Raw genomic sequence first — 144179 nt, 5'->3', positions numbered from 1 at the left:
GGTTTTATATTTACTTATGTTTTAGCCAGCAGCTTTTGTTAGAGCTAGGCCGTTTGCTCAAAACGCTGCAACAAACACCCCTCCCAGCCAACAGTAGCTTGCCACGTGTACCCCATTAGTTAGCTAGGTTAGTTTTATTTTTTCTGTCTATATTACAAAAACAGAAAGTTTATGTTTTGTTTTGCCCACAACCTTTTATCCCGAAGTCCAGTGACATTGATTCTTTTTCCAGTAGCTCACAAATTTCCTGTAGTTTTAAAAAACATATAATTTGTCTATGTTTTAAATTTTTAAATATAAGTTAGAGCAGATTTAGTTTAAACCTTGTTTTGCCTATTCCAGGAGTTTAAAAAATGATTTTGAGTTGATTCTTTTTGCTACTGCTTCCTAGTGAGAAAATCTTACTGTGGTAGAAGTTTCAAAATTTTTAAAGTATTTTTACTGGTGTTTTCAACAGAAACAAGTTTCTGCCATACCGGCGCGTGATAAATTCTTTTGCTTAGGCTTTCACAAATCATTACTTGTGATGTTATTTTTACTTGTGGCATGATTGAGTTGCTTATGGTATGCTTTGTGTTTGTATCGGTAGATCTTCCGGAGTGTGAAGCGTGTTACTTAGAAGCGCTCGAGCAAGACAACTATCATCAAGGCAAGTCATTTTGATCATGTTATTTTACCTATGTTTTCGTTGCATGGTAGATCACCTTCTTTGCCCAATTGCATGCTGCCTAGGTACTTGGAAACTTTAGCATAAGTTGTAGTATCATGTGGTAGGAACACAACAACCCCGATACTTGGCCCCGGGACGACAATTTCTGAATGCTATGCTTGAGTAGACGGGTTATCGGTTGAGTGTATATCACGAGTGATGCGAGGTTGATATAATAATCAAGACCGGCTAAGACAAGATTTTCAAGACCTCGGACGCAATGCAACTCTGGGTGAAGGATGGTTGATCGGCTCCCTGGAGAACCCAGTGGATGCCCGGGATGCTGGAGAGGCCATGTCATCCTGCGGAAAGCTTCACCCAGGCTCGAAGGGACGGACGGAGACTTCAAGACTCAAGGCTTACCTGCACAGCCACAAGTCATTATAGGCTCTGGCTTGGTTGGACAACGCGGCGACTCTGGACAGGCGGTGCTAGCCGATGTAGACGAACGATAGGAATGGATGGGCACCGACAGGGATTCAGAGGGACCCGTTGAAAGACCATGTTTTGATCATCCGGTCTTCAAACACCCTGAAGTGCGAGGACAAACCCGGAGGCGATCAAATCTTGTGGGGAACGTGTGCAAAACTCTGCAGAGTACCCAACCTAATCGATTAGCCGTGTCCACGGTCATGGACAACTTGAGCCGAAGGCATTGAATTTCCCCTGAACTCTCGACACAACTTAATTATGATGTGGGTGTTAACAACTATTCGGGTACGAGAATTGGTTAGCGGAACCATCTCGTTAACAACAACTATGTAGTAATATTTTGCTTTCAACCCCTCTTGTTTTAGGATAAAACTGGCTTTATGCAAAACTTAGCTCCACTGGCCAAATATGCATATAGAGATAGTTGATTATTATTTTACTCCTCTCTTTGATGACTTGCCGGCATATTCAATATGCTGACCTACACGGCTGCAACGTATCATGTTGCAGAGTACTTTTTCGACCAGGAGTGAGGCTACGATCTACGCTCAGCGACATGCCCTTGGAGTCGGATGGACTCGTCTACCTGATGCTTCCGCTTAGTCTTCGTTAGATATCTCATGAGTTGGCCTTCAGCCACTTTATTGTAATCCTTTATTGTAATAAAGTACTCTTTATGAGATCTCTATTAATAAAGCGGTGTGATTGAACTCTTGAATATATACATTATGTACTGTGTGTGTACCAGCATGATCTTGGGATGGTACGGAAACACCAGAGGCTTGACTCGTCTTGAGTCGGGTCGCTACAGAAATGGTATTCAGAGCACACGCTGACCTTAGGACGTAACTTCTAGGAATGGAAAAGCCTTAGGAAGAAAACTATTTTCTCTTATGTCTATAAATCTTCTATTTCCTCTTCTGATCATTTCTGACTTCTCTCCGATTTTCCAATGTTTAGATGGCCACCTTCATCCCTCTTAAGTTCACGGTGTTTTGCCAGCCTGACACCACTATGCCGTTCGGAAAAGAGCTGGTGCAGATCACCAAGGACTTGAGGATTGCTCTGCCGACTATCACAGGGAAGCCAACTTCGTCTTACCCGGAGGATTCACGCTACAGGATCGAGGTGCACATTCCCGGAAGGACATTCCAGCCGCGCACTGAGCCGATGGATTTCAAGTTCATCGCAACCAACTGGATTCTCAGAAGGGACATGGCGATCCATTGTGCACTCGGACGTATCAAGGAAGAATACAAAGGCTGCCCTATTTCTCCAGACCTATCCACCGTATCCCGGAGAAATGAAGACGGAGATATCATCTCAAGCAAGACCAAGGACGCTCTCTTGTCTTATGCCCAGACCTTGGAGAAGCACAGCGGGACTCTGGAGTATCACGTGATCAAGGACGCGAGGAAGATCAAGCAACTGTCACTCCGTGAGCTTGAGCTTGAAGATGCAGCCCGGAAAGCCCACTATGAACATGAACTGGAAGTGAAGGACTTTCTGGAGCGGATCGAGAAGGTGAAGACTCGAGTTGCATACCTGGAGGAGGAACTGGACATGGGCGAGAACCTTCATCCCGAAGGAGACGTAGCCCCTGTGATCAGCAACGACGAGGACTATGAAGAAAGCTCCACCGAAGGACCCACTACCATGCTTTCCTAAGGAGGACACTTAGACTAGACCAACAAATTTACTTTATCGTTTTACGTTTTAGGCCGATGTTTAGGATTATCGAATTTTGTATCCTCGTGTGAACCTTTGTGATGATATTGAATAATGATGTGTGGTGTGATACTTGTGTGTTGCATTCATATGGGTAGTGTAATTACTCTTAGACCATTGTTCTATGCTAATCTCACCCCTCTACAAACATCAGATGCCTCCGAGACGCGCCCCTGAGTCCAACTTTCCGCCGGAACTCACCCAGTTGATCCAGCAAAAAAACACCCTGATGCAGCTGATCATCCAGAACCAGAACAACAACAACAACCATCATCCACCCCAGACTGACAATCTCACCCGTTTTCTGAGGTTGAACCCTCCAACTTTCTCCAGCAGCATTGAGCCCATTGTGGCAGATGATTGGCTCCGCAAGATGGAGCGTGAACTTATCACTGCTGGTTGTTCTGAAGCTGAGAAGGTGCGCTTTGCCCCGCATCAACTTGAAGGCCCTGCAGCTGCTTGGTGGGAGAACTACACCACCACTTATCCCATTGCTGGAGTCACTTGGGAGCAATTCAAGCAAGCCTTCCGCACCGCGCATGTCTCAGCTGGTGCAATGAGTCTGAAGAAGCGTGAGTTTCGCAACTTACGCCAGGGGAATCACTCTGTGGCCCAGTACGTTGATGAATTCAGCATGCTCGCCCGTTATGCACCTGGAGATGTGGCCGATGATGCGGCCAAGCAGGAAAAGTTCTTGGAAGGACTCAATGATGAGCTGAGCATCCAGTTGACTGTAGCCACCTTCAACAACTACCAGGAGCTGGTTGATAAGGCCCACATCTTGGAGGGGAAACATCAGCAGATGGAGAACCGCAAGCGAAAGTATGGGGTTGGAAAGTTCAACTCCGGCACTCAGCAGAAGCCTCGCTACACCCCTTATCCAGGGAATACCGGGACTGGATCCGGTAAGTTTTGGAGGACACGTTCAGCATAACCACCCGGTGCACAACCATGGAGGCCACAACCATGGAGGAAATGGGAACCACCGCAACAACAGCAACTTCAAGAATGGCGGTACTGGCACTCAGCAGCATTCAGCTCCAGCTCAGAAGGATCTGACTCACATCACTTGCTTTAAGTGTCAGAAGACGGGACACTATGCCACTGATTGTCCCCAGAACAAGCAGGGAAATGGAAACGGCAACGGCAACTCTGCAGCAAAGAATCCCAATCCTTTTCCTCGAGCTCAGGTGAACCACATTGATGTTGAAGATGTCTATGATCACCCCGATACTGTGGTTGGTAAGTTTTTACTAAATTCACGTCCAGTATTGGTACTTTTTGATTCTGGTGCAACGCATTCATTCATATCAAGGGTAGTTGTGGAAAAGTATACTTTGCCAACTAGAACGCTCAGCCAACCTATTAAGGTCAGTTTCCCAGGAGGCATGATGACAGCCGGGATAGGATGCCATGCTTTGAGTCTCAACATCGGGAACCATAATTTTCCCACCGACCTCATCGTATTAGAGTCCCAGGGATTGGATGTAATCCTAGGCATGGATTGGTTGGCCAAGTATGAAGGGAATATCCATTGTGCTCTTAAGTCTGTTTTGCTCACCACCCCCGAGCAGAAGCGGATTAAGTACGTGTCTCAGCACCCGACACGGAGTAAGCGAGTAAACTCTCTCACGGGAGTAGTCTAGGAGGAAGTACCGATTGTACAGGAGTACCCAGATGTATTTCCGGAGGAATTGCCGGGCATGCCACCCGATAGAGAGATTGAGTTCTTGATTGAGCTATTACCCGGAACAACCCCGATATCCAAGAGACCCTATCGGATGCCCGCAAATGACTTGATAGAAATCAAGAAGCAAATTAAGGAGTTATTGGACAAAGGGTATATTCGCCCAAGTTCTTCACCTTGGGGAGCCCCAGTGCTCTTGGTTGAAAAGAAGGACAAGTCCTTGAGAATGGTTGTCGATTATCGTGCATTGAACGATGTGACCATCAAGAACAAGTACCCCTTGCCGATGATCAATGATCTGTTTGATCAGTTAGTTGGAGCTCGCGTATTCTCAAAGATCGATCTTCGATCCGGGTATCATCAGTTGATGATTCGTGAGCAGGATATACCCAGACAGCCTTCACCACTCGGTACGGCTTGTATGAGTACACGGTCATGTCATTTGGACTGACTAATGCTCCGGCATATTTTATGAATCTGATGAACAAGGTATTTATGGAATACTTGGACAAGTTTTTCATGGTGTTCATCGATGACATACTCATATTCTCCAAGAACGAAGAGGAACACAAGGCACATCTGCGTCTAGTTCTGGAGAAGCTTCGAGAGCATAAGATATATGCAAGTTTAGCAAATGTGAGTTTTGGTTGAAGGAAGTCGGATTCCTCGGACACGTCATCTCAGGAGAAGGTATAGCAGTGGACCTTGCCAAGGTCGCAGCAGTCACCGAATGGGTAGCACCCACTTCAGTCAAGGAGATCCGCAGTTTCCTCGGACTTGTCGGATACTACCGGAGGTTCATTGAGAATTTCTCAAAGATTGCCAAGCCCATGACATAGTTGTTGAAGAAGGAATCCAAGTATATTTGGACTGAGGAATGTGAAACCAGTTTTCAAGAGCTGAAGAAACGTCTTGTTACAGCCCCGGTGCTGATATTGCCGAACATTCGGAAGGATTTCCAGGTTTACTGTGACGCTTCTCGTCAAGGACTCGGAGGAGTGCTCATGCAAGAAGGCAAAGTTGTAGCCTATGCATCCAGACAGCTCAGACCTCATGAGTTGAATTATGCCACACATGACTTGGAACTAGCAGCCGTAGTGCACGCTCTCAAGACCTGGAGACATTTCCTGATCGGAAATAGTTGTGATGTTTACACTGATCACAAGAGCCTGAAATATATCTTCACGCAGAAGGAGTTGAACCTCAGACAGAGGCGATGGCTAGATTTGATCAAGGACTATGACATGAGATTGCATTATCACCCAGGCAAGGCAAATGTTGTAGCCGATGCGTTGAGCCGTAAGAGTTATGTGAACACGCTCACAGCTGGAGGATTACCCCAGGAGTTAGTCGATGACCTCCGAGAGCTCAAATTGGAGATAGTTCCAAGAGGATTCGTTGCCACTCTGGAAATTCAGTCCACTTTGACAGAAAAGATCCGCGAAGCACAGAAATCAGACAAGGAGATAGCTGAGATTAAACAGAAAATGGAAGACGGGAAGGCTAAAGGTTTTCGTGAGGATGAACACGGAACTTTATGGTTTGAGGATCGCATCTATGTGCCGAATGATCCCGAACTCAGGAAGTTGATACTTCAGGAGGCCCATGATTCCCCGTACTCGATACACCCCGGCAACACCAAGATGTATCTAGATCTGAAAGAAAGTTTCTGGTGGACAGGATTGAAGAAAGACATTGCCGAGTTCGTAGCGATATGCGATGTTTGTCAGCGAGTAAAAGCCGAGCATCAGAAGCCAGCAGGTTTGCTCCAACCTCTGCCGATACCCGAGTGGAAATGGGAAAAGCTTGGTATGGACTTCATCACAGGATTACCCAGGACCCGTTCTGGCTATGATTCTATTTGGGTTGTGGTCGATCGTTTGACCAAGGTAGCTCACTTCATTCCGGTGAAGACTACTTACACGAGTGCTAAGCTGGCCAAGATATATATGACGAGGATCGTATGTCTGCACGGAGTACCGAAGAGCATTGTGTCCGATAGAGGGACTCAGTTCACATCAAAATGTTGGCACCAACTGCATGAAACCTTGGGAACGAGATTGGAGTTCAGTACAACTTTTCACCCGCAGACAGATGGACAGACCGAGAGAGTTAATCAGATTCTGGAGGACATGTTGAGAGCTTGTGCACTAGACTATGGGTCTAGTTGGGATGACAATTTCCCGTATGCCGAGTTCTCATACAACAACAGCTACTAGACCAGTCTGAAGATGGCCCCTTCCGAAGCTCTATACGGAAGGAGGTGCAGAACACCGTTGATGTGGGATGGAGTTGGAGACCGACAACTTTTTGGTCCCGACCTTATCCGAGATTCTGAAGAGAAGGTCAAGCTTATTCGTGACCGACTCAAGATAGCTCAGTCCAGGCAGAAGAGTTATGCTGACTGCAAACGCAAGGAAGTAACGTACGAAGTGGGAGACCGAGCATATCTTCGGGTGTCTCCACTTCGAGGAATCAAAAGATTCGGTGTGAAAGGAAAATTACCACCTCGTTTCATTGGCCCCTACAAAATTCTTGAACGTAGAGGCGAAGTTGCATACAAACTGGAACTGCCGGAAGGATTGTCCGGAGTTCATGATGTCTTCCATGTTTCCCAGTTCAAGAAATGCCACGCTGAGATGGCCGATGTTCCGTTAAGAGATACAGTGCCCCTAGAGGCCATACAGCTTGACAGTGATCTGACGTATGAGGAGAAACCCGTCAAGATTCTCGAGACTGCCAGCAGAGTTACTCGCAGCAAGATCATCAAGTTCTACAAGGTGTTGTGGAGCCACCACACCGAGGAAGAAGCCACCTGGGAACGAGAAGAGGATCTTCGTCGAGACCACCCGCACCTGTTTTCTAGCCAACCCGAATCTCGAGGGCGAGATTCATCTTAAGGTGGGTAGGTTTGTAACATCCCAATTTTCCTAATTGGGAATGTTTTACATTGTAGCTAAGCATCTATGCATATTGAGTGAATTAAAATTTAGCACGTGATTTTCCTTCGTCTTTTTGAGTTGCAATTCCATTTTCCCTCGCACGAGTAATGCCCAGAGAAAATACCCTCTTGCACGCAAGAGAGAGAGCGGAGGAAAATGACCCTCCAAAGAGTGGGAAATTTTTGAAATGTTGGAGCCAAGGAACCCAAAGAATATTTGCAAAAATAATTGCAAAAATAAATAAAGCAAATTAGGGAATTTCTGGAAAAAACATTTTTTTAAAGTTTTCATTTTTTGCTTTGGAAAAATGTTATTCGGGTAGAGGATATTTTTCTGAATTTTTTGGTATATAATACCCTATATTAATATTTTGATTTATTTCCTTTTTATTCGCTTTTACTTTCTGTTTCGGAAAAAGGTTTAAATTAGGAAACTTTTTTTTCTTTACAAACCGCCGCCGCCGGGCGCACTATAGCCTGGGCCGAGATCCCCACTGCCCCGGGATTGAATCCCTATATCTCGGCCGACCGAGCCACTCCCCCCCGCCTCCCTCTCACTGGCCGAAGGGCCCCACCTGCCCGAGCCTCTCCCTCCCGCGGCCAGCCTTCTCCTTCCTCCTACCAAAACCAAGCCCAAGACCGAGCTGCTCCCGAGAACACGGGATTTCTTCCCCACTGCCACCTCTACTCCTTCCATAGCTCTCCCCCTCCTAGCCTATATAAACCCCGCACCCCCGGCCGACCCCGTTCCCACCTTTTCCACGCCGAGCTGCCGCCCCTAGCCGCCGCACCACCGCTCGCCGGCAGCCGAGCTACTGCACCACGTCTACCCCGCTCTGGGAGCGCCCCCCGAGCCCCTCTCCGCCCCCGAGCCCCCACCCCGCGGAGGAGGAGCACCACCGCCGCCGCCCCGACCCTCCACCACCCCCGGAGCTCCCCCTCCCTCGCCGGCAGCCACCCCTCGCCGGAGCTACCCAAGGCCAGCACGGTAGCTTCCCCCTCCCCTCTCTGTCTTTCTTTTGTTTTCTTCTTAGCCGTTGGATCTTAGCCATAGGGTGTAGATTAGATCTAGGGATAACTCTTCGGTTTAGTTTAGAAAACCAACGGTTTTATTTTCACTTATGTTTTAGCCAGTAGCTTTTGTTAGAGCTAGGCCGTTTGCTCAAAACGCTGCAACAAACACCCCTCCCAGCCAACAGTAGCTTGCCACGTGTACCCCATTAATTAGCTAGGTTAGTTTTATTTTTTCTGTCTATATTACAAAAACAGAAAGTTTCTGTTGTGTTTTGGCCACAACGTTTTATCCCAAAGTCCAATGACATTGATTCTTTTTCCAGTAGCTCGCAAATTTCCTGTAGTTTTTAAAAACATATAATTTGTCTATGTTCGAAAGTTTTACATATAAGTTAGAGCAGATTTAGTTTAAACCTTGTTTTGCCTATTCTAGGAGTTTAAAAAATGATTTTGAGTTGATTCTTTTTGCTACTGCTTGCTAGTGATAAAATATTACTGTGGTAGAAGTTTCAAAAATTTTAAAGTATTTTTACTGGTGTTTTCAACAGAAACAAGTTTCTGCCATACCGGCGCATGATAAATTCTTTTGCTTAGGCTTTCGCAAATCATTACTTGTGATGTTATTTTTACTTGTGGCATGATTGAGTTGCTTATGGTGTGCTTTGTGTTTGTATCGGTAGATCTTCTGGAGTGCGGAGCGTGTTACTTAGAAGCGCTGGAGCAAGACAACTATCATCAAGGCAAGTCATTTTGATCATGTTATTTTACCTATGTTTTCGATGCATGGTAGATCACCTTCTTTGCCCAATTACATGCTGCCTAGGTACTTGGAAACTTTAGCATAAGTTGTAGTATCATGTGGTAGGAACACAACAACCCCGATACTTGGCCCCGGGATGACAATTTCTTAATGCTATGCTTGAGTAGACGGGTTATCGGTTGAGTGTATATCACGAGTGATGCGAGGTTGATATAATAATCAAGACCGGCTAAGACATGATTTTCAAGACCTCGGACGCAATGCAACTCTGGGTGAAGGACGGTTGATCGGCTCCCTGGAGAACCTAGTGGATGCCCGGGATGCTGGAGAGGCCATGTCATCCTGCGGAAAGCTTCACCCAGGCTCGAAAGGACGGACGGAGACTTCAAGACTGAAGGCTTACTTGCACAGCCACAAGTCATTATGGGCTCTGGCTTGGTTGGACAATGCGGCGACTCTAGACAGGCGGTGCTAGCAGATGTAGACGAACGGTAGGAATGGATGGGCACCGACAGGGATTCAGAGGGACCCGTTGAAAGACCACGTTTTGATCATCCGGTCTTCAAACACCCTGAAGTGCGAGGACAAACCCGGAGGCGATCAAATCTTATGGGGAACGTGTGCAAAACTCTGCAGAGTACCCACCTAATCGATTAGCCGTGTCCACGGTCATGGACAACTTGAGCCGAAGGCATTGAATTTCCCCTGAACTCTCGACACAACTTAATTATGATGTGGGTGTTAACAACTATTCGGGTACGAGAATTGGTTAGCGGAACCATCTCGTTAACAACAAACTATGTAGTAATATTTTGCTTTCAACCCCTCTTGTTGTAGGATAAAACTGGCTTTATGCAAAAACTTAGCTCCACTGGCCAAATATGCATATAGAGATAGTTGATTATTATTTTACTCCTCTCTTTGATGACTTGCCGGCATATTCAATATGCTGACCTACACGGCTGCAACGTATCATGTTGCAGAGTACTTTTCCGACCAGGAGTGAGGCTACGATCTACGCTCAGCGACATGCCCTTGGAGTCGGATGGACTCGTCTACCTGATGCTTCCGCTTAGTCTTCGTTAGATATCTCATGACTTGGCCTTCAGCCACTTTATTGTAATAAAGTACTCTTTATGAGATCTCGATTAATAAAGCTGTTTGATTGAACTCTTGAATATATACATTATGTACTGTGTGTGTACCAGCATGATCTTGGGATGGTACGGAAACACCAGAGGCTTGACTCGTCTTGAGTCGGGTCGCTACACCGGCGAAAGTTGCGCGGTACGAGAGAGGCTAGCAATGGCGGAAGGGTGAAACTGCGTATAATCCATGGACTCAACATTACTCATAAAGAACTCACACACTTATTGCAAAATTTTATTAATTATCGAAGCAAATTATTAGACGCATGCTCCTAGGGGAAGGGTTGGTAGGAGTTAACCATCGCGCGATCCCGACTCTCACACAAAGATTGACAATCATCAAACAAATCATGCTCCGACTTCATCACATAACGGTTCACCATACGTGCATGCTACGGGAATCACAAACTTTGACACAAGTATTTCTTCCAATTCACAATCACTTACTAGCATGACTATAATATTACCATCTTCATATCTGAAAACTATATGCAAGGAATCAAACTTATCATCATATTCAATGCACTTAATATGAAAGTTTTTATTATATCCCTCTTGGATGCCCATTATATTAGGACTAAATTTATAACCTAAACCTATTACCATGCTGTTTAGAGACTCTTAAAATAATATAAGCGAGGTACGAGAGCTCAATAATTTCTATAAAATAAAACACCACCGCGCTCTAAAAGATATAAGTGAAGCATTAGAGCAACATTGTCTAGCTCAAAAGATATAAGTGAAGCACATAAAGTATTCTAGTAAATTCACGATTCAGCGTGCCTCTCTCAAAAGATGTGTGCAGTGAGGATGATTGTGGAAAACTAAAAAGCAAATACTCATATCATAGAGGACGCTCCAAGCAAAACACATATCATGTGGTGAATAAAAATATAGCCTCAAGTAAATTTACCGATGGATTGAAGACGAAAGAGGGGATGCTTTTCGGGGCATCCCCAAGCTTAGGCTCTATGGTATCCTTGAATATGGCTTGGTATTCTTTGGGCATCCCCAAGTTTAGGTTCTTACCACTCCTTATTCCATAGTCCATCAAATCTTTACCCAAAACTTAAAAACTTCACAACACAAAACTCAACAGAAAACTCGTGAGATCCGTTAGTATAAGAAAAATAAATCACCAGTTTAGGTACTGTTGTGAACTCATTATTTATTTATATTTATGTAATATTACTGTATTCCAACTTCTCCATGGTTCATACCCCCCGATACAATCCATAGATTGATCAAAATAAGCAACCACACAAAGAAAACAGAATCTGTCAAAAACAGAACACTCTCTAGCAATCTGATTACTTCTAATACTTCTATAACTCCAAAAATTCTGCAAAATTAGGAAGATCTGGGAAATTTGTATTTCCATCTTGTGTAAAACATTCAGATCAAAAGCACATTCCAGTGAATTTAAAAAATTCCTGGACTGAGGGCGAAAGTTTTTGTTTTTCAGCAAAATGACATTGCATACACCGTAGACCATCCCAAGGGTCTTACTTGGCTCAAACACTAATTAAAATGAGAAAACACAATTATTGTTGGAAATATTCCCTAGAGGCAATAATAAAATAGTTATTATTATATTTCTTGTTATAGGATAAATGTTTATTATCCATGCTATAATTGTATTGAATGGAAACAAAAATACATGTGTGGATACATAGACAAAATACTGTCCCTAGTGAGCCTCTAGTTGACTGGCTCGTTGATCAAAGATGGTTAAGATTTACTAGCCATAGACAAGTGTTGTCGCTTGATAACGGGATCACATCATTAGGAGAATGTTGTGATGGACAAGACCCAAACTATAAACGTAGCATGTGATCATGTAATTTTGTTCCTATTGTTTTCTGCATGTCAAGTATACATTCCTATGACCATGAGATCATGTAACTCACTGGGATCGGAGGAATACCTTGTGTGTATTAAACGTCGCAACATAACTGGGTGACTATAATGGTGCTCTACAGGTATCTCCAAAGGTGTCCGTTGAGTTAGCATGGATCAAGACTAGGATTTGTCACTCCGTATGACAGAGAGGTATCTCGGGGCCCACTCGGTAATACAACTTCACAAACAAGCCTTCCAAGCAACGTGACTAAAGAGTTAGCCACGACATCTTGTATTACGAAACGAGTAAAGAGACTTGTCAGTAACGAGATGGAAATAGGTACTGGGATACCGACGATCGAATCTCGGGCAAGTAACATACCGAAGGACAAAGGGAATGATATACGGGATTAACTGAATCCTTGACATAGAGGTTCAACCGATAAGTTCTTCGTTGAAAATGTAGGATCCAATATGGGCATCTAGGTCCCACTATTGGATATTGACCAGGGAGTCTCTGAGGTCATGTCTACATAATTCTCGAACCCGCAGCGTTTGCACACTTAAGATTCGGTGACGTTTCATTATAGTTGAGTTATAGGTGCTGGTGACCGAATGTTTTTCGGAGTCCCATATGAGATCTAGGACATCACGAGGAGCTCCAAAATGGTCCGGAGGTAAAGATTGATATATAGGAATACCTGTTTTGGTTACCGGAAAAGTTTTGGGTTCATCGGTAGTGTACTGGTAGTGCCGGGAGGGTGCCGAGGGACCATCGGGAGGGGTGTGACGACCTGATAACCCACAAGTGTAGGGGATCGCAACAGTCTTCGCGGGTAAGATAACCCAATTTATTGATTCGACACAAGGGGAGCCAAAGAATATTTATAAGCTTTAACAGTTGAGTTGGTAATTCAACCGCACCTGAAAGATACTTGCTTGCCAACGAAATATTAGTAGCAACGGTGATATGGAAGTGATGGTGGCAACGGAAATAGTGGTGGCAAAGCAACAAAAGTAAAACAACAAAAGTAAGCAACTTGTAACCAACTCGATTAAAACACTGTAGGCTAGGGAGATGGATGGTTGGGCGCCGCATGGATGAGAAATATCATGTATTTAACTTGGGGCAAGGCACACAAAAAAGTAATAATCATCTAGGCAAATATCAAACATTAGGCATGTATCCCTAGGTAGTTGTGTGTGCTTGCAATAAGAACTTGCACAACATCTTTTGTCCTACCATCCCGCTACCAACGGGGCCAAAAGGAACTTATGGAGATTAAGGTGCTCCTATCAAAGAGCACGAGAACAAAGCATTAATAATCAATGGATACATGGAATCCTTAAAGTATAGTTCATCCCCTTTGGTGTCCCAAGCTGTCACCATTGGGATCGCCGGTTCCGGACTATAATAGGTGCATACTACTCATAGATAGGATAAAAAACACAAATATATTTATGAATACATAAAGGGTTCAGATCTGAAATCATGGCACTCAGGCCCAAAGTGACAAGCATTAAGAGCAACAAGTAGTAGCAAAGACGATAAACACCATAGTTGATGATAGGCAACATGCCCCCAACAATCTGACAAACTATTACATGATCTAACTCATCCAATCGCTACCACCCCCTTTGCCTATAGTAGGGAATTACTCACACATGAAAGGGGAAGCCATGGAAGGGTGATTGAGTGGCGATGGTGATGACGATGGCGATGATTTCCCCTCTCCGGAGGCCAAGACAGCCTCCAGATTAGCTCTCCCGGAGAAGAACCGAGGGTGGCGGCGGCTCCACGTCGAGAACTGGAAAAATAACTTCTGTTCTGGGGTTTCTCCGTCACGGGTAAAAATAGGAGCCAAGGTAGGGCACCAGAGGAGGTGGCCCCCACCCAGGCAACCTCTCCGCGCGGCCAGCGAGGAGGCCGCGCCACGAGGCCGCCTGGAGGCCCCCCTCTAGCCCATCTTCTGGCCCATGGTTTCTCGTGGTGTGCTGATTTTCTCTATTTTTATTGGAATTTTCTAGGTTGCCTAAAAATCCTTTTTCCTGCGCACAAGAAAACCATATAGGTAGTTGTGCTGAAAACAACGTCAGTCCTGGTTAGTTTCGTTCAAATCATGCAAGAATGAGGCCAAAACAATAACATAAGTGTTTGGAAAAGTCGATACGGTTGAAACGTATCAATTCCCCCAAGCTTAGCATATTGCTTGTCCTCAAGCTATTTTGTTCAAAGAACTGGACGCGACAAAGAAAACTTTGACAAACTCTTTTGCTTCATTAGATGTATATAAGCATGCACTACGAACAAGTCCAACAAGTATTGGAACAATGCTACAAAGACAATGCACGAAGGAACCCTTCGATCATGTAAAGAGTTTTAAATAACCAAGAATGAATAATATGCAAATGAGAATCATGACAAGATTACAATGCACATGACTTGGACATACTAGAGTGGTATCTTGATAGCTCCCATGAGTGAAGCAAAACATAAATACAGACACTCCTTCGAAGTCTTAAAGGAGAGTAGAAGTAAATATTTCAGAATGAGTGATATCACAATCATGAAGAAGACAATGTGGTACTTTGGGAAAATGCACATTACATTCAGAATGACAATTATGCTCTTGATTGTTGGTGCTTTTTTTATAAGAAGAGGACGACTCAATAGTAAATAAAAATAGATAGGCCCTTCGCAGAGGGAAGCATTGACTTGCAGAGGTGCCAGAGCTTGAGCTTTTAAACACAGGGATGAATCAAAATTTTCGGTGGTATGTTTTCGTTGTCAACGTAACAACTAAGATATCTCAATATCTTCCATGCTAAATACATTATAGGCAGTTCCCAAACAGAATAGTAAAGTTTTTACTCCCCCTCCACCAATCGATCACACTCCACGGCGGGCCGAATCCACGGGTACCATCCATACAAACAACAATCCTGGGGGAGTTTTGTTTCATTAGGTTTGATTTGACTTTTGAGCATGGAACTGGGCATCCCGGTTACCATCCACTTTCTCATGAATGATAGTGAATCAACACTTATCTTGAGAATAACCCACTTAGCATGGAAGATACTGATAGCCCCTAGTCAGTACATGAGCGATTCGGGCATACAAAACAAAATATTTATTTGAAGATTTAGAGTATGGTACATGCAAATTTACTTAGGATGGCACATAAATACCGCATATAGGTAGGTATGGTGGACTCGTATGGCGCAACTGGTTTCAAGGGTTTTGGATGCACAAGCAGTCAGTCTGCTTAGTACAGGCGAAGGCTAGCAAAAGATGGGGAAGCGACCAACTAGAGAGCAATAACGGTCATAATCATGCAGAGCGACAAAGTAACACTGAATCGGGCATGAAAGTGACATAACCATTTTGAAATAAAAAGATCATCAAGGCTTGATAGACTTCAGGTCATAAACATGTGTAAGCATGTGCCAAGTCGATCCAAAAAATTCTGCGAAGGCACATACCACTTCAATATGCCAAACCATGAGCAAGGCAATGCATGTGAATCATTTCAATAACACATTATGCACTCCAGTTATTTGAGACTAGTCACAAAGAAAGCATGAACTACTGGGAAAACATTGTAAACATAGCACTATGCCACTACAAGCTGGTCTCTAGATCATGAGTACAAGCATATTTACAAAAGTAGAAACAAACAGAGTTCATACCGGCTTTCCCTGTTGCATCCCTTCCGTTGATCTTCGTCATTATTGCCTCGTCACTTGCATGATCGAACGTAGAAATATATAATCAATTGCAACCATGGACGTGAGCTGAACTCTGCAAACAAAGCAAACTAAAGAAAGAAAGGAAATCTTTTTGGGTTTTCCCAAGGTTAAACGAAAGCAAAATGAAAGGAAAATCTTTTTTTTGCAAACAAACTCATTTCTAATTTTTTTGGTACATCAACAAAATGATGGTTTAAGCAAAAATGAGTTTGAGCAAACTATCCTACTCACTTCCCCAATGTATAAACTTGCATCAAAAATTCACAAATAAAGTTCTAAACATGCATGCAAGCTCATATGAACAGCACCAAGAACTCCTGAATACTAACAAATAAGACTACTAATCAAAATTCTAATTGGAGGAGTGGAGGAGTCACATACCAAGGAGCAAATGCTCAAAATCTCGATGCAAATGATGGGCTATAGAGAGAGATCAAAATTTGCCTCCAAGAACAGCAAGAAATCGAGCCCGAGGAGAAAAAACGGGATTTTTGGAGAGAGAGAGAAGGGAAGAAGAAGTACCTGGAAAGGAGACCAGGTGGGCCGAGGTGGCCTCCCTGCGCGGCCAGGGGCCAGGCCGCGCCACCTGGTCACGTGGACCATGGGTGGCCTCCCTGGTCAGCCCCAGGTGCCCTTGCGTCTCTTTTTATGGAAATTTTTATTATATTTTTTTCTGGATTTGTTTGGCAACTTCACTTTAGAAATTTTTTCGAAGTACCGAAAGTTGCAAAACTTCTAGAAAGCTCGAAGCAATGATTAAACATATGAAGCTTCAAAAACACAAAACTTTGGTACAGTAGGGAGAAAGAAAGACAAAGGAAATAAAAACGTAACAAGCTTCTCTTTTTTACTTATATAAAACATGTTTGTTAGCAAGGTTGATCAAGTCTTATTACCAAACAGGTGATATATCGAGCAAAAAGTTTCACTTCTTATAGAGCAATCACGGTACCTTTATTTCAATGGATATTGTCCCCACCATAATGGTTTTGTATTTGTGGTGCACATGTAGAGGACAATCCCACTCTCCAATCTTCACAGTCTCAATATTCTCATTAGAATTAAGGCCATACCTTTTATCAATCTTCTTCAGAAAATATATCGTGTGCTCCTTCTCATTAACATTGAAAGTCACCTTTCCTTTTATTACAATAAATAATAGCACCTGCGGTGTTAAGAAAAGGTCTACCAAGAATAATAGACATGCTCCCATCTCCGGGCATGTCAAGCACAACAAAGTCAGTAAGGATCAAGCAATTAGCAACTTCAACAGGAACATTCTCACAAATACCAATATGAATGGCTCTTGACTTATCAGCCATTTGAAGAGAGATATCTGTGGGGATTAGTTTATTTAGACAAAGCCTTTTGTAGAGAGATAAAGGCATAACACTCACTCCTGCACCAAGATCACATAAAGCAGTTCTGACATAATTATTTTTATGGAGCAAGGAATGGTGGGTATACCTGGATCACCAAGCTTCTCAGGAATCTTACCACTGAAACAGTAGTTAGCAAGCATAGTAGATATTGCCTCATCAGGAACTTTTATTTTATTAGTAAAAATATCTTTCATATACCTCGAGTACAGAGGCAACTTAATAGCATCAGTCAAAGGAATTTGAAGAAAAAGAGGTTTCATCCATTCACAAAATTTATTGTAGTGCTCTTCTTCTTTGGTTTTGAAAGACTTACCTGGGAAGGGCATTGATTTCTGTACCCATGGTTCTCTTTCCTTCCCATGTCTTCTTGCAACAAAGTCTTCTTTAGTATATCTCTTGCGCTTGTCGAGTGCTTCTTTTTCTTGTACTTCAGGAGGATCATTCTTCTCATTATCATTATTAGGTTTAGCACCCTCTTCAGTATCAGCATCAGAAATAGATATACTATTAGGATCAACAATAGGTTCTTCATTAATTATGGGATCATTTGTGTTGTCAGCTTCCTTGTGTTTATTCTTCTTCTTCTTCGGGGAGCTGGCAACACCTTCTTCCTTCAATTGAGAATCATGCTCGATCCTCTTTGGATGCCCCTCCGGAGAAAGGGGATCCTGGGTGTGTGTACCACCTCGGATATTTATACCGTACGCCTGCATATCAACTTGTTTGGCATTGTTAGCAAGAAAATCTGTTTGCACATTAGAAATTTGTTCAAGCTGAGTTTGAACCATATGAAAATGCTTAACAAGACCTTTGACATCATTAATAGTTCTACGTAAAACATCAAGCAAACTTTTGATAGCAAGGGAATTATCATGCAACTGGCTTTGAATCCTGTCATTAAAGTGACTTTGCTTGACAATGAAATTATCAAGATCATCTAAACATTGATCAGGAGGCTTACCACGAGGGATGTCACTTGCATTGAATTCTAAAAGAGAGTGTACCTCTACCATAGGTGGGTGAGTGGTAGGATCACACAACTTCTCAATAGGAGGTAGATTCTTCACATCTTCAGCTTTAATACCTCTCTCTTTCATAGACTTCGTGGCTTCTTGCATAACTTTGGGGCTCAAGAAAAGAATACCCCTCTTCTTCGATGGTGGAGGTGGTGCAGGAACGGACCAATCATCATGAGTTTTCGCTATCTTGACCATTAGTTCTTCGGCATCGTCCGATGTTCTTTCCCTGGAAACACAACCAGAACAACTTTCCAGATAGGTTCTAGATTCATCGGTTAGACCAGCATAAATATATCAAGAAATTCATTCTTAGGGACTTCATGTCCCGGTCTAGCCTTGAGTAAAGTGCAATACCTCCCCCAAGCTTTAGGGAGATGCTCATCCTGCAACTGTTTAAAGTTATATATTCTGTGTAAAGTAGCATGTTGCTTATGAGCAGGAAAATATTTAGCAACAAAAGATTGAGCTAAATCTTGAGGACTCTTAATGGAACCACATGGTAGTGCATTATACCATGCTTTAGCATCTCCCTTCAAAGAGAAAGGAAGTAGCTTAGTAACATAATAATTTCTCTTCTTGTCCTCCGTAGCAAATAACCCACCCAACTCAGTGAGTTTGGTAAGGTGTGCAATAGCATCATTATTTTCTCTGCCATAAAAGGGGTTAGCTTCACTATGGATATAAGTGAAAGATCGACAGAGAAATCAAAATCAGCATCTGCAATGCAAATAGGAGATGAAGCAAATTTAGGACCAGGAGTAAATTTGTTCTTCATAGAGTGCTTTTCAAGTAGCTTCTTAACAGCACCAGGGTCATAGTTCACACACTCTGTAAGCTCCCTGCATAAATTGTCATCAAGCTCAATAGAATCATCATCAAGAATTCTTTCCTTGAGACCACTCAAGTCTGGGTAACCAAAGGGTCTACCAATGGGGTAGCGTGTAACAGGAAGTTCAATTCCAGACTGCTTCGCAACCTTAGCAATCTGAGATTCAATAAAATAACCAAGTAAACTAGTCTCATCAGGAGTAGTAGAAGCATCATCAAAAGTATCAGACATAGCAACGGACTCAGTAGAAGCAACATGTGGTGGTGGTGAAGCAAACTTACTCATAACGGAAGGTGAATCAAGCGTAGCACTAGTGCTAAGAACAGTACCTCCTCTTGTAGTGGACGGTAAAATCAGAACCTTGGGGTCTCCTTTCTTACTCATAGTGGATAAATCGCAGCAAGCAAAATAACTTGAAGTAGACTTGTAAATAAAGCTATGCTCCCAGGCAATGGCACGAGAAAATTGTCTTGATAACCCACAAGTGTAGGGGATCGCAACAGTCTTCGCGGGTAAGATAACCCAATTTATTGATTCGACACAAGGGGAGCCAAAGAATATTCATAAACTTTAAGAGTTGAGTTGACAATTCAACCGCACCTGAAAGATACTTGCTTGGCAACAAAATATTAGTAGCAATGGTGATATGGAAGTGATGGTGGCAAAGCAACAAAATTAAGACAACAAAAGTAAGCAACTTGTAACCAGTAGGATTAAAACGCTGTAGGGTAGGGAGATGGATGGTTGGGTGCTGCATGGATGAGAAATATCATGTATTTAACTTGAGGCAAGGCACACAGAAAAGTAATAATCATCTAGGCAAATATCAAACATTAGGAATGCATCCCTAGGTAGTTGTGCGTGCTTGCAATAAGAACTTGCACAACATCTTTTGTCCTACCATCTTGCTACCAACGGGGCCAAAAGGAACTTATGGAGATTAAGGTGCTCCTGTCAAAGAGCACCGGAACAAAGCATTAACAATCAATGGATACATGGAATCACCAAATTACAGTTCATCCCCTTTGGTGTCCCAAGCTGTCACCATTGGGATCGCCGGTTTCGGACTATAATAGGTGCATACTACTCATAGATAGGATCAAGAACAAAAATATATTCATGAAAATATAAAGGGTTCAGATCTGAAATCATGGAACTCGGGCCCAAAGTGACAAGCATTAAGAGCAACAAGTAGTAGCAAAGATGATAAACACCATAGTACATGATAGGCAACATGCCCCGAACAATCTGACAAACTATTACATGATCTAACTCATCCAATCCCTACCACTCCCTTTGTCTACAACAGGGAATTACTCACACATGAAAGTGGAAGCCATGGAAGGGTGATGGAGTGGCGATGGTGATGACGATGGAGATGATTTCCCCTCTCCGGAGGCCAAGACAGCCTCCAGATTAGCTCTCCCGGAGAAGAACCGAGAGTGACGGCGGCTCCGCGTCGAGAACTGGAAAAATGACTTATGTTCTGGGGTTTCTCCGTCACGGGTAAAATTAGGAGCCAAGGTAGGGCACTAGAGGAGGTGGGCCCCACCCAGGCGACCTCTCCGCGCGGCCAGGGAGGAGGCCGCGCCACCAGGCCGCCTGGAGGCCCCCTCTGGCCCATCTTCTGGCCCATGGTTCTTCCTGGTGCGCTGATTTTCTCTATTTTTTATTGAAATTTTCTGAGAAGCCTAAAAATCCTTTTTCCTGCACACAAGAAAACCATAGAGGTAGCTCTGCTAAAAACATCGTTAGTCCGGGTTAGTTTCATTCAAATCATGCAAGAATGAGGCCAAAACAATAGCAAAAGTGTTTGGAAAAGTCGATACGTTTGAGACGTATCACGACCCAAGAGTCTTATGGGCTGTGAGAGGAGGTGGACCAGCCCCTGGTGGGCTGGCCTAAGCCTCTCTCAAAGGCCCGTGCGGCTAGGACTGGAGATAAAAGTCAAAATCCCTTTAAAAGGAAAGGAAGGAGGAGTTCTCCCAAAGTAGTCCACCTCCCTTGTGGGAAGGTGGACTCTTCCTTGTAGGGTTCGGCCGACCCCTTTTCCTTGGAGTAGGGGCAAAGGCTGCCTCCTCTCCCTCCTCCTATATATACTAGAGGTTTTGAGGGTTTTGAGACATAGAAAAACCGCCACGTGCTCCCTCTCTTTTGATCTTTTTCTCCTCTAGTCTAGTTTCAGCGGTGCTTAGGCGAAGTCGTACTGGAATAGCTCCACCACCATCGCCGTCACGTCGTCGCGCTGCCGGAGAACTCATCTACCTCTCCGCACCCTCTTGCTGGATCAAGAAGGTGGAGATCGTCATCGAGCTGTACGTGTGCTTAACGTGGAGGTGCCATCTGTTCGGCGTTAGATCGGGACAGATCATGGGACGACTGTGATTTGGATCGCGAAGACGTTCCACTACATCAACCACGTTTCTTAATGCTTCCCGCTTAGTGATCTACAAGGGTATGTGGATCCGATCTCCCCTCTCGTAGATGATCATCACCATGATAGGTCTTTTGTGTGCGTAGGATTTTTTTGTTTCCCATGCAACATACCCCAACAGTGGCATCAGAGCTAGGTTCATGCGTAGATGACATCTCGAGTAGATCACAAAAGAGTTTGTGGGCGTTGATGTTCAATTTTCTGCCCTACTTAGTCTTTTCTTGATTCGGCGGCGTTGTTGGATTAAAGCGGCCCAAACCAACATTACTCGTACGCTTACGAGATACCGGTTTCATCGAATGACATGCAACCTGTTATATAAAGATGACTAGCGAGTGTCCCTTTCTTCAACTTTAGTTGAATCGGATTTGACCTAGGCGGTCCTTGGAGAAGGTTAAATAGCAATTTTCAAAGCACTGATGTGGCTTTGCCTAAGTAAGATGCGATCATACTAGATACCCATAGCAGCCATGTAAAATTTTGCAACAACAAATTAGAGGACGTATAACTTGTTTTTGCAGGGTATGCATGTGATGTGATATGGCCAAAGACATGATATGATATATTGGATGCATGAGATGATCATGTTGTAATAGTTAAACATCGACTTACACGTCGGTGCTACGGCAACTGGCAGGAGCACTACTATGGAAAAGCCTAGCAGTAGCGCAAGTTTAGGCGTATTAGTAGCGTGGGCACCCGCGCTACTAATACGGCGCTACAGCTAACCTTTAGCAGTAGCGCGGGTTTGCCCGCGCTACAACTAACATGTAGTAGTAGCAGATGTTTGCCCATGCTACTGCTATACATGCGTAGCAGTAGCGGGCTTTACATGAGTGCGCTGCTGCTATACATGTGTAACACTAGCGACCTTTACATAAACGCGCTGCTGATATACATGCGTAGCAATATCGAGCTTTGCTAAGCCACACTATTGGTAAGGGTTGCTGTTTTTTTTTGCGTATTTGTTTTGTATTTGAGCAGGCTTTATACAATAATCTTTAACACATACAAATGTCATCATCATTCACATACAAATGTAATCATAGCATAAACATACAAATAGACTCATCAAATCATGTCATCATCATAATCATCATCCAACACAAAGTGGTCTCTCGTCATCATCTCGAAAATAGCGATACAAGTCTCGAATACTTGCAACTACATCGTCATCCATCTAAACAATGATATACGCGAGAAGAGCTATCACTATGAGTCAGAGCGAAACTATTTAATACATGAGGTGGCGGTTATGAGCCCTCTCTCGCGCTAGCGTGAGCCTCGCGTAACTAGCTTCTGCTTCTAGTCTACTTTTGAAGCCTTTATGGCTGGCGCCCGAGACCCCCTCCACTTCTGCCTGACACTCGGACCACTCGACGTCATCAAGAATCTAGGTACCCCTGTTAGAGATGCATCTTCATCAAGAGAATGTACAATCATATGCAACAAAATATACTTGTGAAACACAAAAAAGAAAGGGTTAGCAACTAGATGCAACATATAGTAAACATAAATAATCAACGCAGTTTCATTGTACACAAACTAATTAACTAGAGGTATGCAGGTCACCGTACCCAAACTAACAAAGTAGCGTTATGCAAGTTCGGTAGGGACCGTGGACATCAGAAAGTTTCATCGCTACAGAAAGTATATACAAGTTCAACCGACACATATCGTCATCATCGACATCGTAAATCACTAGAACTTCCATCCTTCCAGATCATCGAGGATGGACCCTAGCTTCTTGAACGACGTGAGGTCCTGACATTGCATGCCTATGTAAGTTTGGATGTCAGCTCACGATATAGGGCCATGGTGAAACATCCCCTTCACTTCGACAACTTTTTTCATGATGATCGTCGCAATGTCCCTCTGGATGCAAAAGAAGTCATCTTTAAGTTTATAATCCTCTTCTCCTTGAGATTCTACCCACCTGCAGATATGATCATCATTTCTGGTTGTTATGCAAAGCTTTTGGTGATCCCTTCTAAACTCCATCATGAGATGGAGGAGGTAGAATCCATCGTTCGTACTTGATTTCGGGACATGGATGCAACAGAAGTTGGTTTTATGCCAGAAACCCGTCTTGCGGTTCCTTTGTTTCCTGATGTGTATGTGGCCACCCCTGAAGTTGAAGCCTTGGAGAGCATCATCTAGAATATTCATTACGTGGGTGTAGTCCTTCTTCTCGTTGTTTCTGGTAGGGTCGAAATATAAGGAATGGGAGACTCGCGGGTAAAGAACGATAAGGATGGTGCGACCGTTCCTGCGGGGAAAAAACACCTGAAATTATTCTCCATATGAGTGACAAGGAATGATTGAAATGTATGAAAGGGTTGTCCGACACTGACTTACTTTGGATGATAAGGCAGGAGGACAATTTCCTGGTCCTTGTTCTGTACCATGAAGTTTTCAATGCACTCCCTAGCAGTTTTACGCTCAAAGTCGCCGAGACTCAAGAAGGACTCGTGCATGTAGTATGGATCCGCCACACAGATTTGCGAGACTTCTTCTCTCTTTATGACGGATCTCATATGTAGTGCAAAAAGGCGGACGATTGTACAACCGAGCCGCCTTGTGAGAAACATCTCGAAGATATGATCAAACCGCACGAAGACCACCTCCGCGGGCTGTGTGTCTATGTAACATCCCAAATTTTGGAATGTTAAAATAATTATAAGATTGTTTGTTTGTTTGATTGAGTGATTGAAACTTGAGTGAAAATTTGAAACTTTTTAAAAAATTTGAATGAGAGGGAATAAAATGACTTCCCCTTCTCCGGTGAATTCAAATTCAAGCTTTTAAAAGCAACGAGAGAAGATGACATGACTTCTTCAACCACAAAGAATTTGAACGGAGATATTTGCATTGAATTCTTTTGTTTTTCCATTCGTTTTCTTCGTGCAACAAAATGCCGGGAAATAAATTCTAGAGTGGAGGAACATGACCCTCGAACCCACGGGCATTTTGAAAGTTATTTGAACCCTCAAACTTAGAGGATCATTTGAAAATTATTTGCAAAAACAAATAATGCTTTTAGGGATTTTTGGAAAAACATTTTTTCTGAAGTTTTTATTTTTGCCGTGGAAAAATGCCCATCTTTTATATTTTATTTTACTGATAATTTTAGTATATAAAAACTCTTTATTCCGAATTGATTTGATTTCCTTTTTAACGTTTTAGTTTCCTAGTTTTGAAAATAGGAAGGAGATCACTTTTATTAGGAAAACTCAAGGTGGCCCATTAAGCACTTTCCAAATTTGGCCCAGGAGATCTTCTTCTTCCTCCTCTGTCCCACGTGATAGAGAAACCTTCCATCCATGGAGGAAGGAATCCCCTCCTTCCCGATCTCCCTCCTCCTTCCTTCCGCGCGCTATCCAAGACCGCCTATAAATTCCCACCGCCCTCCTCTCTCCATTTTTCCCGAGAAAACCCCATCTCCTCGCCTCTAGCTCGTGCACCCTCGCCGGAGTTATCACCGGAATAACTTGCCAGGAGTTCCCTCCACCTCGCCCCCTTGTACCTCCACCACGCCACCTCGCCCCCTGGCACCCCTCCACCTCGCCGCCACCCCTCCACCTCGCCCCCTGCTCCTCCCCTCGCCAGGACTCCTCCCCATCGCCCCCTGCTTCCCCATTGCCAGGCATGAGCAACAAGAGCTTCCTCCTCCACCTCGCCCCTCCTGCAGCCCCCCTCTCCACCCCGCCTCCCTGCCCCAGGAGCCCCACCGCCCCCCCTTCCTCACTCCCGCCGGCCCCTCCCCACGCCACCGGAGCCCCCCCTCCACCTCGGCCAGCAGCCAGCGAGGAAGAACAGTCCAGTGAGGTAACTCCCTCCCCCTCTCTGTTCTTGTTTTGTTTTTTTGTTTTAGCCCTTAGATCTCTAGTGGATGGTTAGATTAGATCTAGGAAATAACCTTTCGGTTTAGTTCAGTTAACCAATGGTTTTCCTTTCACTTATGATTTAACCAGCAAGTTTTCTTAGCTTAGGACGTTTGCTCCAAACCAAGAAACAAACGTTCTCCATAGCCAATAGAAACTTGCCACGTATACTCCTCTTTTAGTACTAGATAGCTGCAGTTTTTCTGTCAAAAATAGCAAAAACAGAAAGTTTCAATTTTGTTTTAGCCACAACTTTTGATCCCGAAGTCCAATGACATTGATTCTTTTTCCAGTAGCTCACAAATGTCCTGTAGTTTTTAAAAACATATAATTGGTCTATGTTTGAAATTTTCAAATATAAGTTAGATCAGATTTAGTTTAAACCTTGTTTTGCCTATTCCAGGAGTTTAAAAATAGCTTTTGGTACTGATCACTAGTGATCTTATTTATCAGTGTTAAAAATTTCAGATTTGTTTGAGTATCTTAGCTCACTGTTTCATATGAAAGAATTTCTGTTTCACCTCTTTTAGGTTTTCGGCTAATTCATTTTCTACTTTTGCTTTAAAATATTTTCTTTATTATTTCAGAAAGATTATTATGTTTTGTTTATGTTAGTTAACAATAGTTTTGCAACAAGTTCTTATTTTAGTTTTATTTGTTTTCATTAAAACGATTCTAGCTCCGTAGTAACGTGCAATTGTTTTCACCGTTGTTTCAAATCCGTTTGGGAATACTTTCAAAAGGTTTTGTGAAAAACACTTTATTTTATCTTAGTTAGATTTATATATTAGTTCTTTGTTAATATTTTCTGTTAGACAAAACTATTTAGTGTTTGACGTAGTAGAAGACTCTTTAGTTCTATTTGAAGTTTTCTTTGGTTTTCCTATTCGCTCTCGCTTTTGTTTTGATTGTTAGAATGATTGCTAGAATGAGTGCTTATGTGAATGCTATGTTTTCTATATAGATTTCATCGGAGAGTGACGAGTAGCCTATCAAGTTATTTTCTCGAGAAATTCTTCTTCGTCAACATCACAGGCAAGTCACTTTGATCATACCATCACCTATGTTTTTATGCATCGTAGTTCTACCATCTTATGCCCATTTGCATGCTACCTAGGTACTTGGAAACTTTAGCATAAGTTGTAGTATCATGTGGTAGGAACACAACAACCCCGATACTTGGCCCCGGGACGACAATTTCTTAAAGCTATGCTTGAGTAGACGGGTTATCGGTTGAGTGTATACCACGAGTGATGCGAGGTTGATATAATAATCAAGACCGGACTAAGACAAGATTTTCAAGACCTCGGACGCAATGCAACACTGGGTGAAGGACAGTTGATCGGCTCCCTGGAAAACCGAGTGGATGCCCGGGATGCTGGAGAGGCCATGTCATCCTGCGGAAAGCTTCACCCAGGCTCAAAGAGACGGACGGATATTTTCAAGACCCAAGGCTTACCTGCACAGCCACAAGTCATTATGGGCTCTGGCTTGGTTGGACAATGCGGCGACTCTGGACAGGCGGTGCTAGCAGATGTAGACGAACGGTAGGAATGGATGGGCACCGACAGGGATTCAGAGGGACACGTTGAAAGACCATGTTTTGATCATCTAGTCTTCAAACACCCTGAAGTGCGAGGACATACTCGGAGGCGATCAAACCTTCTGGGGAACGTGTGCAAAAATCTGCAGAGTACTCAAACCTAATCGATTAGCCGTGTCCACGGTCATGGACAACTTGAGCCAAAGGAACTGAAGTTATCTGGATTTCTCAACACCTTTAAATATATTTGATGTGGGAATTATTGACAACTCGGGTACGAGAACTGGTTGGCGGAACCATCTCGTTAACAACAAACATTGTAGTAATATTTTGTTTTCAACCCCTCTTGTTGTAGGATAAGACTGGCTTTATGCAAAACTTAGCTCCACCGACCAAATATGCATGTAGAGATAGTTGATTATTACTTTACCCCTCTCTTATGTGACTTGCCGGCATATTCAATATGCTGACCTACACGGCTGCAACGTCTTATGTTGCAGATATTTGTTTTCTTCGACGAGTAAGAGTACGATTCAGGGTTACAGTCTACACTCAACTTGCCGTTGGTGTTTATTGGGACTCCACTCCCTTGACTGCTTCCGCTGAGATAATTGAGGTATATATCAGTTTTACACTATTTACATGTGATTGCACTTTGATATATACATTGATGTACTGTGTGTGCCAGCATACTGATCCAGGGATGGCACAGAAACACAGAGGCTTGACTCGTCTTGAGTCGGGTCGCTACAGTCTACATAGCAGTTCCCCTGAGGCACAGGAGCCGCGTATGTCGAATATCCTGGATCCTCTGAGGCTAGTAGGCTTTTCTCAGTCGACAACACATGGTCGTGTAGTCCCCTAAGATCCCCGTATATTGCCTCCAACGGTTTTGATGGTAGCAGATCATGGCCATCGTCTGACTGCTATGTGCTCTGGCTAGTTTGTAGGCAGCTGAGCCTATCTTCCCCGATCTCTTCCTCTCCTTTTTCTTGGGCTGACCTTCCAGACCCTTCCTTGATCCCTGCCCCAGTGTTGTCGGGCTAAGCACTACTGTATGACCCCTTGCATCTTTAGGCGTGTCCTGTGAGGATTGCATGAAGAAAGACTTCTTGCAATCCCTGCTAGGACGTTCCTGCCCGGGCAGATCATCCGTATCCTCATTAGCATGTTGATAGCCTAAGTCGTCATATGACTGACTCATCATATCTAAGTCACCATCACTGGTGCCTGTATTGAGGAACTAAAGAGGGTCCTCCTCCATCTCATCATCCTTTCTTTTTTCTATGGAGCAATTACATCAGCCACTATTGGACCCCCTTCATCACGTCGTCCACCGCTCTCACCCAGCACCACATGCGCTGGTAATTGCATAGGCGGGGTGGTGGTGTCCATACCTGCTTGTTGTGTGGTTATTGGTGTGCTCTCGGCCGTCTCCAGATGAAGAAGATTCTTTGGCCATAGCAGCACCCAACCCTTGTAGCTTCCATCCGCGATGGGGTCCCGTCGTCCTCTCCCCCTAGCCGTACTGGAGGAGGCAAATCCTCCTGCCCCGATTTCACACTCGACAAGGTAACCCTCAAGTGCCCACCGGGCATCGGCTGGCCGTGGAACATGAGTTCCAAGGGCTTCGTTATCACCCCCTTTCCCACGTCCACCTTATGGCCTTTGATCAAGTAGAGTATGGTGCACGGGGTTTCGTCAGCCTTCAAACACATGTCTATGGTGTAAAACATCCGAAAGGCAATGAAAATGGAATATTCTAAATATATGTTGGTGCGATATGTAATTACCGTGAGGTTGTCGAGCTCAGACAAAGACGAAGGCCCGCCTAGCGTGCCAGAGACCGAGGACAGGCTGCTATGTGTAGGTGCGGGTGTGGGAGCAGGCCCGGTTGCGTGAGCAGGTGATGGTGCGGTGGTGTTGTTCACCGAGTTGCTCCCGACATAACTGGGCATGGGGAAATCATGTATCATCTTGTCTGGATTTTCCTTCGTCTAGTTGATGATAGCCGGGATCAAGTTAGTAGTGAAATCATTTCTGCAGGCATGTACAGGTGCGTCGACTGCATGCTATAGCAACTCATTTTTCTCCACGGCTGCTTTTTCCGTGTCCTCAGCTGCTTTTTTCTCGAACGCAAGCTTCACCTTCTCGTCAATGTCCGTTTGACTAAACTTCTTTTTCTACTTCTTGGCCTCCGGGCCCTCATTGTAAAACACCTTCCACGTGGCGCCGTGTCCGGCGTCGTGCACACGTCGATATTGCGGCCGCTGGCCCAAAGGGAGTCCCTTTAGTTCGTTCAAGGCCCGGTTGAGAGGGGTGTCCAACTTGGGCCTCGTCGGCGAAGTAAGGCTTTCGGCTGCAAGCTGGTGTTGCTTCTCCTACATAAGGAACATGAACCGTTTATGAATGTGTAGTCGACTTGATCAGAAGCTAAATGTAAGGTGGTAAAAGAATAATTACCAGTATTCTTATCAATTTCCTCTTGATCTGGTCCGTGTAAAAAACCTTCTTTTCCTTGTCCCACTTGTAGCAGGCCCTGATGAAGTCATGCTCCAAGGGGTTGGTGAACTTCACAAAGGGGTATGGAAGACCCGCGGCTTCACGTTCCGCGTCCCCCTTATCCCATATGGGCCTTTTGTCAAGGTAGCCATGGCTTCCGAGGCGATGCTTCCCCGTGTTTCTTTGCTGAAGGCTCTTGAATTTCACAGCCTTAGCCTTGGCTGCCTCGGTAGCGCAAGTGTCCTTGAACTCTTCGAACTCCTCTTCCGTAAGTGTCAAATTTTCCTCCAGAATCTTGGACAGGGGTTCCTCAGCCTCAATAGCTCGTTTCACCCTCCCTTTCCAGGAGGCCAAATCATTGCTGAACATGCCGAGGGTGTGATTGTTAATCTTTTTCATCTTCTTATCATCCCACGGTTGTTCTATGGCGTCATCCCGGTCGGGGAACTTGAATCTCTTGTGCAGCTTTGTCAGGAGCAATTGCATCAAATGTTCTTTACCCCTTATGTCATCGTCGTTGATGCTCGCGCATCCCCGTAAGATGCATCCTACTTGGTTCCCATAGCACTTGCAAGGTTCTTTCGGCTTTAATGGCTCAAACTTGCTAGGGGCCATCTTTGTGATCACCAGTCGTCCGATGCCGAGTTTGTTAGGTTTTCGTATCCTCTGCTTCTTATGCTTGTTCTTTTCGGTAGCAGCATCGGCGCCGGTACCTTCCCCGCCGGTATTTTCCCTGCCGGTACCTTCCCCACCAGTCTCGGCGCCGCCATCGGTGCCGGCACCGTCGGTGTCGATGTCGGCGTCAGTACCATCATCTAGGCCGACCTACAAACCTTGACTGTGCTTAGCAGACAAAAAGTCGAGGTACTGTTGTTCACCCTCATAATCCATCTCGTCTACATCTTGGTCAGAAGGCCCGGTTTCTTCGTTGTTCGACATGTTTCCTATGATTAAGTCTCCTCGTTTAATTCTAAAACTATAAAAAAAAGAGAAATGACATAAAAAAGATCTAGGTTTGCCTCAATGCCGTTTCCGAGCAAAATCCCGGCACTCGATATGCCTACTTTGTAGCACAAGTCATGCCAAAATTCACCAAAAATTTCGGCACGACCTTTGCTAAAAAGTGGACATATGGAGTGCGTGAAATTCACCAGAACAGAAATTAATCAACATTCCGGCGAAACATAGGCCACTCGGATCATTTACCCTGCACATAATCATCATTTTCCAAATATGACATGTCCAAAACAGCACATGTCCAAATTCCAAATATGACATGTCCACTTCAAATTTGCATATAAAAGGAAGAAAAATATAGAAGTTGAACAAAAATGCAAGAACTCCTAGGTTTCATACTAATTAGGGTTCATAATATAGGAAAATTAACCTACTAGTTTGATAACTAGGGTTCATAACTAAATAGATAACCTAATTAACCTACTGCCCTAACTAAAACCTAGAAAAAATGCAGAGAGAGGAGGAGCGGTTGGGGCTTACTGAGGGTGCAGGGGCAAGGAGGCAGGCCCGACGACGGCCAAACATGGGAGGGGAGGAAGCAGAGGAGGGAGGCGTGGCGCGTCGGGGCCGGGGTCGGGGGCTAGGGCGAGGTCGCCGGCGTTGGGGGGTCAGGGGCGAGTGCCGGGGTCGGGGGCGAGGGCAAGACTTCGGCGAGGTCGAGGTCGAGGGCGCGCGAGGTCGAGGGCGAGGGAGAAGAGAGAGTGAGGATTTGGGGGAAGAAGCAGAGGCGGGAGGCAGATTTGGGGGTTAAGTCACCATAGTAGTAGCGCGTTTTTAGGAAAACCGCTACTACTACCACATGTAGCTATAGCTCGTTTCTAGGAAAAGCGCTACTGCTATAACCAGTATCTATAGCAGTTTTCCTGTTTGTTTCTTCTATTGTCTTTTCCTTTATTTCTCTTCCTTTTATTTTCTTCTTTTTCTTTTCGTTTTCCCAAGAGCAGGAAAGAAGGGAGGGTGATACAATGTATATAAGTAAGGCGATATATATTGCATCATTTGACGGTTAAGTATGCATACAAAATAGGAACATATAGATTACATCATTTAACCCATGCATAACGGTTAAGTGTGTACACAAAATAGGAACATATATATTACATCATTTGACCGATAATGGCTCCTCAGCGTCTGTGTTTTCGTTTTTGAGTGAACTTCTTTCCCTTCTTGTTCGTTGAAGAATAATTGAGCCCCTCATTGTGACTTTTCCTTTTCCATGGGTACGATCTTTCTTAGGTAATGTAGTATTGATTCTTCTTTTGACGTATACTTCATCGTCATCGTCATCTTCCCTCATCGGGTTGCTGTACTGGTCGTTGTCTTCCTCGTTGGTGACTCCATCCATTCCAATGATGTTCCTTTTGCCTCTCCTCACGACAACACGGCTAGGATTGCATGGGTCGGTTATGAAGAAGCATTGTGTCACGTGCTTAGCGTGTACCCATGGCTCGTTTTTTGCGATAGCGTTCACGGTACCACTCTTGGTGTCGGGTATAGTGATGGTAGTGAAATACCGGTTTTCTCTTTCAACATTCTTAGCCCATCTGACACGGAACATTGAAGCGTTGTGCAGTCCAGAGTAGTCAAGCTCCCAGATCTCCTTGACCCTTTCGTAAAATCTCTCAATTGCGTCGTTGTCGTTGTCGGTCATGCATTCCATCGTCACCCTTGAGTTCTGATCATCACTATCCATATTTTTGGCCTCCGAGTAGAACGTGTATCCGTTGATATCGTATGCCTAATAGGTGAGGAGGTTGGGCGAGGGGACATGTGCTAAGGCGTATATGAGCAATCCGTCCTTAGAGACCTCTTCCGGGGCATTAGCAACAATATGCTCTTTGAACCAATGCAGGAAAGTGGAGTTGTGCTCTCCAGTTTTCCTGTTTGTTTCTTCTATTGTCTTTTCCTTTATTTCTCTTCCTTTTATTTTCTTCTTTTTCTTTTCGTTTTCCCAAGAGCAGGAAAGAAGGGAGGGTGATACAATGTATATAAGTAAGGCGATATATATTGCATCATTTGACGGTTAAGTATGCATACAAAATAGGAACATATAGATTACATCATTTAACCCATGCATAACGGTTAAGTGTGTACACAAAAGAGGAACATATTTATTACATCATTTGACCGATAATGGTTCCTCCACGTCTACGTTTTCGTTTTTGAGTGAACTTCTTTCCCTTCTTGTTCATTGAAGAATAATTGAGCCCCTCATTGTGACTTTTCCTTTTCCATGGGTACGATCTTTCTTTGGTAATGTAGTATTGATTCTTCTTTTGACGTATACTTCATCGTCATCGCCATCTCCCCTCATTGGGTTGCGGTACTGGTCGCAGTCTTCCTCGTTGGTGACTCCATCCATTCCAATGATGTTCCTTTTGCCTCTCCTCACGACAACACGGCTGGGATTGCATGAGCCGGTTATGAAGAAGCATTTTGTCACGTGCTTAGCGTGTACACATGGCTCGTTTTTTGCGATAGCATTCACGGTACCACTCTTGGCGTCGGGTATAGTCATGGTAGTGAAATACCGGTTTTCTCTTTCGACATTCTTAGCCCATCTGACACGGAACATTGTAGCATTGTGCAGTCCAGAGTAATCAAGCTCCCAGATCTCCTTGACCCTTTCGTAAAATCTCTCAGTTGCGCCGTTGTCGTTGTCGATCATGCATTCCATCGTCACCCTTGAGTTCTGATCATCACTATCCATATTTTTGGCCTTCGAGTAGAACGTGTATCCGTTGATATCGTATGCCTAATAGGTGAGGAGGTTGGGCGAGGGGACATGTGCTAAGGCGTATATGAGCAATCCGTCCTTAGAGACCTCTTCCGGGGCATTAGCAAGAATATGCACTTTGAACCAATGCAGGAAAGTGGAGTTGTGCTCTCTAGTAACTTCGACGTCCGTCCTGCATACCTGTTGGAAATATGCCCTAGAGGCAATGATAAATAGTTATTATTATATTTCCTGTTTAAAGATAATCATTTATTATCCATGTTATAATTGTATTGAATGAAAACATTGATACATGTGTGGATACATAGACAAAACAATGTCCCTAGCAAGCCTCTAGTTGGCTAGCCAGTTGATCAAGGATAGTCAAGGTTTTCTGGCTATGTGCAAGTGTTGTCACTTGATAACTGGATCACATCATTAGGAGAATCATGTGATAGACTAGACCCAAACTATGAATGTAGCATATTGATTGTGTCGTTTTATTGCTATTGTTTTCTACGTGTCAAGTATTTGTTCCTATGACCATGAGATCATATAACTCACTGGCACCGGAGGAATACCTTGTGTGCATCAAACGCCACAATGCAACTGGGTGACTATAAAGGTCCTCTACAGGTATCTCCAAAGGTGTCGGTTGAGTTAGTATGGATCAAGACTAGGATTTGTCACTCCGTGTGATGGCGAGGTATCTCGTGGCCCACTCAGTAATACAACATCACACGCAAGCCTTGCAAGCAATGTGACTAAGTGTATGTCACGGGATCTTGTATTACAGAACGAGTAAAGAGACTTGCCGGTAACGAGATTGAAATAGGTATGCAGATACCGATGATCGATTCTCGGGCAAGTAACATACCGAAGGACAAAGGGAATGACATACCAGATTACATGAATCTTTGACACTGAGGTTCAACCGATAAGATATTCGGAGAATATGTAGGATCTAATATTGCCATCCAGGTCCCGCTATTGGATATTGGCCGAGGAGTGCCTCGGGGCATGTCTACATAGTTCTCGAACCCGCAGGGTCTGCACACTTAAGGTTCGGCGATGTTTTAGTATAGTTGAGTTATATGTGTGGTTACCGAATGTTGTTCGGAGTCCTGGATGAGATCACGGACGTCACGAGGGTTTCCGCAATGCTCCAGAAATGAAGATTGATATATAGGATGGTTTCATTTGGTTACCGGAAAGTTTTCGGGCATTACCGGCATTGTACCGGGAGTGACGAATGGGTTTCGGAAGTTCACCGGGAGGGGGGCAACCCACCCGGAGGAAGCCCAATGGATTTAGGGTGGCGCACGAGCCCTTAGTGGGCTGGTGGGACAGCCCAAGAAGGACTTGGCGCCAAGATAAAAAAAACCAAAGAGAAAAAAAGGGGAGGTGGGAAGGAAGAGAAGGATTCCACTTTCCAATTCTAATTGGAGTAGAATTGCTCCTCTCCTCCTGGACGGCGCACCCTTGAGGGCTTGGACCTCAAGGCAAGCCTCCTTACCCTCCATCCTATATATAGTAGTGATTTAGGGATGATTTGAGACAACTTTTGCCACGTGCAACTGAGATCTAGACACCATACTTTTACCTCTAGATCGGATTTCTGCGGAGCTCGGGCGGAGCCCTGCAGGAGTACATCGTCCCCACCACCGGAGCGTCGTCACGCTGCCGGAGAACTCATCTACTTCTTCGTCTTGCTTGATGGATCAAGAAGGCCGAGATCATCGTCGAGCTGTACGTGTGCTGAACGTGGAGGTGCTGTTCGTTCGGCACTAGATTGGAACGGATCGTGGGATGGATAGCGGGACGGTTCGTGGGGCGAATCGAGGGACGTGAGGACGTTCCACTACATCAACCACGTTTCCTAACGCTTCCTGTTGTGCGATCTACAAGGGTACGTAGATCCAAATCTCCTCTCGTAGATGGACATTGATGACCCACAAGTATAGGGGATCAATCGTAGTCCTTTCGATAAGTAAGAGTGTCGAACCCAACGAGGAGCAGAAGGATCTCACAAGTGGTTTTCAGCAAGGTAAAATATGCACGCACTAAAATTGTCGGTAACAAGTGATTGTGTGGTGAGATGATTCGTAGCAAGCAACAAGTAACAAAAGTAGCAATGGTGCAGCAAAGTGGCTCAATCCCTTTTGTAGCAATGTGGCCCAACCTTCTCTGCCTCGCCGGAGTAGAGCACACCAGCAACTCCCCACGGTGAGCACCCCACCCCTGGTAGCCGTTAGATCTAAAGCATGCGGTGCAGATTAGATGTGGTGTACCCCTTCGGGTTTATACATAAAACCAGCCCGGTTTTCTATCCACTTAAACTAAGCCGACATGTTTTCACTAGATACCGGTCGTTTGCTAGATAGCCCCGCAACACACACCATCTAGGCCAATCAGAAGCTGCCACCTAACCCCCTGTCCACTAGTAGTTTTTCTTCTTTTTCTGTTTTAGATTAGAAAACAGAGAAAGTTCCAATCTTGTTTTAATCATAGCTTTTGATGCCGAATTCCAATGGAGTTGAAACTTGTTCCAGTAGATCACAATGTTTTTGTAGTTTTTAAAAACATATAATTTGTCTATGTTTGAAATTTTGAAATTTGAATTAGATCAGATTTAGTTTAAACCTAGTTTTGCCTATTCCAGGAGTTTAAAAATAGATTTTAATTTGATTCTTTTTGCTACTGATCACTAGTGATCTTATTTAGGAGTGGTAACAATTTAAGATTTGTTTGAGTATTTTAGCTCATTGTTTCTTTTGAAACAATTTCTGTTTCTTGGACAACGTGGCGACTCTGGACAGGCGGTGCTAGCAGATGTAGAAGAACGGTAGGAATGGATGGGCACCGACACGGATTCAGAGGGACCCGTTGAAAGACCATGTTTTGATCATCCGGTCTTCAAACACCCTGAAGTGCGAGGACATACACGGAGGCGATCAAATCTTGTGGGGAACGTGTGGAAAACTCTGTAGAGTACTCAAACCTAATCGATTAGCCGTGTCCACGGTCATGGAAAACTTGAGCCAAAGGAACTGAAGTTATCTGAAATTCCCAACACAAATAATAATATTGATGTGGGTATTATTGACAACATGGGTACGAGAATTGGTTGGTGGAACCATCTCGTTAACAACCAACAATGTAGTAATGTTTTGCTTTTAGCCCCTCTCTTGATGTAGGAGAAAACTTGCTTTTCGCTAAAAACTTACGGTCCCACCTGCCATATATGCATATAGTATAGATGATTACTTTTCACCCCCTCTCATATGTGACTTGCCGACATATTCAATATGCTGACCTACACGGCTGCAACGTCTTATGTTGCAGATATTTTCTTCGACGAGTAAGAGTACGATTCAGGGTTATGGTCTACACTCAACTTGCCATTGATGTTTATTGGGACTCCACTCCCTTGACTGCTTCCGCTGAGATATTTAAGGTATATATCAATTTTACGTTATTTACATGTGATTGCACTTTGATATATACATTGATGTACTGTGTGTGCCAGCATACTGATCCAGGGATGGCACAGAAACACAGAGGCTACACTCGTTTTGAGTCGGGTCGCTACAGAAATGGTATCAGAGCACATGTTGACTGTAGAACGTGACCCTAGAAACTGGAAATTTCTTAGGATAGGATCTCTCAAAAAAATCTTATTTTTGAGAACACCTTTCACTTCTCATCTCTTATGATTTCATCAAACGTTCTCTCTCACCTCAAATAGTTAGACAATGCCCTTTCCCCTTTGACCACGTGAAGGATCAACCGACTCCCACTTCAAAGTAAAGAGGATTTCATCATGCAGTTGAAGCTACACCAATTGAAGACTCTCAAGACCTGAAGAACTCGAAGACCCCGAAACGTTCCAATGTTTATTAGAAGTCCAAACCCCAATTATATACCCACGTTAGTTACGATGATTTGTGAGCCGTCATTGGTGTGTGTTTTCCGACGGCCACAACTAAAACCTATTCTCAAAAATATTGTTTGTATTGTTTGTATCTCCCTCCCTCTCTTACCCGTCTCATCCCCAAAACCTCAACCCTATCAGATGGAGTATGAAGCTGGACTTGTAGTCTCTGGACCAATGACCCAGCTGGAGGCTGAAATATGGATTCAGAAATGGAGAACCACTTCGGGAGCAACTTGATCTCAAGGAAATATGAAGTGGAACACGCTCTCCAGTACTTTACCCAAAGTGCCGCTATCTGGTGGAAAATGCATCATGCCATACAAGGATTTAGTGGAGCAGAAACCTGGGACGAATTCAAGAAGACTTTGTTAAGATCCCATCTTATTCAGAAGTGCTATGATAATCCTAAGGAGAAGACTTGTGCATGCAAGATCTGTGGAGAAATAGGTCACACCCAGGAAGAACACAAGGATGGATGCACTCATTGTGAAGAAAATCACCCAGCCGAGGAGTGCCCAAGTAGTCAGGTGACTTGTTTCCTTTGTGAAGGAACCACCCACTACCCAGCTCAATGTCACATTTACCCCAAGGTACAACAAGTTTTCCAGCAGCAGAAAGAAGCAATGAAGGAAACACTCAAGAAGAAGATTCTAGAAGAGCCGGTGATGAACGAAAATATTGAAGACCCTAATGGACAAGGTCTGACAAGATTTTTCTCCAATGCATGCTACTCATGTGGAGAAGAAGGACATTATTCACAGGATTGCATGAAGGGAAGCCAAGAGTATCTGGGAAACGTAGGTGTTTATTCACCATTATACCACCCCTGCGCACCGACCGTTGTGAAGGGCAGCGCACTCTATATAAGCCACTCTTCCGCACTGGTGCAAGGGTTAGCAACTCATTGTATTCCATATTACCACTCGACAACAAGCTCTCTTAGCACTGAGACGTAGGGCTATTACCTCCACCGTAGAGGGGCCTAAACTCATACAACCTCGCCGTAGCTAAGGCTCTGCCCATCCCTTTCGTACCCTACACATCTACCATCAGGCTTATACCCACGACAGTTGGCGCCCACCGTGGGGCAGGCGTCTAAGCGACTTCCGGCGAGTTTGCGACTACTTCCTTTCATCATGTTGTCCGGTGGAGGTTCGAGCATGCGTCACCAGATCTTCTTCGGCGCTCTCTCCTCCATCATCGATGATTCGGCGTGGCTTCGGGATGCTCCTCTTGACGTCGAGGCGCTTCCCCGTCGTGGGGCTACGCACTTCCGTGCCGGCGCCCGCGGCTTTCTTCTTCTCCAACAGTCGGCTCCGGTGTCGACCTGCACCGCCGTCACACGCCGCAGCAAGCGGTCTTGCCGTCCGCGGCTTCAGCGTTGGGTGCAACACGCCCAGGCGCGCCAGAACGCGTCTTCACAAGTGGCGGTTCTAGAGTCCGTTGTGGTTGCCCCGCTGTCCCAGCACTCGGACTCGGTTCCGACTGAGTTCCCTTCCGAGTATGCGGGTCACGGGCCCGCAGCAGAAGTACACATGGCCAACTCCCATGAAGATCCCCGTCAAGCTGGCCGAAGCGAGCGCGAGGTCGGCGAAACGTCCGGCGCACGCCGTCCACCTCGCTGTTCTGCCAGTCGGCACACTCGGCGGAGCAACGTATAGTTGTTCCGCACACCCCTCCTCAACTTGGCTGCGGCTGCCAAGATAGCCGATTCCCTCCAGCCGACTGATTCAGAGGCAGGAAGAGGGATCGAGCAGATCCGAGCCCTGTTGCACACGGCGCAGCAGCAGAATTCGGTAGTCTCTCAGTCGCACAACAGTATCCATAATAGTTCTGTTCATGCGAATACGCATCAGTCGGTTCATAGCCCTGGTTCCTATCAGCGCCGCTGGGGAGGTAGCCGTTCCATGAATCACGAAGATTGCCGCCACTCACGCACCCCTCCGCGGGGTGGGCCCTACGGGTCCCGACATCATGATGATCGGCGTTCAGTCGGCGACACTTACGACCCAAGACCCGACGCAAGAGGGCGTATCGCCCAACGAAGAGTCGACAGGGGCCGAGCCCACCGTGATGGTCACGTTATGGACCGTCCAAGTGGAAGCAAGACCATCGTGTCTGGTCCCGAGTGTTTTAGTCGAGTCATCTGCTCGGCTGACATCCCGCCCAACTTCCGATTGGCGGCGGGAATCAGTAAGTTTACAGGAGAGTCCAAGCCGGAAACATGGCTAGACGACTACCGAGTGGCAGTCCAGATCGGAGGAGGGGACGACCATGTCGCCATGAAGCACCTCCCTCTGATGCTCGACGGCTCGACACGAGCATGGCTGAATCAGTTAGCCCCCTCGAGCATCTACAGTTGGGCAGATTTGGCCCGAGTGTTCATCAAGACCTTCGAAGGGACGTGCAAGCGCCCTGCGGGCCTCGTGGAGCTCCAGCATTGCGTCCAGAAGCCGAATGAGCCCCTGCGCGACTTCATTCAGCGTTGGAAAACTCTCTACCACACGGTGGAGAACGTCACCGAGCATGAAGGAGTCTGCGCCTTGAAGGCAGGCGTGCGGTACAGGGAGCTGTACCTGAAGTTTGGCCGAACAGGCGACATCTCCATGAGCAAGATGATGGAGATAGCAGCTCGCTACGCAAATGGCGAAGAAGAGGACCGCATTCGAAGCGGCAAGCACAAGACAGTCGGCGACGGAGAGGGAAGCAACACTCGGAAGCAAAAGCAAAAAGCTCCATCCACTCCGCACGCAGAAGCTGCAGTCGTGACCAATGCCAAGTTCAAGGGCAAAGGGAAGGCGCAGTTTACCCCCAAGAAGAAGCCGTTCAATAATCCCATCCTGGACCAGCCATGCCCGGTTCATACGAAGGTGGACGAAGAGGGCAACGCTATATATCCAAAGCATACCACTCGGCAGTGCCGCCTCCTGATCCAGGGGTTCGGCGACGGGCAACCGAGTGAGAAGGTCAATGAACAAGATGAGGAGGATAAGGAGGATCCATTCCCCCAAGTCCATGCGACACTCATGATTTTTGCTAACGTCGAAAGCAAGAGTCGACTGAAGCTGGTGAACAGGGAGGTTAACATGGCCACTCCAACCAGCCCCAAGTTCCTTAAATGGTCTCAGACTGCGATCACCTCTGACCAGTCGGATCATCCAGCGCATGTTCCCACCCCAGGAAGACAAGCTCTGGTCGTGGACCCGGTGGTGGAAGGAGTCCGACTGCGCAAAGTCCTCATGGACGGCGGCAGCGGTTTGAACATCATGTACGCCGACACTCTCAAGGGGATGGGCATTCCGATGTCCAAAGTCAGCGAGAGTAGTATGCAGTTCCATGGAGTCGTCCCTGGACGGAAGGCAAAGGCACTCGGCCAGATCGGGTTGGACGTCGTTTTCGGCTCCGACAAGAACTTTCGCAAGGAAAAGCTCACGTTTGAGGTGGTGGATTTCCAGAGCACTTACCACGCAATTCTGGGCCGCCCAGCGTATGTGAGTTTCATGGCCCGTCCATGTTACGTATACTTGAAGCTGAAGATGCCAGGCCCAAAAGGCGTGATCACCATCACGGGCAATCGGCAGCGAGCCGAAGAGTGCCTGCAGCAAGGATAAAGAATCGCCGACCAGCAGATGGCCGTCCTCGAGCTCGACGAGTACAAGAAAACAGTCGACCTCGCCGACCTGATGCGCTCGAAGAAGCCAGCTTCAGAATCCGCTTTCCAATCGGCGGGACAGACGAAGAAGGTCAGCATCCACCCGACGGACGACACTACTGCCCCGACGAACATCTCCACCACCCTCGATCCTAAATAGGAAGCCGAGCTCACCCAATTCCTCCGTGAGAACTGGGACATCTTCGCATGGAAACCCTCTGACATGCCAGGTGTACCCAGGGAGTTGGCTGAGCACCGACTGCTTGTGGACCCCGTCGCTCGGCCCGTCCGAGAGCGCTTGCGCCGGTCCGCCGCGCATAAGAGGAAAGCAATCGAGGAGGAGGTGGCCAAGCTACTGGCAGCCAACTTCATTCGCGAGGTTCACCACTCCGAGTGGCTCGCCAATGTTGTCATGGTGCCCAAGAAGGACAAGTCGCTCCGAATGTGCATCGACTTCAAACACCTCAATAAGGTCTGCCTGAAGGACCATTTTCCGCTCCCCCGCATAGATCAAATTGTCGATTCGACTGCGGGGTGCGAGCGTTTGTCATTTCTTGATGCCTACTCGGGCTATCATCAGATCCGTCTGTATGGTCCCGATGAATTAAAGACAGCCTTTATCACCCCATTCGGGTGCTTCTGCTACATCACTATGCCATTTGGTTTGAAGAATGCAGGGGCTACCTTTATGCGCATGATCCAAAAATGCCTTCTTGACCAGATTGGTCGGAATGTGGAGGCATATATGGATGATATCGTAGTCAAGTCACGCAAAGGTTCCGACCTGCTGACTGACTTGGCAGAAACATTCGCCAACCTACGTAGGTACGATATCAAGCTCAACCCCGCCAAATGTTCATTCGGCGTTCCCAGCGGAAAGTTACTCGGTTTCTTTGTTTCCGAACGAGGGATCGATGTCAACCCCGAAAAGATCGGGACCATCGTTCGAATGGAGAGGCCGGTCAGAATACACGATGTTCAACAGCTCACAGGTTGCCTAGCGGCTTTGAGTAGGTTCATCAGTCGACTCGGCGAGAAAGCACTTCCTCTGTACCGAGTCATGAAGAAATCAGATACTTTCGAGTGGACAGATGAAGCCCAAGTCGCATTCAACGACCTCAAAGTCCTACTTTCCACCCAGCCGGTTCTTACTGCTCCGCTCAGTAAACAGCCCCTTCTTCTGTATATCGCGGCCACAAATCAAGTCGTCAGTACTGTTCTTACAGTCGAACGAGAAGAAGAAGGTAAAGCATACAAAGTTCAGCGGCCAGTGTACTACATCTCCGAGGTCCTGACCCCTTCCAAGCAGAGGTATCCCCATTATCAAAAACTTATCTACGAGATTTACATGACTGCGAAGAAGGTGGCTCATTATTTCCAAGACCACTCGGTGTCTGTCGTTTCTGATGCTCCGTTGTCGGAAATTCTCCACAATCGAGACGCGTCAGGCCGAGTGGCGAAGTGGGCAATGGAGATGCTGTACTGTGATATCAAGTTCGAGGCCAAGAAAGCTATTAAGTCTCAAGCTCTGGCTGACTTCATAGCAGAATGGGTAGAACAACAGCAACCGACCCACATCTACTAGGCCCATTGGACAATGTTCTTTGATGGGTCCAAGATGTTGAATGGCTCCGGCGCCGGCGTCGTGATCATATCGCCAAAGGGCGACAAACTCAAGTACGTGCTGCAGATACACTTCGATTCCTCCAACAATGAGGCAGAGTATGAAGCTCTTCTCTACGGATTGCGTATGGCCATCTCACTCGGCGTCCGTCGCCTGATGGTCTACGGCAATTCAGATTTGGTAGTCAATCAAGTGATGAAAGAGCGGGTGTCAGGAACCCCACCATGAAAACATATTGCAACGCAGTGAGAAAGCTTGAGAAGAAGTTCAAAGGTCTACAACTTCATCATGTTCCAAGACTGAAGAACCAAGCAGCTGATGAGTTGGCAAAACTCGGATCCACTCGGAGACCAGTCCCGAGTGATGTCTGCCTCGAGCACCTTCACCTCCCTTCAGTCAAAGAAGATCCTTTTACAGAAGAACCAGTACAACCAAAGGGTTCAATAGATCCGACTGAAGTCGATGTGCCTGCTGTGGTTGATCTGGTCATGGAGATTCTTGCTGTCATCCCCGATTGGACTGTGCCGATCATTGCATATATCCTGAGACAGGAACTACCAGAAGACGAAGTCCAGGCCAGGCAGATAGTCCGCAGGTCAAAGTCATTCACATTCATTGATGGTCAATTGTACAAGGAGAGCGTTTCAGGCGTTCTCCAACGATGCATCTCTCCGGAGGAGGGACAGCTTATCCTAGAAGATATTCACTCGAGAACCTGCGGTCATCACGCCTCTTCGAGAGCAATCGTCGCCAAGGCATTCAGGGCTGGTTTTTTCTGGCTGCAGGCGAACGAGATGGCTAAAGATATGGTCGAACGATGTGAGTGCTGTCAGTTCTACTCCAACAAGTCCCACAAGCCGACATCTGCGTTGAAGACAATCCCACTCGTGTGGCCATTTGCGGTTTGGGGATTAGACACAGTCGGACCATTCAAGACAGGCCAGGGGGGATACACACATCTGTTGGTGGCAGTCGACAAGTTCACGAAATGGATCGAAGCCAAGCCCATCAAGAAACTCGACGCCTCAACAGCCGTCAAGTTTGTCAGGGACATCATCTCCAGATTCGGTGTACCTCACAGCATAATCACGGATAACGGGACAAACTTTGACTCGGACAGATTCAAAGGTTTTTGTGCAAGCCAAGGTATCCGAGTGGATTTGGCTTCCGTAGCACATCCTCAATCCAATGGACAAGCAGAGCGGGCGAATGGACTTATTCTTCGAGGTTTGAAGCCCCGACTCCTGCGAGAGGTGGGACACGCCGCTGGCGCATGGGTCACCGAGTTACCTTCAGTACTTTGGGGTCTCCGCACAACCCCGAACAGATCTACAGGACGATCACCGTTCTTCCTCGTTTATGGAGCAGAAGCGGTCCTTCCGAGTGACTTGCTTCATAATGCGCCATGAGTCGAACTCTTCTCCGAAGCTGAAGTAGAACTAGCAAGGCAAGATGGAGTAGACCTCCTGGAGGAGGAGCGCGAGATGGCGCTGACTCGCTCAACCATTTATCAACAAGATCTGCGGCGTTTTCACGCACGCCACATCAAGAGTCGCACGTTCCAAGCAGGCGACCTGGTGCTCCGAGTGGATCAGCAAAGACCTCACAAGTTGGCTCCGGCCTGGGAAGGACCCTTCATCATCTCCAAGGTGCTGAACAACGGAGCATACAGACTCTACAACATCGAGAGGGAGACAGACGAGCCGCGCGCATGGAACGAAGACCTCCTGAAGCGTTTCTACACGTGATCGTCGACTAAAGCAGTGTAAAGAACAAGTGTTGATGAAATAATATAAAGCATATTCAGTTTTTGCAGATTCAGAGTTCTTCCACGGTCGCAGACTCCGGTCACACAAAAAAAAACTTAGTTGCGATCCAGAATCGCCTAAGTTCTAACTTCCTCCGAGTGTGCACTAAACGTCGCACTCGGGGACTTAGCTGTGATCAAGAATCACCTAAGTAATCACTTCCTCCGAGTGTGCACTAAATGTCGCACTCGGGGACTTAGCTGTGATCAAGAATCACCTAAGTAATAACTTCCTCCGAGTGTGCACTAAACGTCGCACTCGGGGACTTAGCTGTGATCAAGAATCACCTAAGTAATAACTTCCTCCGATTGTGCACTAAACGTCGCACTCGGGGACTTAGCTGTGATCAAGAATCACCTAAGTAATAACTTCCTCCGAGTGTGCACTAAATGTCGCACTCGGGGACTTAGCTGTGATCAAGAATCACCTAAGTAATAACTTCCTCCGAGTGTGCACTAAACGTCGCACTCGGGGACTTAGCTGTGATCAAGAATCACCTAAGTAATAACTTCCTCCGAGTGTGCACTAAACGTTGCACTCGGAGACTTAGCTGTGATCAAGAATCACCTAAGTAATAACTTCCTCCGAGTGTGCACTAAACGTCGCACTCGGGGACTTAGCTGTGATCAAGAATCACCTAAGTACTAACTTCCCCCGAGTGTGCACTAAACGTCGCACTCGGAGACTTAGCTGTGATCAAGAATCACCTAAGTAATAACTTCCTCCGAGTGTGCACTAAGCGTCGCACTCGGGGACTTAGCTGTGATCAAGAATCACCTAAGTAATAACTTCCTCCGAGTGTGTACTAAACGTCGCACTCGGGGACTTAGCTGTGATTGGGAATCACCTAAGTATTAACTTCTTCCGAGTATGGACTAAACGTTGCACTTGAAACAACATTGCAACACAAGAGCAAATGCTTTGATTCCGATTCAAAAGTTCTAGCAAAGATAGTTCAATCGGTGCAGGTCAAGCTTACCCGCACTGATCTAAGAAAGCGACGGCCAACATCAGTGGCCAAAGTAGCTTACAGATAAACACTCGGCATACCGAGGATAAAAGTGTTTTTACGCGTCATCTGGATTAACGCCAGGACTAGAAGGCTCCACGAACGTGTCCAGATCAATACCGTCGGCGATGCGGGTAGCGCTCTCAAGGAACGTTTCCATGAAGTCTTCGAATCGAAGTTTCTTTGTGTTGGCGACCTTCAATGCCTTCAGCTTCTCCTCGCGCACCTCCTTGCAATGGACTCGGAAAAGAGACAGAGCAACATCTGCACCACAACGAGCTGCAGATTTCTTCCACGATCGCACTCGGTTCGGAATCTCCTCCAGCCGCGCCATGAGGTTCTCCATCTCCTGCCGTGACTCATCTTCTGGCCAAAGCTCCTTGTCAATATGGCCGACGACTTCTCTCAGTCGACCGATGAAAGGACCCACTTTGCCCACGCGGATGTGCGCCCGGAGCAGATCCCGATTGGCGTCCTTGCCGAGTGGCACGTTATCGCGAATGGACCGCTCCACGTCCGCTGCTTCAACTTTAGCATCAATGCAAAAATCTGCAACAGAAGGGCAAGCAAACAATAAGCGTCGAGTGTGACACACACAGTACAAGCACTCGGCAACAAACATGACTTACCAGCCAGACGCGTCATCATCTGCCGAGCCCAGTCGCTGACGTATTTCTCCTGAGCTATGCATTGTTTGTTCAGCACGTCCATCTGCCCCATCAGAGCAGTCCTCTGCTTTCCCATCTTGTCCACTTCCTCAGTCAGCACCTGTTTGCTTCACGACCCTGCTCCAACGACTTCTCCCGTCCCTCCAAAGCATCCTTCATGCCAGCCATTGCAAGATGCGCCGCCTCCAGCTCACCAGCGAACTAATTCCTCTCCGCCCTAAGAGTCTCATAGGCTGTTCCCATTTCACAACTTTTCTGCCAGCAAACACCAAGAGACAATCAGCAAATTCAACAATGACAGTTTAAGTTCTTCAGACCCCTGCCGACGCAAGCACTCGACAGCGGTCTCTGGGACTACACCCAGTGGGTTCACTAAGAGTGACCCCACTGACATGCAACTCAAGCAGGCCCGCCCTATTGAGATGCATGTTACCACCTACGCCTACGAGGACAATACTACCCGACCTAAGTACAAGTTACTCTCGGGGACTCTTACAGTAAGTGCACTCCGAGTGCCACAACTGCTCGCAGTCGGTCATATTGTTTACAGACCTGACAAAAGCAAGGACACTATACATAAAGACAACTGCCGGTGCAAGCACTCGACAGAAGTCCCGGGACTACACCCACTGGGTTCACTCAGAGTGAACCCATTGCAAACAACAGATGCCATCCAAGAACACCGAGTGGGTTACAAGAGAAAAGTAAATACTTACTAGCCCACTTACTCGGATATCATCTCGCAGCTCCAAGCTCCGCTGGTACAAGGATGCGACGGAGTCGTAGGCCCTCTTGGCTTCTCCAGCCATCAGCTCCGCCTGCACCATGGCTCCCTTGGCCGCTCCCACCTGCTCCTCCGGGAGAAGCTGGATGTTGAACTCGACATTCGACGAGCCTGGCTGCGTCGGAAGTTCCCGAGGCATCCCAAGGTCCGCTCCTATCGGCTCCTCATCCACCAGCACCGGTTCAGTCTGTGGCAGCACCTCAGTCGGCAGCACGTCGGCGGCGAGAGCAGCAGCAGGTGGAGCAGCCTCAAGGACAGGATCCATAGCTGGTTCAGCTCTCCCCTGGTCGCCCTCGTCCAGGCAAATCTCCCCTGACAGGCCGAATGACACGAGGTCTTAGAAAAAGAAAGAAGCAGGACCTATGATAGAATTCGAGACGCGGTAGTATAAAGCACTCTGCGTCACTACAACGCACCTGGCTGGGACGAGACGACGTTGTCCGTGTCCATGGGGTCATCTTCCTGGCGCGCCGGAGAGGTGGCAGAAGTAGCGACTCTGTCGAGTGAAATCCATTCGACCAGTAAACAGGAGTTCACTCTAATATCAGAAGGAATTGGAAGATTGATACACTTACGTGGAGGTGACAGGGACAACAACCCTCATTCGCGGCAGAGCCTTCCGAGGCTTAGGCCCACTCGGTTTGGCCACCTTAGAAGACTGACCCGCGGGCTCCGGAGCGGCATCCCTGCCCCTCTTTGCACTTCGAACACTCGGGACCACCAGGACAGTGGGCGGAGCACTCGAAGACGCAGGACGAGCCGAGGGAACGGCGGGCTCGTGTCGGCGCTTGGTCCGATGCTCTAATTGCGGAGGCGGCGAGTCCTGCTCTTCGTCTTCCTCCTCCTCCTCGCTAGTCTCCTCCTCCGATTCCCCGCTGTCGGAGACATACTCAGTGCTCTCCACGCTGCCCTCCTGGCTGCCTTCTTCCTCCTCCTCGGCGGGGTTCCCATTCGAGACGGGGGAGAACCAGTTGGTCCACTTCTGCATAAATTTCAGTCGGCAACATCAGACATCACGCAGAGATTCAAAAAAACGACAAGAATTAAGACAGTTAAGCGCACTCGACGAGTGTTACTCACCTGATTCGGAGGAGGATGATCCGCGCAGTAAGGCTTCACTCGCCGAGATCCTTTGGGATTCTCGCAGGGGCCTGTGATCTGGAGCACCCACAAGGTTACCTTCTCCTCAGTCACGCCCACCACGTTGGTCCGAGTGGAGTCTTCGGGCCCCGTGTAATGCCACATGGCATGGTCGCGAGCCTGCAGAGGCTGGAGAAGACCTCCAGCAAGTCTATGCCAGTGACCCCCCCTCCCGATGACGTCTACGAGTGCCTCAACCAGAGGCTGGATGTCGTTCTTTTCCGCCTTCGTGAGCGCGAGCTACTTAGGTGGGGCGGGCCGGTCTAAGCTAAAGGGAGGTAGCCCTGTCACCGCATTCGGACAGGCGATATCCTGGCAGTAGAACCACGTCGACTACCAGTTCCTGACCGACTCACTTAACTGAAGAGCAGGATAACTACTCCGAATTTTTTTTGTGGAAACCTAAGCCCCCACAGAGCTAGAGAAGATGTGTCTTATCATCCGACTGGCTGAGTCGTTTGATGGTTTGGGATCTATCAGAAAATATGTGCTTGAACAACCCCCAATGGGGAGGGCAGCCGATGAAACACTCGCACAGAACTATAAAAGCACAGAGATGGGCAATGGCGTACGGGGGAAAGTGGTGAAGCTGTGCCCCGAAGTGATTCATGATGCCCTTGAAGAAAGGATGCGGAGGCAAGGAAAAATCTCGATGGACGTGGCTGAGCAACAAGACGCGCTCCCCCTCCCGGGGTGCCGGCTCGACCTCGTTCTCCGCCGGCAGCCTCCAGGACTTGTGCACGATCATCCCGTGCTCCACCAACTGCAGCAGATCCCCCTCCGTCACCGTGGAGGGGAGGATGTCGCCTTGAATCCATCCCGCCGGCAGCGGCCCCTGCCGCCGCTGAGCAGGAGCCGCCGCCTTCCCCTTCTTCTTCCTCGCCTCCATCTTGCTGGTCTGACCCTTGGTCATGGTGGCAACTGCGAACCCTCGGGAGGAAGGAGGAGGAAGGAGTGTAGAGGCGCTAGAGGTGGCGAGAAGGACGGAGCAGGCGAAAGCGAGAGATTCGGCGAGCGTAACGAAGAAGCATCGCCGCCGAGATTTAAGTAGGGTTCCGACTGGGTCGCTGGCAGGTGGCCCCGAAACCTTATCCCCCCGACCCACCGCGGCGGTATTAGTGGAGAGGTTGAAGGAGCGGGAATCGAGGCGTCAGGCGCTACTCGAGCGCGATGGCGTCATCCCTGCTGAGCGCGCGGAAACCGAAATTTGAGGATCCCAGAAAATCCGCCGCTGTGAGTTGACCGGTCGCGTCAGAAGATGCCGCAGAAGCACTCGGATCCCGACAGTCTGTTTGCGAGTACTTCCACTCGGATCGTCGATCGGAAAAGATAAAATGGACCAAGGCAAGCAATGCCAAAGTCATGTCCGCGCTAGTCGGATCCAAACCACAGGCATCACTTCGTCGTTTCAACCTCGATCCATTCGGGGACTAATGATGGGGTTATAGTCCTAGGGTAGGGTCATAAGCCTACCCTATAGGTCCTACCCAAGGACTACCCTTCATAAGGGACAAAGCCCTTTGTCCGTTCCGACTGGACTAAGGAATTCCCATCATCCAATCGGTAACAGACATCCGACCATCCAGTCGAAGGCGAGCATTCAGAGCGTATCTATCGGGCCGACTGGATTCCACTCTGTACATCGTAACCCCCCAAGAGGGAAACGGTCGTACGTTTCCTCACGCTTTTATTAGCATTTAGGTCGTGCGTTACCTGTAACGTAGGTGTTTATTCACCATTATACCACCCCTGTGCACCGACCGTTGTGAAGGGCATCACACTCTATATAAGCCACTCTTCCCCACTGGTGCAAGGGTTAGCAACTCATTGTATTCCATATTACCACTCGACAACAAGCTCTCTTAGCACTGAGACGTAGGGCTATTACCTCCACCAGAGAGGGGCCTGAACTCATACAACCTCGCCGTAGCTAAGGCTCTGCCCATCCCTTTCGTACCCTACACATCTACTGTCAGGCTTATACCCACGACACCCCGAGATTGTAATAACAGGTGACTTGTTTCCTTTGTGAAGGAACCACCCACTACCCAGCTCAATGTCACATTTACCCCAAGGCACAACAAGTTTTCCAGCAGCATAAAGAAGCAATGAAGGAAACACTCAAGAAGAAGATTCTAGAAGAGCCAGTGATGAACGAAAATATTGAAGACCCTGATGGATAAGGTCTGACCAGATTTTTCTCTAATGCATGCTACTCATATGGAGAAGAAGGACATTATTCACAGGATTGCACGAAGGGAAGCCAAGAGTATCTGGGAAACTTCCCGACGGAAGAAGTGGAGTTTGATCCACTTGAAATAGAAGAACTGGCCAAAAAAAAGGAGTCCAAAAAAAGGTACCCTTGGAAGAGCCAAATCTCTGTAGATATAGACCTGAGTCATGTCAGATGTTACAAGTGTATGGAATTTGGCCACCACAAATACATGTGGTCAGGAAGGAAGCCGGAAACCCAAGGATCAAAAGCAAACACTAAGACGCCTCGAGACTTGTCAGAACTCATTTTCTTTCGTTGCAAGCAAGCAGGACATTTTGCTAGCGATTGTCCACAAAGGAAGAAAGCTAAAAAGGAGTAGTTAAGTTTTGATCGCGGCAATTAATGTAATTTGAAGAACTCTTGTTTTTCATGAGATCATGGAGTGAAATTTTTTGTAACAGAAGTCCCCGAGATTGTAATAACATCATGAATAAATGGAATTTATTCTCTCATGATTGCCTATGTTGAAAATGTATGCGTTGTTTCTCTTCGAACAAAGAACAATTATGAGGATATGAGAAAATATGGTCTATGCAGGCATGAGTGTAATTCATTTAAGTGTGGTAGTAATCGGTAAACCCACAGGATCCACTGAGTAGGAATGTACCATGATTATCAAGGAGACACATACATTCCTCTGAGCACCTATTTACTGACACCTGCAGATGACAACTCTATACGAATCATTCCTCAAGGGCCCAGAAACGATCATGACCCTGACCAGTGACATGATTACCCAAAAATCCTGAAGTACATGATGAAGCACATTCATCTTGAAGGAGATGCAGTCTACAAAGGCTACCCATTCATGGAAAGTGGAGTAGAACTTTGGTATGTGGAAGTACACCTCCACCATGTGAAAGGAGTTTGTCCAAAGACTATGGGGCAATACTTTTTCATTTCACGTGTACCACGAGCAACCTTCTTTGATGCTGTTCGTGAAGCTGCCATGGAAGCCATACGCCAGATTGGAGAAATACTTGAAGCAAGACCCCGTCATACCCAGGAATACCTGAGTGAGGTACGTGCGGAGATGATGGAGATGAAGCTCATGACCACCATGATGAAGCGAAAGATGGATGATTTCAAGGAGCACCTCGGAAAGTTCGATTGGAACTAAAGTACCTCCAAGAGAGACAGATGAATAAAGTTGGCAGAAATGCTTGACTATACCGAACAATGTGGATGGCAGCATTTGTAATAAATTACTTTTGAGTTAGAATTTTGAAGAAAGCAAGGATGTAATAAAGGATTGATTATGAAATGAATATGATTTATGGAAGAAGCTATTATGGATCAGCAAACGTTTTCTTAGGAACGTACGAAAGCCAGAGAGTTGTGAAGATACGATAGATGTTTTGTTCAGCTTGCAGAACCAATGGATTATCCGAACTTCGTTCGTGGACAAGAGAAATTATGAAACGCTTGTGATGATGCCCAAGGGTTAGAATACGAGATTCACTAAGCCTTATACAAGGTAATGATTTCAGTGCGACATGGCTTGGCCACCATGACGACTTACTATTATCATTCTCTTGCTATTCGGAATGGTAAATCTGAGAGACTTACCCATAGTGAGAGACGACGATCTTTGAAGCTTTTGTTTAAGCCTTAGAATGGTATGATGAAAGCGCCATGTACATGGCATTTGTGTCATGCGTAAGAAATTTTACGGTGAGGATGAAACCAAGACCCCTCTCTCTGCAGGATAACCACAAATGGTAGACCACCATGAGGACCATCGATATGTTATTTAGAATTGACCACGAGACTGTCAGTTAAGAAGACCCAGTAACGGAAGAAGCTTATATCAACGGAAGAGCACTCGATTTTGATGGAAAACGTTATGAATATAACGGGAGAGCATCACCAAAGGATTTAATATGAAGACTGTGCGATGTGAGTTGCCAAAACCCCAGAGGATTGTTAAAATCTTAAGGGACCAGTATCTCTCATTTTAAATGTGGTAGCATCCCACCTTGCCGGAGATTGGATTTCTTAGAAGACCCCCAAACCCTAACCTTTCTTTCTAGCCTCTTCAAATCTCGAGGACGAGATTCATTTTAAGTGTGGTAGGTTTGTAACATCCCAAATTTTGGAATGTTAATATAATTATTATATTGTTTGTTTGTTTGCTTGAGTGATTGAAACTTTTCAAAAAAATTTGAATGAGAGGGAATAAAATGACTTCCCCATCTCCGATGAATTCAAATTCAATCTTTTAAAAACAAAGAGAGAAGATGACATGACTTCTTCAACTATAGAGAATTTGAACGGAGTTTGAATTTGAAATCCTTTCAAAATATTCTCCCTTGCTTCTATATTTTTCTTCCCCGAGAAAATGCCTCGACAAAATTCTTGCACGCAAGAAAGAGCGGAGGAAAATGACCCTCCAAAATGTGAGGCATTTCTGAAATATTTTGAGCCAAGAAGACCCAAGTCTATGGGGAAAATACTTTGCCAAAAGAAAATAAAGCCTTAGGGATTTTTCTGAAAAAAATCATTTTTTAAAAGTTTTTATTTTGGTGTTGGAAAAATCATAAACGAGTAGGAAATATTTTTCTGAAAATTTTGGTATATAATACCCCATATAAATCTTTTTATTTTGTTTCCTTGTATTATTTTTTCTCTTGCTGTTTAAAAAAAACAAATCGGGGGCCAGATCCCGAGATCGCTGGGAGTCCTCCTCCCCACGCGAGCAAGAATCCCCTTGGCCCAGCGCACCCCTTCTTTCCTTTCTTTTTTTTCCTTTTCTTTTTCTTTTTCTTTCTTTCCTTCCTTTCTTCTTCTTTCCTTCTTTCTTCTCACGTGCCCTTCCTTCCCCAGCGACCAGCCCCTTCCATGGCGAGATCCGTGGATCACGGGATCACCTCCCCGATCCCCCTCCCGATTCCCCCTCCCCTTCCTTCTCTCGGCCTCCCTCGCCCCCTTTATAAACCACCCTCCCCCTTGCCCCCTCGGCCCCCTCCTCCCCGCGCCAGTACGCAGTCGCCATTGCTGGAGCCCAAGCCCCAGTAGAACCGCCGCCACTCCCCCCGCGCCACCACTCGCCTCCCCACCCCAACCGACGCCACCACGAGATCTCCCTCGTTCCCCGCAACCCATTTTTGCCCCTAGCCCGAGCCCTCGTCGCCTCATCACCACCCTCGCCACCTCGCAGGAGTTGGAGCCGGCCAAAGCTACTGGAGCCATCCCCGCCCCTGCCGCATCCCCGAACCGCCCCTTCGCCGCCACCAATCGACGGAGGAGTTTCCCCGCAACGTCCCCGTCACCTCGGCCGCCGCCGGACACCGCCGGAGGACCCTTTTCATCGACCGCACCTTCTCTGCCTCGCCGGACTAAAGCACACCAGCAACTCCCCATGGTGAGCACCCCCACCCCTTGGTAGCCGTTAGATCTTAAGCATGCGGTGCAGATTAGATGTGGTGTACCCCTTCGGGTTTTTACATAAAACCAACCCGGTTTTCTATCCACTTAAACTGAGCCGACACGTTTTCACTAGATACCGGTCGTTTGCTAGATAGCCCCCCAGCACACAACATCTAGGCCAATCAGAAGCTGCCACCTAACCCCCTGTCCACTAGTAGTTTTTCTTCTTTTTCTGTTTTAGATTAGAAAACAGAGAAAGTTCCAATCTTGTTTTAATCATAGCTTTTGATCCCGAATTCCAACGGAGTTGAAACTTGTTCCAGTAGATCACAATATTTCTGTAGTTTTAAAAAAAATATAATTTGCCTATGTTTGAAATTTGCAAATTTGAATTAGATCAGATTTAGTTTAAACCTTGTTTTGCCTATTCCAGGAGTTTCAAAATAGCGTTTAATTTGATTCTTTTTGCTACTGATCACTAGTGATCTTATTTATGAGTGGTAAAAATTTCAGATTAGTTTGGGTATATTAGATCATTGTTTATTGTGAAACAATTTCTTTTTCACCTCTTTTAGGATTGTGACTAATTTCCTTTCTTTAGTTGTTTTTAAATTATTTTCTTTTATATTTCATAAAGATTATGTTTTGTTTCTATTAGTTAACAGCAGGTTTGCAACAAGTTTTGATTTTTATTTTTATATGTTATCATGAAATCAATTCTAGTTCTCTATTAACTTGCAATTGGTTTCTCCACTGTTTCAAATCCCGTTTGGAAATGCCTTCAAAAAGTTTTGTGAAAAATACTCTATTTTATCTTAGTTAAATTTATATATTAGTTCCCTGTTATTATTTTCCGTTGGACAAAAACTATTTAGTGTTTGATGTAGTAGAAGACTCCCTAGTCTTATTTGAAGTTCCTTAAGATTCCTATTCGCTCTCTCTTTTGTTTTGATTGCTAGAATGATTGCTAGTATGAGTGCTTATGTGAATGATATGTTTGTTATATAGATTTCATCGGAGAGTGACGAGTAGTCTATCAAGTTATTTCTCGAGAAATTATTCTTCGTCAACATCACCAGGCAAGTCATTTGATCATGTATCACCTATGTTTTATGCATCGTAGTTCTACCATCCTATGCCCAATTGCATGCTGAGTAGGTACTTGGAAATTATGGTTACATATTGTAGTATCATGTGGTAGGCACCCAACAACCCCGTTACTTGGCCCGGGACGACAAATTTCATATTGCTATGCTTGAGTAGACGGGATTCTGGTTGAGAGTTTATCACGAGTGATGCGAGAATACTTTAATAACCAAGACCGGTTAAGTCAAGACTTTTCAAGACCTCGTGATGCAATGCAACTCTGGGTGAAGGACGGTTGATTGGCTCGATGGAGAAACCAGTGGATGACCCGGGATGCTGGAGACGGCCATGACATCCTGCGGAAAGCTTCACCCAGGCTCAAAGAGACGGACGGATATTTTCAAGACCCAAGGCTTACCTGCACAGCCACAAGTCATTATGGGCTCTGGCTTGGTTGGACAATGTGGCAACTCTGGATAGGCGGTGCTAGCAGATGTAGAAGAACGGTAGGAATGGATGGGCGCCGACAGGGATTCAGAGGGACCCGTTGAAAGACCATGTTTTGATCATCCGGTCTTCAAACACCCTGAAGTGCGAGGACATACACGGAGGCGATCGAATCTTGTGGGGAACGTGTGCAAAACTCTGCAGAGTACTCAAACCTAATCGGTTAGCCGTGTCCACGGTCATGGACAACTTGAGCCAAAGGAACTGAAGTTATTTGAAATTCTCAACACAAATAATAATATTGATGTGGGTATTATTGACAACATGGGTACGAGAATTGGTTGGTGGAACCATCTCGTTAACAACCAACAATGTAGTAATATTTTGCTTTTACCCCCTCTCTTGATGTAGGAGAAAACTTGATTTTCGCTAAAAACTTAAAGCCCCACCTGCCATATATGCATATAGTATAGATGATTACTTTTCACCCCCTCTCATATGTGACTTGCCGACATATTCAATATGCTGACATACACGGCTGCAACGTCTTATGTTGCAGATATTTTTTTCGACGAGTAAGAGTACGATTCAGGGTTACGGTCTACACTCAACTTGCCGTTGGTGTTTATTGGGAATCCACTCCCATGACTGCTTCCGCTGAGATATTTAAGGTATATATATCAGTTTTACGTTATTTACATGTGATTGCACTTTGATATATACATTGATGTACTGTGTGTGCCAGCATACTGATCCAGGAATGGCACAGAAACACAGAGGCTTGACTCGTTTTGAGTCGGGTCGCTACACACGGGAATTTCTATCATGCTAGTTTTCACCATCTTCATATGATTCACGTTCGTTACTTTGATAGTTTGATATGTGGGTGGACCGGCGCTTGGGTACTGCCCTTACTTGTACAAGCATCCCACTTATGATTAACCCCTCTCGCAAGCACCCGCAACTACGAAAGAAGAATTAAGACAAAGTCTAACCATAGCATTAAACTAGTGGATCCAAATCAACCCCTTACGAAGCAACACATAAACTAGGGTTTAAGATTCTGTCACTCTAGCAACCCATCATCTACTTACTACTTCCCAATGCCTTGCTCTAGGCCCAAATAATGGTGAAGTGTTATGTAGTCGACGTTCACATAACACCACTACAGGAAAAACAACATACAACACATCAAAATATCGAACGAATACCAAATTCACATGACTACTATTAGCATGACTTATCCCATGTCCTCAGGAACAAAAGTAACTACTCACAAAGCATAATCATATTCATGACCAGAGAGGTAATGAGTAGCATCAAGGATCTGAACATAAACTCTTCCACCAAGTAATCCAACTAGCATCAACTACAAAGAGTGATTAACACTACTAGCAACCTTACAAGTACCAATCAGAGTCGCGAGACGGAGATTGGTTACAAGTGCTGAACTAGGGTTTGGAGATGAGATGGTGCTGGTGAAGATGTTGATGGTGACGAGTCCCCTCCGATGAGAGGAGTGTTGGTGATGACGATGGCGGCGATTTCCCCCTCCGGGAGGGAAGTTTCCCCGGCAGGATCGTCCTGCCGGAGCTCTAGATTGGTTCTGCTCAAGTTCCGCCTCGTGACAGCGGAGAATCCACGAAGAAGCACCTCCCTGATTTTTTTCTGGATGAAACCTTTCATATAGCAGAAGAGGGGGGCCAGTGGGCCAGCAGGCTGCCCACAAGCCCCCTTGGCGCGACCTGGGGGGTGGCCGCGCCGTGCAGGCTTGTGGCCACCTGCTGGCGCCCCTGTGGCGCTTCTTCGGCCCAGTATTTTTTAAAAATCCGGAAAAAAATCGTCGTTGATTTTCACGGCGTTTGGAGTTGGGCAGAATAGCTATCTCAACTTTGCTCCACTTTCAGGCCAGAATTCCAGCTGCCGGCATTCTCCCTCTTCATGTAAACCTTGCAAAATAAGGGAGAAAAGGCATAAGTATTGTACCGTGAAGTGAAATAACAGCCCAAGAAGCGATAAATATCAACATGAAAACATGATACAAAATGGACTTATCAACTCCCCCAAGCTTAGACCTCGCTTGTCCTCAAGCGAATGCCTAGCTCAATAAAATATGTCGACATGTTTACGGAGAGAGGTGTCAATAAAACAAGATACGAACTTGCATGCATCATGATCATGATCAGAATAGCAATACCAACATATAATCTCTCATGCTAAAGTGATAATTCCTTTACAAAGTAAAGCATGGATCAAGAACCTTACCGAGAAGTAACAACCGATAGCCTTTAGTCATTGAAGCAATTGCACTTTATCACAACATCAGAAAGAGTCAAATAAGAGCTTGTAAAGCAAATCCACATACTCAATCGTTCTTTCGTTCTCTACAATTGCTACAACTCACATCGTAATCATGAGATTAAAGTTTCAGCTGGACACAGAGAAAGATAGGGGCTTATAGTTTTGCCTCCCAACTGCTTACCTCAAGGGTAATGTCAACAATAATACTCCATGAATACTTACTTCCAAGTTGACATATGAATATAGGTCTTTCCCAAGCATATGACCTTAGCCAAGATAAATGCCAAATAAGGAATTGGTGAAGATCACCATGACTCTTTCAAGGGAAAAAAGTAAAGTTACAAGATAGGCCCTACGCAGAGGGAAGCAGAGATTGTCATGCACTTTTGAGGTTTGGATGCGTGTCCTCTTAGTGCGGAGGAACGTCACTTTATATTGCCTCATGTGATAAAGAACTTTATTATGCAGTCTGTCGCTTTTATGTCTTCCTCATCACAGGTTCGTACAAAGCTTATTTTCCAGACACTAATAGATCATACATATCAGAGAGCAATTTTTATTGCTTGAACCGATGACAACTTACTTGAGGGATATTATTCAATCCATAGGTAGGTATGGTGGACTCACATGGCAAAACTGGGTTGATGGTTTATGGATGTACAAGTAGTATCTCTACTTAGTGCGGGAGGTTTGTCTAATGTGAGGTGGAAGAAATCGTCACATGCTAAGGGATCTCTAATCATATAACATTGTTCGGAGCCAAGCAAACACAATTCATTATGTTGTCTTCCTTGTCCAAGATCTACTTCTAGGCATGCAATAGTTTAGTGAGTGTTCACAATCATAGATGGTGTGAGAGATGATATATTTATATGTGAACCTCTCCTTCTTTATCACTTCCTATTAATTGCAACCATGACCAAGGTCTACATTTTCCTACCCTCAACAAGTTTCAATCCTCATTCTTTTTTATATGTGAAGCCATCACTTCCCATAAGATCATTACATGATCTTTCAGGCTTTTGTTCTATTCTCACTCTTTTGATCAAGGCAAGAGGCAAAACCCTTCAACTAAGACACCCTTTATTATATGGCTCATGAGCTCGAATACATCGGGGGTGACACAAAGCAAAACTCAAGACTAAAACACTAAGAATTTTAATCTACTAGAGAAAGAGAAAACTGAAAAGGAAAACTAAAACAAAGGTAATGGCAAAAGATGTGATGGTGATACGATACCGGGGAACTCCCCCAAGCTTGGCACAAGCCAAGGGGATTGCCCATACCCATGTTTAGTTGTCTTCCTTTGGTGGTGATGGTGGAGGAGTTATTGCAGAGGTCTTGAGCTTGTTTAACTTCCACTTGAGCATAAAATTTTGCTCCTTCAGATCATAATTATCCTCTTCAAGCTTCAACATCCTTTGGTATAATTCCTGCTTACTCTCCTGCAAGAAACGAGAAGGGATAAACTAAAGTCTTAGACTTCTTCCTTGAGTGAGATAGGCTCGACTTATTGAACTCCACATGCGTGTGTCTAGGTTGAGGTAGAGGAGCCTCCTCTTCATCGGAACTTGTTTGTTCCTTCCCCTTCGGATCGTAATCTTCTTCATCATCAGTGGTCCAGCCATAAGGATCCAAGTCCCCATAGACCTTGGGATTAGCAAGGTAATCTGCCACAAAGCTCCCCCCCTGTGAATCTTGAGAAGACATCTTGCCCTAAATCTACGGCAGAAAATAGGCTCGAAACGAAAAACAGAGGAAATCTGCGTGATGTAGGGGTCAGACCAAACGGGAGTATATATAACATTTTTTTCATACCAGAAGGAGTACCCCGCACGAAAACGGAGTTCGGGAGGCGCACGAGGTGGCCACGAGCCCTCCGAGCGCGGCCAGGGGGTGGACCCGCGCCGTGCAGGCTTGTCGCCTACTCACGCACTTTCCGGACTACTTCCAATTTTTGTATTTTTTCAAATATTCCAAAACAGAGAAAAATTCCTGCTGGAAAAGTTTTGGACTCTATTTTTTAATCGAATCACATACCTCTCCGTTTTCGGAGTCTGAAACAGGATGATAAATATCCCTTAGGTATTCTTCCGGAGTTATGGTATTGATGATATTGCTTTCAACATTTATGGAAGTTCCTGATATATAATGCTTGATTCTGTGCCCATTTATAACTCTCGGACAATTACCTTCCGTGTTGTTGATCTTGATAGCACCGGAACGATATACTTCCTCAACAACATACGGACCTTCCCATTTGGAGAGAAGCTTTCCTGCAAACAATCTTAAATGAGAGTTATATACCAAGACATAACCACCTACATTGAACTCACGCTTTTGTATCCTCTTATCATGCCACCTCTTCAGCTTCTCTTTGAACAACTTGGCATTCTCATATGCCTGAGTTCTCCATTCATTAAGCGAGCTAATGTCAAATAACCTCTTCTCATCGGCAAGTTTGAAATCAAAGTTGAGTTCTTTGATTGCCCAATAAGCTTTATGCTCTAGCTCAAGAGGTAAATGCCATGCTTTATCGTACACCATTTTGTATGGAGACATGCCCACGGGATTCTTATAGGCAGTTCTATAAGCCCACAGTGCAACATCGAGCTTCTTAGACCAATTCTTTCTAGACCAGTTGACAGTCTTTTGCAGAATTAGTTTAATATCTCTATTGCTTAGCTCTACTTGACCACTCGACTCAGGGTGGTAGGGAGACGCAATTCTATGGTTGACATCGTACTTAGCAAGCGTTTTACGGAAAGCACCGTGAATGAAATGTGAACCACCGTCGGTCATTAGATATCTAGGGACTCCAAATCTAGGGAAGATAACTTCTTTCAGCATCCAGATAGAGGTGTTGTGATCATCACTACTAGTGGGTATAGCTTCTACCCACTTAGTGACGTAATCAACAACAACTAGGATATGAGTATACTCGTTGGATTTTGGAAACGGTCCCATATAATCAAAGCCCCAAACATCAAACAGTTCAATGACAAGTGAATAGTTCATAGGCATTTCCTGACATTTGCTAATATTACCTATTCTTTGACATTCGTCACAAGACTAGACAGACTTACGGGCATCCTTGAAGAGAGTGGGCCAATAGAAACTTGATTGCAATACCTTGTGTGTAGTTCTATCTCCCACATGGTGTCCTCCGTAGGCCTCGAAGTGGCACTTCTGTGGGATCTGTCCCTATTCATGTTCAGGTACACAACGTCTAATAACACCATCTACTCCTTCCTTAGAAAGGTGAGGATCATCCCAAAAGTAGTGTCTCAAGTCAAAGAAGAATTTCTTCTTTTACTGGTACGTGAAACTAGGTGGTATGTATTTGGCAACGATATAGTTTGCATAATTAGCATACCACGGGGCACTACGTGAAGCATTGATGACATTCAGTTGCTCATCGGGAAAGCTATCATCAATAGGTTGTGGGTCATCAAGAACGTTCTCCAACCTAGACAAGTTATCTTCTACGGGGTTATCAACACCCTTCCTGTCGACAACGTGCAAATCAAATTCTTGTAGCAAGAGAACCCATCTGATAAGTCTTGGTTTAGCGTCCTTCTTCTCCATAAGGTACTTAATAGAAGCGTGATCAGTGTGAATAGTGACTTTGGAATCAACTATGTAAGACCTGAACTTTTCACTTGCAAACACGACTGCTAAAATTCCTTCTCCGTAGTATCATAGTTTCTCTGGGCATTGTCTAGAGTTTTACTAGCGGAGTGAATAACATTCAACTTCATATCGACTCTTTGCCCTAGGACAGCACCAACAGCATAATCAATAGCGTCACACATGATCTCAAAAGGCAAGTTCCAATCAGGTTGTTGAACAATAGGTGCAGTTATCAAAGCCCTCTTAAGTATTTTGAAGGATTCCTCACAATCATCGTCAAAAACAAAAGGAATATCCTTTTGCAAGAAATTGGTAAGAGGCCTAGAAATCTTAGAGAAGTCTTTAATGAACTTCTATAGAAACCAGCATGACCAAGGAAACTTCTTATACCTTTGATATCTGTGGGGTATGGCATTTTCTCGATTGCATCAACCTTAGCGTTATCGACTTCAATACCTCTTTCAGAAATTTTATATCCTAAGACGACGCCTTCATTAACCATAAAGTGGCACTTCTCCCAATTCAAGAGAAGATTGGTGTCTTTACATCTGTGTAAGACTCGATCAAGGTTGCTGAGGCAATCATCAAAGGAAGACCCGTAAATGGAAAAGTCATCCATGAAAACCTCGGCAATCTTTTCACAAAAGTCAGAGTATATAGCCATCATACATCTTTGAAAGGTGGCAGGTGCATTACATAAGCCAAAAGGCATACGTCTATAAGCAAAGGTACCGAAAGGGCAGGTGAAAGTGGTTTTCTCCTGGTCAGATTGTGCAACTGGTATTTGGGAGAAACCAGAATAACCGTCTAGAAAGCAAACGTGTGTGTTTTTAAACAGTCTTTCTAGCATTTGGTCGATAAAAGGCAAAGGGTAATGATCTTTCCTAGTGGCTTTATTCAATTTCCTAAAATCGATCACCATCCTATAGCCAGTAATAATCCTCTGTGGGATCAATTCATCCTTATCATTAGGGACAACGGTAATAGCTCCCTTCTTAGGGACGCAATGCACCGGACTCAGCCAATCGCTATGAGCAACAAGATAGATAATACCCACTTCCAGGAGCTTTAGTATTTATTTTCTTACTAATTCTTTTATCTTAGTATTCAATCTCCTTTGATGATCAGCAACTGGTTTGAAATCAGGATCGGTTTTAATCTTGTGCTGGCGTAGAGTAGGACTAATGCCCTTAAGATCATCAAGAGTATATGCAATAGCAGCAGGGTGCTTCCTCAGAGTTTTTAGCAACTTGTTTTCTTCATGCTCTGAGAGGATAGCACTAATTATGACAGGATATATCTCTTTTTCATCAAGATAAGCATACTTAAGAGTATTTGGCAACTGCTTAAGCTCGAACACAGGATCACCCTTTGGTGGGGGTGGATCCCCAAGCAGTTCAACACGCAAGTTATTCTTAAGGATATGATATTGTTCTAAGACAACTCTATCTATCTCATCCCTTTCATCCATATGCATATCATTTTCATACTCAAGTAAGAATTGCTCTAAGGGATCAGTAGGAGGCACGACAATAGAAGCTAAGGCAATAGTTTCATCCCTACTAGGCAACTCCTTTTCATGAGATTGTCTACAAAACTTGGAGAAATTGAACTCATGTGACACACCTTCAAAGCCAACAGTGACAGTTTGCTGCTCAAAGTCAATATGAGCATTGACGGTATTGAGAAAAGGTCTGCCAAATATGATGGGACAGAAGCTATCTTGTGTGGTAGCAAGAACGAGGAAATCAGCAGGATACTTCGTTTTACCACACAAGACTTCAACTTCCCTAACAATTCCCACAGGGCAGATATTATCTCTATTGCCAAGCTGAATAGTGACATCAATAGGCTCTATCTCAATAGGTGCAATCTCATCTTTGATTTCATCGTATAAGGATTGAGGTATTGCACTAACACTAGCACCCACGTCACATAAACCATGATAACAATGATCTCCTATCTTAACATACACCATATGCATGCCAACAACAGGCCTATGTTTGTCTCTAACGTGAGGTTTAGCAATTCTAGCAGCATCTTCACAGAAGTGAATATTATGACCCTCAACACCGTCGGACAGAAGATCTTTGATGATAGCAATGGGAACTGAATATTATGTCCCTTAACATCGTCGGACAGAATGTTATGTTCAACTCTAATTTGCTCAGGGGGTGTAGGTGTTCTTATATAGCCTCTACGTATCACAGTTGAAGCTTTAGAATGATCCTTTATCCTAACAGGGAAAGGTGGTTTCTCCATGTAAGCACTGGGAACCAGAGGACCATTATAGGCAATGACTTTCTCTTCAACTGGAGTGGGTTTAACTACATTGACTTCTAAAGGAGGATGATATTTAAACCACTTCTCATTGGGGAGATCAATATGAGGAGCAAAGGATTCACACAGTGAAGCTACTATCTCAGAGTCAAGTCCATACTTAGCGCTAAAGTCAAAAAAGGTATTTGTCTCAACAAAGGATTTAACACATTCAAACTTGAAATTCAAACCTGACTCCTTACCTTCTTCAAGCTCCCAATCTTCAGAGTTTCGTTTAATTCTCTCCAATAAATTCCATTTGAAGTCAATATCTCTCTTCATAAAAGAACCGATACAAGAAGTGTCAAGCATGGTGCGATCATCATGAGAAAGCCGAGCATAGAAGTTCTGAATGATAATTTCTCTCGAGAGCTCATGATTGGGGCATGAATATAGCATTGATTTAAGCCTCCCCCAAGCTGGAGCGATGCTTTCTCTGTCACGAGGCCAAAAATTATAAGTATAATTCTGATCACGATGTACTAAATGCATATGATAAAACTTTTGATGAAATTCCAATTTCAACCGATTGTAGTCCCATGATCCAGTATCATCACATAGCCTATACCATGTCAATGCCTTATCCTTCAAAGATAAAGGAAAGACCTTCTTCTTGACCTAATCCTAGGGAAAACCTGCAAGCTTAAATAAACCACAAACTTCATGTACATAGATTAGATGCAAGTCTGGATGTGATGTTCCATCTCCTGTAAAAGGATTAGCCAGCAGTTTCTCAAGCATACCCGAAGGAAATTCAAAGGAAATATTTTCAGTAGGTGCAGCAGGTTCAGGAGCAACTCTTCGTGCTTCAGTTCGAGGTGAAGATACCCCGAACAAGCCCGTCAAAGGATTACTATCCATAGTGACAAGTGACAATAAATTTCAGCATACTATATGAATGTTTCCTTACCAAGTTCCACTTACCAAAGGCGCTTCACTCCCCGGCAACGGCGCCAGAAAAGAGTCTTGATGACCCACAAGTATAGGGGATCAATCGTAGTCCTTTCGATAAGTAAGAGTGTCGAACCCAACAAGGAGCAGAAGGATCTGACAAGTGGTTATCAGCAAGGTAAAATCTGCAGGCACTGAAATTGTCAGTAACAAGTGATTGTGTGGTGAGATGATTCGTAGCAAGCAACAAGTAACAAAAGTAGCAACGGTGCAGCAAAGTGGCCCAATCACTTTTGTAGCAAGGTACAAGCCTGGACAAAGTCTTATAGGAGGAAAAACGCTCCCGAGGACACACAGGAATTTCTGTCATGCTAGTTATCATCAAGTTCATATGATTCACGTTCGTTACTTTGATAGCTTGATATGTGGGTGGAATGGTGCTTGGGTACTGCCCTTACTTGGAAAAGCATCCCACTTATGATTTACCCCTCTCGCAAGCATCCAAAACTACGAAAGAAGAATTAAGACAAAGTCTAACCATAACATTAAACTAGTGGATCCAAATCAGCCCCTTACGAAGCAACGCATAAACTAGGATTTAAGCTTCTGTCACTCTAGCAACCCATCATCTACTTACTACTTTCCAATGCCTTGCTCTAGGCCCAAATAATGGTGAAGTGTTATGTAGTCGATGTTCACATAACACCACTACAGGAAAAACAACATACAACACATCAAAATATCGAACGAATACCAAATTCACATGACTACTATTAGCATGACTTATCCCATGTCCTCAGGAACAAAAGTAACTACTCACAAAGCATAATAACATTCATGATCAGAGAGGTAATGAGTAGCATCAAGATCTGAACATAAACTCTTCCACCAAGTAATCCAACTAGCATCAACTACAAAGAGTAATTAACACTACTAGCAACCTTACAAGTACCAATCGGAGTCGCGAGACGGAGATTGGTTACAAGTGATGAACTAGGGTTTGGAGATGAGATGGTGCTAGTGAAGATGTTGATGGTGACGAGTCCCCTCCGATGAGAGGAGTATTGGTGATGGCGATGGCGCGATTTCCACCTCCGGGAGGGAAGTTTCCCCGACAGGATCGTCCCGTCGGAGCTCTAGATTGGTTCTGCTCAAGTTCCGCCTCGTGGCGGCGGAGAATCCACGAAAAAGCTCCTCCCTGATTTTTTTCTAGATGAAACCCTTCGTATAGAAGTGGGGGGCCAGTGGGCCAGCAGGCTACCCACAAGCCCCCTTGGCGCGACCTGGGGGGTGGCCGCGCCGTGCAGGCTTGTGGCCACCTACTGGCGCCCCTCTGACGCTTCTTCGGCCTTGTTTTTTTATAAATCCAGAAAAACCCTCGTTCATTTTTACGACGTTTGGAGTTGCGCTGAATAGGTATCTCAACTTTGCTCCACTTTTAGGCTAGAATTCCAGCTGCCGGCATTCTCCTTCTTCATGTAAACCTTGCAAAATAAGAGAGAAAAGGCATAAGTATTATACCGTGAAGTGAAATAACAGCCCAAGAAGCGATAAATATCAACATGAAAACATGATGCAAAATGGACGTATCAACTCCCCCAAGCTTAGACCTCGCTTGTCCTCAAGCGAAAGCCTAGCTCAATAAATATGTCCACATGTTTAGGGAGAGAGGTCTCAACAAAACAAGATACGAACATGCATGCATCATGATCATGATCAGAACAGCAATACCAACATATAATCTCTCATGCTAAAGTGATAATTCCTTCACAAAGTAAAGCATGGATCAAGAACCTTACCGAGAAGTAACAACCGATAGCCTTTAGTCATTGAAGCAATTGCAATTTATCACAACATCAGAAAGAGTCAAATAAGAGCTTGTAAAGCAAATCCACATACTCAATCATTCTTTCGTTCTCTACAATTGCTACAACTCACGTGGTACTCATGAGATCAAAGTTTCAGCTGAACAGAGAGAAAGATAGGGGCTTATAGTTTTGCCTCCCAATTGCTTACCTCAAGGGTAATGTCAACAATAATACTCCATGAATACTTACTTCCATGTTGACATATGAATATAGATCTTTCCCAAGCATATGACGTTAGCCAAGATAAAGGCGAAATAAGGAATTGGTGAAGATCACCATGACTCTTTCAAGGGAAAAAAGTAAAGGTACAAGATAGGCCCTTCGTAGAGGGAAGCAGAGGTTGTCATGCGCTTCTGAGGTTTGGATGCGTGTCCTCTTAGTGCGGAGGAACATCACTTTATATTGCCTCCTGTGATAAAGAACTTTATTATGCAGTATGTCGCTTTTATGTCTTCCTCATCATAGGTTCGTGCAAAGCTTATTTTCCACACACTAATAGATCATACATATTAGAGAGCAATTCTTGTTGCTTGCACCGATGACAACTTACTTGAGGGGTCTTATTCAATCCATAGGTAGGTATGGTGGACTCACATGGCAAAACTGGGTTGATGGTTTGTGGATGCACAAGTAGTATCTCTACTTAGTGCGGGAGGTTTGGGTAATGTGAGGTGGAAGCAATCGTCACATGCTAAGGAATCTCTAATCATATAACATTGTTCGGAGCCAAGCAAACACAATTCATTATGTTGTCTTCCTTGTCCAAGATCTACTTCTAGGCATGCAATAGTTTAGTGAATGTTCACAATCATAGATGGTGTGAGAGATGATATATTTATATGTGAACCTCTCCTTCTTTATCACTTCCTATTAATTGCAGCCATGACCAAGGTATACGTTTGCCTACCCTCAACAAGTTTCAATCCTCATTCTTTTTATATGTGAAGCCATCACTTCCCATAAGATCATTACATGATCTTTCATGCTTTTGTTCTATTCTCACTCTTTTGATCAAGGCAAGAGGCAATGCCCTTCAACTAAGACACCCTTTATTATATGGCTCACGAGATCGAATACATCAGGGGTGACACAAAGAAAAACTCAAGACTAAAACACTAAGAATTTTAATCTACTAGTGAAAGAGAAAAATGAAAAGGAAAACTAAAACAAAGGTATAGGGAAAAGATGTGATGGTGATACGATACCGGGGCAACTCCCCCAAGCTTGGCACAAACCAAGGGGATTGCCCATACCCTTGTTTAGTTGTCTTCCTTTGGTGGTGATGGTGGAGGAGTTGTTGAAGAGGTCTTGAGCTTGTTTAATTTCCACTTGAGCATAAAATTCTGCTCCCTCAGATCATCATTTTCCTCTTCAAGCCTCAACACCCTTTGGCATAATTCCTGCTTACTCTCCTGCAAGAAATGAGAAGGGATAAACAAAGTCTTAGACTTCTTCCTTCAGTCAAGGAGGCTCGACTTCTTGAACTCCACATGCGTGTGTCCAGGTTGAGGTAGAGGAGCCTCCTCTTCATCGGAACTTGTTTGTTCCTTCCCCTTCGGATCATAATCTTCTTCATCATCAGTGGTCCAGCCATAAGGATCCAAGTCCCCATAGACCTTGGCATTAGCAAGGTAATCTGCCACAAAGCTCTCCCCCTCTGAATTTTGAGAAGACATCTTGCCCTAAATCTGCGGCAGAAAACAGGCTCGAAACAAAAAACAGAGGAAATCTGCGAGATGCAGGGGTCAGACCAAACGGGAGTATATATAACGATTTTTTTCAGACCAGAAGGAGTACCCCGCACGAAAACGGAGTCCGGGAGGCGCATGAGGTGGCCACAAGCCCTCCCTGCGCGGCCAGGGGGTGGGCCCGCGCCGTGCAGGCTTGTCTCCTCCTCGCGCACTTTTGGACTACTTCCAATTTTTGTATTTTTCAAATATTCCAAAACGGAGAAAATTTCCTACTGGAAAAGTTTTGGACACTATTTTCTTACCGAATCACATACCTCTTCATTTTCAGAGTCTGAAACAGGCTGATAAATATCCCTTAGGTATTCTTCTGGAGTTATGGTATTGATGATATCGCTTTCAACATTTATGGGAGTACGTGAGATATAATGCCTGATTCTCTGCCCATTTACAACTCTCGGACAATTACCTTCCGTGTTGTTGATCTTGATAGCACCGGAATGATATACTTCCTGAACAACATACGAACCTTCCCATTTAGAGAGAAGCTTGCGTGCAAAGAATCTTAAACAAGAGTTATATAGCAAGACATAATCACCTAGATTGAACTCATGCTTTTGTATGGTCTTATCATGCCACCTCTTAACCTTCTCTTTGAACAACTTGGCATTCTCATATGCCTGAGTTGTCCATTCATCAAGCGAGCTAATGTCAAATAACCTCTTATCACCGGCAAGTTTGGAATCAAAGTTGAGCTCTCTGATTGCCCAATAAGCTTTATGCTCTATCTCAAGAGGTAAATGACATGCTTTACCGTACACCATTTTGTACGAAGACATGCCCATGGGATTCTTATAGGCAGTTCTATAAGCCCACAGTGCATCATCGAGGTTCTTAGACCAATTCTTTCTAGACCTGTTGACAGTCTTTTGCAGAATTAGTTTAGTCTCTCTATTGCTTAGCTCTACTTGACCACTAGACTGAGGATGGTAGGGAGACGCAATTCTATGTTGACATCGTACTTAGCAAGCCTTTTACTAAAAGCACCGTGAATGAAATGCGAACCACCGTCGGTCATTAGATATCTAGGACTCCAAATCTAGGGAAGATAACTTCTTTCAGCATCCTGATAGAGGTGTTGTGATCAGCACTACTAGTGGGGATAGCTTCTACCCACTTAGTGACGTAATCAACAACAACTAGGATATGAGTATACCCGTTGGATTTTGGAAACGGTCCCATATAATCAAAGCCCAAAACATCAAACGGTTCAATGACAAGTGAATAGTTCATAGGCATTTCCTGACGTTTGCAAATATTACCTATTCTTTGACATTCGTCACAAGACAAGACAAACTTACGGGCATCCTTGAAGAGAGTGGGCCAATGGAAACCTGGTTGCAATACCTTGTGTGCAGTTCTATCTCCCGCATGGTGTCCTCCGTAGGCCTCGGAGTGACACTTCTGTAGGATTTGTCCCTGTTCAATTTCAGGTACACAACGTCTAATAACACCATCTACTCCTTCCTTATAAAGGTGAGTATCATCCCAAAAGTAGTGTCTCAAGTCAAAGAAGAATTTCTTCTTTTGCTGGTACGTGAGACTAGGTGGTATGTATTTGGCAACGATATAGTTTGCATAATCAGCATACCACGGGGCACTACGTGAAGCATTGATGACATTCAGTTGCTCATCGGGAAAGCTATCATCAATAGGTTGTGGGTCATCAAGAACGTTCTCCAACCTAGACAATTTATCTGCTACGGGGTTATCAGCACCCATCCTGTGGACAACGTGCAAATCAAATTCTTGTAGCAAGAGAACCCATCTGATAAGTCTAGGTTTAGCGTCCTTCTTGTCCATAAGGTACTTAATAGCAGCGTCATCAGTGTGAATAGTGACTTTGGAATCAACTATGTAAGACGTGAACTTTTCACATGCAAACACGACTACTAAAAATTCCTTCTCCGTAGTAGCATAGTTTCTCTAGGCACTGTCTAGCGTTTTACTAGCGGAGTGAATAACATTCAACTTCTTATCGACTCTTTGTCCTAGGACAGCACCAACAGCATAATCACTCGCGTCACACATGATCTCAAAAGGCAAGTTCCAATCAGGTGGTTGAACAATAGGTGCAGTTATCAAAGCTCTCTTAAGTATTTTTAAGGCTTCCTCACAATCATCGTCAAAAACGAAAGGAATATCCTTTTGCAAGAGATTGGTAAGAGGCCTAGAAATCTTAGAGAAGTCTTTAATGAACCTTCAATAGAAACCAACATGACCAAGGAAACTTCTTATACCTTTAATATCTGTGGGGTATGGCATTTTCTCGATTGCATCAGCCTTAGCCTTATTGACTTCAATACCTCTTTCAGAAATTTTATGTCCTAAGACGATGCCTACATTAACCATAAAGTGGCACTTCTCCCAATTCAAGACAATATTGGTGTATTTACATCTCTGTAAGACTCGATCAAGGTTGCTGAGGAAATCATCAAAGGAAGACCCGTAAATGGAAAAGTCATCCATGAACACCTCGACAATCTTTTCACAAAATTCGGAGAATATAGCCATCATACATCTTTGAAAGGTGGCAGGTGCATTACATAAGCCAAAAGGCATACGTCTATAAGCAAACGTACCGAAAGGGCAGGTGAAAGTTGTTTTCTCCTGGTCAGATTGTGCAACTCTTATTTGGGAGAAACCAGAATAACCGTCTAGAAACCAAAAGTGTGTGTGTTTAAACAGTCTTTCTAGCATTTGGTCGATAAAAGGCAAAGGGTAATGATCTTTCCTAGTGGCTTTATTCAATTTCCTAAAATCGATCACCATCCTATAGCCAGTAATAATCCTCTGTGGGATCAATTCATCCTTATCATTAGGGACAACGGTAATACCTCCCTTCTTAGGGACGCAATGCACCAGACTCACCCAATCGCTATGAGCAACATGATAGATAATACCCACTTCCAGGAGCTTTAGTATTTCTTTTCTTACTACTTCTTTCATCTTAGGATTCAATCTTCTTTGATGATCAGCAACTGGTTTGAAATCAGGATCGGTTCTAATCTTGTGCTGGCATAGAGTAGGACTAATGCCCTTAAGATCATCATGAGTATATCCAATAGCAGCATGGTGCTTCCTCGGAGTTTTTAGCAACTTCTTTTCTTCATGCTCTGAGAGGCTAGCACTAATTATGACAGGATATATCTCTTTTTCATCAAGATAAGCATACTTAAGAGTATTTGGCAACTGTTTAAGCTCAAACATAGGATCACCCTTTGGTGGGGGTGGATCCCCAAGCAATTCAACAGGCAAGTTATTCTTAAGGATAGGATATTGTTCTAAGACAACTCTATCTATCTCATCCCTTTCATCCATATGCATATCATTTTCATGCTCAAGCAAGTATTGCTCTAAGGGATCAGTAGGAGGCACAGAAATAGAAGCTAAGGCAATAGTTTCATCCCTACTAGGCAAATCATTTTCATGAGATTGTCTACCAAACCTGGAGAAATTGAACTCATGTGACACACCTTCAAAGCCAATAGTGACAGTTTGCTTCTCACAGTCAATATGAGCATTGATGGTATTGAGAAAAGGTCTGCCAAATATGATGGGACAGAAGCTATCTTGTGCGGTAGCAAGAACGAGGAAATCAGCAGCATACTTTGTTTTACCACACAAGACTTCAACATCCCTAACAATTCCCATAGGGCAGATAGTATCTCTATTGGCAAGCTGAATAGTGACATCAATAGGCTCTATCTCAAGAGGTGCAATCTCGTCTTTGATTTCGTCGTATAAGGATTGAGGTATTGCACTAACACTAGCACCCACGTCACATAAACCATGATAACAATGATCTCCTATCTTAACAGAAACAACAGGCATGCCAAAAACAAGCCTATGTTTGTCTCTAACGTGATGTTTAGCAATTCTAGCAGCATCTTCACAGAAGTGAATATTATGTCCCTCAACATCGTCAGACAGAAGATCTTTGATGATAGCAATGCTAGGTTCAACTCTAATTTGCTCAGGGGGTGTAGGTGTTCTAATATAGCCTCTAAGTATCACAGTTGAAGCTTCAGAATGATCCTTTATCCTAACAGGGAAAGGTGGTTTCTCAATGTAAGCACTGGGAATCACAGGATCATTATAGGCAATGACTTTCTTTTCAACTGGAGTGGGTTTAACTACATTGACTTCTAAAGGAGGATGATATTTAAACCACTTGTCTTTGGGGATATCAATATGAGCAGCAAAGGATTCACACAGTGAAGCTACTATCTCAGAGTCAAGTCCATACTTAGCGCTAAAGTCACAAAAAGTATTTGTCTCAACAAAGGATTTAACGCAATCAAATGTGAAATTCATACCTGACTCCTTACCTTCTTCAAGCTCCCAATCTTCAGAGTTGCGTTTAATTCTCTCCAATAAATTCCATTTGAAGTCAATATCTCTCTTCATAAAAGAACCGGTACAAGAAGTGTCAAGCATGGTGCGATCATCATGAGAAAGCCGAGCATAGAAGTTCTGAATGATAATTTATCTCGAGAGCTCATGATTGGGGCATGAATATAGCATTGATTTAAGCCTCCCCAAGCTTTAGCAATACTTTCTCTATCATGAGGCCAAAAATTATAAATATAATTCCGATCACGATGCACTAAATGCATAGGATAAAACTTTTGATGAAATTCCAATTTCAACCGATTGTAGTCCCATGATCCAGTATCATCACATACCCTATACCATGTCAACGCCTTATCCTTCAAAGATAAAGGAAAGACCTTCTTCCTGACCTCATCCTAGGGCAAACCTGCAAGCTTAAATAAACCACAAAGTTCATCTACATAGATTAGATGCAAGTGTGGATGTGATGTTCCATCTCCTGTAAAAGGATTAGCCAGCAGTTTCTCAAGCATACCTGAAGGAAATTCAAAGAAAATATTTTCAGTAGGTGCAGCAGGTTGAGGAGCAACTCTTTGTGCTTCCGTTCGAGGTGAAGATACCCCGAACAAGCCCCTCAAAGGATTAGTATCCATAGTGACGAGTGACAATAAATTTCAGCACACTATATGAATGTTTCCTTACCAAGTTCCACTTACCAAAGGCACTTCACTCCCCGGAAACGGCGCCAGAAAAGAGTCTTGATGACCCACAAGTATAGGGGATCAATCGTAGTCCTTTCGATAAGTAAGAGTGTCGAACCCAACGAGGAGCAGAAGGATCTGACAAGTGGTTTTCAGCAAGGTAAAATCTGCAGGCACTGAAATTGTCGGTAACAAGTGATTGTGTGGTGAGATGATTCGTAGCAAGCAACAAGTAACAAAAGTAGCAACGGTGCTGCAAAGTGGCCCAATCCCTTTTGTAGCAAGGGACAAGCCTGGACAAAGTCTTATAGGAGGAAAAACGCACCCGAGGACACACGGGAATTTCTATCATGCTAGTTTTCATCATGTTCATATGATTCACGTTCGTTACTTTGATAGTTTGATATGTGGGTGGACCGGCACTTGGGTACTGCCCTTACTTGGACAAGCATCCCACTTATGATTAACCCCTCTCGCAAGCATCCACAACCACGAAAGAAGAATTAATACAAAGTCTAACCATAGCATTAAACTAGTGGATCCAAATCAGCCCCTTACGAAGCAATGCATAAACTAGGGTTTAAGCTTCTATCACTCTAGCAACCCATCATCTACTTACTACTTCCCAATGCCTTCCTCCAGGCCCAAATAATGGTGAAGTGTTATGTAGTCGACATTCACATAACACCACTAGAGGAAAAACAACATACAACACATCAAAATATCGAACGAATACCAAATTCACATGACTACTATTAGCATGACTTATCCCATGTCCTCAGGAACAAAAGTAACTACTCACAAACCATAATCATATTCTTGACCACAGAGGTAATGAGTAGCATCAAGGATCTGAACATAAACTCTTCCACCAAGTAATCCAACTAGCATCAACTACAAAGAGTAATTAACACTACTAGCAACCTTACAAGTACCAATCAGAGCCGCGAGACGGAGATTGGTTACAAGTGATGAACTAGGGTTTGGAGATGAGATGGTGCTGGTGAAGATGTTGATGGTGACGAGTTCCCTCCGATGAGAGGAGTGTTGGTGATGATGATGGCGACGATTTCCCCCTCCGGGAGGGAAGTTTCCCCGGCAGGATCGTCCTGCCGGAGCTGTAGATTGGTTCTGCTCAAGTTCCGCCTCGTGGCGGCAGCGAATCTACAAAAAAGCTCCTCCCTGATTTTTTTCTGGATGAAACCCTTCATATAGCAGAAGAGGGGGCCAGTGGGCCAGCATGTTGCCCACAAGCCCCCTTGGCGCGGCCTGGGGGGGGGGGGGTGGCCGCACTGTGCACTCTTGTGGCCACCTTCTGGCGCCCCTGTGGCGCTTCTTCGGCCCAGCATTTTTTATAAATCCGGAAAAAATCCTCGTTGATTTTTACGGCGTTTGGAGTTGCGCAGAATATGTATTTCAACTTTGCTCCACTTTCAGGGCAGAATTCCAGCTGCCGGCATTCTCCCTCTTCATGTAAACCTTGCAAAATAAGAGAGAAAAGGCATAAGTATTGTACAGTGAAGTGAAATAACAGCAAAAGAAGAGATAAATATCAACACGAAAACATGATGCAAAATGGATGTGTCATACATCACCATGATAGGTCTTCGTGTGCGTAGGAATTTTTTGTTTCCCATGCAACGTTCCCCAACAGTGGCATCATGAGTTAGGTTCATGCGTAGATGTTATCTCGAGTAGAACACTGATACGTCCATTTTGCATCATGTTTTCATGTTAATATTTATCGCTTCTTTGGCTGTTATTTCACTTCACGGTACTATTCTTATGCCTTTTCTCTCTTATTTTGCATGGTTTACATGAAGAAGGAGAATGCCGGCAACTGGAATTCTAGCATGAAAGTGAAGCAAAGTTGAGATACCTATTCTGCGCAACTCCAAACGCCGTAAAAATCAACGAGGATTGTTTTCCCAGTTTATCAAAAATACTAGGCCGAAGAAGTGCTAGAGGGGGGCGTGCAGGTGGCCACAAGCCTGCACGGTGCGACCACCCCCAGGCCGCGCCATGAGGGCTTGTGGGCACCCTACAGGCCCACTTGCCCCCCTATTTTGCTATATGAAAGGTTTCGTCCAGGAAAAAATGAGGGAGGAGCTTTTTCTTGGTTTCGCGGCCGCCACGAGGTGGAACTTGAGCAGAACTTATCTTGGGCTCCGGCAGGACGATCCTGCCGGGGAAACTTCCCTCCCGGAGGGGCAAATCGTCGCCGTCGTCATCACCAACACTCCTCTCATCGGAGGGGACTCGTCACCATCAACATCTTCATCAGCACCATCTCATCTCCAAACCCTAGTTCATCACTTGTAACCAATCTCCGTCTCGTGACTCCGATTGGTACTTGTAAGGTTGCTAGTTGTGTTGATTACTCTTTGTAGTTGATGCTAGTTGGATTACTTGGTGGAAGAGTTTATGTTCAAATACTTGGTGCTACTCATCAACTCTCTGGTCATGAATATGATTATGCTTTGTGAGTAGTAACTTTTGTTCCTGTGGACATGGGATAAGTCATGCTAATAATAGTCATGTGAATTTGGTATTCGTTCGGTAATTTGATATGTTGTATGTTGTTTTTCCTCTAGTGGTGTTATGTGAACGTCGACTACATAATACTTCACCATTATTTGGGCCTAGAGGAAGTCATTGGGAAGTAGTAACTAGATGATGGGTTGCTAGAGTGACAGAAGCTTAAACCCTAGTTTATGCGTTGTTCGTAAGGGGCTGATTTGGATCCACTAGTTTAATGTTATGGTTAGACTTTGTCTTAATTCTTCTTTCGTAGTTGCGGATGCTTGCGAGAGGGGTTAATCATAAGTGGGATTCTTTTCCATGTAAGGGGAGTACCCAAGCGCCGGTCCACCCACATATGAAACTATCAAAGTAACGAACGCGAATCATATGAACATGATGAAACTAGCATGACAGAAATTCCCGTGTGTCCTCGGGAGCGTTTTTCCTCCTATAAGACTTTGTCGAGGCTTGTCCCTTGCTACAAAAGGGATTGGGACACTTTGCTACACGATTGCTACTTTTGTTACTTGTTGCTCGCTACGAATCATCTCACCACACAATCACTTGTTACCGATAATTTCAGTGCTTGCAGATATTTCCTTGCTGAAAACCACTTGTCAGATCCTTCTGCTCCTTGTTGGGATCGACACTCTTACTTATCGAAAGGACTACGGTTGATCCCCTATACTTGTGGGTCATCAAGACTCTTTTCTGGCGCCATTGCCGGGGAGTGAAGCGCCTTTGGTAAGTGGAACTTGGTAAGGAAACATTCATATAGTGTGCTGAAATTTATTGTCACTTGTCACTATGGATACTAATCCTTTGAGGGGCTTGTTCGGGGTATCTTCACCTCGAACGGAAGCACAAAGAGTTGCTCCTCAACCTGCTGCACCTACTGAAAATATTTTCTTTGAATTTACTTCGGGTATGCTTGAGAAACTGTTAGCTAATCCTTTTACAAGAGATGGAACATCACATCTAGACTTGCATCTGATCTATGTAGATGAAGTTTGTGGTTTATTTAAGCTTGCAGGTGTGCCCGAGGATGAGGTCAAGAAGAAGGTGATGGAAATATGCCCTAGAGGCAATAATAATTAGTTATTATTATATTTATTTGTTCATGATAATCGTTTATTATCCATGCTATAATTGTATTGATTGGAAACACAATACTTGTGTGGATACATAGACAAAACACTGTTCCTAGTAAGCCTCTAGTTGACTAGCTCGTTGATCAAAGATGGTCAAGGTTTCCTGGCCATAGGCAAGTGTTGTTACTTGATAACGGGATCACATCATTAGGAGAATCATGTGATGGACTAGACCCAAACTAATAGACTAGCATGTTGATCGTGTCATTTTGTTGCTACTGTTTTCTGCGTGTCAAGTATTTGTTCCTATGACCATGAGATCATATAACTCACTAACACCGGAGGAATGCTTTGTGTGTATCAAACGTCGCAACGTAACTGGGTGACTATAAAGATGCTCTACAGGTATCTCCGAAGGTGTTCGTTGAGTTAGTATGGATCAAGACTGGGATTTGTCACTCCGTATGACGGAGAGGTATCTCGGGGGCCACTCGGTAATACAACATCACACACAAGCCTTCCAAGAAATGTGACTTAGTGTAAGTTGCGGGATCTTGTATTACGGAACGAGTAAAGAGACTTGCCGGTAAACGAGATTGAAATAGGTATGCGGATACTGACGATCGAATCTCGGGCAAGTAACATACCGAAGGACAAAGGGAATGACATACGGGATTATATGAATACTTGGCACCGAGGTTCAAACGATAAGATCTTCGTAGAATATGTGGGATCCAATATGGGCATCCAGGTCCCGCTATTGGATATTGACCGAGGAGTCACTCGGGTCATGTCTGCATAGTTCTCGAACCCGCAGGGTCTGCACACTTAAGGTTCGACGTTGTTTTATGCGTATTTGAGTTATATGGTTGGTTACCAAATGTTGTTTGGAGTCCGGATGAGATCACGGACGTCACGAGGGTTTCCGGAATGGTCCGAAAACGAAGATAGATATATAGGATGACCTTATTTGATTGCCGGAAGGTTTTCGGAGTTACCGGGAATGTGACTGGAATGACGAATGGGTTCCGGGTGTTCACCGGGGGGGGGGGGGGGGGGGCAACCCACCCCGGGGAAGCCCATAGGCCTTGGGGGTGGCGCACCAGCCCTTGGTGGGCTGGTGGGACAGCCCAAGAAGGCCCTATGCGCCAAAGGATGAGAAATCAAAGAGAAAGAAAAAAAGGGAGGTGGGAAAGGAGAGAAGGATTCCACCTTCCAATCCAAGTTGGATTCGGTTTGGAAGGGGAGGACTTCCCCCCTTGGCTCGGCCAACCCCCTTGGGGCTCCTTGAGCCTGAAGGCAAGGGCCCTCCCCTCCCACCTATATATACAGAGGTATTAGGGCTGATTTGAGACAACTTTTGCCACGGCAGCCCGACCACATACCTCCACGGTTGTACCTCTAGATCGCGTTTCTGCAGAGCTAGGGCGGAGCCCTGCTGAGATTAGATCACCACCAACCTCCGGAGCGCCGTCACGCTGCCGGAGAACTCATCTACCTCTCCGTCTCTCTTGCTGGATCAAGAAGGCCGAGATCATCGTCGAGTTGTACGTGTGCTGAACGCGGAGGTGCCGTCCGTTCGGCATTAGGTCGGAACGGATCGCGGGACGGTTCGTGGGACGGTTCGCGGGGCGGATCGAGGGACGTGAGGACATTCCACTACATCAACCTCGTTTCTTAACGCTTCTGCTGTGCGATCTACAAGGGTACATAGATCGGAAATCCCCTCTCGTAGATGGACATCACCATGATAGGTCTTCGTGCGCGTAGGAAATTTTTTATTTCCCATGCAACATTCCCCAACAGTGGCATCATGAGCTAGGTTCATGCGTAGATGTCTTCTCGAGTAGAACACAAAAGTTTTTGTGGGCGGTGATGTGCGTTTTGCTGCCCTCGTTAGTCTTTTCATGATTCCGCGGTATTGTTGGATCGAAGCGGCTCAGACCGACATTACTCGTACGCTTACGAGAGACTGGTTTCATCGCTACGAGTAACTCCGTTGCTCAAAGATGACCGAGGAGGTCCTTGGATGAGGTTAAATAGCAATTCATATATCTTCGTTGTGGTGTTTGCGTAAGTAAGATGCGATCCTACTAGATACCCGTGGTCACCACGTAAAACATGCAACAACAAAATTAGAGGACGTCTAACTTGTTTTTGCAGGGTATGCTTGTGATGTGATATGGCCACCGATGTGATGTGATATATTGGATGTATGAGATGATCTTGTTGTAATAGTTAATATCGACTTGCACGTCGATCGTACGACAACCGGCAGGAGCCATAGGGTTGTCTTTAAACTAATGTTTGTGCTTGCAGATGCGTTTACTATATTGCTAGGACGTAGCTTTAGTAGTAATAGCATGAGTAGCACGACAACACCGATGGCGACACGTTGATGGAGATCATGATGATGGAGATCATGGTGTGACGCCGGTGACAAGAAGATCGTGCCGGTGCTTTGGTGATGGAGATCAAGAAGCACATGATGATGGCCATATCATGTCACTTATGAACTGCATGTGATGGTAATCCTTTATGCACCTTATCTTGCTTAGAACGACGGTGGCATTATGAGGTGATCTCTCAATAAAATTTCAAGACGAAATTGTGTTCTCCCCGACTGTGCACCGTTGCGACAGTTCTTCGTTTCGAGACACCACGTGACGATCGGGTGTGATAGACTCAACGTTCACATACAACGGGTGCAAAACAGTTGCACACGCGGAACACTCGGGTTAAGCTTGACGAGCCTAGCATGTGCAGACATGGCCTCGGAACACATGAGACCGAAAGGTCGAGCATGAATCGTATAGTTGATATGATTAGCATAGAGATGCTTACCACTGAAACTATTCTCGACTCACGTGATGATCGGACTTGAGATAGTGGATTTGGATCATGTACCACTCAAATGACTAGAGAGATGTACTTTTTAAGTGGGAGTTCTTAAGTAAGATGATTAATTGAACTAATTGTCATGAACATAGTCTAATGGTCTTTGCGAATTACGATGTAGCTTGCGCTATAACTCTACTGTTTTTATATGATCCTAGAGAAAATTTAGTTGAAAGTTGATAGTAGCAAACTTTGCAGAGGATTGTCCTCGTTGCTGTGCAAAAGGCTTATGTCCTTAATGCACCACTCGGTGTGCTGCACCTCGAGCGTCGTCTGTGGATGCTGTGAACATCCGACATACACGTTTCTGATGACTACACGATAGTTCAGTGCAAAATACTTAATGGCTTAGAAGCAAGGCGCCGAAGACGTTTTGAAACGTCACGGAACATAAGTGATGTTCTAAAGAGATGAAATTGTGATTTCATACTTGTGCCCTTGTTAAGAGGTACGAGACCTCCAACAAGATTCATTGTCCACAAAAGTAAAGGAGAAAAGCTCAATCGTTGAGCGTGTGCTCAGATTGTCTGAGTACGACAATCACTTGAATCAAGTGGGAGTTAATCTTCCAGATGAGATAGTGATGGTTCTCCAAAGTCACTGCCACCAAGCTGTGAGAGCTTCCTGATGAACTATAACATATCAAGGATAGATACAATGATCCTTGAGCGATTCGCAATGTTTGACACTGCGAAAGTAGAAATCAAGAAGGAGCATCAATAGTTGACGGTTAGTAAAACCACTAAGTTTCAAGAAAGGCAAGGGCTAGAAGGGATACTTCGTGAAACGGCAAAACAGTTGCTGCACTAATGAAGAGACCCAAGATTAAACCCAAACCAGAGACTAAGTGCTTCTGTAATGAGGGGAACAGTCACTGAGGCGGAGCAACTCTAGATACTTGGTAGATAAGAAGGCTGGCAAAAGTCGAAAGAAGTATATTTGATATACATGATGTTGATGTGTACTTTACTAGTACTCCTAGTAGCATGAGGGTATTGGATACCGGTTCGGTTGCTAAGTGATTAGTGACACGAAATCATAGCTACGGCATAAACGGAGGCTAGATAAAGGCGAGGTGACGGTACGTGTTGGAAGTGTTTCCAAGGTTGATATGATCAAAACGTCGCATGCTCTCTCTACCATCGGGATTGGTGTTAAACCGAAATAATTGTTATTTGGTGCTTGCGTTAAGCATGAACATTATTGGATCGTGTTTATTGCAATACGATTATTCATTTAAAAGAATAATGGTTACTCTATTTGCTTGAATGATCACCTTCAATGGTTTATTGAATCTCGATCGTAGTGTTACACATGTTCATGATATTGGTGCCAAAAGATACGAGGTAATGATGATAGTACCACTTACTTGTGGCAGTGCTGCTTGAGTCATGTTGGTATAAATTGCATGAAGAGGCTCCATGTTGATGGATCTTTATACTCACTTGATTTTGAATCACTAGTGACATGCAAATCACACCACATGAGCAAGGCCTTGTTTTCATTGAGATGAAATAAGATATTAACTTGTTGGAAGTGATACATTTTGATGTATGCAGTCCAATGGGTGCTGAGGCACGCAGTGGATGTCATTATGTTCTTACTTCAATGACGATTTGAGTAGATACAAGAGTATTTACTTAATGAATCACAAGTCTGAAATATTGAAAAGTTCAATTCTGTTTCAGGAGTGAAGTTCATCGTAACAAGAGGATAAACTGTCTATGATATGATCATAGAAATGAATATCTGAGTTACGAGTTTTGGTATGCAGTTAGGACAATGTGGAAATTGTTTCATAGTTCATGCCACCTGGAACATCATAGTGTGATGATGTGTCTGAACGTCATAGCCACGCACTATTTGGTATGGTGCATGCTATGATGTCTCTTATCGAATTACCACTATCGTTTATGGGTTATGCATTAGAGACAACCGCATTCACTTTAAATAGGGCACCGCGTATTTCCGTTGAGATGACACAGTATAGACTGAGGTTTAGAGAAATCTAAACTGTCGTTTCTTGAAAGTTTGGGGCTTCGAGACTTATGTGAAAAAGTTTCAGTCTGATAAGCTCGAACCCAAAGCGGATAAATGCATCTTCATAGGATATCCAAAACAGTTGGGTACATCTCCTATCTCAGATCCGAAAGCAAAGTGTTTGTTTCTAGAAACGGATCCTTTCTCGAGGAAAGGTTTCTCTCGAAAGAATTGAGTGGGAGGGTGGTAGAACTTGATGAGGTTATTGAACCATCACTTCAACCAGTGTGTGGCAGGGCGCGGGAAGTTGTTCCTGTGGCGTCTACACCAATTGAAGTGAAAGCTGATGATGGTGATCATCGAGCATCGGATCAAGTTACTACAGGCCTCGTAGGTTGACAAGGTCGCGTACTACTGCAGAGTGGTATGGTGACCATGTCTTGGAGGTCATGTTGTTGAGCAACAATGAACCTACGACTTATGGAGAAAGCAATGGTGGGCCCGGATTCCGACATGGAAGCCATGAAATCCGAGAGAGGATCCATGTATGAAAATAAAGTGTAGACTTTGGAAGAACTACTTGATGGTCATAGGACTATTGAGTAAAGATGGATCTTTAAAAGGAAGACAGACGATGATGGTGAGAAATCACTATTAAGAAAAGCTCGACTTGTCGCAAAGATGTTTCCGACAAGATCAAACAGTTGACTATGATGAGACTTTCTCACTCATAGCGATGCTAAAAGTATGTTAGAATTATGTTAGTAGTTGATGCATTATTTATGAAATATTGCACATAGGATGTCAAAACATTGTTTCCTCGACGGTTTCCTTGAGCAAACATTGTATGTGATACAACCAGGAGGTTTTGTCGATCCTAAAGATACTAGCAAGTATGCAAGCTCCAGCGATCCTTTAGTGGACTGGTGCAGGCATCTCGGAGTTGGAATATACACTTTCATGAGATGATCAAAGATTTTGGGTTTGTACAAGGTTTATGAGAAACTTGTATTTCCAAAGAAGTGAGTGGGAGCACTATATGTGGGTGACATATTGTTGATCAGAAGTAATGTAGAATTTCTGTGAAGCATAAAAGGTTGTTTGAAAGGATTTTTTCAAAGGAATACCTGGATTGAGCTACTTGAACGTTGAGCATCAAACATCTATGGAGATAGATCGAAAGCCCTTAATAGAAGTTTCAACATGGTGCATGCCTTGACAAGTTTTTTGAAGGAGTTCAAAATAGATCGGCAAAGAAGGGGTTCTTGGTTGCGTTGTAAGGTGTGAATTTGAGTAAGACTCAAAAACCCGACCCTGGCAGAATAAAGAGAATAGAGGAAGGTCGTCTTCTGTGCCTTGGCCATAGAATCTGAAGTATGCCATGCTGGGTACCGCACCTGATGTGTGCCTTGACTCAAAGTCTATTGAGAGGTACAGAAAGTGATCCATGATTGAATCACTAGCAGCGGTCAAAATTTATCCTTAGTAACTAATGGACTAAGGAATTTTTCTCGATTATGGAGGTGGTTAAAGAGTTCGTCGTAAAGGGTTACGTCGATGCAAGCTTTGACAGTAATCCGAATAACTATGAGTAGTGAAACGGATTCGTATAGTAGAGTAGATGTTTGGAGTATTTCCGAATAGCACATAGTAGCAACATCTATAAGATGACATAAAGATTTGTAAAGAACACAAGAATCTGAAAGTTTCAGAACCATTGACTAAAACCTCTCTCACGAGCAAGACGTGATCAGACCCCAGAACTATATGGGTGTTGGATTCGTTGAAATCACACGGTGATGTGAACTAGATTATTGACTCTAGTGCAAGTGGGAGACTGTTGGAAATATGCCCTAGAGGCAATAATAATTAGTTATTATTACATTTCTTTGTTCATGATAATCGTTTATTATCCATGCTATAATTGTATTGATTGGAAACACAATACTTGTGTGGATACATAGACAAAAGACTGTCCCTAGTAAGCCTCTAGTTGACTAGCTCATTGATCAAAGATGGTCAAGGTTTCCTGGCCATAGGCAAGTGTTGTTACTTGATAACGGGATCACATCATTAGGAGAATCATGTGATGGACTAGACCCAAACTAATAGACGTAGCATGTTGATCGTGTCATTTTGTTGCTACTGTTTTCTGCGTGTCAAGTATTTGTTCCTATGACCATGAGATCATATAACTCACTGACACCGGAGGAATGCTTTGTGTGTATCAAACGTCGCAACGTAACTGGGTGACTATAAAGATGCTCTACAGGTATCTCCGAAGGTGTTCGTTGAGTTAGTATGGATCAAGACTGGGATTTGTCACTCCGTATGACGGAGAGGTATCTCGGGGCCCACTCGGTAATACAACATCACACCCAAGCCTTGCAAGCAATGTGACGTAGTGTAAGTTGCGGGATCTTGTATTACAGAATGAGTAAAGAGACTTGCCGGTAAACGAGATTGAAATAGGTATGCGGATACTGACGATCGAATCTCGGGCAAGTAACATACCGAAGGACAAAGGGAATGACATACGGGATTATATGAATCCTTGGCACTGAGGTTCAAACGATAAGATCTTCGTAGAATATGTGGGATACAATATGGGCTTCCAGGTCTCGCTATTGGATATTGAACGAGGAGTCACTCGGGTCATGTCTGCATAGTTCTCGAACCCGCGGGGTCTCCACACTTAAGGTTCGACGTTGTTTTATACGTATTTGAGTTATATGGTTGGTTACCGAATGTTGTTCGGAGTCCCGGATGAGATCATGGACGTCATGAGGGTTTCCAGAATGGTCTGGAAATGAAGATTGATATATAGGATGACCTCATTTGATTGCCGGAAGGTTTTCGGAGTTACCGGGAATGTGCCGGGAATGACGAATGGGTTCCGGGTGTTCACCGGGGGGGGGGGGAACCCACCCCGGGGAAGCCCATAGGCCTTGGGGGTGGCGCACCAGCCCTTGGTGGGCTGGTGGGACAGCCCAAGAAGGCCCTATGCGCCAAAGGATAAGAAATCAAAGAGAAAGAAAAAAAAGGGGAGGTGGGAAAGGATAGAAGGACTCCACCTTCCAATCCAAGTTGGATTCGGTTTGGAAGGGGAGGACTTCCCCCCTTGGCTCGGCCGACCCCCTTGGGGCTCCTTGAGACTAAAGGCAAGGCCCCTCCCCTCCCACCTATATATACAAAGGTATTAGGGCTGATTTGAGACAACTTTTGCCACGGCAGCCCGACCACATACCTCCACGTTTTTACCTCTAGATCGCGTTTCTGCAGAGCTCGGGCGGAGCCCTGCTGAGATTAGATCACCACCAACCTCTGGAGCGCCGTCACGCTGCCGGAGAACTCATCTACCTCTCCGTCTCTCTTGCTGGATCAAGAAGGCCGAGATCATCGTCGAGCTGTACGTGTGCTGAATGGGGAGGTGCCGTCCGTTCGGCACTAGATCGGAACGGATCGCGGGACGGTTCGTGGGACGGTTCGCGGGGCGGATCGAGGGACGTGAGGATGTTCCACTACATCAACCGCGTTTCTTAACACTTCTGCTGTGCAATCTACAAGGGTACGTAGATCGGAAATCCCCTCTCGCAGATGGACATCACCATGATAGGTCTTCGTGCGCGTAGGAAATTTTTTGTTTCCCATGCAACGTCCCCCAACAGAATGTCTTTCCTTTATCTTTGAAGGATAAGGCGTTGACATGGTATAGGCTATGTGATGATACTGGACCATGGGACTACAATCGGTTGAAATTGGAATTTCATCAAAAGTTTTATCCTATGCATTTAGTACATCGTGATCGGAATTATATTTATAATTTTTGGCCTCATGACAGAGAAAGCATCGCTCAAGCTTGGGGGAGGCTTAAATCAATGCTATATTCATGCCCCAATCATGAGCTCTCGAGAGAAATTATCATTTAGAACTTCTATGCTCGGCTTTCTCATGATGATCGCACCATGCTTGACACTTCTTGTACCGGTTCTTTTATGAAGAGAGATATTGACTTCAAGTGGAATTTATTGGAGAGAATTAAACACAACTCTGAAGATTGGGAGCTTGAAGAAGGTAAGGAGTCAGGTATGAATTTCACGTTTGATTGCGTTAAATCCTTTGTCGAGACAAATACCTTTACTGATTTTAGCGCTAAGTATGGACTTGACTCTGAGATAGTAACTTCATTGTGTGAATCTTTTGCTGCCCATATTGATCTCCCCAAAGAGAAGTGGTTTAAATATCATCCTCCTTTAGAAGTCAATGTAGTTAAACCCACTCCAGTTGAAGAGAAAGTCATTGCCTATAATGATCCTATGGTTCGCAGTGCTTACATTGAGAAACCACCTTTCCCTGTTAGGATAAAGGATCATTCCAAAGCTTCAAGTGTGATACCTAGAGGCTACATTAGAACACCTACACCCCCTGAGAAAATTAGAGTTGAACCTAGCATTGCTATTATCAAAGATCTTCTGTCTGAAGAAGTTGAGGGACATAATATTCACTTCTGTGAAGATGCTGCCAGAATTGCTAAACCTCATGTTAGAGACAAACATAGGCATGTTGTTGGCATGCCTGTTGTTTCTGTTAAGATAGGAGATCATTGTTATCATGGTTTATGTGACGTGGGTGCTAGTGTTAGTACAATACCTCAATCCTTATACGATGAAATCAAAGATGAGATTGCAACTGTAGAGATAGAACCTATAGATGTCACTATTTAGCTTGCCAATAGAGATACTATCTGCCCTGTGGGAATTGTTAGGGATGTTGAAGTCTTGTGTGGTAAAACAAAGTATCCTGCTGATTTCCTCGTTCTTGCTACCGCACAAGATAGCTTCTGTCCCATCATATTTGGTAGACCTTTTCTCAATACTGTCAATGCTCATATTGATTGTGAGAAGCAAACTGTCACTGTTGGCTTTGAAGGCGTGTCACATGAGTTCAATTTCTCCAAGTTTGGTAGACAACCTCATGAAAAAGAGTTGCCTAGTAAGGATGAAGCTATTGCCTTAGCTTCTATTGTCGTGCCTCCTACTGATCCCTTAGAGAAATACTTGCTTGAGCATGAAAATGATATGCATATGGATGAAAGGGATGAGATAGATAGAGTTGTCTTAGAACAATACCCTATCCTTAAGATTAACTTGCCTGCTGAACTGCTTGGGGATCCACCCCCACCAAAGGGTGATCCTGTGTTCGAGCTTAAACATTTTCCTGATACTCTTAAGTATGCCTATCTTGATGAAAAAGAGATATATCCTGTTATTATTAGTGCTAGGCTCTCAGAGCATGAAGAAAAGAAGCTGCTAAAAACTTTGAGGAAGCATCGTGCTTCTATTGGATATACTCTTGATGATCTTAAGGGCATTAGTCCCACACTATGCCAGCACAAGATCAAAACTGATCCCGATTTCAAACCTGATCATCAAAGGAGATTGAATCCTAAGGTGAAAGAAGTAGTAAGAAAAGTAATCCTAAAGCTTCTGGAAGAGAGTATTATCTATCCTGTTGCTCATAGCGATTGGGTGAGTCCGGTGCATTGCGTCCCTAAGAAGGGATGCATTACCGTTGTCCCTAATGATAAGGATGAATTGATCCCACAGAGGATTATTACTTGCTATAGGATGGTGATCGATTTTAGGAAATTGAATAAAGCCACTAGGAAAGATCATTACCCTTTGCCTTTTATCGACCAAATGCTAGAAAGGCTGTCCAAACACACACACTTCTGCTTTCTAGACGGTTATTCTGGTTTCCCCCAAATACCAGTTGCACAATCTGATCAGGAGAAAACCACATTCACCTGCCCTTTCGGTACCTTTGCTTATAGATGTATGCCTTTTGGCTTATGTAATGCACCTGCCAAGTTTCAAAGATGTATGATGGCTATATTCTCTGACTTCTGTGAAAAGATTGTTGAGGTTTTCATGGATGACTTCTCCGTTTACGGGTCTTCCTTTGATGATTGCCTCAGCAACGTTGATCGAGTCTTGCAGAGATGTAAAGACACCAATCTTGTCTTGAATTGGGAGAAGTGCCACTTTATGGTTAATGAAGGCATCGTCTTAGGACATAAATTTCCGAAGGAGGTATTGAAGTCGATAAGGCCAAGGTTGATGCGATCGAGAAAATGCCATACCCCACAAATATCAAAGGTATAAGATGTTTCCTTGGTCATGCTGGTTTCTATAGAAGGTTCAATAAAGACTTCTCTAAGATTTCTAGGCCTCTTACCAATCTCTTGCAAAAGGATATTCCTTTTGTCTTTGACGATGATTGTGAGGAAGCCTTCAAAATACTTAAGAGGGCCTTGATAACTGCACCTATTGTGCAACCACCTGATTGGAACTTGCCTTTTGAGATCATGTGTGATGCGAGTGGTTATGTTGTTGGTGCTTTTCTAGGGAAAAGAGTCGATAAGAAGCTGAATGTTATTGACTACGCTAGTAAAACTCTAGACAGTGCCCAGAGAAACTATGCTACTATGGAGAAGGAATTTTTAGCAGTCGTGTTTGCATGTGAAAAGTTCAGGTCTTATATAGTGTCGGGACCCCGATCCTAAGTCATAGGAATCCAGCCTGTAACACATCGCATCTCTTTGCGGTCTCACGCACGGTTATCCCCACAGCTGCAACCTTACCTTAGTCGGGACCGTTTGCGCCTTTTGACTCACGTATGCAATTGTGTCGCTAGCAATCCAGTGACAGAGAACCCGGATCGACATGTCTAGTCATAAACCAAAGCGGCAGTTCCACACAGGGACATGCATACATGACCCAATAAAGCAGGTGTCGGTCACCAGCGAATGTAGACGAGTCATAGCAAGCTACAAGGACTCCATTACATCGCGTGACATTTCCCCAACGGGGACAGACACATCAGCTAAGAAGGACACATGCCGGTCAACCAATGTGTCCGGAGCAGTAGCGAACTACCATGGCTCGTTGGATCACAAAGGGGCATTTCCCTATAAGGAATGCTACTAAAGCCTATGACTAGATAATCGAACCCCATACATATCAAGTACACCACACGTACGCATGGCATACCGATATGTATAGATACATTGATGGCATCACAACATAACCATGAACATACAAACTTTATTTAGAAGGCTCGGAAGAGCCACACACATAATATTACAAAGTAGGGGTCTCACGACCCATCATCACAAGTCATACACACAGTTCTTACAAACCAGCGGAAGAGTAGAGATGTCTGAGTACAGACAGATGGAAAGATAAAGGCACATGGCCTGACTATCTACAGACCGATTCTAGGGCCAGATCGTAGCTGGGATACCAGCTACTCGTCATCGTCGATGTTTAGGTAGAACCCTCCATTAGGGTCATTAACAACCTCTGCAACAAATTATTAAGCAAACATGAGTACAGAGGTACTCAGCAAGACTTTAGGATAACTATCTACTCATGCAATGTATCAATAAGGTGTTGTGGGGTTTCATGCGGAAAGACAACATTTGGCTCGTGGCTAGAGAACTTGCATTTTTTAAATAATTTTCACAACTTGATTTATCGCACACGAGTCCACTAACACCAGAACAATACTCCATCGTGGAATCATTCCGTCTCCATACGGAAATGCCGTCCACGACACTCACACTTATCTTGACAATTTTATGAGTAGCCATTAAAGTTATCTATGAACAACATATGTCTCCAAGTAGTCCATATCCGCGGACGCGGCTATTCGAATAGATCATAACCCTGCAGGGGTACTTCTTCACACATGCTCTCGCCAATTATCGCCATGTGCACGTCATGCACCTCAGCAACCTTCAAGCGGAAGCCCAGGGAGGGAGTCGGCCACGACCGTTAACCATGCTAATACTTAGTCCAGGTCTATCGCCTATCTGAGGGTAACCCACACGGAAGTCCGGCCGAGGTTTCCGCCACGGCCCCAAACGATGTGCGTAGGGTTCCCAAGCCCACCATCCGGGTGCCACTTGGTACGCCGTGCCACAGCCTACCGCATCACAGCCCACCTCTCAGGTCAACGCTATGCACAGCCTCCAGCATGACTATAAACACCAGAAACTACTTGCAACTCCTGGACCGAGTACTAAGCGATTAATAAGTCGAGAGGGTCAATTAAGTATCACAATGTGTGGTAGTATCTAGTCTTGGATTACATACACGGAAGTCAGTTCCTAAGGACGGTTCCGATGAAACAACCCGCCATGTACTCCTACATAGCCTTTCACCGGGACCTTTACCAAATCAGATTCAACACACATCCTTTACTTACTGAACACATTCTCACAGTTCTGTTCATCTCTCAGATGACAGACCATACACAACTCTAAGCATAGCATGCATAGTAGGATAAGGCACTTCATGGCTCAAGCATCTACCAGGTATGCTAGGTTGCAAGGTTCACCTATTTACTGTGACAAGGACACGTCATGCAAAGGAAGTGGGTTCAACTAACGTGGCAAAAGCATTCGAAGCATTTGATCCTAATGCAATAAGTAAGTGCGGGAGCGAGAACATGAGATTTATCGGGATGATCAAAATGGTTGCTTGCCTTGTTGCTCACCAGAGGGACAATATCTGTCAGTCGGATATTCGGTGGAATCCGGTGGAGCGGAGCCTACCGATAGAAATGACATCAATCAATAACAATCATATGAAAAAAATGATGCATGAGCATGGCATGAAGATGCAAGGTGGTATGCTAATATAGCTACCATTTGTTAAGTTGAAGTTGATTTGATTCGGGATTCAAATTATTACTTCGAACGGGGTATTTTCAAATACCCTTTTAATTGATTCGACCTGATGCTCAGATCATCTTGTTTAAGCATGCATGGAAATGGTATGATGGGTTGCTGGTTGTTATTGAACATTTTTTGATCATAGCATTTGAAGTGGAATTCAAGTGATTTTCAAATTCCAACTCCAAAGCATTTATTAAATTTAACCTATTCATCATTTTACATGTTTGGTCAAGTTAACATTTTCAAACATGTTTGAAAATGACATATTCAGATTCCTTGGATTTTTCTGACTCTTTTTCACATATAAATTATTTTCATGGAGTTACAGATTATTTTCTATGATTTTTAGAAGTTTTGGGCATTTTCCGGAATTCTTTTGAAACAGAAAACTCTTTACTACATCAGCATGACATCAGCAGGTCCAACTGGCCGTTGAAAGTCAAACCTGACCAGTGGGACCCACTGGTCAGTGACTCAGGCTAGATTTTAAATTAGATTTAAGTTAATTAGTTAATTAACAGGGTAGGACCCACCTGTCAGTGTCTGATTAGTTTAATTAATTTTATTTTTATTAACTCTAATCATCCAGAGGCTGGCCCCACGTGTCAGTGGCTCAGGCCAGCTGAGATCCACCGGCGGCGAGGTCGTCCTTGCCGGCGGTGAGCCTCCAGTGACAACAGAGATGGCGGAGGGCATCGGAAACGCGTCTCCGATGACCAAACGCACGGCGAAGGCCACAGGGAGAATGCCCACTCGACGGCACGCACGATGGAGCAAGCCCCAGGGGCTGGGGTGGCCGGAATCGACGCCGGTGACGAGCTTGGCTGCGACCGAAGCTCGACCATTGTCGAGGTCATCGAAAACAAGGTCAAATCGCGCGGGGCTAGGCTCCTAAAGCATCTATGCGACGAGCTGAAGCTCGTGCAGGCCTCAGATGGACCAGCCGGTCACTGTTGGGTCACCGGCGACGAGCTACAGCGGCGGTCCTCGTCGGGCTCCGGTGGAACTAGGCCTAGAGCTCGGAAAAGAAACGGGAAAATGGGGGGAATCACTCCAGAGCTCACTGCGGTGACAAGGGGATGCTCAGGCTGCTCGGGGAGGCACTGGATCCGGCGAATCGACGGTGTCTTGCCGGCGGCCGAAGCTTGAAGACGACGGTGCTGAGGGCGTTGCAGGGCTCGGGGGATCTTCTTCTTTGGCAGGGGCGACCAGCTTGTCGAGGCGGAGCGAACGGTGTACTAAGGGGCGAGGGAGGACGGCCGGAGGAAAGGCTAGCTCGAGCTCGAGCTCGCGGCAATGGCGGACGAGAGGGAGAGAGAGAATAGGGGCGAATGAGGAGGGGAAGAGACTGGGAACGGATCGGGGGATGCTTATCCTCCCTCTCCAGCTCATCTGGGTGAGCCAGGCACGCTCACAGTTGCGTGCCCACACCGGAGGAGGCGGCGGCCACCTCCTACTGCCCACTGGCGAGGAGGAAGACGACACGGGGGGGGGGAGCTGGGCCTGGGCCAGGTAAGCACTAGATAGCGTTTTTGCATTTTTTTTCTTTCTTCAGTTTCTGTTATTCTTACTGACATTTGTTATTTATTTATTTTTGGCTCCAAAATATTCCTAAAATAGTTTGAATGATACTGGAATGTTAGTTGGAATATTTCCAACCATTACTGAAGTTTTCAACATTTTTGAAAACTTGAAAGTTTTTGAATACAAATTTAAACTTTAATTCAATGGCCTTTTGAATTTAAATAAAATGCCAAATCTGTTTTTAAAATAGTTTTCTTCCCTGATGATTTGCTTTCAAGAATTATCAGAAAAGTTGAACTTTTCTTGAGGCCATTTTGGGTTCATTGATTTTAACAAGTTTGGAATTTCTTTTAAATTGAGAAGTGGCTAGTTTTTTTTGGGTTTTGCTTCACCACTTGCTTTGATCTTGTTGCAATTTTCTTGGATGCAATGCAAAGAAGATATGATCACAATGCTAAACTTTGGTTAGGGTTCCAGGGATGTGACAACTCACCCCCACTCAAAAGAATCTCGTCCCGAGATTCAGAAGTCATCGGGAATAACGCGGGATACTCAAGTCGGAGACGATCCTCTCTTTCCCAAGTTGCCTCCTTTTCAGAATGATTTGACCATTGAACTTTAAGAAACTTGAGGTTTCGATGTCGAGTGGTACGCTCAGCTTGATCAAGAATACGCACAGGGTATTCTCGGTATGAAAGGTTATCTTGGAGATCAAGCGTTTTGTGGTCCACTTCACGGATAGGATCCGAAAAGCAACGCCTGAGTTGCGAGACGTGGAACACATCATGAACCTTGGAAAGATGCGGAGGAAGTTCCAACTGGTAGGCAACTTCTCCTCATTTGGCAAGAATGCGAAAAGGACCAATGTAACGAGGAGCCAATTTGCCCTTGATACCAAATCGATGGGTACCCTTCAAAGGTGTAACCCGAAGGTAAGCCTTCTCGTCAATTTCAAAGGTCACAACCTTATGATGACGATCATATTGGCTCTTTTGACGAGACTAGGCTGTTTTCAACTTTTCACGAATAATGCGAACCTGCTCTTCTGCATCCTGAATCATATCCGGGCCAAAGAGTTGCCTCTCTCCGGTTTCGGACCAATTAAGAGGTGTTTGACATCTTCGTCCATAGAGAACTTCAAAAGGGGCTTTGCCCAAGCTTGATTTATAACTATTGTTATAAGCAAATTCAGCGAATGGAAGGCACTTCTCCCAATTCATACCGAACGATATAACACAAGCTGGAGCATATCTTCTAGGACTTGATTCACTCTTTCTACTTGACCACTTGACTGAGGATGGAAAGCAGTGCTAAATGATAAGTGAGTCCCCATAGCATTCTGAAAACTTTCCCAGAAGCGAGAAGTAAAGATACTCCCACGGTCTGAGTTAATCTCCAGGGGAACACCATGAAGAGACACTATTCGAGAGATATATAACTCTGCTAGCTGGCTAGCTGTTATACTCTCACGAACTGGAAGAAAATGACCTACTTTGGAGAGACGGTCAATGACCACAAAGATAGCATTATTTCCTTTCTTGGTCTTGGGAAATCCGGTAACGAAATCCATACTCACTTTATCCCATTTCCATTCAGGAATAGCTAAAGGTTGAAGGGTGCCAGCAGGCCTTTAATGTTCTGCCTTAACTCGACGACAAACGTCGCAGTTAGCAACGAACTCAGCAATTTCTCTCTTCATCCTAGTCCACCAAAACCTCTGGCGTAGGTCCTGATACATCTTAGTACTACCAGGATGAATGGTGAGAGGAGAATCATGAGCCTCCTTAAGGATCAATTGCCGCAGACGTTTGCTCTTAGGAACCACTAAATGGTTCTGAAAGAACACAACACCTTTCTCATTGATGGAGAAATCCCTTGTGTTTCCGCTAGCAATATTCTCCTTGATCCGGGATATACCCTTATCATAAGCCTGTACGACTATGATTTGATCCCTAAGAGTAGGCTTCGCCACCAGGGTAGAAAGAAATCCTTGAGGAACAATATGAAGATTTAACTTCCGAAATTCCTCATAGAGATGTGGTTGACCTCGTTGTAGCATCAAATTGTTACAATAAGACTTACGACTTAGTGCATCAGCCATAACATTGGCCTTCCCCGAGGTGTAAGTTATCCCTAAGTCATAATCCGTGATCAACTCAACCCACCGTCTTTGCCTGAGATTCAAATCCGGCTGGGTGAAGATATATTTTAGACTTCGGTGATCAGTGAATATTTCGCAACGATTACGAATAAGGTAATGTTGCCAGGTTTTAAGTGCATGGACTACAGCTGCAAGCTCAAGATCATGTGTGGGATAATTATCCTCATGTGGACGCAACTGTCGAGATGCGTATGCGATCACATGATGATCTTGCATGAGAATGCAACCTAATCCTTGTCGCGAGGCGTCGCAATAGATAACAAAGTCCTTAGAAAAATCTGGTGGTAGAAACACAGGTGCGGAAGTCAGGCGTCTTTTCTGTTCCTGAAAACTATGCTGACACTGTGGTGTCCACTCGAACTTTTTATCTTTCTTGGGGAGTTCAGTTAGAGGCTTTGCAACCTTGGAGGAATTCTCGACAAAGTGGCGACAATAGCTCACTAGACCAAGAAAACTCCTAACTTGCTTAACCGATTCAGGTTGACTCCAATCAAGGACAGCTTGAACTCTCGCGGGATTGACAGCAATACCCTTACTAGAGATTACGTGACCTAGATAGGTCACTTCTGGTAACCAAAATTCACATTTTGAAAACTTGGCATAAAGGCGATGCTCGGCATGCTCTTGTTCGTTCTTCGAGTAGATGAGAATATCATCGAGGTATACCACGACGAATTTATCCAAATACTCCATGAAGATTGAATTCATCAAGCGAGAGAAGGTGGCTGGGGCATTGGTCAAACCGAAGGACATAACGGTGTACTCGTATGTCACATCCCTAGATTATAGCTTGTAGTTAGTTGCATCAGTAAGTATTCATGAATGCATTCAAATCAATTTAATTCAAATTTGGATGATCTACAAATGGGGATGACCAAACCCTAACACCAAACAACATCCAAATAGGTTCAACAAGAGAAAAATCCAAGCTACTCCATATTCAAAACAAAACCCTAGCAACTCTATATGCAAAACAATTCTAAAGTGGTGACAAATCAATGAACCAAAATGGTTTTCATAAAAGTCCATCATTTTTTATAAATGTTGGAAACAACATACCAGGGGTGAAACCTATTTTAAGATTACCTTTGGCATTTTATTTTAATCTCCAAAGCCACTGAAATCACTAACATAAAGTAGTTTGAATATTCCAGAATGTTATAAAATGTTGAATCTTTTACATGGGTTTGGAAATATTCCAAGTAACACCCAAAAATTACTTTCACTATTTATAAAACTAGTTGGAGCCAAAACAAAGTAAAAGAAATGTCAGAAATATCAAACAGAAAGAATACAAGAAAAAAAGAAGAAGAAGAACTAACATGTGCTCACCTGGTCGGCCCAGCCCACCAGGGCCTCCCCCTGCTCGTCGTCTTCCCCGAGCAGCTGCATGGCAGCAGCGCGTTCGCCAACGGCCACCTCCTACTTCACGCTGGAGGCACCTCCTCCGTCCCTATCCGCGTATGAAGACGATGTGGGTGAGCCCCTGGATCTTTCCCTCTCACCTAGCGCCATTTTTCTCTTCCTGCTTCCCTCTCCTCTTCCTCCCGCCATGACCGAGCTGTGCTTGAGCTCACTCGCGCCTTTCCGGCCACAGCAAAGCCTCCCCGAGCATTCCATTCTCTTCTCCACGAAGAGTAGCTCCTCCACGCCGAAGGAATCAAGTCACAGCCTCCTGAAGCGTCGCTGTCGTCGTCGTTCCCATCTCCGGTCACCGAGATCCTCCATCATCGATCCGCTGCCAGAGGGCCCCTCCAACCTCGCCGGTGCCAGGAATGGAACCCCTGTGAGCCTCCGATGCTTTCCCCTCTTTCTCCCGCTCGAAATCACCCTCCAGAGCATCTCCCCGATGGGCTCCACTTTCGGCCATCGCGCGCGTTCGTCGTCGGCGCCTCTTCGACCACCTTAAGTCCCTCATGCTACCCCTGGAAGATGAGCTGCTTCGCCAGCTTCGCGTAGCCGCAAACCATGCCCGATTTGGTGCCCTGTAGCGTCGTTTAGGTCGTCTCCCGCGAGTCCTCCGCCGCGGCTATGGTCGCCGGCGACCACCCTCCGGTGGGGGCCGACGTGGCCAGCCATTAGTCACTAACCACTCTCCCTAGAGACGCTGCCAGAGGGCCCCACGCCTGGTCAAACCCCAATTAGGGGCTGGTCAGCGCGGGGTTAGCCCCTGGGTCACTGACCAGTTTGACCTGGATTGGTTGGTTGACCTGCTGACGCAGGGATGACATTAGCCTGACGCAGTAATAGCTTTTTCTGATTTTAATTAATTCCAGAATAATAGCAAAACTTCAACAATTCATAGAAAATAAAATATACTCAGATGGAAATAATTTATGTATGAAAAATTATCAACAAAATCCAAAGAATCTTATTATGGCATTTCCATGCATGTTTGAAAAAGTTAACATCACCAAATAGGCAAAATGGTGAATAGGATAAATTTCATATTTAGTTTGGAGATGGAATTTGATACTTATTTGAATTCCACTTCAATTGTTATGACCAAACATTGGTCAATGCAAATCAGTACCTCAAAATACTAACTCCATGCATGTTGGAACAATTTTTTATGAGCATAAGGTCGAATCAATTATAAGGGTACTTGGAAAAATACCCGGCTTGAAGTGATGTTTGAATCCTAATTCAAACCAACTTCAACTTAAGAAATGATAGCCACATTAGCCCTGCCACCTTTCATTTCATGTCTTGAGCATGCATCATAGTGTTGCATTTCCGTGAAGTAATTGTTGTTCTTTCTTGTTTGCCGATGTTGTTCCCTCTCGGTAAACGATGTTTCCGACGATGTGGTCATTGACATTGATGAAGACTCATTGTTATCTTCAGACGTGTCAGGCAAGCAAACCCCCCTTGAGCATATTGATATAAACCCACTCTCTCGCTCCTGCTCTCTTTTACTGCATTAGGACAAACACGATTCAACCGTACATGTTATCGGTAGTTGAACAAATTCCTCTGCATGACCTGATTTTGTCACAGTAAATAGTTGAAACCACTCAGCATGAGTAGCAACTGCTTGAGCTTTGTTGTGCTTACTCATCCATGCTTGCTTACAATGCCTGCTATGCTTAGAGTCGTGTTGGGTCTGATCCATCTGGATGATGAATCGGAATGGTTGTGTTCATGTCCTACAGTGTGAGAGTAAAAGTGTGAATTCGATTTGGTAAAGGTAGCGATGAGAGGCCATGTAGGAGTACATGGTGGGTTGTCTCATTGGGACCGTCCTTAAGAACTGAGTTATGTGTGTGTTATCCAAGATAAGATACTACCATGCATTGGGCCCTGAAATATGACCCTGCTCGGCTTATTAATTGCCTAGATCCCTGTCCAGGAGTTGCAATTAGTTTCTCGTGTTTGTAGGAAAAGTGTTGGCGGCCGTGTTTAGCTCTGCCCGACGGGGTAGGCTTCTCTGCGGTAGATACACAGTGGCATGGTGTACCAAGTGGCACCCGGATGGTGGGCTTGGGAACCCTGCGCACGTCGTTTGGGGCCGTAGAGGAAACCTCGGCCGGACTTCCTTGCCGGTTCAGTCTCAAATAGGCGATAAACCTGGACTAGGGTCTTGTGTGGTTAACGGTCGTGGCCGACACCCACGCCAGTGCTTCCGCTTGAAGGTTGCCGAGATGCATGACGTGCACATGGTGATAAGTGGTGGGAGCGTGTGTGAAGAAGTATACCCATGCAGGGTGATTTAATATGTTCGAATAGCCGCGTCCTCGGATATGGACAACTTGGAAACATTACGTGGTACATAGACAATTTAAATGGATACTCTAAAACATGCAAGATAAGTGTGAGTGCTATGGAAGGCCTTCTCGTAGGGAGACGAGAGTGGATCCATAGTGGTGTATTGCATTGGTGAATATGTGGACTCATGTGCGCTATCCCACCTCAAAAAAAACTTGTAGTCGTAGTACAGGTTAGCCAAGAGTCAAAGCTAGCTTGCTGCAATCAAACCCCACAATCCTTTCATTGAAACATGATGCATATGTAGATAGTTCTGATGTAAGACTTGCTGAGTACCTTTGTACTCAAGGTTGCTTTATTTACGTTTTTGCAGAGAAGACTTAGACTCATTAAAAGGTTCTACGCGATGTGTTCGATGTTGACCGGAATAGCTTGCGAATCCCAGACAGAGGTCTGGCTCCTTTGGTAGGGTCGTAGTAGCTTTTCAGGCTCTTCCAGCCACCTTTAGTAGATGTCTGTACCCAGACTTGATTTGCTTCCGCTTGTTGTTTGTATGACTTGAGTGTCGGGTCACAGGACCCCTGTTTGTTATAACACACTATGTTGATTCTTATGAGTCCTTAATAAAAGCTTGAGTCATAGAGTTATGTTGTGATGCCATGTTGTATCTACACATATTGTGCATATTTTGTGTATGTTATGAAATGCATTATATGTGTGGGATTCGACACCTAGTTGTGTGCCTTTAGTAGTACTCTTTACAGGGAAATGCCTCTTTGTACTTCTATCGAGCCTGGGTAGCTTGCTACTGCTCTAGACACATTGATTGACCAGCGTGTATCCTTCTTTGCTGTTGTGTATGTCCCCTCGGGGAAATGTCACGTGGTGTAATGGAGTCCTTGTAGATTGCTACGACTCGTCTACACACGCCGTTGATCGATACGTGCATTGCTGGGTTATGTATGCTTGTCCCTGTACGGATGTACCGCTTGGGTTTATAACTAGTCATGTCGACCCAGGTTCTTTGTCGTTTGAACGCTAGCAACATATTCATATATGTGAGCCAAAAGACGCAAACGGTCCCGGCCAAGGTAAGGTGGCAGCCGTGGAGTTTACCGTGCGTTAGGCCGCAAAGTGATGTGATATGTTACAGGCTGGGTTCCTATGACTTAGGATCGGGGTCCCGACATCGTATTGGCCATAACGAGTAACAAAAGCCGTTATAGGAATGTCCCCGTTCTTGATCTTGATTTGATGGTATCCCAACCTCAAATCCATTTTTGAGAAGACTGAGGATCCAGCGAGCTGATCATACAGGTCGTTGATCCTGGGGAGCGGATATTTGTTCTTTATGGTGACCAGATTAACTGGTCGGTAATCTACAACCATCCGACCCGTTCCGTCTTTCTTCTTGACGAAGAGGACGGGACAAGTCCAATGAGAAGAGCTGGGACGAATGAAACCTTTATTCAAGGCCTCATCTAGTTGCTTCTTAAGTTCGACTAGCTCCAGGGGTGCCATCTTATATGGTCTCCTCGCTATTGGAACAGTCCCCGAAACATGATCTATCACAAACTCTACATCTCTGTCAGGTGGAATTCCTGGCAGTTCCTCTGGAAAAACATCCGGGAAGTCACGGACTACCAGAATGTCTTCATGTTCCGGAAGAGGGTTGGCATTGAGGGAATAGAGTTGGCATTTGGCAACTCGAGTAGAGACATTGACTATCTCACCCGAGGGATGGGTAAGTTGAATATTTCTGGTATGAGTATCAATCTTGGCATAGTGAGGTGACATCCAGTCCATACCCAATATGATATTAATATCCGAAGATTTCACGGCTATCAAAGATGGTAGAAAAACTAGCCTGTCTACTAGAATTTCATTGTCATAGGTTATCCTAGAGGTTTGCCACTTACTACTAGGGGTTTGGACAACCAATGGAATTGGCATATCACAGAAAGACATGTTATGCAACTGTGCATAACTTTCTGAAATGAAGGAATGAGAAGACCCAGTGTCAAAAAGAACAGACGCTGGGTGATGATTAACAAGGAGCGTACCCAGTATGACGTTGGGATCCTCTGCAGCTTCTTCTGCTGAAACATAGTTCACACGACCACGTGGAGGAGTTGGCTTCACATAGTAAGCTTTGCCCGACTTGCCTTGCCAAACGGACTTTCCGGGTTGCTTGGCACCCACGGGAATAGTGCCCTGGTTCTCCACACTTGTAACAGATCACCTGATTGGAACGTGGTGTAGCATTGCTAGCTGGACCACCATAGGTTTTTTCTAGAGGGTTGGTCTGATTCATCTGATGCGCCACATAGGATGGCCTCGGAGTGTATCTTGGCGGTAGAGAACTGTTTGGAACCCACAGCCTGCGTTTTGGAAACGCGGAACCAGATGACGAGCCAAAATCACGGGAGTGCTTTTTCGTGGCTTCATAGTCGGTATGACTAGTCTCGGCACTGATCGCCTTGTTGACCAGGGCTTGGAAGCTTGTACATTCGTGGAGGCGCAAATCACAACGAAGCTCAGGGCTCAGAACCTTACGGTATCTTGCTTGCTTCTTGGCATCAGTAGACACCTCCTCTGTTGCATAGCGGGCGAGGTTACCGAACTCGCGACTATAGGCATCCACGGTCAACTTTCCCTGGGTGAATGCACATAACTCCTCTCTCTTTCTGTCCATCAGGCCCTCTGGAATATGGTGCAGATGGAAGGCTGCACTAAAGTCTGCCCATGTGGCTGCTGGTTCAGCAGGACGCATAGCTTCAAAGTTCTCCCACCACATATTGGCGGGTCCTTCCAGAAAATATGCTACAAAGGTCACCTTGTCGGCCTCAGAAACATTCGCAGAGCGAATCTTACGTGAAATACTGCACAACCAATCATCAACGTCGAGAGGATCGACGGAGTGATGGAACTTTGGAGGATTCTGCTTCACAAAGTCATTGAGGGACACTGCAGCATTCCTAGGCTGACGAGCCGTATTTTTCTCAATACGCTCTAACTGTCGGTTGGTCTCCCTTTTGTTTCTCTCTGCCTCAAGCATAACTTCCACCACAGAGGGCGGGTGAGGCAGTTCTTCCTACGACGCTTGACTACCCTCGCCTTGCTCATGAGCAGGGGCACGGTTCAACTTGGTGAACACCATCCTGACAAACAAACTCACAGCTTAGACCAATATCATCATCAATACTAGCTATGGATTAAGAATGCACTCAACACATGGAATGCAGAAATGAATATCCGAACAGCATGGTAACAAGCAACTGCTATATATACACCATGTTTCATACACACCATTACATAGTTCAGTACAACCTTAACCGAAGAACAAACTACTGAAAACATGAAACTACTCATCAGAGGCTTGCAAGCTTCCTATACATTATTTATCTATGCCTCCGGAATTCATTTCATGACACAAGCATACTTCACAAGTCACACAGGACTCTGAAAGTACACCTACTACAATACTATCCTTCCACTCACGGGTCAGGCATCCGCATAGAACATCTCATAAGATTGCCTCCATGGCCTGGAAGCTCAACCTGCGGATCAGGAAATACTCTAGCCTGAGATCCCTGGGATCCGTAAGGACACGGATGTGGCCTTGGTCCCCTGACTGGTGGTAGTAGAGTTCCCCGAAGAGGGGTGACTCCTCCTATAGCAGGCCAGTCCACATGAGCCGGAAGATGGGTCCTAACAGGGTTCAGCATCTCCATATCTCCATACCCTGTCTAGACTACAGGTGCCAGCTGCGTCAAAGCCATCCATAGACGGGCATGTGTAGCATAAAGCTCCATACGAAGAGCACGAGCATCCCTGTCTCTATTCTCTAGCATCTCAGCAGTGGACTGCAGCAGCGGATCCTCCATAGAGGAATCAAAGTAGACCCCACTCAGGTATCCTTCTTCACCTGGCTGAGAGGCAGGAACATAGCAGAACTCTGAATTCTGCAGCAGTGCATGTCTAGCCCTCATGATGGTCAGCATTGAATAGGCAGCATCTTGTACGGCCATGTCAACAGTGACTCCCAATCCATAAGACCAATGGATTCGCTCCTCAGCTCCAGGGTAGTCTGGGAATACCCTAACAGTGCAGAGGTACTAGCTCTGATTAAAATCCCAGTACTGCTCGTCCACTGTGTACTCTGGGTACCAGCGGTAACCGGACACCGACATCATTCTGACTAGCATGGTCGTATGACCTGGCACATCAATGCACCTACTCAGACGAACCACCTGACGAGAAGGACATCCAGGCATCTGAAATAGAGAATAATGCAAAAGCATTAGAGCTTTGAAAGCAAAATTGGGCAGCATAACGGTTGTAAATGCTCAAAAACAATTTTGAGACAACCCATAAAATAGAATAGCGTAACCACTCAACTATCAAGTTCAATTCTCTGATCATCAAACTTACTTCCTTATCCTAGGGATAAAAGAAACCCAAAATAACTCTCGACCCGTTGTCCTATAATCTACCGATCAAAAACACGAGCCTAGAACAAGATGAGTAACCTAGTCCTTAATCCCCGCAGAAAAGACGAGGATGACCAGAATAGAATAACTTGAGAAGGGAACAAGAGTCTTACGTTCCCTTCCACAAGCAATTCCCTCATATATAACTAAAGCAATTCTAGACTCAACTTCGACCAGTTTGGCTTAGTAATCCTACAGTCAGTCAGGCTCTGATACCAACACTGTCGGGACCACGATCCTAAGTCATAGGAATCCAGCCTGTAACACATCGCATCTCTTTGCGGTCTCACGCACGGTTATCCCCATGATTGCAGCCTTACCTTAGCCGGGACCGTTTGCGCCCTTTGACTCGTGTATGCAATTGTGTCGCTAGCAATCCAGTGACAGAGAACCCAGATCGACATGTCTAGTCATAAACCAAAGAGGCAGTTCCACACAGGGATGCATACATGACCCAACAAAGCAGGTGTCGGTCGCCAGGGAATGTAGACAAGTCGTAGCAAGCTATAAGGACTCCGTTACATCGCGTGACGTTTCCCCAACGGGGACGGAGACATCAGCTAAGAAGGACACATGCTGGTCAACCAATGTGTCCGGAGCAGTAGCGAACTACCATGGCTCGTTGGATCACAAAGGGGCATTTCCCTGTAAGGAATGCTACTAAAGCCTACGACTAGGTAATCGAACCCCATACATATCAAGTACACCACACGTACACATGGCATACCGATATGTATAGATACATTGATGGCATCACAACGTAACCATGAACATACAAACTTTATTTAGAAGGCTCGGAAGAGCCACACACATAATATTACAAAGTAGGGGTCTCACGACCCATCATCACAAGTCATACACACAGTTCTTACAAACCAACGGAAGAGTAAAGTTCTCTGAGTACAGACAGATGGAAAGATAAAGGCACATGGCTTGACTATCTACAGACCCATTCTAGGGCCAGATCGTAGCTGGGATACCAGCTACTCGTCGTCGTCGATGCCTAGGTAGAACCCTCCATTAGGGTCATTAACAACCTCCGCAACAAATTATTAAGCAACCGTGAGTACAGAGGTACTAAGCAAGACTTTAGGATAACTATCTACTCATGCAATGTATCAATAACGAGTTGTGGGGTTTCATGCGAAAAGCCATCATTTGACTCGTGGCTAGACAACTTGCATTTTTTAAATAATTTTGACAACTTGATTTCTCGAACACGAGTCCACTAACACCACAACAATACTCCATCGTGGAATCATTCCGTCTCCATACGGAAATGTCGTCCACGACACTCACGCTTATCTTGACAATTTTATGAGTAGCCATTAAAGTTATCTATGAACAACATATGTCTCCAAGTAGTCCATATCCGCGGACGCGGCTATTCGAATAGATCATAACCCTGCAGGGGTGTACTTCTTGACACACGCTCTCGCCACTTATCGCCATGTGCTGTTGGGGAACGTCGCATGGGAAACAAAAATTTTCCTACGCGCACGAAGACCTATCATGGTGATGTCCATCTACGAGAGCGGATGTGTGATCTACATACCCTTGTAGACCGTACAGCAGAAGCGTTTAGTGAACGCGGTTGATGTAGTGGAACGTCCTCACGTCCCTCGATCTGCCCCGCGAACTATCCCGCGATGAGTCCCACGATCTAGTGCCGAACGGACGGCACCTCCGCGTTTAGCACACGTACAGCTCGACGATGATCTCGGCCTTCTTGATCCAGCAAGAGAGACGGAGAGGTAGAAGAGTTCTCCGGCAGCGTGACGGCCCTCCGGAGGTTGGTGATGATCTCGTCTCAGCAGGGCTCCGCCCGAGCTCTGCAGAAACGCGATCTAGAGGTAAAACCGTGGAGATATGTGGTCGGGCTGCCGTGGCAAAAGTTGTCTCAAATCAGCCCTAAAACCCCACTATATATAGGAGGGAGAGGGGGAGCCTTGCCATGGGGTCCAAGGACCCCCAAGGGGTTCGGCCGAGCCAAGGGGGAAGGTCTCCCCCCCAAACCGAGTCCTACTTGGTTTGGAAGGTGGAGTCCTTCTTCCCTTTCCCACCTCCTCTTTTTTTTTCTTTTCTCTTTGATTTTTCTTCCAATGCGCATAGGGCTCTTTTGGTCTGTCCCACCAGCCCACTAAGGGCTGGTGCGGCACCCCCAATGCCTATGGGCTTCCCCGGGGTGGGTTGCCCCCCCGGTGAACTCCCGGAACCCATTCGTCATTCCCGGTACATTCCCGGTAACTCCGAAAACCTTCCGGTAATTGAATGAGGTCATCCTATATATCAATCTTCGTCTCGGACCATTATGGAAACCCTCGTGACGTCCGTGATCTCATCCGGGACTCCGAACAACATTCGGTAACCAACCATATAACTCAAATACGCATAAAACAACGTCGAACCTTAAGTGTGCAGACCCTGCGGGTTCGAGAACTATGTAGACATGACCCGAGGGACTCATCGGTCAATATCCAATAGCGGGACCTGGATGCCCATATTGGATCCGACATATTCTACGAAGATCTTATCGTTTGAACCTCAGTGCCAAGGATTCATATAATCCCTTATGTCATTCCCTTTGTCCTTCGGTATGTTACTTGCCCGAGATTCGATCGTCAGTATCCGTATACCTATTTCAATCTCGTTTTCCGGCAAGTCTCTTTACTCGTTCCGTAATACAAGATCCCGCAACTTACACTAAGTCACATTGCTTGCAAGGCTTGTGTGTGATGTTTTATTACCGAGTGGGCCACAAGATACCTCTCCGTCACACGGAGTGACAAATCCCAGTCTTGATCCATACTAACTCAACGAACACCTTCGGAGATACCTGTAGAGCATCTTTATAGTCACCCAGTTACGTTGCGACGTTTGATACACACAAAGTATCCCTCCGGTGTTAGTGAGTTATATGATCTCATGGTCATAGGAACAAATACTTGACACGCAGAAAACAGTAGCAATAAAATGACACGATCAACATGCTACGTCTATTAGTTTGGGTCTAGTCCATCACGTGAGCTCACGGAATTATAATAATAACTATATTTATTATTGCCACTAGGGCATAATTCCAACTGTCTCCCACTTGCACTAGAGTCAATAATCTAGCCCTCACATCATCATGCGAATTACATTGTAATAAATCTAACACCCATACAGTTCTCGTGTTGATTATGCTTTGCCCGTGGAAGAGGTTTAGTAAGCAGGTCTACTACATTCAGATCCGTGTGCACTTTGCATATATTTACGTCCTCCCCTTCGACGTAGTCGCGGATGAGGTTGAAGCGTTGTTTGATGTGTCTGGACTTCTTGTGAAACCGTGGTTCCTTTGCTAGGGCAATGGCACCCGTGTTGTCACAGAACAGGGTTATTGGATTCAGTGCGCTTGGCACCACTCCAAGATCCATCATGAACTGCTTCATCGAGACACCCTCCTTAGCCGCCTCCGAGGCAGCCATGTAGTCCGCTTCACATGTAGAATCTGCTACGACGCTCTGCTTGGAACTGCACCAGCTTACCGCACCCCCATTAAGAATAAATACGTATCCGGTTTGTGACTTAGAGTCGTCCGGATCTATGTCAAAGCTTGCATCGACGTAACCTTTTACGGAGAGCTCTTTGTCACCTCCATACACGAGAAACATCTCCTTAGTCCTTTTCAGGTACTTCAGGATATTCTTGACCGCCGTTCAGTGATCCACTCCTGGATTACTATGGAACCTACCTGTCATACTTATGGCTAGGCTAACGTCCAGTCTAGTGCACAGCATTGCATACATGATAGAACCTATGGCTGAAGCATAGGGGACGGAGCGCATATGCTCTCTATCTTCATCAGTTGCTGGGCACTGAGTCTTACTCAATCTCGTACCTTGTAAAACTGGCAAGAACCCTTTCTTGGACTGTTCCATTTTGAACCTCTTCAAAACTTTATCAAGGTATGTGCTTTGTGAAAGTCCTATCAGGAGTTTTGATCTATCCCTGTAGATCTTAATGCCTAGAATGTAAGCAGCTTCTCCTAGGTCCTTCATAGAGAAACTTTTATTCAAGTAATCCTTTATGCTCTCCAAAAACTCTACGTTGTTTCCAATCAGCAATATGTCATCCACATATAATATTAGAAACGCCACAAAGCTCCCACTCACTTTCTTGTAAATACAAGATTCTCCAACCACTTGTATAAACCCAAATGCTTTGATCACCTCATCAAAGCGTTTGTTCCAACTCCGAGATGCTTGCACCAGTCCATAAATGGATCGCTGGAGCTTGCACACCTTGTTAGCATTCTTAGGATCGACAAAACCTTTGGGTTGCATCATATACAACTCTTCCTTAAGGAAACCGTTAAGGAACGCCGTTTTGACATCCATCTGCCAGATTTCATAATCGAAAAATGCAGCTATTGCTAACATGATTCTAACGGACTTAAGCATCGCTACGGGTGAGAATGTCTCATCGTAGTCAACTCCTTGAACTTGTGAAAAACCCTTTGCCACAAGTCGAACTTTATAAACGGTCACATTGCCGTCAGCGTCCGTCTTCCTCTTAAAGATCCATTTGTCCTGAATAGCCTTGCGGCCCTCAGGTAGTACCTCCAAAGTCCACACTCTGTTCTCATACATGGATCCTATGTCGGACTTCATGGCTTCTAGCCAATTGTTGGAATCTGGGCCCACCATCGCATCTTCATAATTTGCAGGTTCATTGTTGTCTAACAACATGATTGACAAGACGGGATTACCGTACCACTCTGGAGTAGCACGTGGTCTCGTCGACCTGCGTGGTTCGACAGAAACTTGAACCGGAGTTTCATGATCATCATCATTAACTTCCTCCTCAACCGGCGTCGCAACGACAGAGGTTTGCCCTTGCCCTGCACCACCATCCAGAGGGATGAGAGGTTCGACAACCTCGTCAAGTTCTATCTTCCTCCCACTCAATTCTCTCGAGAGAAACTCCTTCTCGAGAAAAGCTCCGTTTTTAGCAACAAACACTTTGCCCTCGGATTTGAGATAGAAGCTGTACCCAACTGTCTCTTTTGGGTAACCTATGAAGATGCACTTTTCCGCTTTGGGTTCCAGCTTTTCAGGCTGAAGCTTTTTGACATAAGCATCACATCCCCAAACTTTAAGAAACGACAACTTTGGCCTTTTGCCATACCACAGTTCATATGGTGTCGTCTCAACGGATTTTGATGGTGCCCTATTTAAAGTGAATGTAGCTGTTTCAAATGCATAACCCCAAAATGATAATGGCAAATCGGTAAGAGACATCATAGATCGCACCATCTCTAATAAAGTACGATTACGACGTTCGGACACACCATTACCCTGTGGTGTTCCAGGCGGTGTCAACTGTGAAACAATTCCACATTGTCTTAAGTGAGCACCAAACTCGAAACTCAGATATTCACCCCCACGATCAGACCGTAGGAACTTGATCTTCTTGTTACGATGATTTTCAACTTCACTCTGAAATTGCTTGAACTTTTCAAATGTTTCGTACTTGTGCTTCATTAAGTAGACATAACCATATCTACTCAAATCGTCAGTGAAGGTGAGAAAATAACGATATCCGCCCCGTGCCTCTACGCTCATCGGACCACACACATCGGTATGTATGATTTCCAACAAGTCACTTGCACGCTCCATTGTTCTGGAGAACGGAGTTTTAGTCATCTTGCCCATGAGGCATGGTTCGCACGTGTCAAGTGAATCAAAGTCAAGTGACTCCAAAAGTCCATCGGCATGGAGTTTCTTCATGCGCTTTACACCAATATGACCTAAGCGGCAGTGCCACAAAAATATGGCGCTATCATTGTTAACTCTAACTCTTTTGGTCTCAATGTTATGTATGTGTGTATCACTATCAAGATTCAATATGAACAATCCTCTCACATTGGGTGCATGACCATAAAAGATGTTACTCATAGAAACAGAACAACCATTATTTTCTGACTTAAAAGAGTAACTGTCTCGCAATAAACAAGATCCAGATATAATTTTCATGCTCAACGCAGGCACTAAATAACAATGATTCAAGTTCATAACTAATCCTGATGGTAACTAAAGTGAAACCATGCCGACGGCGATTGCATCAACCTTGGAACCATTTCCTATGCGCATCGTCACTTCATCTTTCGCCAGCCTTCGTTTATTCCACAGTTCTTATTTCGAGTTGCAAATATGAGCAACAGAACCGGTATCGAATACCCAGGCACTACTACGAGAGCCGGTTAAGTACACATCAATAACATGTATATCCAATATACCTGATTTTTCTTTGGCCGCCTTCTTATCAGCCAGATACTTGGGGCAATTGCGCTTCCAGTGACCCATACCCTTGCAATAGTAACACTCTGTTTCAGGCTTAGGTCCAGCTTTGGGTTTCTTCGTCAGATTGGCAACAGGCTTGCCGCTCTTCTTTGAATTACCCTTCTTGCCTTTGCCGTTTCTCTTGAAACTAGTGGTCTTATTCACCATCAACACTTGATGCTCTTTACGGAGTTCAGACTCTGCGACTTTCAGCATCGCAAACAACTCGCCGGGAGACTTGTTCATCCCTTGCATGTTGTAGTTCAACACAAAGCCTTTATAGCTTGGCGGCAGTGATTGAAGGATTCTGTCAGTGATAGCTTCTTGCGGGAGTTCAATCCCCAGCTCAGCTAGACGGTTTGAGTACCCAAACATTTTGAGCACATGTTCACTGACAGACGAGTTCTCCTCCATCTTGCAAGCATAGAATTTATCGGAGGTCTCATACCTCTCGATCCGGGCGTTCTTCTGAAAGATAAACTTCAACTCTTGGAATCTCAAATGCTCCATGACGCTCAAAGCGACGTTGAAGTCCCGGTTCTAAGCCATACAAGGCTGCACATTGAACTACTGAGTAGTCCTCCTTACGTGCTAACCAAGCGTTCTTAACATCCTGATCAGCCGTAGCGGGTGGTTCATCTCCTAGCGCAGCATTAAGGACATAATCCTTCTTCCCAGCTTGTAAGATTAGCTTAAGATTATGAGCCCAGTCTACAATGTTGCTTCCATCATCTTTCAACTTAGCTTTCTCTAGGAACGTATTAAAATTCAAGGTGACTGTCGCGTGAGCCATGATCTACAACAAAAATATATTCAAAGTGGACTTAGACTATGTTCAAGATAATTAGAGTTTAACTTAATCAAATTTCTCGCTAAACTCCCACTCAAAAAGTCCATCTCTCTAGTCATTTGAGTGGTTCATGATCCACTTACACTAGCTCAAGTCCGATCATCACGTGAGTTGAGCATAGTTTCAGTGGTAAGCATCCCCATGCTAATCATATCATCTATATGATTCATGATCGACCTTTCGGTCTCATGTGTTCCGAGGCCATGTCTGCACATGCTAGGCTCGTCAAGCTTAACCCGAGTGTTCCGCATGCGCAACTGTTTTGCACCCGTTGTATGTGAACGTTGAGTCTATCACACCCGATCATCACGTGGTGTCTCGAAACGACGAACTGTAGCAACGGTGCACAGTCGGGGAGAACACAATTTCGTCTTGAAATTTTAGTGAGAGATCACCTCATAATGCTACCGTCGTTCTAAGCAAAATAAGGTGCATAAAAGGATTAACATCACATGCAATTCATAAGTGACATGATATGGCCATCATCACGTGCTCCTTGATCTCCATCACCAAAGCACCGGCACGATCTTCTTGTCACCGGCGCCACACCATGATCTCCATCAACGTGTAGCCATCGGGTTTGTCGTGCTACTCATGCTATTACTACTAAAGATACATCCAATATATCACATCACATCGTTGGCCATATCACATCACAAGCATACCCTGCAAAAACAAGTTAGACGTCCTCTAATTTTGTTGTTGCATGTTTTACGTGGTGACCATGGGTATCTAGTAGGATCGCATCTTACTTACGCAAACACCACAACGGAGATATATGAGTTTCTATTTAACCTCATCCAAGGACCTCCTCGATCAATTCCGATTCAACTAAAGTTGGAGAAACTGACACCCGCCAGTCATCTTTGAGCAACGTTGTTACTCGTAGCGATGAAACCAGTCTCTCGTAAGCGTACGAGTAATGTCGGTCCGAGCCGCTTCGATCCAACAATACCGCGGAATCAAGAAAAGACTAAGGAGGGCAGAAAAACGCACATCACCGCCCACAAAACCTATTGTGTTCTACTCGAGAAGACATCTACGCATGAACCTAGCTCATGATGCCACTGTTGGGGAACATCGCATAGGAAACAAAAAATTTCCTACGCGCACGAAGACCTATCATGGTGATGTCCATCTACGAGAGGGGATGTGTGATCTACGTACCCTTGTAGACCGTACGGCACAAGCGTTTAGTGAACGCGGTTGATGTAGTGGAACGTCCTCACGTCCCTCGATCCGCCCCGCGAACTATCCCGCAATGAGTCCCACGATCTAGTGCCGAACGGACGGCACCTCCGCGTTCAGCACACGTACAGCTCGACGATGATCTCGGCCTTCTTGATCCAGCAAGAGAGACGGCGAGGTAGAAGAGTTCTCCGGCAGCGTGACAGCGCTCTGGAGGTCGGTGATGATCTTGTCTCAGTAGGGCTCCGCCCGAGCTCCGCAGAAACGCGATCTAGAGGTAAAACCGTGGAGATATGTGGTCGGGCTGCCATGGCAAAAGTTGTCTCAAATCAGCCCTAAAACCCCACTATATATAGGAGGGAGAGGGGGAGCCTTGCCTTGGGGTCCAAGGACCCCCAAGGGGTTCGGCCGAGCCAAGGGGGAAGGTCTCCCCCCCAAACCGAGTCCTACTTGGTTTGGAAGGTGCAGTCCTTCTTCCCTTTCCCACCTCCTCTTTTTTTTCTCTTTGATTTTTCTTCCAATGCGCATAGGGCTCTTTTGGGCTGTCCCACCAGCCCACTAAGGTCTGGTGCGGCACCCCCAATGCCTATGGGCTTCCCCGGGGTGGGTTGCCCCCCCGGTGAACTCCCAGAACCCATTCGTCATTCCCGGTACATTCCCGGTAACTCCGAAAACCTTCCGGTAATCAAATGAGGTCATCCTATATATCAATCTTCGTTTCCGGACCATTCCGGAAACCCTCGTGACGTCCGTGATCTCATCCGGGACTCCGAACAACATTCTGTAACCAACCATATAACTCAAATACGCATAAAACAACGTCGAACCTTAAGTGTGCAGACCCTGTGGGTTCGAGAACTATGTAGACATGACCCGAGAGACTCCTCGGTCAATATCCAATAGCGGGACCTGGATGCCCATATTTGATCCTACATATTCTACGAAGATCTTATCGTTTGAACCTCAGTGCCAAGGATTCATATAATCCCGTATGTCATTCCCTTTGTCCTTCGGTATGTTACTTGCCCGAGATTCGATCGTCAGTATCCGTATACCTATTTCAATCTCGTTTACCGGCAAGTCTCTTTACTCGTTCCGTAATACAAGATCCCGCAACTTACACTAAGTCACATTGCTTGCAAGGCTTGTGTGTGATGTTGTATTGCCGAGTGGGCCCCGAGATACCTCTCCGTCACACGGAGTGACAAATCCCAGTCTTGATCCATACTAACTCAACGAACACCTTCCGAGATAACTGTAGAGCATCTTTATAGTCACCCAGTTACGTTGCGACGTTTGATACACACAAAGTATTCCTCCGGTGTTAGTGAGTTATATCATCTCATGGTCATAGGAACAAATACTTGACACGCAGAAAACAGTAGCAATAAAATGACACGATCAACATGCTACGTCTATTAGTTTGGGTCTAGTCCATCAAGTGATTCTCCTAATGATGTGATCCAGTTATCAAGCAACAACACCTTGTTCATAATCAGAAGACACTGACTATCTTTGATCAACTGGCTAGCCAACTAGAGGCTTGCTAGGGACAGTGTTTTGTCTATGTATCCACACATGTATATAAGTCGTTATTCAATACAATTATAGCATGGATAATAAACGATTATCTTGATACAGGAATTATAATAATAACTATATTTATTATTGCCTCTAGGGCATAATTCCAACATGTGCATGTCATACACCTCGGCAACCATCAAGCGGAAGCCCAGCGAGGGAGTCGGCCACGACCGTTAACCACGCTAATACTTAGTCCAGGTCTATCGCCTATCTGAGGGTAACCCGCACGGAAGTCCGGCCGAGGTTTCCGCCACGGCCCCAAGCGATGTGCGCAGGGTTCCCAAGCCCACTATCCGGGTGCCACTTGGTACACCGTGCCACAGCCTACCGCATCACAGCCCACCTCTTAGGTCAGCACTATGCACGGCCTCCAGCATGACTATAAACACCAGAAACTACTTGCAACTCCTGGACCGAGTACTAAGCGATTAATAAGTTGAGAGGGTCAATTAAGTATCCCAACGTGTGGTAGTATCTAGTCTTGGATTACATACACGGAACTCAGTTCCTAAGGACGGTTCCAATGAAACAACCCGCCATGTACTCCTCATAGCCTTTCACCGGTACCTTTACCAAATCAGATTCAACACACATCCTTTACTTACTGAACACATTCTGACAGTTCTGTTCATCTCCCAGGTGAAAGACCATACACAACTCTAAGCATAGAATGCATAGCAGGATAAGGCACATTATGGCTCAAGCATCTACCAGGTATGCTAGGTTGCAAGGTTCAGCTATTTACTGTGACAAAGACTGGTCATGCAATGGAAGTGGGTTCAACTAACGTGGCAAAAGCATTCGAAGCATTTGATCCTAATGCAATAAGTAAGTGCAGGATCGAGAACATGGGATTTGTTGGGATGATCAAAATGGTTGCTTGCCTTGTTGCTCAGCAGAGGGACATTATTCGTTAGTCGGATATTCGGTGGAATCCGGAGGATCGGAGCCTACCGATAGAAATGACATCAATCAATAACAATCATATGCAACAAAATGATGCATGAGCATGGCATGAAGATGCAAGGTGGTATGCTAATATAGCTACCATTTGTTAAGTTGAAGTTGATTTGATTCGGGATTCAAATTATTACTTCGAACGAAGTATTTTCAAATACCCTTTTAATTGATTCGACCTGATGCTCAGATCATCTTGTTTTAGCATGCATGGAAATGGTATCATGGGTTGCTGGTTGTTATTGAACATTGTTTGATCATAGCATTTGAAGTGGAATTCAAGTGATTTTCAAATTCCAACTCCAAAGCATTTATTAAATTTAACCTATTCATCATTTTACATGTTTGGTCAAGTTAACATTTTCAAACACGTTTGAAAATGACATATTCAGATTCCTTTGATTTTTCTGATACTTTTTCATATATAAATTATTTTATTTGGAGTTACAGATTATTTTCTATGATTTTTAGAAGTTTTGGGCATTTTCTAGAATTCTTTTAAAACAGAAAACTCTTTACTGCATCAGCATGACATCAGCAGATCCAACTGGCCGTTGAAAGTCAAACCTGACCAGTGGGACCCACTGGTCAGTGACTCAGGCTAGATTTTAAATTAGATTTAAGTTAATTAGTTAATTAACAGGGTAGGACCCACCTGTCAGTGTCTGATTAGTTTAATTAATTTTATTTTTATTAACTCTAATCATCCACAGGTGGCCCCACGTGTCAGTGGCTCAGGCCAGCTGAGATCCACCGGCAGTGAGGTCGTCCTCGCCGGCCGTGAGCCTCCGGTGACACCAGAGACGGCGGAGGGCATCGAAAACGCGTCTCCGACGACCAAACGCACGGCGGAGGCCACAGGGAGAATGGCCACTCGACGGTGCACATGATGGAGCAAACCCCAGGGGCTGGGGTGGCCGGAATCGACGCCGACGACGAGCTTGGCGGCGACCGAAGCTCGGCCATCGTCGAGGTCATCGAAAACAAGGTCAAATCACGTGGGGCTGGGCTCCTAAAGCATCTACGCGACAAGCTGAAGCTGGTGCAGGCCTCAGATGGACTAGCCAGTCACCGTAGGGTCACCGGCGATGAGCTACAGTGGCGGTCCTCGTCGGGCTCCGGTGGAACTAGGCCTAGAGCTCGGAAAAGAAACGGGAAAATGGGGGGAATCACTCCAGAGCTCACTGAAGTGACGAGGGGATGCTCAGGCAGCTCGGGGAGGCACTGGATCCGGCGAATCGACGGTGGCTTGCCGGCGGCCGAAGCTTGAAGACGACGGTGCCGCGGGTGTTGCAGGGCTCGGGGGATCTTCTTCTTTGGCAGGGGAGACTAGCTTGTCGAGGCGGAGCGAACGGTGCACTGAGGGGCGAGGGAGGACGGCCGGAGCAAAGGCTAGCTCGAGCTTGAGCTCGCGACAATGGCGGCCGAGAGGGAGAGAGAGAATAGGGGCGAATGAGGAGGGGAAGAGGCTGGGAACGGATCGGGGGATGCTTCTCCTCCCTTTCCAGCTCATCTGGGCGAGGCAGGCACGCTCACAGGTGCGTGGCCGCGCCGGAGGAGGCGGCGGCCACCTCCTGCTGCCCACTGGCGAGGAGGAAGACGACACGGGGGGAGCTCGGCCTGGGCCAGGTAAGCGCTAGATAGCGTCTTTGCATTTTTTTTTTCTTTCTTCAGTTTCTTTTATTCTTACTGACATTTGTTTTTTATTTATTTTTGGCTCCAAACTATTCCTAAAATAGTTTGAATGATACTGGAATGTTAGTTGGAATATTTCCAACCATTACTGAAGTTTTCAACATTTTTGAAAACTTGAAAGTTTTTTAATTAAAATTTAAACTTGAATTCAGTGGCCTTTTGAATTTAAATAAAATGCAAAATCTGTTTTAAAAATAGTTTTCTTCCCTGATGATTTGCTTTGAAGAATTATCAGAAAAGTTGAACTTTTCTTGAGGCCATTTTGGGTTCATTGATTTTAACAAGTTTGGAAAAAAATTAAAGTGAGAAGTGGCTAGGTTTTTTTTGGGTTTTGCTTCACCACTTGCTTTGATCTTGTTGCAATTTTCTTGGATGCAATGCAAAGAAGATATGATCACCATGCTAAACTTTGGTTAGGGTTCCAGGGATGTGACACATAGTTCATTCCAAAGTCATTATTCACACTGATCACGCTGCTATTAAGTACCTCATGGAGAAGAAGGACGCTAAACCTAGACTTATCATATGGGTTCTCTTGCTACAAGAATTTGATTTGCACGTTGTCGACAGAAAGGGTGCTGATAACCCAGTAGTAGATAACTTGTCTAGGTTGGAGAACGTTCTTGATGACCCACAACCTATTGGTGATAGCTTTCCCGATGAGCAATTGAATGTCATCAATGCTTCACATAGTGCACCGTGGTATGCTGATTATGCAAACTATATCGTTGCCAAATATATACCACCTAGTTTCACGTACTAGCAAAAGAAGAAATTCTTCTTTGACTTGAGACATTACTTCTAGGATGATCGTCACCTTTATAAGGAACGAGTAGATGGAGTTATTAGACGTTGTGTACCTGAACATGAACATGGACAGATCCTACAAAAGTGTCACTCCGAGGCCTACGGAGGACACCATGCGGGAGATAGAACTGCACACAAGGTATTGCAATCAGGTTTCTATTGGCCCGCTCTCTTCAAGGATGCCTGTAAGTTTGTCTTGTCTTGTGATGAATGTCAAAGAATAGGTAATATTAGCAAACGTCAGGAAATGCCAATGAACTAATCACTTGTCATTGAACCGTTTGATGTCTGGGGCTTTGATTATATGGGACCTTTTCCAAAATCCAACGGGTATACTCATATCCTAGTTGTTGTTGATTACGTCACTAAGAGGGTAGAAGCTATCCCCACCAGTAGTGCTGATCACAACACCTCTATCAGGATGCTGAAAGAAGTTATCTTCCTTAGATTTGGAGTCCCTAGATATCTAATGACCGATGGTGGTCCACACTTCATTCATGGTGCTTTCCGTAAAACGCTTGCTAAGTACGATGTCAACCACAGAATTGCCTCTCCCTATCACCCTCAGTCCAGTGGTCAAGTAGAGCTAAGAAACACAGAGATTAAACTAATTTTGCAAAAGACTGTCAACAGGTCTAGAAAGAATTGGTCTAAGAAGCTCGATGATGCACTATGGGCTTATAGGACTGCCTATAAGAATCCCATGGGCATGTCTCCGTACAAAATGGTGTATGGGAAAGCATGTCACTTACCTCTCGAGTTAGAGCATAAAGCTTATTGGGCAATCAAAGAGCTCAACTTTGATTTCAACCTTGCCGGTGAGAAGAGGTTATTTGATATTAGTTCGCTTGATGAATGGAGAACTCAGGCATATGAGAATGCCAAGCTGTTCAAAGAGAAGGTTAAGAGGTGGCATGATAAGAGGATACAAAAGCGTGAGTTCAATGTCGGTGATTATGTCTTGCTATATAACTCTCGTTTAAGATTCTTTGCAGGCAAGCTTCTCTCTAAATGAGAAGGTCCCAATGTTGTTGAGTAAGTATATCGTTCAGGTGTTATCAAGATCAACAACACGGAAGGTAATTGTCCGAGAGTGGTAAATGGGCAGAGAATCAAGCATTATATCTTAGGTACTCCCGTAAATGTTGAAAGCAATATTATCAATACCATAACTCCAGAGGAATACCTAAGGGATGTTTATCAGCCTGTTTCAGACTCCGAAAACGAAGAGGTATGTGATTCGATAAGAAAATAGAGTCCAAAACTTTTCCAGTAGGAAATTTTCTCTGTTTTGGAATATTTGAAAAATACAAAAATTGGAAGTAGTCCGGAAAGTGCGCGAGGATGTGACAAGCCTGCACGGCGCGGGCCCACTCCCTGGCCGCGCCGTGAGGGCTTGTGGCCACCTCGTGCACCTCCCGGACTCCGTTTTCGTGCGGGGTACTCCTTCTGGTCTGAAAAAAATCATTATATATACTCCCATTTGGTCTGACCCATGCATCACGCAGATCTCTCCTGTTTTTTGTTTCGAGTCTGTTTTCCGTCGCACATCTAGGTCAAGATGTCGTCCCAGGAATCTGTGGGGGAGAACAATCTCCGTCAAATCTATGGACAAGTTCATGCTGATCTGAAAAGGATGGGGGTCATGGAGGCTAAGGAAAGGCTACCTAAAGAAACCAAGGGCAAAGCTAATGACAAGGATCAGACATGGGACGAAGTGCAATCTGTGCTCAACAAGGAAGAAGTTGAAGAAGTGGATTTCCTCCAACCCTACCTCCACCTACTGTCTCCATCTTTGATTGAACTCTTGAGGTTTTGTGAAAAAACTCGTGCTCGCAATACTTGTCTCACTCGTGAAGTTGTTTTGCTGGAGAAACATATCGCAAATATCCAAGGTATAAATCAAAGATTAATGGCCCTCTTGGAGTCAAAGATTGCAACAACTCCACCACCATCACCACCAAAGGAAGACAACTCAGCATTGCTATGGGCAATCCCCTTGGCTTTTGCCAAGCTTGGGGGAGTTGCCCCGGTATCGTATCACCATCACATCTTTTGCCTTTACCTTTGTTTTAGTTTTCCTTTTTAGTTTTCTCTTTCTCTAGTAGTCTTAAAAGTCTTAGTGATTTAGTCTTGAGTTTTGCTTTGTGTCACCCCCGATGTATTCGAGCTCGTGAGCCATATAATAAAGAGTGTCTTAGTTGAAGGGCTTTGCCTCTTGACATGATCAAAAGAGTGAGAATAGAACAAAAGCATGAAAGATCATGTAATGATCTTATGGGAAGTGATGGCTTCACATATAAAAAGAATGAGGATTGAAACTTGTTGAGGGTAGGCAAACGTAGACCTTGGTCATTGGTTGCAATTAATAGGAAGTGATAAAGAAGGAGAGGTTCACATATAAATATATCATCTCTGACACCATCTATGATTGTGAACACTCACTAAACTACTACATGCCTAGAAGTAGATGTTGGACAAGGAAGACAACATAATGAATTGTGCTTGCTTGGCTCTGAACAATGTTATATGATTAGAGATCCCTTAGCATGTGATGATTGCTTCCACCTCACATTAGCCAAAACTCCCGCACCAAGTAGAGATACTACTTGTGCATCCATAAACCATCAACCCAGTTTTGCCATGTGAGTCCACCATACCTACCTATGGATTGAATAAGATCCCTCAAGTAAGTTGTCATCGGTGTAAGCAATAAAAATTGCTCTCTAATATGAATGATCTATTAGTGTGTGGAAAATAAGCTTTATACGAACCTGTGATGAGGAAGACATAAAAGCGACAGATTGCATAATAAAGTTCTTTATCACAGGAGGCAATATAAAGTGACGTTCCTTCGCACTAAGAGGACACACATCTAAACCTCAAAAGCGCATGACAACCTCTGCTTCCCTCTACAAAGGGCCTATCTTGCACCTTTACTTTTTGCCCTTGAAAGAGTCATGGTGATCTTCACCAATTCCTTATTTTGCCTTTGTCTTGGCTACCGTCACATGCTTGGGAAATATCTATATTCATATGTCAACTTGGAGGTAAGTATTCATGAATTATTATTGTTGACATTACCCTTGAGGTAAGCAGTTGGGAGGCAAAACTGTAAGCCCCTATCTTTTTCTGTGTCCAGCTGAAACTTTGATCTCATGAGTACCACGTGAGTTGTAGCAATTGTAGAGAACAAAAGAATGATTGAGTATGTGGATTTGCTTTACAAGCTCTTATTTGACTCTTTCTGATGTTGTGATAAATTGCAATTGCTTCAATGACTAAAGGCTATCGGTTGTTACTTCTCGGTAAGGTTCTTGATCCATGCTTTACTTTGTGAAGGAACTATCACTTTAGCATGAGAGATTATATGTTGGTATTGCTGTTCTGATCTTGATCATGATGCATGCATGTTCGTATCTTGTTTTGTCGACACCTCTCACCCTAAACATGTGGACATATTTATTGAGCTCGGCTTTCGCTTGAGGATAAGCGAGGTCTAAGCTTGGGGGAGTTGATACGTCCATTTTGCATCATGTTTTCATGTTGATATTTATCGCTTCTTTGGTTGTTATTTCACTTCACGGTACTATTCTTATGCCTTTTCTCTCTTATTTTGCAAGGTTTAAATGAAGAGGGAGAATGCCGTCAACTGGAATTCTGGCCTGAAAGTGGAGCAAAGTTGAGATACATATTCTGCGCAACTCCAAACGCCGTAAAAATCAACGAGGATTTTTTTCCCGATTTATCAAAAATACTGGGCCGAAGAAGTGCCAGAGGGGGTGATCAGGTGGCTACAAGCCTCCACGGCATGGCCACCCCCCAGGTCGTGCCATGAGGGCTTGCGGGCACGCTGCAGGCCCACTTGGCCCCCTCTTTTGCTATATGAAGGGTTTCGTCCAGGAAAAAATGAGGGAGGACCTTTTTCGTGGTTTCGCCGCCGCCACGAGGCGGAACTTGAGCAGAACCAATCTAGAGCTCCGACAGGACGATCCTGCAGGGGAAACTTCCCTCCCAGAGGGGCAAATCGTCGCCATCGTCATCACCAACACTCCTCTCATCGGAGGGGACTCGTCACCATCAACATCTTCATCAGCACCATCTCATCTCCAAACCCTAGTTCATCACTTGTAACCAATCTCCGTCTCGCGACTCCGATTGGTACTTGTAAAGTTGCTAGTAGTGTTGATTACTCTTTGTAGTTGATGCTACTTGGATTACTTGGTGGAAGAGTTTATGTTCAGATCCTTGATGCTACTCATTACCTCTATGGTCATGAATATGATTATGCTTTGTGAGTAGTTACTTTTGTTCCTGAGGACATGGGATAAGTCATGCTAATAATAGTCATGTGAATTTGGTATTCATTCGGTAATTTGATATGTTGTATGTTGTTTTTCCTCTAGTGGTGTTATGTGAACGTAGACTACATAACACTTCACCATTATTTGGGCCTAGAGGAAGGCATTGGGAAGTAGTAAGTAGATGATGGGTTGCTAGAGTAACAGAAGCTTAAACACTAGTTTATGCGTTGCTTCGTAAGGGGCTGATTTGGATCGACTAGTTTAATGCTATGGTTAGACTTTGTCTTAATTCTTCTTTCGTAGCTGTGGATGCTTGCGAGAGGGGTTAATAATAAGTGGGATGCTTGTTTGAGTAAGGGCAGTACCCAAGCGCCGGTCCACCCACATATCAAACTATCAAAGTAACGAACGCGAATCATATGAACATGATGAAACTAGCATGACAGAAATTCCCGTGTGTCCTCGGGAGCGTTTTTCCTCCTATAAGACTTTATCCAGGCTTGTCCCTTGCTACAAAAGGGATTGGGCCACTTTTCTGCACCGTTGCTACTTTTGTTACTTGTTGCTCGCTACGAATCATCTCACCACACAATCACTTGTTGCCGATAATTTCAGTGCTTGCAGATATTTCCTTGCTGAAAACCACTTGTCAGATCCTTCTGCTCCTCGTTGGGTTCGAAACTCTTACTTATCGAAAGGACAACGATCGATCCCCTATACTTGTGGGTCATCAAACACAAAGGGTTTTATGGACGGTGATGTTTGATTTTCTGCCCTCCTTAGTCTTTTCTCGATTCGGCGGTATTGTTGGATTGAAGCGGCCCGGACCAACATTATTCGTACGCTTACGAAAGACTGGTTTCATCGATTGACATGCAACCTCGTTGCATAAAGATGACTGGCGGGTGTCGGTTTCTTCAACTTTAGTTGAATTGGTTTTGACCGAGGCGGTCCTTGGAGAGGTTAAATAGCAATTTGCACATCTCCGTTTTGGTTTTTGCGTAAGTAAGATGCGATCATACTAGATACCCATAGCAGCCACGTAAAACATGCAACAACAAATTAGAGGACGTCTAACTTGTTTTTGCAGGGTATGCTTGTGATATGATATGGCCAATGACGTGATGTGATATGTTGGATGTATGAGATGATCATGTTGTAATAGTTAATATCGACTCGCACGTCGATGGTACGACAACCGACAGGAGCCATAGGGTTGTCTTCAAACTAACATTTGTGTTTGCAGATGCGATTACTATATTGCTAGGACGTAGCTTTAGTAGTAATAGCATAAGTAGCACGACAACCCCTATGGCGACATGTTGATGGAGATCATGGTGTGGCCCCGGTGACAACAAGATCGTGCCGGTGCTTTGGTGATTGAGATCAAGAAGCACATGATGATGGCCATATCATGTCACTTATGAATTGCATGTGATGTTAATTCTTTTATGCACCTTATTTTGCTTAGAACAACGGTAGCATTATGAGGTGACCTCTCACTAAAATTTCAAGACAAAATTGTGTTCTCCCCAACTGTGCACTGTTGCTACAGTTCGTCGTTTCGAGACACCACGTGATGATCGGGTGTGATAGACTCAACGTTCACATACAATAGGTGCAAAATAGTTGCACACGCGGAACACTCGGGTTAAGCCTGACGAGCATAGCATGTGCATACATGGCCTCGGAACACATGAGACCGAAAGGTCGAGCATGAATCGTATAGTTGATATGATTAGCATATAGATGCTTACCACTGAAACTATTCTCAACTCACGTGATGATCAGACTTGAGTTAGTGAATTTGGATCATGTACCACTCAAATGACTAGAGAGATGTACTTTTTGAGTGGGAGTTTAGCAAGTAATTTGATTAGTTAAACTCTAATTATCTTGAACATAGTATAAGTCCACTTTGAAATATTTGTGTTGTAGATCAATGGCTCACGCGACAGTCACCCTGAATTTAATACGTTCCTAGAGAAAGCTAAGTTGAAAGATGATGGAAGCAACTTTGTAGACTGGGCTCGTAATATTAAGTTGCTCCTGCAAGCTGGGAAGAAGGATTAAGTCCTTAATGCTGCGCTAAGAGATGAACCACCCTCTACGGCTGACTAAGATGTTAAGAACGCTTGGTTAACACGTAAGGAGAACTACTCAGTAGTTCAATGTGTAGTCTTGTATGGCTTAGAGCCGGGACTTCAACGTCGCTTTGAGCGTCATGGAGCATTTGAGATGTTCCAGGAGTTGAAGTTTATCTTTCGGAAGAATGGCCGGATCGAGAGGTATGAGACCTCTGATAAATTCTATGCTTGCAAGATGGAGGAGAATTCGTCTGTCAGTGAACATGTGCTCAAAATGTCTGGGTACTCAAACCGTCTAGCTGAGCAGGGGATTGAACTCCCGCAAGAGGCTATCACTGATAAAATTCTTCAATCACCGCCACCAAGCTACAAGAGCTTTTTGTTGAACTATAACATGCAAGGGATGAACAAGTCATCCCACGAGTTATTCTCGATGCTGAAAGTCGCAGAGTCAGAACTCCGTAAAGAGCATCAAGTGTTGATGGTGAATAAGACCACTAGTTTCAAGAGAAACGACAAAGGAAAGAAGGGTAATTCCAAGAAGAGCGGCAAGCCTGTTGCCTATCCAATGAAGAAACCCAAAGTTGGACCTAAGCCTGAAACGTAGTGTTATTATTGCAAGGGTATGGGTCACTAGAAGCGTAACTGCCCCAAGTATTTGGCTGATAAGAAGGAGGCCAAGGAAAAATCAGGTGTATTCAATATACATGTTATTGATGTGTACTTAACGACCTCTCGTGGTAGTGCCTGGGTATTCGATACCGGTTCTGTTGCTCATATTTGCAACTCGAAACAGGAACTGCGGAATAAGCGAAGGCTAGCGAAGGATGAAGTGACAATGCGCGTGGGAAATGCTTCCAAGGTTGATGCAATCGCCGTCAGCACAGTTTCACTTCAGTTACCATCAGGATTAGTTATGAACTTAAGTAATTGTTATTTAGTGCCTGCGTTAAGCATGAACATTATATCTGGATCTTGTTTATTGTAGGACGGTTACTTGTTTAAGTCAAAGAATAACGGTTGTTCTTTTTCTATGAGTAATATCTTTTATGTTCATGCCCCCAATGTGAGAGGATTTTTCATATTGAATCTTGATAGATATGATACGCATATACATAACATCGAGACCAAAAGAGTTAGAGTTAACAATGATAGCGCCATGTTTCTGTGGCACTCCCGCTTAGGTAATATTGGTGTAAAGCGCACGAAGAAACTCCATTCCGATGGACTTTTGGAGTCATTTGACTTTGATTCACTTGACACGTGCGAACCATGCCTCATGGGCAAGATGACTAAGACTCCATTCTCCGGAACAATGGAGCATGCAAGTGACTTGTTGGAAATCATACATATTGATGTATGCAGTCCGATGAGTTTGGAGGCGCGCGGCGGATATCATTATTTTCTCACCTTCACTGACGATTTGGGTAGATATGGTTATGTCTACTTGATGAAGCACAAGTTTGAAAGGTATGAGAAGTTCAAGCAATTTAAGAGTGAAGTTGAAAATCATCATAACAAGAAGATCAAGTTCCTACGGTCTGATCGTGGGGGTGAATATCTGAGTTTCGAGTTTGGTGCTCAATTAAGACAATGTGGAATTGTTTCACAGTTGACACCGCCTGGAACACCACAGCGTAATGGTGTGTCCGAACGTCGTAACCGTACTTTATTAGAGATTGTGCGATCTATGATGTCTCTTACCGATTTGCCGTTATCGTTTTGGGGTTATGCATTAGAGACAACTGCATTCACTTTAAACGGGGCATCATCAAAATCCATTGAGACGACACCATACGAACTGTGGTATGGAAAAAGACCAAAACTGTCGTTTCTTAAAGTTTGTGGTTGGGATGCTTATGTCAAAAAGCTTCAGCCTGAAAAGCTAGAACCCAAAGCGGAAAAATGCGTCTTCATAGTTAACCAAAAGAGACAGTTGGGTATACCTTCTATCTCAAATCCGAGGACAAAGTGTTTGTTGCTAAAAACGGAGCTTTTCTTGAGAAGGTGTTTCTCTCGAAAGAATTGAGTGGGAGGAAGATAGAACTTGATGAGGTTGTCGAACCTCTAATCCCTCTAGATGGTGGCGCAGGGCAAGGGGAAACCCCTGTCGTTGCGATGCTGGTTGAGGAGGAAGTTGATGATGATGATCATGAAACTTCAGATGAAGTTCCTATCGGACCTCGCAGGTCGACAAGATCACGTACTGCTCCTGAGTGGTACGGTAATCCTGTCTTATCAATTATGTTGTTAGACAACAATGAACCTGCAAATTATGAAGAAGCAATGGTGGTCCCGGATTCCAACAAATGGCTGGAGGACATGAAGTCCGAGATAGGATCCATGTCAGAGAACAATGTGTGGACTTTGGAAGTACTACCTGAAGGCCGAAAGTCTATTTAGAACAAATGGATTTTTAAGAAGAAGCCGGGCGCAAACGGTAATGTAACCGTTTATAAAGCTCGACCTGTGGCAAAGGGTTTTTCACAAGTTGAAGGAGTTGACTATGATGAGACATTCTCACCGGTAGCGATGCTTAAGTCCGTCCGAATCATGTTAGCAATAGCTCCCTTTTACGATTATGAAATCTGGCAGATGGATGTCAAAACGGCATTCCTTAATGGTTTTATTAAAGAAGAGTTGTATATGATGCAACCCGAAGGTTTTGTCGATCCAAAGAATGCTAAGAAAGTATGCAAGCTCCATCGATCCATTTATGGACTGGTGCAAGCATCTCAGAGTTGGAATAAGCGCTTTGATGAGGTGATCAAAGCATTCGGGTTTATACAAGTGGTTGGAGAATCTTGTATTTACAAGAAAGTGAGTGGGAGCTCTGTGGCGTTTCTAATATTATGTGTGGATGACATATTGCTGATTGGAAACAACGTGGAGCTTTTGGAGAGCATAAAGGATTACTTGAATAATAGTTTCTCTATGAAGGACCTAGGAGAAGCTCCTACATTCTAGGCATTAAGATCTATAGGGATAGATCGAGACGCATGATAGGACTTTCACAAAGCACATACCTTGATAAAGTTTTGAAGAAGTTCAAAATGGATCATTCCAAGAAAGGGTCCTTGCTAGTATTACAAGGTATAAAATTGAGTAAGACTGAGTGCCCACCAAATGCGGAAGATAGAGAACAAATGAGTTCCGTCCCCTACGCTTCAGCCGTAGGTTCTATCATGTATGCAATGTTGTGCACTAGACAAGACGTCAGCTTGGCTATAAGTATGGCAGGCAAGTTGCAGAGTAATCCAGGAGTGGATCACTGGACGACGGTCAAGAATATTCTGAAGTACCTGAAAAGGACTAAGGAAATGTTTCTCATTTATGGAGGTGACAAAGAGCTCGTCGTAAAAGGTTACGTCGACACAAGTTTTGACACCGATCCGGATGACTCTAAGTCGCAAACTGGATACGTATTTATTCTTAATGGGGGTGCAGTTCCAATAAGAGCGTTGTAGCAGATTCTACATGTGAAGAAGAGTACATGGCTGCCTCGGAGGCAGCAAAGGAGGGTGTTTGGATGAAGCAGTTCATGACAGATCTTGGAGTTGTGCCGAGCACACTAAATCCATTAACTCTGTTATGTGACAACACTGGTGCCATTGCCTTAGCAAAGGGACCAAGGGTTCACAACAAGACCAGACACATCAAACGATGCTTCAACCTCACCCGCGCCTACGTCGAAGGAGAGGACGTGAATATTTTCAAAGTGCACACGGATCTGAATGTAGCAAACCCACTGACTAAACCTCTTCCACGGGCAAAACATGATCAACACCAGAACTGTATAGGTATTCGATTTATTACAATGTAAATCGCATGGCAATGTGAGGACTAGATTATTGACTCTAGTGCAAGTGGGAGACTGTTGGAAATATGCCCTAGAGGCAATAATAAATAGTTATTATTATATTTCCTATTTAAAGATAATCGTTTATTATCCATGCTATAATTGTATTGAATGAAAACATAGATACATGTGTGGATATACAGACAAAACAATGTCCCTAGCAAGCCTCTAGTTGGCTAGCCAGTTGATCAAGGATAGTCAAGGTTTTCTGGCTATGTGCAAGTGTAGTCACTTGATAACTGGATCACATCATTAGGAGAATCATGTGATGGACTAGACCCAAACTATGAACGTAGCATATTGATCATGTCGTTTTATTGCTATTGTTTTCTGCATGTCAAGTACTTGTTCCTATGACCATAAGATCATATAACTCATTGGCACCAGAGGAATACCTTGTGTGCATAAAACGTCACAACGTAACTGGGTGACTACAAAGGTGCTCTACAGGTATCTCCGAAGGTGTGCGTTGAGTTAGTATGGATCAAGTCTGGGATTTGTCACTCCGTGTGACGGGGAGGTATCTCGGGGCCCACTCAGTAATACAACATCACACACACAAGTCTTGCAAGCAATGTGACTAAGTGTAAGTCATGGGATCTTGTATTATGGAATGAGTAAAGAGACTTGCCGGTAACGAGATTGAAATAGGTATGCAGATACCGACGATCGAATCTCGGGCAAGTAACATACTGAAGGACAAAGGGAATGATATACGGGATTATCTAAATCTTTGACACCGAGGTTCAACCGATAAGATCTTCGGAGAATATATAGGATCCAATATGGGCAACCAGGTCCCGCTATTGGATATTGACTGAGGAGTGCCTCGGGGCATGTCTACATAGTTCTCGAACCTGTAGAGTCTGCATACTTAAGGTTCGGCGATGTTTTAGTATAGTTGAGTTATATGTGTGGTTACCGAATGTTGTTCGGAGTCCCGGATGAGATCAAGGACGTCACGAGGGTTTCCAGAATGCTCCAGAAACGAAGATTGATATATAGGATGGTTTCATTTGGTTACCGGAAAGTTTTTGGGCATTACCGGCATTGTACGGGGAGTGACGAATGGGTTCCGGAAGTTCACCGGGAGGGGGGCAATGGTACGTCTCAAACGTATCTATAATTTTTTATGGTTTCATGCTGTTATACTTTGGATGTTTTATGTACCTTTTATATCTTTTTTGGGACTAACTTATTAATTCAGTGCCAAGTGCGAGTTCCTGTTTTTTCTGTGTTTTTGACTCTTTTCAGATCTGATTTTGGAACGGAGTCCAAACGGAATAAAATCCCCGAAATAATTTTTTCCAGAACGGAAGAAGATCAGGGGACTTGAGGGCCAAGGTAGGAGAGCCACACGGGGCCCACAAGCCCTGTAGCCGCCACCAGGGGGCGGCGGCTACCAGGCTTGTGGCCTCCCTGGAGCCCCCTGCCCTAGCTCTTTCACCTATATATTCCCTAAAATCCAGAAAAAAATCGGGGCATCCACGAAAACACTTTTCCGCCGCCGCAAGCTTCCGTTTACGCGAGATCTCATCTGGAGACCCTTCCCGGTGCCCTGCCGGAGGGGACTTTGGAGTTGGAGGGCTTCTACGTCAACATCATGGCCTCTCCAATGACTCGTGAGTAGTCTACTTCAGACCTACGGGTCCGTAGTTAGTAGCTAGATGGCTTCTTCTCTCTCTTGGATCTTCAATACAAAGTTCTCCATGATCTTCATGGAGATCTATCTGATGTAATCCTCTTTGGCGGTGTGTTTGTCGAGATCCGATGAATTGTGGATTTGTGATCAGATTATCTATGAATTATATTTGAGTCTTTGCTGATTTCTTATATGCATGATTTGATATCCTTGTAAGTCTCTCCGAGCCTTGGGTTTTGTTTGGCCAACTAGATCTATGATTCTTGCAATGGGAGAAGTGCTTGGTTTTGGTTTCATACCGTGCGGTGACCTTTCCCAGTGACAGAAGGGGCAGCAAGGCACGCATCATGTTGTTGCCATCAATGGTAACAAGATGGGCTTTTATCGTAGATATCAGATTGTCCATCTACATCATGTCATCTTGCTTAAGGTGTTACTCTGTTCTTTTTGACTTAATACACTAGATGCATGTTGGATAGCGGTCGATGTCTGGAGTAATAGTAGTAGATGCAGAAAGTATTGGTCTACTTGTTTTGGACGTGATGTCTATAGATATAATCATTGCTTTAGATAACGTCACGACTTTGCGCGGTTCTATCAATTGCTCGACAGTAATTCGTTCACCCACCGTCTACTTGCTTTCGTGAGAGAAGCCACTAGTGAACACTACGGCCCCCGGGTCTATTCAAAACTATCGTTTCCACTTCCACCTTTTCTTTTCTCTGTTTACTCTTTGCTTTCAGTTCTCACTTTGCAAACAATCTATAAGGGATTGACAACCCCTTCATAGCGTTGGGTGCAAGCTCTTTGTGTTTGTGCGGGTACTTGTGACTTGACGAGATCTTCCATTGGTTCGATACCTTGGTTCTCAAAACTGAGGGAAATACTTACCGCCGCTGTGCTACATCACCCTTTCCTCTTTAAGGGAACACCAACGCAAGGCTCCAAGGCCGCGGGGAAATCCTTTGCATATTTTCCAAGGAAGTCCCTAAAGGCGTAGTCGTAGAAGCATGATTCCTGACGCCGTACCAGGGAGGTCTATTGTCGCAGTAGCAGAAGGATTTCTGACGCCGTTGCCGGGGAAGATCAAGTCAAGAATAGTCTCTCTTGAACATGCTGATTTCTGGCGCAAGGAGGAGAGATCAAGTCACCTATCCAAGTAGGTGTCACAAACTCATCTCTTGCATTTACCTTTTTTGCCAGTTGCCTCTCGTTTTCCTCTCCCCCACTTCACATTTGTCGTTTTCATTTGCCTTTCCCCTTTTGTCGTTTCCTTTTGCCTTTTTGCCTTCTTCCTTTGCCATTCTCTTTTGCCCGCTTCACTCGCTTACTTCCTGCTCGTTTGTGTGTGGGATAGTCCATCAATGGCTAGACCCACTTCTCCAAATGATACCCCTGAGAACGAAGTTCACAATTTCAGGCAAAATGAGGAAGAAAATTTAAAGGACGCTTGGTACCGGATTTGCAATGCTCAAAGTTGATCTACTCGTAAGCAATCCACTACCGTTCTTCTTCGCAGTTTTTATGTTGGAATCTCTCCTTGGAATAGGTATATCCTTGATACCATCGTAGGCGGGAATTTTTTGGGGAGCCATACTGTTGACTCCTATGGAGCTATCATGAATTTGGTTGGCTCACCCCCGCTCATGGTTAATGGAACTACCTTGACCTTGGAACACGTGATGCAAAGGCTTGACGCTATTGAAAACAAAATTGCTACAGTTGAACTTATTGAGAGTTTGGATAGAAAGATCCACAATCAAATTACTCAGTATGGATCCAAAGTGGTAATGGTCTTGAAAAGTTTAAGGGAGAAGGAACCCATAGTTAATGATTCCTCTAGAATTGGCAAACTAGAAGATGTCATAACCAACTTGGGTTCCGCTTTTGCCGATGTGCAAAAAACTCCAAATCTCACTCTCAAAAAGACCGTCAAGTATGTTTTTGTTCCTAAAGCTAGTGGTGAGTCATCCAATAAAGATGAAGATCTTAAGATGATAAATTATCACACTACTTATGGTTTGAGCACCAAAGATGACTATACGTGATTCCATCACCTTTTGCCTAACTGAGGGCGTTAAACAATAGCGCTTGTTGGGAGGCAACCCAACGAATCTACCCTTTTCTTTCTGTTTTGTGTTTTCCACACTTTCATAATTATGTTATAATTGTGTTTTTTGTGTTTCTTTTTGTGTTTGTGCCAAGCAAAACCGTTATGATTAGTCTTGGGGATGATCGTTTGGTCATGCTGGAAAAGACAGAAACTTTCTGCTCACGAAAAGAATTTTTTTTTCTGTAAGAGCTTTTGAGTTGATTCTTTTTTCTGCTGATTGCTACGCAAATTCTTCGGACTGTCGTAAGTTTTCAGAATTTTTGAAGTACCAGAAGTATATGAAGTATACAGATTGCTACAGACTGGTCTGCTGTTAACAGATTCTGTTTTTGTTGTGTTTGTTGCTTATTTTGATGAAACTATGGATAGTATCGGGGGTATTTGCCATGGAAGATTGAAAATAAAGTAACCCAACATCAATATAAGTAGAATTTAAGTTTGCTACAGTACCTAAGGAAGTGGTGGTTTGCTTTCTTATACTAATGTTATCACGAGTTTCTGTTTAAGTTTCGTGTTGTGAAGTTTTCAAGTTTTGGGTGAAGTTCTTATGGAGAAAAAGATAAAGAGCGGCAAGAGATCAATCTTGGGGATGCCCAAGGCACCCCAAGATGATTCAAGGATGCCGTAAAAGCCTAAGCTTGGGGATTCCCCGGGAAGGCATCCCCTCTTTCGTCTTCAATCCATCGGTAACGTTACTTGGGGCTATATTTTTATTCACCACATGTTATGTGTTTTGCTTGGAGCATCTTGTATCGTAGGTGTATTTTATTTTTGTTGTGTCACAATCATCCTTGCTGCACACCTAGAGAGAGAGACATGCACTCACCGTGATTTTGTCGAGCTTCACTTATATCCTTTGGTTAGACAATTCAGCTCATATGTGGTTCACTTATATCTTTTGAGCTAGTTGATTTTGCTCCATGTGCTTCACTTATATATTTTAGAGCACGGCGGTGCGTGGCTTGGTAGTTGATCTATGCTTTGAAAGTAGGCTCAAAAGGAGTAGTTATCCAAAGGGATATGAAAACTTCCACCTTCATGTGCATTGAATAGTTAGAGAAGTTTGATTCATCTCAATTAGTTTCTAGTTGTGGTTATGGTAATATTGAAGTTATATTAGTAAGGTGTTGTGGTTCCAGAAATACTTGTGTTGAAGTTAGTGATTCCCGTAGCATGCACGTTTGGTGAACCGCTATGTGATGAAGTATGAGCATGATTAGTCTATTGATTGTCATCCTTTGTGTGGCGGTCGGCATCGCGCGATGGTTTATACCTACCAACCCTTCCCCTAGGAGTATGCGTTGAATGCTTTGTTTTGATTAATACTAAAACTTTTGCAACAAGTATATGAGTTCTTCATTACTAATGTTGAGTCCATGGTTTAGATGCACTTTCACATTCCACCATCACTATCTTCTTAGTGCCGTGCAACTTTTGCCGGTGCACAAAACCCACCATTAGCCTCCCTCAAAAAAGCCACCATACCTACCTACTATGGCTTTTTCAAAGTCATTCTGAGATATATTGCCATACAACTACCACCATGACATGTTCCACCACTTCCACATTGCCATTACATGATCGTAAGATAGCTAGCATGATGTTTCCATTAATGTCTATGCCATGCTAGATCATTGTCACGGTACACTACCGAAGGCATTCCATATAGAGTCATCGTTGCTCTAAGTTTTGAGTTGTAAGTGTGATGATCATCATTGATGGAGAATTGTCCCATGTGAGGAAATAAAAGAGGCTAGCGAAGCCCATATACAAAAAGAGGCCGAAGATGCCCACCAAAAAAAAAGAGGCCAAAGAGCCCACCAAAAAAATGAGAGAAAAAGAGAGAAGGGACAATGCTACTATCCTTCCGCACTTGTGCTTATTAAGCACTATGATCTTCATGATTGAGAGTCTCTCGTTTTGTCACCACCATATAGCTAGTGGGAAATTTTCATTATATAACTTGGCTTGTATATTCCAATGATAGGCTTCCTCAAATTTGCCTTAGGTCATCGTGAGCAAGCAAGTTGAATGCACACCCACTAGTTTTCTTTAAGAGCTTTCACATACTCTTAGCTCTAGTGCATCATTTGTATGGCAATTCCTACTCACTCACATTGATATCTATTGATGAGCATCGCCACAGCTCATTGATCTGCCTAGTTAATGTGACCATCTTCTCCTTGTTTGTCTTGCAAGCTCCACCAGACTCCACACCACTTATAGTGCTAAAACCATGGCTCACGCTCATGTATTGCATGAGAGTTGAAAAAGTTTGAGAAAGTAAAGGTGTGAAAACAATTACCTGGCCAATACTGGGGTTGTGCATGATTTAAATTTGTTGTGCAATGATGATAGAGCATAGCCAGACTATATGATTTTGTAGGGATAACTTTCTTTTGGCTTTGTTATTTTGAAGGTTCATGATTACCTTGGTAGTTTGCTTGAATTATTATTGTCTCCACGTCAATAGCAAACTATTGTTTTGAATCTAATGGATCTGAACATTCACGTCACATAAGAGGAGTTACAAAGGACATCTATGCTAGGTAGCATGAAAGCATGAAAAATTCATTCTTTATCACTTCCCTACTCGAGGACGAGCATGAGTTAAGCTTGGGGATGCTTGATACATCTCAAATGTATCTATAATTTTTGATGTTTTCATGTTGTTATACTTTGGATGTTTTATGTACCTTCTATATCTTTTTTGGGACTAACTTATTAATTCAGTGCCAAGTGCGAGTTCCTATTTTTTCTGTGTTTTTGACTCTTTTCAGATCTGATTTTGGAACGGAGTCCAAACGGAATAAATTCCCCGAAATAAATTTTTCGAGAACGGAAGAAGATCAGGGGACTTGAGGGCCAAGGCAGGAGAGCCAGAGGGGCCCCACAAGCCCTATAGCCGCCACCAGGGGGGCGGCGGCTACCAGGCTTGTGGCCTCCCTGCAGCCCCCCTGCCCTAGCTCTTTCGCCTATATATTCCCTAAAATCCAGAAAAAAAATCGGGGCATCCATGAAAACACTTTTCCGCCGACGCAAGCTTCCGTTTCCCCGAGATCTCATCTGGAGACCCTTCCCAGTGCCCTGCCGGAGGGGACTTTGGAGTTGGAGGGCTTCTACATCAACATCATGGCCTCTCCAATGACTCGTGAGTAGTCTATTTCAGACCTACGGGTCCGTAGTTAGTAGCTAGATGGCTTCTTCTCTCTCTTGGATCTTTAATACAAAGTTCTCCATGATCTTCATGGAGATCAATCCGATGTAATCCTCTTTGGCGGTGTGTTTGTCGAGATCCGATGAATTGTGGATTTGTGATCAGATTATCTATGAATTATATTTGAGTCTTTGCTGATTTCTTATATGCATGATTTGATATCCTTGTAAGTCTCTCCGAGTCTTGGGTTTTGTTTGGCCAACTAGATCTATGATTCTTGCAATGGGAGAAGTGCTTGGTTTTGGGTTCATACCGTGTGGTGACCTTTCCCAGTGACAGAAGGGGCAGCAAGGCACGCATCGTGTTGTTGACATCAAGGGTAACAAGATGGGCTTTTATCGTAGATATGGGATTGTCCATCTACATCATGTCATCTTGCTTAAGGCGTTACTCTGTTCTTTTGGACTTAATACACTAGATGCATGCTGGATAGCGGTCGACGTGTGGAGTAATAGTAGTAGGTGCAGAAAGTATCGGTCTACTTGTTTTGGACGTGATGCCTATAGATATAATCATTCCCTTAGATAACGTCACGAGTTTTCGCGGTTCTATCAATTGCTCGACAGTAATTCGTTCACCCACCATCTACTTGCTTTCAAGAGAGAAGCCACTAGTGAACACTACGGCCCCCGGGTCTATTCACAATTACCGCTTCCACTTTCACTTTTAGTTTGCTCTGTTTACTTTTTGCTTTCAGTTCTCACTTTGCAAACAATCTATAAGGGATTGACAACCCCTTCATAGCGTTGGGTGCAATCTCTTTGTGTTTGTGCAGGTACTTGCGACTTGACAAGATCTTCCATTGGTTCGATACCTTGGTTCTAAAAACTGAGGGAAATACTTACCGCCGTTGTGCTACATCAACCTTTCCTCTTCAAGGGAACATCAATGCAACGCTCCAAGGCCACGGGGAACTCCTTTGCATATTTGCCAAGGAGGTCCCTAAAGGCATAGCCATAGCAGCAGTATTCCTGGCGCCGTACCAGGGAAGGTGTGTTGTCGCAGTAGCAGGTAACCAACCCGGAGGAAGCCCAATGGCTTTAGGGTGGCGCACCAGCCCTTAGTGGGCTGGTGGGACATCCCAAGAAGGCCTTGGAGCCAAGAGAAGAAAAACCAAAGAGAAAAAAAGGGGAGGTGGGAAGGAAGAGAAGGACTCCACTTTCCAATCCTAATTAGAGTGGGATTCCTCTTCTCCTCCTGGCCGGCGCACCCTTGAGGGCTTGGCCCTCAATGCAAGCCTCCTTCCCCTCCCTCCTATATATAGTGGTGATTTAGGGCTGATTTGAGACAACTTTTGCCACGTGCAACTCAGATCTAGACACCATAGTTTTACCTCTAGGTCGGATTTCTGCGGAGCTCGGGCGGAGCCCTGCAGGAGTAGATCGTCACCACCACCGGAGCGCCGTCACGCTGCCACAGAACTCATCTACTTCTCCGTCTTGCTTGAGGGATCAAGAAGGCCGAGATCATCGTCGAGCTGTACATGTGCTGAACGCGGAGGTGCCGTCCGTTCGGCACTAGATCCGAACAGATCGTGGGACGGATCGCGAGACGGTTCGTGGGGCGAATTGAGGGATGTGAGGACGTTCCACTACATCAACCGCGTTTCTTAACGCTTCCTACTGTGCGATCTACAAGGGTACGTAGATCCAAATCTCCGTGTAGGTGTTGTAGCACTACCAAGTTTGCCGTGTCAATGTCGTTGCATTGATCTGAGTAGCCCACATGCAGTTCCCAACGGCCGTTGGAGTGATCTGAGTAGGCCACATGCAGTCTTCCATACCTTCAGCAGCGGCTCCGGCGCCTTTTTCTTCGTCTTTCCCTGTGCGGGGCACTGTTCCCAGTTTTTCAACAGCTCATCGATTTCGGCGCCGCTCCGCTTACGTGGAGGTCCTCGATGCTGAGCCTCACCATTGAATAGATCTCCACAGTTTCTCCACGGTTGTCCTTCTCGAGCCATCTTCGATGCCCCATGTACATGATTTTCCCAGACCCACCATCTTTCCTTGACGTTAACTATTGAGATGTCGTATCATCCATGCACCACGTGCATCCGCAATATCCATGGCACACATATCCTGCGACATATCCGTAACCGATATAGTCGTGCACCGTCGTCATCAACGCGACTCTCATATAGAAATACTCGCCCTTGCTGGTGTCCCATGTCTTGGCCGGTGTTTAACATAACGTGTCTAACTCCTCTTTAAGTAGCCCCAGATATAGATTAATATTATTTCCCGATTGTTTTGGCCCTTGAATCAGCATGCTCATGTGTATGTACTTCGACTTCATGCACAACTAGGGGGGAGGTTGTACATCCATACAAACACGGGCCATCTGCTATGGTTGGTGGTCTGGTTGCCAAACGGATTCATACCATCGGTACACCCGCCGAGCACGATGTTCCTTGCATCACATGCGAAATATCGATATTCACCGTTGAACGCATGAGCTTCTTCCTCTCCGCGTGCCAGCGCATGAGCTTTGATTCCTTGGGATCTACGAAATACTGCTGGAGAAGGGGAGTGATCGGTAAGTTCCATACAACTTTCTGGGGAGATTTCTTCCCGACCTTCTTGTATCGAGAAACATTGCACACCGGACGGCTTGTTTTTTCCGTGTGCTCCTTCCGATGAATTATGCAATAGTTGATGCATGCATGGTATCTAATGTGCGGCAGATCAAGAGGGCAGACGATCTTCTTGGCCTCATCCACACTAGTAGGACATAGATTCTCCACGGGAAGAACATCCTTTATGTACCTGAGAAGCTCATCGAGACTAGTGTCGGTCCAATTGTTTTTAGCCTTTGTCTTCAGGAGTTCGAGCGCGAAACTCAAGCGGGTCACCTCGGGATTGCAACCATGATACAATGGAGTGTTCAAGTCTACCACCAATTGCTGCAGCTTGGCCTCCTCTCTAGAAGCAGCTCTCTTAGTACTTGTCTCCTTATGAAGCAGTGCTTGAACATGATGGTCCCGCACGATTGGACTTAGTACCGACGAATTCTGCAGCGTGGAGTCCATGTTTTCTTTGCCGCCATGTCCGGTCCCTTCTCTGCCGCCATGTCCAGTGCCCTCTTCCCCGTCGCCATGTCCGGCACCTTCTCCGCCGCCATGTCCGACCTCTTCCTCGCCGCCATGTTCGGCCTCTTCCCCGCCGCCATGTCCGCCCCCTTCTCCACCCCCATTATTGATCATCTCTTCGTCTTGCCCCATGTCATCATTGCCTGCCCCGGCGTCCTCAACATCAACATCCTCATCTTCAATTATCCATCGAGTATAGCCATCCATGAAACCAGTCATGAGCAGGTGTGCCATCACACGACCATCGTCATAGGGGTCGAGCCAAGATCGTCCTTCGCATATTCGACATGGACATAAAACCTCTGTCAGGTTATTTTCTTTCATGTCCTGCACCACCGACCGCAACCACCTATCCACCATCGTTCCACTGACCATCATGAATGCCTGAACGATAATAATAAACAAATTGTTTATAAAAATGCATGCATGCATCAAAGTCATACAAAAATTTCGGCATGACCTTCCCTAAAACTAGGACACATAGAGTTTGCCCGGAATTCACCGAAACGGAAATAAATCGACATTTTGGCAAAACATAGGCAACTCACAAGCACAATTCAGCGGCAACTCATGAGACACACACAATTTCCATCATATCGCCCGATTATGTCATATCGCACACACACACACATATTTCCATTCCTGCAAAAGCATAAATTTTTAATCACCTATCTCGAGATCGAGCACGGTGATGATGATGTCGATAGGTGTTGCCACACACACCTATGGAATGATCAAAAGTGGACAAAGCTCTTCTTGACAAGGCTATAGATCTAGTTAGGGAGGTACATAGGTCACTTCACTAAATGCTAGCTAGATCTACCTAGTTTGCTAGTTTGGGAGGAGACAAGTTCAACTAGTGGAGGGGGAAGGAAAAAGAGAAAGGAGATGCATTAATGGAGGTTGGTGGAGTTAGCTAGGAGTAATAAAGAGAGAGAAAGATAGCTAGAAGAAGGAGAGTAATGGGGGGAGAAGTAGTGAGGAAGAAGCAAAGTGAGGGAGAGAGGAGGTGGGAGCTAGGGGAAAGTGAGGAATAGAGGAGGGGAGGGGAGGGGAGAGGGGAGGAAAAGGTGGTATGGCTGCGTCTTAGCAATAGCGCGGGTAGAAAACCATGCTGCTGCTAATAAGGTAGCACTAGCACGTCTTTGTCACACACGCTACTGCTAAGCGGGCCCTGACATGTGTCTAGTTTCAGAATTAGCAGTAGCAACATGAAAAAAAGCGTGCTACTACTATCACTTTAGCAGCAGCGCGGTTATTCTAAGCGCGCTACTGCTAAACCTAGCGTGGCAGGAACGGTCGATCAATTTTAGTAGCAGCAGCCGTGCTGCTTCTAAGATTATGTGTATAAGGTTTCCCTAGTAGTGGAGCCATAGGATTTTCTTTAAATTTATTTTGCGCTTGCAGATGCTCTTGGTACATCGCTAGGCAGTAGCTTTAGTAGTAATAGCATAGATAGCGCGACAACCTCGATGGCAGCATGATGATGGAGATCATGGTGATGGACATCATGGTGCGACGCCGGTGACGATGGAGATCATGCCGATGCTTTGGTAATGGAGATCAAGAAGCACAAGTTCATGGCCATATCATGTCACGTATGATTTACATGTGATGTTAATCCTTTTATGCACCTTATTTTGCTTAGGACGACAGTAGCATTATAAGGTGATCCCTCGCTAAAATTTCAAGATGAAATTTTGTTGTCCCCGACTATGCACCGTTGCGACATTTCGTCGTTTCGAGACACCACGTGATGATCGGGTGTGATAGACTCTATGTTCACATACAACGGGCGCAAAACAGTTGCGCATGCGGAACACTCGGGTTAAACTTGATGAGCCTAGCTTGTACAGACATGGCCTTGGAACACGAGAGCCAGAAAGGTCGAGCATGAATCATATAGCTGATATGATCAACATGGAGATGTTCACCATTGAAACTAATCTCAACTCACGTGATGATTGGACTTGAGTTACTGAATTTGGATCATGCTACACTTGAATGACTAGAGGGATGTCTATTTGAGTGGGATTTTATTAGTAATATGATTAGCTAAACTCAATTATCTTGAACATAGTCTAAGTAATCTTTACAAAAGTTTATGTTGTAGATCAATGGCTCGCGTAGTAGCAACCCTGAATTTTAATGTGTTCCTAGAGAAAGCTAAGTTGGAAGATGATGGAAGCAACTTTGTTGACTGGGCTCACAATCTGAGGCTTATCCTTCAGGGTGCTCAAAATTCATATGTCCTCGATGAACTGCTAGGTGATGAACCGCCCAACCTGCGTTGCCTGGTGTTATGAACGTCTGACAGACGCGCAAGGATGACCACTGCTAGTTCAGTGTGTAGTTTTGTATGGATTAGAACTGGGACTTCAAAAACGTTTTGAATGTCATGGAGCATGTGAGATGTTCCAGGAGTTGAAGTTTATCTTTGAGAAGAATGCCCAGATCGAGAGGTATGGGACCTCCGATAAGTTATATGCTTGCAAATTAGAGGAGAACGGGTCTGTCAGTGAACATGTGCTCAAATTGTCTGGGTACTCACACCATCTAGCCGAGCTGGGAATTGTTCTCCCACAAGAGGCTATCATTGACAGAGTTCTTCAGTCACTGCCACCAAGCTACAAAGGCTTTGTGTTGAACTATAACATGCAAGGGATGAATATGTCACTCGCCGAGCTTTTTGCGATGCTGAAAGTCGCAGAGTCAGAATTCTGAAAGGAGCATCAAGTGTTCATGGTCAATAAGACCACCAGTTTCAAGAAAAAATGGCAAGGGAAAGAAGGGTAAATTCAAGAAGAGTGCCAAAGCTATTGCTCCTCCAACGAAGAAACCCAAGTCTGGACCCAAGCCACAGACTGAGTGCTACCATTGCAAAGGGACTGGTCACTGGAAGCTGAACTGCCCTAAGTATTTAGCCCATAAGAAGGAGGCCAACGCCAAACAAGGTATATTTGATATACATGTTATTACTGTGTACCTCACCAACTCTCATAGTAGTGCCTGGGTATTTGATACCAGTTATGTTGCTCACATTTGCAACTTGAAACAGGAACTGCAGAATAAACGAAGGCTGGTGAAATATGAAGTGACGATGCGCGTGGGAAATGGTTCCAAGGTTGATGCGATAGCCGTCAACACGATCTCACTTCAGTTACCATCGGGATTAGTGATGATCCTGAATAAATGTTATTTCGTGCTTGCGTTAAGCCTCAACATTATATCTAGATCTTGTTCATTGCGAGACGGTTACTCATTTAAATCAGATAATAATGGTTGTTCTATTTACATGAGTAATATCTTTTATGGTCATGCACCCAATGTGAGGGGTTTATTCATGTTGAATCTCGATAGTGATGATACACATATACATAACATTCAGACCAAAAGATGTAGAGTTCATAATGATAGCGCCACTTTCTTGTGGCACTGCCTCTTAGGTCATATTGGTGTGAAGCGCATGAAGAAACTCCATGCCGGTAGACTTTTGGAGTCACTTGATTTTGAATCACCTGACACATGCGAACCATGCCTCATGGGCAAGAAGACTAAGACTCCGTTCTCCGGAACAATGGAGCGTTCAAGTGACTTGTTGGAGATCATACATACTGATGTATGCGGACCAATGCGCATAGAGGCGCGTGGCGTATATTGTTATTTTCTCACCTTCACTGATAATTTGAGTAGTTATAGTTATATTTACTTAATGAAGCACAAGTCTGGAATGTTTGAAACGTTCGAGCAATTTTAGAGTGAGGTTGAAAATCATCATATCAAGAAGATCAAATTTCTGCGATCTGATCGAGGAGGAGACTATCTGAGTTGCGAGTTTGGTTCTCACTTAAGACAATGTGGAATTGTTTCACAGTTGACACCGCCTGGAACACCACAGTGCAATGGTGTGTCCGAACATCGTAATCATACTTTATTGGATATGGTGCGTTCTATGATGTCTCTTACCGATTTGCCATTGTCATTTTTGGGTTATGCATTCGAGACAGCTACATTCACTTTAAATAGGGCACCATCAAAATCCATTGAGACGACACCATATGAACTGTGGTATGGCAAGAAGCCAAAGTTATCGTTTCTTAAAGTTTGAGGATGTGATTCTTATGTCAAAAATCTTGAGCCTAAAAAGCTGGAACCCAAAGCGGAAAAGTGCATCTTCATAGGTTGCCCAAAATAGACAGTTGGGTATACCTTCTATCTCAAGTCCGAGGGCAAAGTATTTGTCGCTAAGAATAGAGATTTTCTTGAGAAAGAGTTTCTCTCGAAAGAATTGAGTGGGAGGAAGATAGAACTTGATGAGGTTGTAGAACCTATGCTTCAACAAGATGGTGGCGCAGGGCAAAAAGAAATTTATGTCGAGGCTTCACTAGTTGAAGAGGAAGCTAATGATAGTGATCATGAAACTTTGGATCAAGTTGCTCTCGAACCTCGTAGGTCAACAAGAGCACATACTGCTCCTGAGTGGTACGGAAATCATGTCTTGTCAATCATGTTGTTAGACAACAATGAGCGTGCGAATTATGAAAACGCAATGGTGGGCCCGGATTCCAACAAATGGTCAGAGGCCATGAAATCTGAGATAGGATCTATGTTTGAAAACAAAGTATGGACTTTGGAAGTATTACCTGAAGGTCGAAAGGCTATTCAGAACAAATGGATCTTTAAGAAGAAGAAGGACGCGGATGGTAATGTGACTGTCTATAAATCTCCACTTGTGGCAAAGGTTTTTTCAGAAGTTCATGGAGTTGACTACGATGAGATATTTTCACCTGTAGCGATAATTAAGTCCGTCCGAATCATGTTAGCAATAGCTGCATTTTTTTATTATGAAATCTGGTAGATGGATGTCAAAACGTCATTCCTTAACGGGTTTCTTAAGGAAGAGTTATATATGATGGAACCCGAAGGTTTTGTCAATCCAGAGAATGTTAACAAATTATGCAAGCTCGAGCGATCCATTTGTGGACTGGTGCAAGCATCTCGGAGTTGGAATCGGTGTTTTGATGAGGTGATCGAGGTGTTTTGGTTTATACAAGTTGTTGCAGAAGCTTGTATTTACAAGAAAGTGAGTGGGAGCTCTATATCGTTTCTAATATTATATGTGGATGACATATTGCTGATTGGAAACAATATATAATTTTTGGGGAGCACGAAGGATTACTTGAATAAGAGTTTATCAATGAAGGACATAGGAGAAGTTGCTTACATATTAGGCATCAAGATCTATAGAGATAGATCAAGGTGCCTAATAGGACTTTCACAAAGCACATACCTTGATAAGATTTTGAAGAAGTTCAAAATGGAACAATTCAAGAAGGGGTTCTTGCTTGTGTTACAAGGTATAAAGTTGAGTAAGACTCTATGCCCAGTTACTACAAAAGATAGAAAAACGGTGAGTGTCATCCCTATGCTTCAACCATAGGGTCTATCATGTATGCATTGTTGTGCACATGACCGGATGTCAGACTTGCCATAAGTTGGCAGGCGGGTTTCAAAGTAATCCAGGAATGGAGCACTGGACAACGATCAAGAATATTCTGAAGTACCTAAAAAGGACTAAAGAAATGTTTCTTGTTTATGGAGGTGACGAAGAGCTCGTCGTAAAGGGTTACATTGATGCAAGCTTCGACACTATCCGGATGACTCTAAGTCACAAACCGGATACATATATATTCTCAATGGGGTGCGGTAAGCTGGGGCAGTTCCAAGCAAAGCATCGTCGCTGATTCTACATGCAAAACAGAGTACATAGCAGCCACAGAGGCGGCTAAGGAAGGTGTCTGGATGAAGCAGTTCATGACAGATCTTGCAGTTGTGCCGAGCGCACTCGATCTAGTAAATCTGTTCTGTGACAACACTGGTGCCATTTCTCAAGCCAAGGAACCAAGGTTTCACAAGAGAACCAGACACATTAAATGATGCTTCAATGCCATCTGCGATTACATCGAGGTGGAGGACATAAATATTTGCAAAGTGCACACGGATCTGAATGTTGGAGACCCGATGACTAAGCCTCTTCCGCGAGCTAAACATGGCCGACACTAGAACTGTATGGGTGTTAAATTTGTTACATTGTAAATCACATAGAGATGTGATGCTAGATTATTCACTCTAGTGCAAGTGGGAGACTGTTGGAAATATGCCCTAGAGGCAATAATAAAATAGTTATTATTATATTTCCTATTACAAGATAGTCTTTTATTATCCATGCAATAATTGTATTGAATGGAAACACAAATACATGTGTGGATACATAGAAAAAATATTTTCCCTAGTGAGCCTCTAGTTGACTGGCTCGTTGATCAAAGATGATTAAGGTTTCCCAGCCATAGACAAGTGTTATCGCTTGATGATAGGATCACATCATTAGGAGAATGATGTGATGGACAAGACCCAAACTATAAACGTAGCATGTGATCATGTAATTGTGTTGCTATTGTTTTCTACATGTCAAGTATACATTCCTCTAACCATGAGATCATGTAACTCACTGGCATCGGAGGAATACCTTGTGTGTATCAAACTTCGCAACGTAACTGGGTGACTATAAAGGTGCTCTACACGTATATCTAAAGGTGTCTGATGAGTTAGGATGAATTAGGACAGTGTTTTGTCACTCCATATGACGAAGAGGTATCTCTGGGCCCACTCGGTAATACAACATCACAAACAAGCCTCGCAAGCAATGTGACTAAAGAGTTAGCCACAAGATCTTGTATTAAGAAACGAGTATATAGACTTGCCGATAATGAGATTGAAATAGGTATTGGGATACCGACGATCGACTCTCGAGAAAGTAACATACCGAAGGACAAAGGGAATGATATACGGGATTAACTGAATCCTTGACATAGAGGTTCAACCGATAAGATCTTCGTCGAATATGTAGGATCCAATATGGGCATCCAGGTCCCGCTATTGGATATTGACCGGGTAGTTTCTCAGGTCATGTCCACATAATTCTCGAACCCGCAGGGTCTGCACACTTAAGGTTCGGTTATGTTTTAGTATAGTTGAGTTATAGGTGCTGGTGACCGAAGGTTGTTCAGAGTCCCGTATGAGATCATGTACATCACGAGGAGCTCATGAATGGTCCGGAGGTAAAGATTGATATATAGGATGTCTTGTTTTGGTTACTGGAAAAGTTTCGGGCTAATCGGTAGTGTACTGGGAGTGCCAGGAGGGTGTCGGGGGACCACCGGGAGGGGTGTAACGACCCAAGAACCTTATGGGCTGTGAGACGAGGTGGACCTGGTGTGATGTCCGAAGCCTCTCTCAAAGGACCGTGCGTCTAGGAGTGGAGATAAAAGGCAAAAGTCATTTAAAAGGAAAGGAAGGAGGAGTTCTCCCTAAGTAGTCCACCTCCCTTGTGGTAAGGTGGACTCTTCCTTGTAGGGTTCGGCCGACCCCTTCTCCTTGGAGTAGGGGCCAAGGCTGCCTCCTCTCCCTCCTCCTTTATATACTAGAGGTTGTGAGGGTTTTGAGACACAGAGAAACAATCACGTGCTCCCTCTCTCTAGATTTGTTTCTCCTCTAGTCTAGTTTCAGCGATGCTTAGGCGAAGCCGTGCTGGAATAGCTCCACCACCATCGCCATCACGATGTCATGCTTCCGGAGAAGTCATCTACCTCTCCACCCCCTCTTGCTGGATCAAGAAGGCAGATATCGTCATTGAGCTGTACGTGTGCTCAACACGGAGGTGTCGTCCGTTCGGTGCTAGATCGGGACGGATTGCGGGACGCCTGCGATTTGGATCGTGAAGACGCTCCACTACATCAACCTCATTTTTTAATGCTTCCCGCTTTGTGATCTACAAGGGCATGTGGATCCGATATCCCCTCTCGTAGTGATCATCATCATGATAGGTCTTTCGTGTGCATAGGATTTTTTTTGTTTCCATGCAATGTACCCCAACGATTATTACAGAAGTAATAATGTGTGCAACAAGCAAAAACAGAAGCAAAAAACAAAAACATAAAAATAAAATTGGGTTACATCCCAAAAAGCGCTATTATTTAACGCCCCTATCTAGGCATAACGCAATAGATCTAGGTATTGTCATCTTTAGTATTCAATCCATAAGTGGATCTCATAATAGATTTATAAGGCAATTTTATCTTCTTTCTAGGAAAGTGCTCCATGCCTTTCCTTAATGGAAATTGGAATCTTATATTTCCTTCCTTCATATCAATAATTGCACCAATCATTCTAAGGAAGGGTCTATCAAGAATAATAGAACATGTATGATTACAATCTATATCAAGAACAATGAAGTCTACGTGCACATTATTCCTATTTGCAACAATAAGAACATCATTAACCCTTCCCATAGGCTTCTTAATTGTGGAATCAGCTCGATGCAAATTTAAACAGCGATCCTCAAATTCACGAAAA

The sequence above is a fragment of the Hordeum vulgare genome, chromosome 5H, assembly GCF_904849725.1.
Source record: "Hordeum vulgare subsp. vulgare chromosome 5H, MorexV3_pseudomolecules_assembly, whole genome shotgun sequence".
Lineage (NCBI taxonomy): Eukaryota > Viridiplantae > Streptophyta > Magnoliopsida > Poales > Poaceae > Hordeum > Hordeum vulgare.
The sequence above is the reverse complement of the archived record's forward strand: the minus strand, read 5'-3'. Positions refer to the sequence as shown.